General features: G+C 42.9%; 5 protein-coding genes across 10 annotated transcripts in view; 1 reads left to right on the plus strand and 4 right to left on the minus strand.

Annotated features, from left to right (window-relative positions):
- Nucleotides 1–4,787: 4,787 nt before the first annotated feature.
- SLC26A11 (solute carrier family 26 member 11) lies at nt 4,788–34,460 on the minus strand. Its single transcript, XM_061615800.1, has 17 exons — nt 34,025–34,460; nt 32,309–32,650; nt 29,696–29,888; nt 28,472–28,557; nt 17,566–17,645; nt 16,612–16,754; nt 15,860–16,035; nt 14,760–14,832; nt 13,824–13,874; nt 13,059–13,119; nt 12,547–12,602; nt 10,977–11,117; nt 8,036–8,163; nt 7,525–7,624; nt 6,413–6,546; nt 5,647–5,719; nt 4,788–4,889 (listed from the first exon to the last, which is right to left on the minus strand). The coding sequence occupies exons 2-17, from the start codon at nt 32,498–32,500 to the stop codon at nt 4,798–4,800; spliced, it is 1,779 nt and encodes a 592-aa protein (XP_061471784.1). The 5' UTR covers nt 32,501–32,650; nt 34,025–34,460; the 3' UTR covers nt 4,788–4,797.
- Nucleotides 34,243–49,591, plus strand: SGSH (N-sulfoglucosamine sulfohydrolase). 3 transcript variants are annotated; one of them, XM_061615803.1, is made up of 10 exons: nt 34,243–34,489; nt 36,166–36,326; nt 36,474–36,579; nt 38,322–38,472; nt 38,941–39,097; nt 39,272–39,353; nt 40,014–40,217; nt 41,944–43,583; nt 46,409–46,492; nt 47,251–49,581. In XM_061615803.1, the coding sequence occupies exons 1-8, from the start codon at nt 34,381–34,383 to the stop codon at nt 42,501–42,503; spliced, it is 1,530 nt and encodes a 509-aa protein (XP_061471787.1). In that variant the 5' UTR covers nt 34,243–34,380; the 3' UTR covers nt 42,504–43,583; nt 46,409–46,492; nt 47,251–49,581. The 3 variants fall into 3 exon arrangements, with proteins under 3 accessions (XP_061471787.1, XP_061471786.1, XP_061471785.1); XM_061615802.1 differs by having other exon boundaries at nt 41,944–46,501; nt 47,251–49,591; XM_061615801.1 differs by having other exon boundaries at nt 41,944–46,492; nt 47,251–49,590.
- Nucleotides 43,361–75,360, minus strand: CARD14 (caspase recruitment domain family member 14). Of its 3 annotated transcripts, none has more exons than XM_061615796.1 (21): nt 73,498–75,360; nt 69,339–69,573; nt 67,573–67,710; nt 66,977–67,302; nt 65,304–65,474; nt 64,649–64,768; nt 64,018–64,143; nt 63,144–63,287; nt 58,945–59,073; nt 58,535–58,662; nt 57,848–57,942; nt 56,255–56,300; nt 54,407–54,596; nt 52,966–53,092; nt 52,233–52,470; nt 52,003–52,066; nt 51,305–51,416; nt 47,682–47,852; nt 47,182–47,285; nt 46,371–46,486; nt 43,361–45,577 (listed from the first exon to the last, which is right to left on the minus strand). In XM_061615796.1, the coding sequence occupies exons 1-21, from the start codon at nt 73,534–73,536 to the stop codon at nt 45,370–45,372; spliced, it is 3,027 nt and encodes a 1,008-aa protein (XP_061471780.1). In that variant the 5' UTR covers nt 73,537–75,360; the 3' UTR covers nt 43,361–45,369. The 3 variants fall into 3 exon arrangements, with proteins under 3 accessions (XP_061471780.1, XP_061471778.1, XP_061471781.1); XM_061615794.1 differs by having other exon boundaries at nt 69,339–69,585; XM_061615797.1 differs by having other exon boundaries at nt 69,339–69,593; nt 73,498–73,557.
- Nucleotides 75,361–77,780: 2,420 nt separating this feature from the next.
- GAA (alpha glucosidase) lies at nt 77,781–102,440 on the minus strand. Of its 2 annotated transcripts, none has more exons than XM_061615798.1 (20): nt 102,314–102,440; nt 100,814–101,420; nt 99,558–99,703; nt 98,490–98,655; nt 97,155–97,251; nt 96,239–96,358; nt 94,586–94,704; nt 94,268–94,399; nt 92,249–92,359; nt 91,631–91,744; nt 91,431–91,515; nt 89,276–89,393; nt 88,848–88,981; nt 88,165–88,316; nt 86,252–86,400; nt 84,560–84,701; nt 83,488–83,586; nt 82,912–83,076; nt 80,114–80,266; nt 77,781–78,899 (listed from the first exon to the last, which is right to left on the minus strand). In XM_061615798.1, the coding sequence occupies exons 2-20, from the start codon at nt 101,351–101,353 to the stop codon at nt 78,840–78,842; spliced, it is 2,802 nt and encodes a 933-aa protein (XP_061471782.1). In that variant the 5' UTR covers nt 101,354–101,420; nt 102,314–102,440; the 3' UTR covers nt 77,781–78,839. The 2 variants fall into 2 exon arrangements, with proteins under 2 accessions (XP_061471782.1, XP_061471783.1); XM_061615799.1 differs by lacking the exon at nt 102,314–102,440 and adding an exon at nt 101,872–101,891.
- Nucleotides 102,441–111,629: 9,189 nt separating this feature from the next.
- CCDC40 (coiled-coil domain containing 40) overlaps nt 111,630–143,387 on the minus strand; it is a 52,610-nt gene continuing 20,852 nt past the window's right edge. Inside the window, exons 9-21 of the mRNA XM_061615805.1 lie at nt 142,991–143,148; nt 141,261–141,383; nt 139,490–139,611; nt 136,847–137,090; nt 136,551–136,733; nt 133,151–133,396; nt 122,979–123,192; nt 121,870–122,039; nt 120,124–120,215; nt 119,338–119,458; nt 117,685–117,873; nt 113,389–113,547; nt 111,630–111,934 (exon numbers count right to left, since the gene is read on the minus strand). Coding sequence (XP_061471789.1) covers nt 111,689–111,934; nt 113,389–113,547; nt 117,685–117,873; nt 119,338–119,458; nt 120,124–120,215; nt 121,870–122,039; nt 122,979–123,192; nt 133,151–133,396; nt 136,551–136,733; nt 136,847–137,090; nt 139,490–139,611; nt 141,261–141,383; nt 142,991–143,148 — 2,267 coding nt within the window. The 3' untranslated portion in view covers nt 111,630–111,688. The remainder of the gene's footprint in view (nt 111,935–113,388; nt 113,548–117,684; nt 117,874–119,337; nt 119,459–120,123; nt 120,216–121,869; nt 122,040–122,978; nt 123,193–133,150; nt 133,397–136,550; nt 136,734–136,846; nt 137,091–139,489; nt 139,612–141,260; nt 141,384–142,990; nt 143,149–143,387) is intronic.

Consider the following 143,387-nt stretch of genomic DNA (forward strand, 5'->3'; position numbering starts at 1 on the left):
CACCCAGTGGCAGAGTTTGTTTTAGCCCAGTTTAGCCAGCACCAGGATTTTAACTCCCATCTAGTAAGAACATCATTTGGGAACAGATTTGGAACAACAGACCATGTATAATATAAGTGTGATCTCTTGATCGCTCACCTGAATACCTCCAAACCCCAGATGTTGCTTGATGGTGCAGATGAGAGGCTTCAAGGCAAGATTAGAAAGCAGCAGTAAGAGTAAATGGGCCAGGGTGTGCAGAGGGCTATTAGGCATGGCTGTCAACAGTAAGAGCAGGCTGCCCTACCTGTCTGCTTTTTGCTGCTTTCTGATCTTGCCTGGAGCCTGGAACCTGCATCTCCAGGCAACATCTGGGTATTACAGGTATTCAGGTAAGCAATCAAGAGATCAAACTTGCAGTGTGACTGCCGCTAGCTGAGTGATATTCAGCAGGGGTGGGAAGGTAAGGCACAAGAGAGGGAGATAAATAATAAATTATAATGTATGCCCCACTTGTTTTGTATGGCACTGTAACACACACGTAAATACCAACTGTTCAAATCATTTGAGTTAAAAAAGCAGTGTCTGAGGCAGTGACATGTTCAAACCATTAAAAGCTTAACAAAACAAATGTGTTCTCAACTTCCATCTGAAAACTGTGAGAGGAGACCAAATTAAACCAATTTGTAAGGGTACTCCAGAGCTGTGGTGCCAACAGTGGAGAGGCCCTGTCTCACGTGCTCACATGATAGAGCCCACATGATGGCAGTGAGAGCAGGCAGCCCAAGGCTGATCTCAGGGTTCAGGTACATCTAGATGAGGGCAAGCTATCCTTAAGATAACCTGGCTTCAGATTATTTAGAGCTTTAAAAGGTTAACACCTGCCCTTTAAATTGAACTTGGAAACAGAAGCCTGGTTGCTGCATTTTTGAGTTTCCTAACTGTTTTTACATACAGCACTGCAGTAGTGCAGGCTGGAGTAACTAAAACATGGATAACTGTTTTTGCAGGTTTGAGGCAGCAGCTCTCATGCAGGGTGCAGAATGCAAGGAATTGTACATTTAAAAAAATTAAGTAGAGAAGTGGATAAAATTATGCATGGCATGGAGGAAGTGGATTGAGAAGGTTTTCTCCCTCTCTTAACACTGGAACTCATGAACACCCAATGGAGCTGAATGTTGGAAGATTCAGGCCAGACAAAAGAAAGTATTTCACACAGTGCAGTTAAACTATGGAATTTGCTCCCACATGAGACGATGATCACCACCTTGGACGGCTTCAAATGAGGATTAGACAAAATCATGGAAGGCAAGGCTATCAATGGCTACTAGTCCTGATGGCTATGCTCTGCCTCCATAGTCAGAGGTGGTGTACTTCCGAATACCAGTTGCTGGAAACCACAGGAGGGAAGAGTGCTCTTGGGCTCAGGTCCTGCTTGTGGGCTTCCCATGGGCATCTGGTTGGCTACTGTGAGTACAGGATGCTAGACTAAATGGGCCACCGGCCTGATCCAGCAGGCTGCTCTTATGTTCTTATTCTTAATATACACCTTAGAGAGGGAAATGCAGGGTTATTGGTTTTTTAAAAAAGGACTTAAGGCAATCTATAAAGCATCAGTTGTCTGGAAGAATATTTAATTGGAGATGTTACATCCTATGAGTTGTTTCTGCCTATCTCTGACAGCAAAAATCATTTGATATTTTAGGGAAAAGAGCACATGAGAAGCCACGTGCAAATGAAGCAGATCCAGGTGGTTACATAAGGGAAGCAAAGAGTAACATGAGAGCTGGTGATTTTTTATTATACTGATCTCCATAGTTGCATCTAGCTTAGCTTGCTTACCTCACCAACTGTCATTATATAGGGGAGAGAAAAGGTACCCATTTGACTTTGACTAGTCTACTTCCACATTCAATTGAATGCTGATATACCCACTATAGAACAGAGGGAGTTGCGCTGTAAGAGTCACTTATTCATCCAGGTACATAGCAAGGGCATATAAGCACACACGGCTGGGCTGCTAATGATTGTGCATTTTGCAAGAAAACCAGCTGCAAAGAATCAGGTATGTGACAGAAATGGAAAATGTGGCATAGAAATGGAAAAAAATAATTTGGGTTTGGCAGAAATTGAAAATTGTGCATGATGAAAAACTGAAATTGCTTCAGCCATTTAAATCCTTGGAATAGATTATAGATTATCCAACTGAAAAATTCCTAGTTCAGTATGTATACTACACAGATATCTCTCATTCACCTTGCCGTATTTCCATCATTTAATTTAAAAAAGTTGTATTCTCTTAGTTTCCTTTCCAGATTAGTGTTCCCTTAACTATGTCACTGGAGTGCAATGAATGTTAGGAGGGTATGCCATAATTCTTTGAGCCAGAAGCACTGCAATCCTACAGTAATTTCAATTCTGCTGCCCCAGAGTTCTGAAATACTGGATGACTTTGTGCTATTTGCATTTTTTTAAAGTCTGAAGGAGGTAAAACGTTCTTCACACTGAACAGCCTCAGAGTGTAAATAACTTCTGAATTCAAGTTGTGTGATGTCTAAACGTGCACACAGAACACCTGCAATCTAATGTTCACGCTCCATTATATTGCTTCAAGGCCCAGGAGCTTCACGGTGAAGCCTCGGGCACTCCTTTTTTTTTCAATTAATTTTTATTCTAATTTTCAAAACCAAAATAATACAAAAAGAAAACAACACAAATCAATAACTAATACAATACAAAAAAATACATATATATAAAAATATTGACTTCTGATTTGTCATAGTTCAGCTATAAATCTATAATATATAACAAACCTATCTCTTAATAGATTATAAAATCACCTTCCTCCAGCGGTTATCTTAGTTGGTTTCAAATCTCATTAACATCATATCATTTTAATATTCCACAAAAAGTCAAAGAGAAGTTTCCAATCCTTGAGATATATATCAATCAATTTTTTTTCCTACTAAATAAACATGCCAATTAATCCTGCTCATCAAATCTACTAAATCCAGTAATTTCAAAACACTATAATTCAACTATAAATCTATAATATGTAACAGACCTATCTCTTAATAGATTATAAAATCACCTTCCTCCAACAGTTATCTTAGTTGGTTTCAAATCTCATTAACATCATATCATTTTAATCTTCCACAAAAAGTCAAAGAGAAGTTTCCAATCCTTGAGATATATGTCAATCAATTTTTTTTTCTAAATAAACATGCCAATTAATCCAACTCATCAAATCTACTAAGTCCAGTGATTTTAAATCGCTCTTCTGTCATTATCCATATTGGGTCCATCTTCCATCTTCCATCTTCCATCTTTACGCACCCAAAAATCTTGCTGTCATAGTCATATAATAAAAGTCTGATAGGAATTTCCTCCATCACAGATATTTTCTTGCCATCAAATCCAAACGTATCACTGAAGTATTGTTGCAAAGCCGCATCTCTGTTCCTCTTTTCCACGTGATACACTAGTACATCTCTTGAAGGTTTTTCCATTGACACAAGACAGGGATTAATTCTGTTAACTTTCTCCATTTCAAGTTCCATCAGATCCTTCCAGTCCAAGAATTTTTTTGAACCGATAATATCTTTATCTCCAATCTCTTCAATTCCTTCAGGGATAGCGCTGAATTCCAAACTGTAATATTTGTCTCCAGGATCCATCACAGCCAGGAAATCCAAATCTTTTTTCATGTCCATAATTAAGCCAATCTCCATAGTTTGAACCTTGCCTTTAATTTCTCTTTCATCTTTTTTTTGTTTTCCAGATCTATCTTTGTTCTCCTTTCTCATAGAATCCTGAGTTTCTTTCAGCTCCTGTCTCATTTCGTAAAATTCAATTCTCCACGCTTGTCTATTATTTCTCAGTTCTTGTTTTATTGAGTTAATCCCATTCATTATTTTCTGAAACATGTCTAGAGATAAAGTCCCTTCTTGTACATCCATGGTCTTCTTAATTGTCATTCTTAAAGCCAAAGGAACAAAACTCCTTCAATTTTCAATGTCCCAAACAAAGAGCAGCTTATTTCTTTAACCAGTTACAAAGGAGTTAATTTTTCCAACAAACTAACGTCACACGCTAGACAGCCCTTATCTCTTATCTGCCTGAAAGTGTAAGAACAGCTTTAGTTCACAGCGTCGAAATAGCTAGTAGCAGAGAGAATGAGCAGATTCGTCAAAAAAAAAGTAGATCAGAAAAAAAATAGTCCCAGCCATAGATCAAAAAGATTTCTTATCTCCTCCAATCAGAAATCTCTCGCCCGTTGTAATCTTTAGAATGCCATTTTCCATGTCAGCTTTTTGCAATAAAAAAAAAAAGATAAGCTATTTATATTTTCTTCCCCCCTAGCTCCGCGAACAAAAAAAGGAAAGTCTTACCTCACCTAGGTTATCTCAATTGCTGTTACTTTGACAAATCTCTTTAGCTGTATAGATAAGAAAATGATGAATGTAGACAGGAGGATGTTTGCCTGTTAATCCGTATAAAAAAAAACGGGTCACTTATCCAGCTGAGCTAGCATAAAAATCCTCGCTCTGTCTGAGCTGCTGGAAGACAGACAATTCTGACGAATTCCAGACTCCAACAATCAAAACAAAGCTATGTGGGAAATCTCACGTTTCTTCTTTAACCGGAAGAAATTATTCCCAGTCAGAAAAGAGCCTTCTGACTGAATTTAAACTGGATAAGTTTCATCCAAGACGGGAGCCCGTCTCAGAGGCTGCACAGGCGTAGGGATCCTCCTGGGAAGTCCAAGCCTCGGGCACTCCTATAGTTTGGTTACAGGTATTAATTAGTTCTGCATCCTCACTGGATGATCCCAGATGTTGGCAGCAGGCTGTCACTGCCATCAAACAAGGCTTCACTGGCACCACACAGTTCTTCTTCAAGACACTCCTCTGCAGAAGAGACAAATGGGGGGTGGGGGGAGAATGCATTGTATTAAGACTTTGATACATTTTAATTTTTTGTGGGTCAAATCCCACCTGCTGTAAAAAGACAACTAGGAGAGAAGGTTCTGTGAAGCCTCTGTGAAGACTAAGAAGACATTCCCCCAAAAGGCTGAATCCTTATGGGAAAGTGCAGAGGTGAGGGAAAGGGCATTGGCCAGAGGTTACACCTTTCCCTCATTGGAAGACAGCCATGATGAAGGGAAAGACCAGCTTAGCCACACCCGAGCAACAGAGATAAAGGAGATGCAGGGAGCCCCACCCAACCTCCTACCAGAAAGACCTCTGCCCCAACTGCCCACTGCCCTGGGACTCCAGGAGAAAACAGGTGGCCATTCTAGCCTCTGCTACTGGCCACAGGACTAAGAGCCAGCAGGTAGGTCCACAACACATGGACAGAAATGCCTGGTTCCAACTCACTACTTTGCTCTGGCATTGTACATTTTCCCTCCACTCCCTGTCCTTTGTGCATCAATATTTTGGTTTGAAACCTGGGGGGGGGGCTCATGTCTCATAAATCATAATTTATGTACAATGCCTGCTTCCAGCATTGTACCAGATTTTTAAGTAATGTGAGATGCATCGAGAAAACATCTTTGGCTGAAAAGCAGGACGAAAATAAAACAAAGATAGAAAACACATACAGAGACAGTTTGCAGCAAAATATCATAGCCATGAACATTCAGTAATCTATCTCCTCTCCCACCTGCATCCTTCAGGCTAGGGAAATGATAGAATCCTTCCAGATCAGCAGCCAGCAAGACTTGGAGTACATGAGCCTGTCAGCAGGAAGGATAAGGGAGAATTGGTCAGTCACATTCCAACGATTTCTCCACAGCATTCAGAGAAGCTCCTAAAGGCCTGAAATCAGATATCAAAAGGACCCTGGGTAGATGGAGATGGTCTGTGGCTTAAGGGTAAGGTACATCCTTTACTTGCCTGATCTCTTCGGTTCTGGCCCTTGCATCTCTGATTAGAAGGATCCTCCAGTTGAGATTTAGAGAACACACCAACCCAGACAGAGTAGACAGTTCTGGATTAGATGGACTAATGGGCTGACTCAATCTAAAAGGCAACTCCTTATTATCTTCAATGGGTGGGCTGTAGTCTAGAGCATTCTGGGTATTTTATGTTTTTAGAAACTTGGCTTCATGGTATTGTGCTTAATTTATGAACATATGAAGTTGCCTCATGCTGAGTCAGACAACTGGTCCATCTAGTGTAGTATTGTCTACTCTGACTGGCAACAGCTCTCCACGGTATCAAGCTCTGCCACCCAAGATGCTTTTTAAAACCAAGATTAGAGATGCCAGGGATTGAACCTGGAATTGAACCAAGATTAGAGATGCCAGGGATTGAACCTGGTACCTGCACTTTTCATTTAGAAAAAGGGGCCACTGTTCAATGGTAAAGTGTGTAATTATCCAGTTACAATGTGTATTTGCTCCTCCCAGGTTGCAGTTCTCACCCACCTGCAAGCAGACAAAGACTAGAGAGAGTCTCCTATGCTGGAATTCCCGGAGCAAGTCTGACAGGCCCAAGACCACTGTGTAATCAATGTTGCTGACATGACTACAATCCAGAATGACATTGCGCAGTTGAGACTCTGAAGGCAGACAACAAACAATGTGCTCAAAAGAGGGCAAACAGAGACAGGGCAGCTATTCCTACCAATAACATTCTGGCTGATTAGGGCCTAATGGTCAATTTCAAGTCCTGACCCTAAGCTTCCTTAGCCCCTAAGATGAATTAGTTCTTCCCACAAACCATTGGTGAGTTGTAATGGGACATTAAAGAGCCATTGTGTTAGGAAGCAACAGGACACTTCTGAGACTTGAACCACTCCTCTTTTCCCAGCTGAAGATTGGAACTAAGGCTTCCCAGCACCATCAGTAATATAGTAACAGCCTCCCATTTATATCTGCAGTACTATCAAAATGTAGCATGGCAGGTTAGTGGTCCCATGAATTCCTTGAAGAGCTAGAATCCAAAAGCGCTGGTAGTCCTGTGCTGCATGCTTATCTACACCATCATGTTGATGTTCCATCACTTTGGGTCAAGGAGATGCTAGCTAGAGTTCCCCCTGAATTGAAACATGTTGTCTCTACCTATGCATCATTGACCTTTAATCAAGAGTCATGTTACGAGAGCCCTGGGCTTGTTTCCTTCTTGAAATTCAAGGAGAGTCAAACATAGGTCACACTCATTTGTTTTCAGAAACACCCCTAGGCAGTGCTTTTTTTTATAAAATATTAGGTGCTGGTACTCATACATTGATAAAAGTACTGTGAGGGCTAGCACAAAATGACTGTCATGGACAGCAAAAAAAGAGGTACTCTATACTGGTCAGTACTGTTACAAAAAAAGTCCTGTCCCTAAGACCAGGAATATTAGCTCCTCTCAGATTATCATCTCCTCAAATCAACATTTGTGCCTCTAACATACAATTCTATGTAAATATTATTGTCCCAAATGAGGTGTAGTTTGGTCATTTTGTCCAGATGACAAGAGGTTTTCACTTCTGAACCAAGTTCAATTCCCCACAGCCAGCAAAGTAGCACAGATGTCAAGTTATACACTTTACCTGACAGAGTCCGTTTGTGCACAATATCCCGAAGGCACTCAATGGCAGGGAAATACAGACTACTGGCTGGTTGTATGTACACTGTCTCATGCTCCAAGACCTGCAAGAGAGGTTGGGAGAAAGTGTCCAGCAATTTCCAACCTCCCTCTTCTGGAAGGCAAAAGGAACATGCTCAAAGGCTGCTAACTGTCATACTGAAGGGAAGTATGACACCTGTTTCCTATATGAAAAATCTCACCCATATTGAAAATTGGTTTGAAAATGAGGTGCAGGATATAAATGTATATTAAAAATGCTGCTCTCTTCTCTTTGCATTGTCCAAGACAACTATTACCTGTTTCAAACTCATGGGTCACAAGCAGATAGTAGCAGGCAGAGATCACAACAAAAAAGTAACTTTCCTGTGATGTTTCTCTTGTAGCTGCCATCCATATGTGCTGCATTAGTTAGGTTTCCTTCCTAAGCCCTTGCCAACAGTGTGCATCCTAACTCAGTGGGGTCAAAAACAAACCTTTATCCGTGGCCTGGCAATGGGGTAGAGCAGGAGAATCCCCGAGACCAGCACCCCTGCTATGATTCCATACTGTATCTCCCAGAGGCAGAAGAAGAATGTCACGCACAGGGGCACCAGGTCCAGCCCTGAGAGAAAGGAAGACATACAACTCAGATAATTGATATGTCCATTCCTACAGCAAGGTGGCTTTCACATAGCACAGGAAGGGAGAGAAACAAACAGCAATGGAAGAGAAGTAGCAGCTTTTTACCTACCAAAGTTTCACTAAAAGCTTTTACCTCATTAGTGGTACACGGAGGTGACTAGATCTGAAGGTCATAAAAGGCAATGCTCACATCGCATATATTTTCCCTAACATCTCCAGATTCAGCATCACCCTGGGGGATCTCTCACTCTTCTCTTCCGCTTGCATTCTATACCATTAACCAAACCAAAGCCCATACCATAGCAAATAACCTCAGGATGAGCTGGGCATGTGTAGTGGATGACTGCTGCTAGGGGAAAGGTCTCTCTTACAAAATCTCAAGATTATTGTGGTATCTGAACCAGAGTCCATTCAATATCATAAACCAGGGCGAGCAGCTTTTTTATTCTGACCACATTCCTCGGGGGTAACATATCAAGGGCTGCATGTCAGCAGTGGGTGAAGCCAGTGCCAACGATTGGCAGAGCCATAAGGCAACCTTGTGTTCATTTTCACCTTGGCTGCTTCAGATTGAGAATTCTCAATCAGTTACTCTCAAATTATATATAGAGGAATTTTATTTGTTTTTAACTCACCCTTTGTCAAACAGGGCAGAGTACAGCAAATTGTAAAAATCCCAGGTTGGAGGATATCAGATATGAAAAATCAAACAAGCAAATTGCAGTAAAAACATTAAAACATTTTTAATAGAAAAATCAGTATAACACCTCCTCTCCCTCTCAAGAGCTCACATCAATAAATGTCAAGTTAATTCTGCCTCACTAATTCAGCTAATTCAAAAGGATGAAGCACCTTGGGTTCTCAATGTCAGGGAGTGGAGAATCTGAGTTGAAACTGCATTATACTCTACTAGTCATGCTGCTGGACAAATAGAAAAACTATCATAGGCACTTTTGTGCTGATGAAAAGCTGAATGTGCTTCTTAAAGTATTATAGTCATTTATTCTTGCCTTTGAAAACATACCTTTGGTAGATATTCTGTTTGTCCAGCAGGTGCCAGTAAGTTTGTAACTTTTTATAACCAAGATGGTTATGGACTGTATTCAACAAAGTCCTACTGAGAGTAGGCCCATTAAAATTAATGAACCTGTTAGTCATGTCTACTCTGAGTAGAACTAGCATAAAATACCACCCTATATTCCTTAAGCATGACATCACAGAGAGATTTTTAAATTAAAGTGAGTGTTGCTATGTGAAGTTATGAGTGGGGAATATAAGATTTCCCAAAAATATCTAGGAAACAGGATTCTCAGCTCCTGTTCACAGATCCAGAAAAGTTGTATGGGTGAGGAAATATTCACAACAGGCTTCCCTGTTACTGCTTTAAATCCTATCCATGAGTTCTAAACATTACATCCGGGTGTTCAAAAAGTCTGAATATCAATTCAAAACAACTTAGCTTTGCAAAGTCCCAAGTCTGCTGCTAATCTGGAAAAAGTGGAAAACTGATTACACATAAAGAGTGGATATTTTTGTTTAGATCATATTAATTACTATTGTAACAATTTCCTTGTATTTTTGTAGATCTTAACATGTCAAATATTGTGTTTATATGTAGTGATTCCGCTAATAAAAAATTAGTATTAAAAAGGAAGTGGTTCTAAGGGTGCAGCCCTATAGCTGGTTGAAGGCAAGATGAGTGGTTGTAGGAAGCCATGCTAGATGTTACTCTGGTAGTGAAGAGGAAGACTCGCCAGCAGGATGGCATGTACTGCACTGGATTCCCCACTCCCACTTGTCTGTAGAAAGCTCTGAAGGTGTAGATGTCCTGCTGCAGGTGTTCCAACAGCAGTGGGGTAAAACTGAGCCATTCCAGGGACATGTTCGTGTCAGATATGGGTCTTCAGGATTCTAAGCCACCTTGTTTCCCTGACATGTCCTCAGAAAAAGGTATCAAAACTTTTCCTCCCATCAATGGGAGGGGAAAAAACCCCTCCCCCATCCCAACTTTCCATCCTGGCTGCTAGCAGGGCTATGGGCATGGCCAGAGCCACCAAGGCTATAGAAATTGCCCTGCCAAAGCATGTCCAACACATGCACACACACACAGTCTTTCAGTGTTTGAAAAGTCTGAATATCTACTCAAAACAAAGTTTTGTGGAGTTCTGAATCTGCAGCTAATCTCTTTCAATGAACAGTAGAAAGTTTTGTAGCAGAACTGCAGCACTTTGCTGACCTGGGGTGCCTCCAGGCTGTCACTGTTTTGCAGGAAGGATTCAAGCACATATCAGAACTTTAGGCTTGTGCAATTAAAGTGGATTTACCACCCTAGCACAACAAATCCACTTAAAAAAAATCAGGATGAATGCCCAATAAACAGGCCATCTGGAAAGGCCCTTGGAATTTGAGGATGTGGGAAAAAGTATGAGCAGAGTGATCCAATTCCAGAAAGTTACAAAAAGGGCAAACCAGCAGTGAGGAAAGACTGCAGGAAAACTCAGAGGCGGAACTTCCCCATAAGAACATAAGAAGAGCCTGAAGATCAGGTCAATGGCCCATCAAGTCCAGCATTCTGTTCTCATAGTGGCCAACCAGGTGCCACCACCCCTCACCAACAACAAGCTTTTATCTTATCCCCGAACAGGCAAAAATACAAAGACAGAGAGAGAGAGAGTTTCAGGCCACATTTAAGAGAATTCTAACTGGGTTCAATTTTCCTAAGGAAACATTACAAGATGTTAACAAAAGTTAGGGTCTTCAGCTCTGAAAAGAATAGGACATTTATGTTCATACTTTTAACCTGCCATAATGTGTAGAAGATCTTGGCATCAAACATAGGAGCTACAGCACAGATGATGACTGCTGCCAGTGCAGCCTTGGGAATGTAGTAAAAGGCAGAGGTAAGGTAGGCTAGAGACAGTAACACCAGGGCCCCTATGGAGAGAACAAGGCAAAGTGAGTCAACACGGAAATCCTAACAACCAAGACAGGAATATCCCATGGGGTAGAGAGCTGAGTTGGAGTGACAGAAGGCATTATTGTGCCAGGGAGACAGGCTACATCATGTTAGCAACATGGCCATCTGGGAAATAGCAAATCAAACTGGTTCTATTAGGAGTAATGAAACACTACATGCTAACCTGCACTTTAATTTTGCAAAAAGAACACAAGCAATATTTTCAACAAGTACCCCAGGATAGCAAAACGTAGTGCCCACCAGATATTGTTGGATTCCCACTCCTATGCTGTAAACCGCCCAGAGAGCTTCAGCTATGGGGGGGTAAATAAATAAATAAATTAGATAGAGACAGAGACAAATAAATAAATATTGGGGATGACAAGTAGCGTAGTCAAACATCTAGAGGGCACCACATTGCCATACCTGGAGAACCTTGCTACTTTTCAGGAATGAATGAAGTTCTCTAACTTCACAGAAGTACTAATCCAGACTGTTTTTTATAGTTTAGAAAGACTCTACTTTCTTGTAGAGACTAATTGACTAAGGATTGTTCATTCATAAGAAATTAGTAATCTTGGGTTTAGGCTCAAGCTTTAGACAATACTATATACTATGAAGCAACAAAAAAAAACTCCAAACAAAAGTTTACTCTATTTTTCAGGAGACAGAAGCCAAGAGTTCTAGATCTCATGGACCTCATCCAGGTTCATGAAAACAGTGGCATCCAAAATGCACATGAACTAGATTGTACCCACACACTACCGATAAGAACTGGAAGTATAATATTGGTCTTAAGAAAATCTGACTGCAAAATATTCTGTTGAATCACTTGGCCATTGCCATACTTCCAGAAATAGGGTAGTGCTAGATATATGACTGAATTCACACAGGAGTATAGCAACACTACAGAATGGCTTCATATTGAACACTATCACTTTATGCTAATTAATCCTCACAAATTTGGATTTAAGTGTCAGAGTGACCATGCTCCCTGCAACTCATTTTAACTAATTCTGGACCATTTGGAACTCATTTTATCTAATTCTGGACTGAAAAATCTCCTCAAAGGAGCCACTCAGAGGGCTTTCAATATCTCCTTATGCACCATACTATCACCATCAGTCCAAGAAAACACGGCCACTACGTTGGCATCATTCTATACATCATGAAGGTACACCAACACTCCTCTAATGGGATCCATACCAGCAGATTTTCTACTTGAGGCAACATTCTGTTTCTGGACAGGTTGGTGTATGGTCTCTTCCCAATTGTAGTGCCATTTTCATCCCCAAGGGGTGATATGAAGAGAGTTAATAATTCACTCAGTTCTGTGTTCTAGTTTTGATATAAGCCTTTAATAATGCTGCATCTCAGCAGTCACAAAGGCATCCTTCTAGCCCCTACCTGTGATTAGTCCCCCAGCAGGAGTGCACACACCAGTCTGAGCATTCACTGCTGTCCTGCAACACAAACAAGCTATGTAGTTACGAGAACAGGAAGTAGCCCCTTCACCTTCCAGAAACATTTAAGGGAAAGTGGTCAGCTTAACGACAATAAGGTCTAATGACTATTTATCAGGAGACTCACTCACTCACTCACTCACTCACTCACTCACTCACTCACTATATATGCACTTGCTAGACACACTATTGTTTAAACTAAGCTTAAGCCAGAGCCAGTGTGGTGTAGTGATTACAGTGTTGGACTATGACCTGAGAGACCAGGGTTCAAACCCCCACAGGCCAGTCACTGTCTCTCAGCCTATAGCCTACCTCACAGAGTGTGAGGAAAAATGGAAAGCGGAGAACCATGTACACCACCTTGAGCAACTTGGAAGAAAGGTGGTATATAAACATTACTACTACTACTGCTACTAACAACAACAACAACAACAACAACAAATAGGATTCACTCACCGGCCAAAGCTACCTGTGACAGGATAGGATGAGACAAAGGATCCTAGGAGGTTGGTGAAACCTGGAGATCATAGAGGAAGGGAGGTTAAGGCACAGAGGCTGAATGAAATGTGGAGTCCTGCTCCCTTGCATCAGGGAGGCACCAGGACCACTTAGAACACACACTTAAGAGGGGCAAAGACTTGTTTTATGTTCAAATTACACCAAGATGGATTTTTTTTTAATATTAAGAACAGTTTGGAAAATGAAATATCTAGGTAAGGGTGGGAACCTGTAGCCCTACAGATACTATTGGATTATAATTCCCATCAGACCGAGCCAGCATGCCCAGTGGCCAGGCATGATGGGAGCTGACATCCAACAACATCCCAGGCCATTGGTTCTCCTTCTGTAACCAAAGGTCATGGTGGGCTGTCCCTCACTGGAAGCTTTCAACCAGAGGCTAGGTAGCCAACTGTTGAGGATGCTCTCACTTTGAATTTCCTGCATCAAGCAGGTTTGCAGCTGTATGATTCTAAAGGAGTGCTAAGACTGGGGGTGATGGTAGGAGGGCAGTTTCACAAGTTATGCTTGACCCCAAGGTCTCCTCCTTCTACAAGCTAACCTGAGCAAGTGCCCTTGACAGTCGTTTTAGAAGTCCTTTTTGTATTTGGGCATGGCTCTTCACTCCCAGACTCATCTCCACTTAGTCTCTGTGTCCCTCAGAACAAGAGACTCAGTCCTGCCCAGTCAATAACATCCAATACATTCATGTAAAGTTCTTACCCATGGCCAACAGCTCCTGATTGGGGTCAATTTGGTAGACATTTTTAGAGGCTAGAATGTAAAGGGAAGTTGAGACACTGGTTAGACCATGTCCCTGATATTCTGCAGTGGGTAAAAGTTCCACAACGCACTGCAGGCATCAAGATGTGAAAGAAGAAATATGGGTCTGGAAAGAACTCTGTTCACCCAGCAGAACCTGAATCATTGTTTTCTGCTCTTGAAGCCATTCTCCACTGAGAGTTCTGCTACCTGGACCAAGTTACATTTTTGCCCTTCTAGGTATAAAGAAACGTGTATGGGAATGACCATATCTTACTCTGGAACATCATGAGGCTAGGGAACCTTCCTTACTTTAATGCAGGGACAGGAAACCTGTGCACCTTCACATGTGGTTGGACTTCAGTTCTCATCAGCCCCAACTAGCATGGCCAACACTCATGGCTGATGGGAGTTGTAGGCCAGCAACATCTGGAGGGCACCAGGTTCTCCGTTCCTGTTTGAATCCATGGTTCAAAAAGAGACTAGTTATTTCCTCCACCCCTGCCTACTCACACACAGTAGCTCTGTGGGATTGCACTTTAACTTGGCACCATCCCATAATGCCAACTGGATGGAGCCCATGCAATCCACCCCACCACTGCAGTCACATTACTCATACATGCCCCCCTCTCCATGGTATTATGCCAGATGGAAACAGTCAGTTCCCACACTGCTGGTTCCTAAGGGGGCATTGTTGGCAGGATAACAGCAGGAGATGAAAAATATCTGAAAGAGAAAGCCACAGCTAAATTTATCATCACTCCCTCCTCCCCACAAACATACTGTCCTCGGAAAGCAATAGGTCTTCCTTTCCCAAATCTTTTTAGGCAGGACAGTTCCCCACCCCACCCCCCAACTGAGTGCCCAGAGAAGCTGAAAGATTTTGGGGGCCCATACCAAATGCTTTTGCAATAGCAACAGTCTCCAGCAGTCCCATGAGTGGCACCACAGCCAAACCAGCTCCCATTTTCTGCAAAGGGGGAAAAGAGAGAGAGGAATACTATATTTCACTACAAAGATCACTGTGCCCTACAAATGAAACTTCATGAGCCAATCTTAACATCCTCACCTTGATATTTGATCCAGATACACTGCAAATACAGGAGGTTATCATTGATCTGTTCAAGTTTTAAGGATGTGTGCTATTCACTCAAGTAATACCCAATTTAAAAAGTTGTGTACTTTGAGCCAGTTTCTAAAGAAGGCACTGCCTCAGCACAAGATTATAGTCAACATTTTAATTTGTATAAACCTTACCTAATTATTATGTAATTAGGTAAGAAATCTATAAAACCCCTTAATATGTTGCCTAAACAACTCTTTGAGGCCTCTTATGTTATGTGATTGCACATTGTCACATAGTAATTTGGGTTTTTTTTATCAGGAACACAATACACCAAATCATACTAGCCCTTAAACAGCATAAATCAGTTGCTTCCTTTTCACTGTTCCCACAGATAAGAAGTAGGAGATCAGGCAGCTTCCAAGATAGCAAGAGTTGAGCATAATAGTAGGCAGCCATCTTCCACCAGCAGAGAGGTACCCAGATGCAGGCCTCATATGCTGCCCACATTAGTACAGAGACAGAATGGGTTAATTCCCTAATTCCAGCTAGGATTCTGTCCAGATAAGATACCCAAGGAGAGAAAAGAAAAAGAACAGAACAGAAGGAACTGTAGAGTAATTTGACAACTCAAAAGTAATTTGTCTGAGTTTATAGGACTGATTTGAATTTGCAATATACAGTCAAGTTAAATACTTATTTTTTTATTTAGCTAGGGATTTTTTTAAAAAAGTTTTTACATATTAATACCTTTTAAAGCAGCTTTTCTTACCATATCCAGAGGACAATGTTTAAATTTTGCTATTGATCTTTTTAGTCGTAATCGTAATTAAAATGTGCTGTAATTTTAATTGCAGTTATTGTGAGCTACCTTTTTTTAAATGTCATAACAAGGTGATGCATCTATATTAAGCCTACAAAAACAAATACCCACCTGTACCATCACTCCAAAAGAGACAGTCCCATTGGGTGTGACCTTGGAGAATGGAGGTAGCTGGAAGGGTGGAAGTCCCTGGGGTGTAGTCCCTGTGAGGGTAAATGGCTGGTAGCCAATCACTTGGAATGAGTAGGCCATGAGACCAGCAAACAGGACCACAAGAGCATTACGGACTGCAAGGAAAGGGGGAGGGAGAAACAGTCTTATAGTAAAGCCCTCCATTATCAAATAACAGTGCTGATGGGCACAAATGGTAGGCACAAATGGCCTTAATTATCCAGTTTGTGCTTATGGCCTTAAGGACAAATCTGAACTAGGCCATTTTCTCCAGAGAAAGCTTAGCCCTGTCTTATTCCCTTTATATCCTCTCTCCCCCTCCCTGCAGTTCTCCACACATTCTTCCTTAATAATGCTCGCTCGCTCTCAGCTCATTGCCTACCCTTCCTTCAGCTTCCTTGACTCTGGGCTGTCACTTAGCTTATCTCCAGGACCAATTCCTAGTTCCCAGACATCCCTTGTATGAGATTTTAATCCCAACCAAACTAACAACATTCCCTTCCCTCACGTGACTGTAGCCTACTTTATTTCCCAAGCAGCTGACCATTGTGGCCCATCGCACCAGTGCAGCCAATTAGCGTCAGAGTTTTCACCACCAAAATAATAACATAGATTATTCAGGCCATCCATAATAGCACACTGCTGGGAAAGGGGAGCACTAGAAACTAACTAACAGGACAAGATAGACAAACCTGTAGCTGTTGTCCAGACAACTAGCCAGCTGATCCTGACAGACAGCCTTTCCATCCAGTAGGCTCTAGGGATGCTGTTTTTCATTTGTTGCAGCACTGTAAGGGTGATCAAGCACAAAAGCCCAAGAACAGCATCCCCAGCCCTGCATGTAAGTTATAACAATATTAGTAACTGGGTTGCAAAGGACTGTACCAAAAACAAACAAACAAAACCAGGGAACCCCCATCATATTTTCTTTCTGAGCATGGTCTCTTCCTACCGAGCCATGGGGAACACAACAGCCATCTAAGCGCTCACCACATAAATGGTGTCAAACTTCTCTGACAGTCAATTAGATTTTTTATAGGCTGCAGGAAGGATGCAAGATTCAAAGGCCTAAGAAGTTAAATTCAGATAAACTTTCATTCATTCCTACAAGATTTAGCATCATACTACTCATATACTACAAGTACATATGGTAGATTCAGCTTTTGTGAGCCACGCTCTGCACTTCCTGGGAACATTTAATACAATTCATGTAACAAATGCCCAATTAAACATACAGCACAAGACAACAACATGTTATAGATCCTCCCAGTTGCTATTAATTTTAGCAGTACTAACTTCAGCCTTCTTTACAATAAAAGATAATAAAAAGCTTTTACCCTCATGGGTGAGGCAGAAAACTTGCAATGTCCCTTACCCCGCTCTCTTGTGAGCAGCCCACATTTCAGCTCCATCATAGCCTCCTATACTCACACACCAACCTCAGTAACATGGAGTCAGAGGAGTACAAATCTCATGGAAACTTAAAGACTAAGGATGCCGGAAAATTGCTTGTGCTTGGAATAGTCCAAGGGCATTTTTATTCCTATATGCATCCTATATGCTGTTTCTCTATTATCTTTGGCTCTTTGGCAGACAGAAGACCTTGTAAGAAGGAATAAAAGACAACTATAGACGTGCCCATTTACCTTGTCTCCCCAATACTGCAGAAGGTGTAATACACCTGGAGGATAAACTGCCGTGGGATATTCTGCAGGCCTAGGAGTGTCTATACAAACAAATTTTAAACACACAAGTCAGGATGATGAAAAAATAAGCACACACACTGAAGTAGCTGAGCTGGGTGCATACTTATGGCTCTCGAGTTTCAGAGACTATGTGAAAAAAAGAAGTGCTTGACAATCTTATTGGCAATCATAGCTAAAAGGTGATCTCTTTTCCCATAGTTCCCTACTCATGGCTTTCTGGGGCAAGGAATGTTGATAGGGGCTTTTTCTAGCCATGGGCTTTTTTCACTGGCCCCCGGATCTCCTGCCCCTTCCTCCCCTGCCTTCATGCTTTTAAAATTTTGCTTACAAGGCAGCTTTCCCTCTGATAGTTGACCTTATTTTGCATCTATACATATAAATAAATGTATGAACATTTCTGCCATTGTCCTGTGCTCTGAGGCTTTTAAGGTCCTAGCAATATTATAGCATGCTATCCAAAAAATTCATTTAAGGAAAAATATAAAGAAAATATAAGGTTCCACTACTTATCAGCAAATGTGTTTGTCTCACATTGAAATAAGATGTGGACCAGATTGACCAGGGGGCGCATGAAACCTGGCTGCAGCTTAGAACGACTGCTCTGATTCCCGCCAAGTGCTTAACGGCAACTACAATGACTTTGTGGTAACACTTCTTGTTTCTTTCTTCGACCCCTGTTAAATGAAGCCGTGTAGCACGTCTGTGAGCACAATTTGCTAAGCTTTAAGTCCTTTTACTATCTTAATTTAGTGTTTTAAAAAATTGCACCTAACAAAGGCCCAAAATGGCGGCGAAAAACGGAAAAGCTGGGCAAGGGGAAATGGCATCTGTTAACATAGAAAACCTGTTGGAAACAGTAATGACTCCAGTTCAGAGCATGCATACCCTATTAATAGCTGAATGGCAAAAAGCCTTTGAATCCACAAAGGATACACTGGATAATTTAGCACAAAAAACCCTGGCTATTGAAACGACAGCTAACAAAGCCATGGAATTAAGTGTTAAAACCTCTGACAAAGTCCAACTACTTTTAAAAGCTAATAGAGAATTAAACACAAAATTGGATGAACAGGAGAACAGAGCAAGACGTCGGAATGTACGCTTTCGTGGGGTCCCCGAAGAAAAGGAACAGGGAGACATGATTACATTTCTTACAACATGGTGGTCCAAAATACTCCCTGCAGTCCCTGTCACCGCACTAGATTTGGAGCGTGTTCACCGTAGCTTAGCACCCAAACCTAAAAGTACTGCAATGCCACGAGATATCATAGTGGCTTTTACTCATTTTCAATTAAAAGACGGATTTATGAGAGCCATTAGAGACAAAGGAGGCTTGAGATACGACAATAAAGAAATCATGGTTCTCCAAGACCTGAGTCTGGAAACTCTGAGGAAAAGACGAGAACTGAGGCCAGCAACAGAAAAACTGCAAACAGCTAAAATCAAATATCGCTGGGGTTTTCCTTTTCGTCTCTGCGTTGAAGTAGATGGCATATTACACACAGCTACCACAAAAAAAGAAACATGCCACACCCTTCGCCTATTAAACTTAGAAATTCCTTGGGACACTGAAGAACTGGATAAAGAAGAGGAACAGCTAGATCTCCAAGATTCTGAAAAATGGAATACAGTCATCTCCAAGAAAAAAAGCCTCAGACTCAACAAACAAACAGAACCACTCTGCACTCCACGTCCTTTACGATCCAACTCTTTCACTCAGAGAGGAAAATGAAATTCATAACCAAATCCACAGGTCTAATATAACACAGTTTGTGTCATGTTTAACACCTCACTTAAGCAAATTTCATTATTACAGGTCACCTTTTCTTTTAAATGCGACCTGGTTTTTCAATTTAGCCATGTTAGGGCTTAAGACATTCTGTTGTAAAATATATATGTTATTTAACAATATTAAATAATTGTTTTAAATATTAAATTAATTAAATTTAGCCATGTTAGGGCTTAAGACATTCTGTTGTAAAATATATATGTTATTTAACAATATTAAATATACAACAATTATAAAAAGGGGGAGAAGTAAGGGGAGGGGGGAAATAAATAAATAAATAAATAAAACAAATCAAATTATAAATGGTGGGAACGGGGGGGGGGGAAATAATGTTAACTAGTGGTTTTTTATTTTATAACGGTTTTACCTGCATAGGATAACACACTGTTAAAGAGGTGTTACAGAGTCCCACCAAGAAATAGGGACTCTGCCAAAAGTGGGTTCAATGGTTGTATTTTGTATGATGTTAATAGTTGTTATTGTTTCTCTCTGGCACATATCTGGCAAACTGAATTTGCTGATACTATGGGACATAAGTTATGTGGGCCAAAGCTGGGGATTGATGCATCCCTCATATCATCCTTAATCTGATTATGGAAGGTAATGTAAAAATTTACACTCTGAATGCTAAAGGTTTGGGCAACCCAGTCAAAAGAAGAATTTCCAATTTTATTTTAAAAGATAAGCCACACATAATTTTTCTCCAAGAAACACACCACAGCAAAGAGATTTCACGACTCTTACCCCATAACTATTATAAAGAGCAATATTCCTCTCATGGTTCATCCAAAAGCAGAGGAGTAGCTATACTGATAGCACGGTCTCTCCCTTTTAAACACATACAGACCTATAAAGACACAGAAGGTTGTCTAATATTTGTTAAAGGACAACTGGGAAATCAAAAGTTGACTTTAGCATCCCTATATGCACCCAACAAAAAACAATTGCATTTCCTTACCTCTTCCTTATCAAAATTATCTGAATTTGCAGAAGGTGCATTGATAGTGGGGGGAGATTTAAACTGGGCTGCTGATCCAATATGGGACAAATCAGTGAACACCGCTTCAGCTATACCTACTCAGTCTACCAACAAAACTAACTTTCAAGATATCCTATCTAAATTCAACTTAGTGGATGCTTGGAGATCTTTACATAAAATGGACAGGGACTACTCTTTTTACTCCTTTAGATATAAACGTTACTACAGAATAGATTACCTCCTCATAACTGACACTTTACAAACTACTTTACAGGAATCACAGATTGGGTCTTTCTTAATATCAGATCATGCCCCAGTATGGGCAATATTAACTATGAGAGAGAAAGATGAAATAACACCTACCTGGCAATTTGATAACTTTTTACTTACCTATCAATTAGCAACAGATGCTATCCAATTGACCATTAAGGATTACTTTACACACAATTCAGGGACAGGAGTTAAAGAAAATATCGTTTGGGATGCAATGAAAGCGGTAATACGAGGATGCTGTATTACAGAGAAAAATAAACTACAAAAACAAAAATCCATCCTAAAAAATAACCTATACGAAGAACTACAAAAGCTCGAACTTCAACATAAACAATCAGGCTCTATTAAAATTAGACATGAATTAGACACCATAAGGAAAAAATAGAAGCCCTAGAAATCTCAAAAATATCAAAATCCATGATTTATCTCAAAATCTTTATGAAAAAGGTAATCGAAATTCCAAACTTCTAGCTAATCAACTACGTCATAAACTTTCTTCAAACAAAATATGGTGTGTGCAACAAGATAATGGCCAACTTACATATAAAACCCAAAAGATTCACTCTGAATTCATGGCTTACTACCAAACACTATACAAAGCCCCAGAACCTAAGAATACAAATATACAGCCTTTTCTCCAAAACTTAAAGCTTACAAAGCTAGATCAAGACCAACAATCTATTCTAAACCAAAAGTTCACCAAGACTGAAATTAATGAAGTCATCAAGAAACTTAAAAATAATAAATCCCCTGGGCCAGATGGCTTTTCTACAGATTTCTATAAGAAATTCAAGGCACAACTGGTCCCCCATCTATCACGGTTATTTAACACTATTTGGGAGGGTAAAGAGATCCCGTTAACTTGGAAAATATCACGCATAATAGTAATTCCCAAACCAGGGAAAAATCTGAATGACAAGAATAACTATAGACCAATTAACTTGTTGAACCAAGACCAAAAGATCTTTACCTCAGTTCTAGCAAACAGGCTTAGCCTCATCATGCCCACTGTTATCAACCTGGACCAAACTGGCTTTATTAAAGGCAGACAAATTTCAGACCCAATCAGACGGCTATTGAACATTATTTGGCATAGCAAAAAATATTATAAACCATTAGCAATATTTAAACTAGATGCCCTGAAGGCATTTGACTCGCTACACTGGGACTTTCTTTTTCAGGTCTTGCAACACTACAAGTTTGGAAATACCTTCATTAACATTATACAAGGCCTATATAAACAAGGCTTAGCCAGCATCAGAATTAACACATATGAATCAGGATTTATAAAAATTGAAAAGGGAATGAAACAAGGATGTCCCCTATCGCCACTTTTATTCGCCTTAACCATGGAACCTTTGGCTCAAGCAGTGAGAGAGGAATCCACCATTGAAGGATACAACTTTAATGGATCCACTCACAAAATAAGCCTGTTTGCTGATGATGTGGCCCTCCTTCTCTCAGATCCACTAGCGTCCTCAGATAGCTTAAAAAACTTATTTCAAAAATATAAGGACATGTCGGGATTCACCATTAATTACACCAAATCCGAATCCCTGTTTATAAACATAGGTCCTAATACACAAAAATTAGTTAAAGCAGCATTGGGAATCTCTATTTGTGCTAAAAAATTAAATATCTAGGGATCATTATATCAAAAAATATAAATAAATTGTTTTATTTAAACTATAACCCAATTATTAGAAAACTTAAAAGTAATCTCAAATCTTGGAAAAATAACTCTCTCTCAATGCTAGGCAGAATAGCTGCATTACAGATGATGCTACTTCCTCGATTCCTATTTCTATTTCAGGTTTTACCTATCCATATATCTAGCGATGCCATATAATCATAGCAACGTACAATTATCAAATTTATTTTTCAGCAGAAAAAATCTAGATTAGCCCAAACTTTAATCTATAGAAAATCAAATTTAGGGGGGTGGGGCATTCCAAATCTAACATATTATCACAATGCCTTTCAAATTCGTCAAATGGTGTACTTAATTAAAAACATAAAGGAGAAACACTGGGTGGAGATGGAAATCAACCTTGCCGCTGATGCTTTACTTAGGTCCTTACCCTTTCTCTCAGTAAGACAGCAAACTATCAATAACATGGCCAATCCATTTACTAAATGTATGTTTCAGATCTGGAAATTATGGCAGAACAGATTGGCCCCCATAATTTCACCTTTGATACCTATTGCCTTTCATCCCAAATTTTATACTACTGACAGGGAATATCAGCTAAAAGAATGGAGTATAAGGGGACTCCATAGATTATGTGATTTCTTTGCAAACTCTCTTCCCCTTTCAGTTGAGCAATTAAAACTGAAATTGAGAGGAATAAAACTGGACTGGCTAACATTAGCCCAGGTCCGCAGCTTTATTATTTTAAAATACACGAAACAACAAGCAACAAGATCTCTAACACAATTTGAGCACTTACTCCAAGATACACACAAAGGAGAAAAAGGTCTGGTTTCTAAAATTTACTCCATTTTGCTTAACTCATCTCTAAAATCCACTCTTTCTCTCAAGGAAATATGGGAGACAGATCTGGGCTCTGAAATACAACTTCAAGACTGGGATAGGTTATGGGAAATGAAACCGTTTAAGACTGTCTCTAGCTATGTCAAAGTACATTCATTGAAAATGATACATCGATGGTATTGCACACCTGTCCAGATATCACACATGTTTTCCACGGCCTCTCCACTATGCTGGAGAGACTGTGGGAACAAAGGAACATATTTTCATCTCTGGTGGGAATGTGAAACAATACAAGCTCTTTGGCTCAGGGTTTATGATGAAATGTTGTTGATTTCTAAAGAACACTTTGATTTTACGCCAAAATTATTGCTATTAAACATATTTGATGCTACAAACGCAAAGCTGCTCTCCAAAGAATTGATCATCTACATGACCTTAGCAGCAAAATTAACAATTGCATCGCAGTGGAAATCAGCAAATGACCACTCAATAAAACAATGGTATAACTCCCTCTGGAATATAGCCATAATGGAAAAACTTACACATGAACTAAAACTAAGACAGGGTAAGGAAAAACCAGACTCCTTTTATTTAACTTGGCACTCCTTTATTGAATACACTTCGGAAGATACGTTTATGCATCGTCCATCAATGGAAGCCTGGCGGATATGGAGACACTTATAAACGATGTAATGGCCTAACAGAAAGGAAACAGAATTTTATTCACAGTCATTTAGACTGCATATCAGTTTAGTCGGTTGAGTGTCTGAGAGATTTTATTTTCTTTGTTAGCATTTGAATGCTTCTTTGTTTATTGTTGTTGAATAACTATTGCTTCTTAATTATACTGGTGTCTAATGTAAATGAGAAAATTCATGTCATATAAAGACACCTGTGAAGAAACAAAATAAAAAAATCTATTAAAAAAAAAAAGATATGGACCAGATTTTTCCAGTTCACTTCCTTCCATCTTAATCCTAAATACACTAATTATCATGGAATAGGTTGAGAATTATACCTTTTGTCTGCACCTCTTAGAATTGCATCTTCATATTTCAGCTTCTAAAATGGTTCAATGCTTCACACTTTTCATAAAAGGTCATACACTTTATACGCTTTATAAAATAAGCTTTAACAGCTGAAATGAAGTATTTAATTCATTCTACATTATACAGTGCAATCATATAAATGTCTGCTCAGACATAAATCCCAACAGAGTTCAACAGAGCTTACTTTAAGGTGAGCAAACATAAGATTGCAGCCTTAGGGTGTAATTCAACTTGATCTTGTGCCAGGCTAGAGGGAGTTGGATAAGGCAGACCCCTGGCTGAGCTGGCAGGCTCCTGGCACTGCTGGGCTTCACTAGCAGAAACCCTCCAACCCACCTGAGCCGCGACACCACCAGGATCCTGCCAGCACCAGCAGGGTCCGCAGGGGACAGCCAGCCTGCCAGACGGAGAGCTGGAGGAAGGTGGTGGTAGCCCTGAAAATGGGCATTCCAGGGACATGGCAGGGGAGGAGCTGGGGGGGGGGACTTATGTGAGATTCAAGTCTCCCTAGGACTGTTCCCCCAGGTCCCACTCCACATGAGAATTCTGCCAGCAAAAAGGCCAGTGGAGCAAAATGATGACAAGGGTGGTCTACGGGGAGTGCTTACTCCCCAGTAGGCCTATTTGTAGGAGCCAGCTTTTCCGATCCAGCTCCTGCACACAGGTCCTGATGGAGCCACCATTCAGCCGGGGGGGGGGGGGAACTAAGCAACAAGTGGATGCCGCAGAGCTTCCCACCAGCTCCCCCTCCTGCTGGCTACCCGTAAATTGCATTGTACTGTTAGTTGATACATTTAGATTATTCTTTAAAAAGGCAAAAAAAAAATTTTTAAATACTTGTCCAGTTCCTTCCACTAGAAATACATATCTATATAGTCACCTTATATCCAATAATGTGTACATTTCTATTTTTCTTTTGTACAAATAAAACTGCATTTCAATGCTAGTTACAGAAAAAGGAATCTTGTCCTTTATGTCACTGCTTTAGAAGCCTCCTGCATCACAAGGAGCCGAGGTTTCACTTTCAAAGGTTGTTCTTGGGACTTGCACTCGTTACAGGCACAAGGAGTTCAGCCAGCAATTGCTATCATTTGCTGCCACCCCCCTCTGTGAATAGCCGGCTGTGGCCAACCACAAAGGAAACATTAATGTCACACCAGACCAAACAGAGTTTTAAAGATACTGACTGAAGCAAGGCAAAGGGCTCATACATCCCAAAACCTATGGTAGAGGGTGGGGTAAAGGAAGGTGCCCAGATAATAGTGGCAATTTCAGCACTTTGGGCAGTCCAACACCACACACAGACTCTTTGCTTCTAAAACTACCACCACAATTACCTGAGATCATTTTAAAAAAAGCTGGTTAGACCTTAGTTACTGTTTCAGACATCTCTGTGCTTTTTATTGTGCACCGCTCCATTTTATTTATTTATTTATTAGATTTATATCCCGCCCTTCCTCCCAGAAGGAGCCCAGGGTGGCATGAAGCATCACCACTTGCCATAGGGCTGCGAAGGCAGATCAGTGGGGCTGTCAGTGGCTAAAAATAGATGGGGACCACAGCTAGCCAAATGAGATCCTCCTGCTGTTTACAAAATTGTTCAGTTCCATAAATTTTATATGAAAGTGATAAGAAGAAACCTGGTAACCCTCATTCCAGGAGGCAGAAAGGGACCATCCCATTATGCAGCAGCTGTTAATGGGTGGGAAAAGATAGGGCAGACCGTCCTGCATGTAATATATTTACAATGTCACCTTCTCACAAAAACAGACAAGTGCCAGAGTCCTTGCATGAAGGCAGAGCAAAATTAAGAGCAATTTTCTTAAGTTTTATTTACATAAAACAGTTGAGTTCAGTTAATCTTCCACTGAACATAACCATCTGGTCTCCTGAGGATGAACTTTGTACAAGCCACCCTGCAGTATGTTTCAAGATCACAAAAATTGTTTTATTCCACAGTTGGTAGATATTCATTGTATTGTTGAATGCAATTGATACTCATGCATTGTGCTTCAAGGAATTGATTATCTAACCATAGATAGAATCGGATTTTGCTTTTCAAATCCCAAGAAAAGTTAAGTTCTTTGGTTTACTTGACAAAGTCTTAAAGAATGGTTTTACCGTTGGTCTATGTGGGTAAAGAATGTTTGTATATGACAACCAGTTGTCAGTATAAGCTTGTCAAATCAGCTCATCAATATGGGTGTGTCAGCATGTGCTTGTCAACAGGAGTGAATGGCATGACCGTTTTTCCTAGCTGAGGCTTTTGCAATGTTTCACCTATTTGTTTTAAGATGCGATATTAACATTGTATGAAATCTTGAACCTGTTGCACTGCCTTATAGGCTCTCTGATCTTTCTCACCCTGGATTTCAGAAACACTTAGAAATAGTTAAGCAGAAGGGAGAACAAGTCACATTACAGGTAAAGCATAAACACCACAATATCAGCAATATTGCAGCTAAGATTAGAAATATAAGTACACACAGGTGATGATGGGATGGACTGCTTGGCTAGAGTGAAGTGTCAAAAGGAGGTTAATCCCTTTTCATACATCCCATTGTGGTGATTTTAATATTTCAAATGATTCTGGTTATCGTATTAATAGCCCTGGTAAGATGGATCCTATCCCAAATGGCACAGTTACGCAAGATGAAAGTAAGCATAAGAGTCAATGGCGGAATCAAGGAGGTGCAAGTCCTATGGAGCATTCTGGACTACATTTCCCATCCCACACCCACTGTGTTATGGCTTGTTGTGCATTCCTGGGGTACTGTGAAAGAGGACAGCAGCAAGGCCATTCTGTTGGCAACTAAAATACCAGAGAGAAACTGAAATAAATGTTTTCTTCCTTGGCAGGCTTCCCTCAAGCTCAGCAGAACGATCCCGTTGTTTAAAAGACAGCATTAGAAAGTAACCTGAGTTTTTTCTTTCTTTCTGAGAGTCAGCAAGACACACACACACACACACGAGTTCACCTCATACCAAGACCTCTCCTTTTCACATTGATTAGTAAGAGGGAAAGTGCATTTAAAAAGCAGTGCTAGAGATCTAGGTGGGCGGTGATGGCGATCTGAACTCCAACATGTGTAACTACGCTCTTAAAGAATGCAACACGGGACTGCATGCCACAGAACAGGAAGGGAGTCTGGGTCTCAGCACAAGCCTTGAGGCAAACAGATTCCTTCATGCTTTTTGGCCAGAGGTCCTCCATACCACTTCAACTGTATTCCACTGCCCACTCCTGGGCCTAGGATAGGTAATCTCTGCTATCTGTCATTCCTTATAGCAATAGGGACCTTTTCTTTCTTTAGTTTAAAGTTATGGATGGGTTAGGATACTAATGATTAAATGCTGACATTTTGTAATGCTATTCTTCTCTTTTCTTCACCATATCCTTTAGGATGAATAAAATAGAATGTGGTATTGTGTGAAGCTAGCTTCAGAGGAGGGAACTGATGGGGAATTGTTTATATACAAACAATAAGCAAAATATATTCTTTTATAAAGCTATAAAGGTTTATAATATTTTAATAGTTTAGTAGCCAGCCAGAACCTTTTTCTTTTCAGAGCTGTCTTCCCTGACTGTGCTGCTATGTATGGTACAGCTTGAACTCTATAAGATAACACTGAACAAACACTGAACATCCCTGTACTCTCCCAAATGTAGGAAGGATTGCATTAACTGAAATGCTTAGCTCATAGCGAAAATGTACTGGTATGTGAAGTGCTGAAGATTGCCAAATTGACTAGAACATAATGCAATGAAAATGCAATACCTATGCAATGCCTATGTAATGCTGATGTGTAACCTCCTGATTCATTAATGCTAAAACCTTTGTACTGGAATGTATAAAAAACCAGGCAAACAGTGCCATGTTGCAGCTCTCCACCAACATCATGGGAGACTGACAGTGCACACGTAACCAATAAAGGCCTAACTTTGCTGCAGACCTGTGTCTTCAATTTCATCTAGGACCCCCGGTCCAACAAATCCTAGAATTCCCCATCACAGACATTTTTTAAAAAATTGAATCTAGCCGGCCTACTTCCCCACACAGCTAGCCCTCTGCAAGTCTCACAAAACTCTCCTTGAACCACTCGCCAGAGACTAACCATGTTTACTTAACAGGCAAGTCCGGTCTCCAATGTAGTCTTACAGTTTGGATAGCTGAGCTGTACAAGTAATAAATGTGTTTGGTCACCAGGCTATTGAACCTGGGTTTCTAGTTGAACGCCAAGTGAGGTAAGGAATGGCTTACCTTGACCTGATTGAAGCCAATGGTGACTGCAGCAGCTGAAGTAAAGCCTTTGATGACAGGACAGGAGATAAAGTCCAGGAGGAAACCTGCCAAGAATGAAAAATTCCCATTAAGTCTTATGAAGACTAGGCCCGACAGATTTAACAAAGCTTCTGCTGTGTCCATTCACAATAATAATAATAATTGCCAAGCTCAGCAAAAAGACACTCTCTTGGCAATTCCATCCATGCATCAAAGATGCCTGCAGACACAGTGGCAGTTTCAGTACATTAGGCATTTGGGTGGCCTCAGTAAATATTTAATAAGTATTTCTCCCAGGGTTGTCACTCCCACCCACCCCATAACTCTTGCTTGGCTCAGGCTCACAAGTTCCTATGGGTTGCTGCTCTTTGACCCACCCAAGCTCCACACCAGAATTGGGCCTGCTGAATTTCTTCTCCATTCCTCTGGCAGCCACTGGTATCTTTTGCCTTCCTAGAGTCTCAGGCCCTCTATTTCCTGCTGTTCCCAAACAGTAAAATCACAGGCAACTGGACGATGCTCAGAAGAGGAGCTCTGATCCCATCTACTGCTGCTTCATGCATGAAGTACTGTTGTAGGCAGAAACCCAAGTTTAACTAGCGTACTTGCAGACTGAACTACGCAAGAGAAAGTAAGATGGGGCAAATATACAATATTTTATAATTTTCCAAGTACTTCATTCTGTGGCTTTTTATTTTGTTTTAAGTATTACCAATCCCCAACTATGAAAAATGGAGTATATTAAAAAAATTAACGACACAAAATGACCACATGAATCTCTTGCAAAACAGCATGCAAGTTTTACAAAAAAAACTTAGGACATCAACAGAGAATCTATAGGAAACAAGGTGGGGTTACAAATCACTATAATTAAAAGGAGTTATGAGGCTTAGACTGCAATCATATACCCTCTTACCTGGGAGTAAGCCACCCAAACTCCATGGGACTTATTTATGAGCAGATATGCATAGTGATTGTATTGCAATTCATGGAGAACAGCGGACACAGCATCATGTTCAGTGTGTTGCTCCAGCTATCAAAATCTTGTAGCAGACAATCTTATAGTACCCAACCAGTGATAATTACTACTGCCCTGTCATCTCCCAGTCCTATCTTCTAAAGCACCCTATTTGGATATCATTACCAATAAGCAAGCTTGATGGATCATTGATTTGATCCAATAAAGTATCAGCCAAGTCTTACCAAGATGCAGTAGCCCCATAGCTAACTGGATGCAGCCTGAGAGGAAGGTAAGCAGGACGGCATAGGCAGGGTCATGGAATGCGTAGGACGAGACCAGCAACGACATGATAGCTGTAGGGCCCAGTGTTACATCTTTTGAGGTCCCCAAAAGGCAATAGATGAAGCAGCCCATAAAGGAGGAATAAAGGCCATACTATAAGGGAGGGAGAGAGGACAATTAGAGACTGGTCACAGGGAACTAGGAACTAGAGCAGAGCTAGAGCACAACAAGGATAGCAAAGCTGTGAAAACCGCAATCCTTGTCTTCGTGTAAAGGTGGCTTTCATATGGAGTGTACATTTTAACTTTTGTATACATTTATTAGAAAAAAATAAACAAAAAAATGCTGTCCTTGAGGATGTCTTATTGAGAACTTGGTAAATCACTTTTTAGGGAGGGTGTTTGAGAATTTATCATCTTGAAACAACAGGAAGAAGAACCAGAACCAAAAAACAGTCAGAGCATTTCAAAGAGACCAGTAATTCTTGTCCATCAACATTTGGTTTATTCCAAGGCAGTTGCAGACTGCTAGACTCTCTCAGAGCCAATTAACTCTAAAACTACTCACCCCTGGTATTGGGCTTATATATTTCAGGCAAAAAAAAAAAGGGGGGGGGAGAAGGGAATAGATTCTAAAGCTACTACAGCAGAGCTACAATCCTACCCCAACTTCCCTGGGAGTAAGCCCCGCTGAATTCAATAGGACTTACTTCTGAGTAGATAAGACTAGGTTACAACCTAATATATTTAGGCTGCAATCACATATTAACTTACCTTGGAATAGGTTCCCATTGAATTCAATATGTCTTAGAATCATAGAATAGTAGAGTTGGAAGAGGCCTATAAGGCTATCAAGTCCAACCCCCTGCTCAATGCAGCAATCCAAATCAAAGCATTTCCGACAGATGGCTGTCCAGCTGCCTCTTGAATGCCTCCAGTGTCGGAGAGCCCACTACCTCTCTAGGTAATTGGTTCCATTGCCGTATGGCTCTAACAGTTAGGAAGTTTTTCCTGATGTCCAGTCGAAATCTGGCTTCCTGCAACTTGAGCCCATTATTCCGTGTCCTGCACTCTGGGACGATCGAGAAGAGATCCCGGCCCTCCTGTATCTGACAATCTTTTATGTACTTGAAGAGTGCTATCATATCTCCCCTCAGTCTTCTCTTCTCCAGGCTAAACATGCCCAGTTCTTTCAGTCTCTCCTCATAGGGCTTTGTTTCCAGTCCCCTGATCATCCTTGTTACCCTCCTCTGAACCTGTTCCAGTTTGTCTGCATCCTTCTTGAAGTGCGGAGACCAGGACTGGACGCAATATTCAAGATGAGGCCCAACCAGTACTGAATAGAGGAGAACTAGTACTTCACGCAATTTGGAAACTATACTTCTGTTAATGCAGCCTAAAATAGCATTTGCCTTTTTTGCAGCCACATCACACTGTTGGCTCATATTCAGCTTATGATCAACGACAATTCCAAGATCCTTCTCACATGTCGTGTTGCTGAGCCAAATACCCCCCATCTTATAACTGTGCATTTGTTTTCTTTTTCTTAAGTGTAGAACTTTGCATTTATCCCTGTTGAATTTCATTCTGTTGTTTTCAGCCCAATGCTCCAGCCTATCAAGGTCCTTTTGAATTTTGCTTCTGTCTTCCACGGTATTAGCTATGCCCCCCAATTTTGTATCATCTGCAAATTTGATAAGCATGCTCTGTACCTCCTCATCCAAGTCGTTAATAAAAATGTTGAAGAGCACTGGGCCCAGGACCGAGCCCTGTGGTACCCCACTCATCACTTCCGCCCAGTTTGAAAAGGAATCATTGATAAGCACTCTTTGAGTACTATTCTTCTAACTTACTTATAAGTAGAAACGTATATGATTTCATTGTTACTTCTACAGATATACAGAATACATAGACCCATATCTAACACCCTGGGTGTTATGAAGAGGGCGATGTGCTTGAAAAAAAATGTTTGTACAGGTAGTTGTGTGCAAAAGTGCTTGCGACTGCCAGCTCAGACAAAGCTTTAGAGAAAATGGACAGAGATAAGAAAGCTATGGAAGGTGTTCCTTTTCAGTGTTCCAGGCAGCCAGTTAGCCATGACTCCTTTTCAGAACACTTTACCCTATTCCATTTCCCCCACCTGACAGACCCTTAGCATGTTGTGGCCACTGAGCATACTCAGTCGTCACTGGTCATTTTTGTGGGGGCAGCTGGGTATACCCTCAGATTTTTATCCCTAAATATCCAGGGCACCTCTTTCCTATCCCAGTCTCCATTCACCGGTTTATAAGAATCAGTAGGAATTATCAGACCAAGATCGCTCTCTCCAACTAAAAATTGAACATGACACATTGTATGCCATCTGAAAATACCTATCCTACACTCATCAACAGGATCTGAATATCTGTTCCAAAACAAAGTAAATGGAATACTGTAGGAGGCAAACTCACCACCATGCACAGTCAGAGCATGTACCACTGCACATATGTAGCCATATACAGTACTTATCAACTTGGACTAACTGAACATTTTCAGAAAGCACGTTAACAGAAGCTCCTGGATCAATGGCCTCACCTGCACTGGGAGGCCAGCCACTACAGCATAGGCAAGAGCTTGTGGCACAACAGTCAATCCCACCGTCAGTCCAGCAATGAGATCAAGCTGCAGCCATTGCAGAGAATATTTGGGAAGCCACCTTAGCACTGGCAGCCTCTTCTTGATTATTCTCCAGCATTGCTCCCGACACTCGTGGCTTCTCTCTGCCATGGCTGGACTTACAATAGTTCAGACCGATTCACTTGAGATCCAGCCATGGTCTCACCCCCTTGCAGGCACATCAGTCATGGAGGCAGCTGAAGGGGAATGTCATCTCAGGTGGTCACTAACAATGCAAGTCAGAAAGGCTCCCAGACATACCTGGAGGGGAGGGAAGTACACTCATCATTCCAGTCACTGGAAATGGTTGAGTTATTTTATCAGTTCTTCATTTCAAACATTTATGGCATATTGAAACCTAAGTGTCCGCTTTCTTCCCAAAAGACAAATAGCGCTAGGAAATCTTCTAGTTTATATTTGTGAAACAGACCCAAGAAGTGGTGTGTGTGTTTTAAGATGAAACTAAAAGCAGGAGTGCAAAAGAAAACCAAAATCATATCCTGAAACAACTAAAGTGCCAAATACGAGAGCACAATAAATATATAAACAGGAAAGTATTGTAATGGCAGAACACAGCATGAGCACTCTATATCACTGGGCCTCCCAAACAGTGGGGAGCCTTCCACAGAAAGAAAGCAAATCCCTACATCTGAAGAACCTCCCCTCCCCTCTCCAGGGAATGTCCCCTTTGTCTCTATTAGCAAAAAGGGCAGAACTGGCTCTAAACATTTTATTGACCCAAGCAGCAGCACTACACTACCCAAAAGGTGCACCCCACTTACTATCACATAGGAAGCCAAGTGCACAACTCTCAGGCACCTTTAGTCTGTGCACTCTGGCAGGACCTGGCAATAGACTAGGGACTGGGTAGTTGCTACTTCATGTAAACAATGTCATCAAAGGACAGCTCAACCCTGCAAACAGGGGTTATTTCAGGGGAACATTTTATTATGATTGCTCAAACTGTTTTTATGATTCAGGTGGCTACTGTAGGCACATTGACTTGCAAATAAACCCCTCTGAATGTAGGACTTATTTCTGAATAGGCACACACATATGCTTCTACTGTAGATGTTGTATACCATATTATGTATGGTTTTAACAGAAAATTTGTGCATAAGTTTTGAAAGTAAATAATGTTTACTTATTTACTAGTAAATAATGTTTACTAGGTAAGACACATAGGATACCCCTAATTTCAATCCTCAACCATTTTTTGCTAACATACAAGCGTGGGTATAGTACTATATTTGTCGATTTGTTTAAATTTATTTATTTATTTAAAAGCATCTTAACTTTGAGTTGCTAATATTTAGCAAAAGTGTATACTTCAAGCATACCCATGGCAAGCCCCACCTTTCCGACCAAGAAGCCTCATTTGCCTAATCACAGATATAGGATTATCAGCACATCTATGCAGTGATAAGAAAAACACACCGTCCGCACTCTCACATTCAAGAACCAGCATGAAAATCAGATCCCGGGGCTAAGCAGTTGCTCAAATGTTCCAAAGCAGTCAGTAGGTACAGGAGCCTCATAAAGCCAGAAATAACCTGGGACTCTTTGAGGTGGAGGGACAAGGCAAGGCAGGGAAGGGAACTAAGATGTAAACAAAAATAACACTGGGGAGCTTACACGTCCATACTGATAAAAGAAGATTATTGGATTCTATTCCAGGCACGCAGACAAGGAAACCTCAGGATCACAACTTCCTCCCGATAATCAAAGCCACCAAAACGACCCCTTCCCAAGGGGATGCTGCTCAGCTCTTCATCCCAGACATCTTGGCAAGCCACACTCGCAACGTCGCCCGCAAATCCACTGAAGCGCCTGAAAAGCCTAGATCCGGTCTGGGAGACGTCTCATGTGATCCGGTAGAGAAGCGGAGGTGGAGCTAAGCAGCGACTGGCCCCTTTTCAGTGGCGTTTCGTCTTGGAAGAAACAAGCTTCTCTTTACCCGGCGAGGAAGAGGCTCGGGGTGCTGGCTTGACATGCAGCTGTCTGCGCAGAGCTGGGCGCCAGCTTTGCTGCTGCTGGTTCTGCGGGTCGGCGCTGCTAGGAAGGACCCGAGCCGATCTCGCAACGTGCTACTTATTGTAGGTGAGCGAATAGATTCGGGAGCCCAGCTGGGTTGCTCGGCCCGAGAGATTAATCCTATAAGGGCTAGACGCTCTCCCCTCATCATCGCCACTCCTACGTAGAAACCCACCCAGTGAACATCACTCGAAATAACCCTAGTCAAACTAAAGGGCTCCTTTGAGGATAAAAGGGGAGGTGATGGGCCTTATCCGGCTCTTCCGACTCAAGAGTAGACTGTTTCACAGCCACCGTTCCCTTCGCGTAATTCTCTGGGCTCTGGGTAGGCAGGAGAATGCAGGCAGGTGGGCAGGGCAAAGGCTGTCGCATTTGGTGCACTATTCAGACCATGTCAGCTTTCCCCTCAAGAAGGGCTCCTGTGCTGTTAACAGCCGTATGACATACAGAATTAAACAGGTCCAGCCATTCCTAGCATGAGGATGTACTGGTGGAGAAGGCAGTGCAGGGCGAGTTTCTGTCTCTTGTCATGCCACTGTTATAGGCCTGTGTTCTTCCAGACACTGAGGAGCTGCTAAACTGGCTACGAGGTAGAGGTATCTAGAGATCTTGGCAATCATACCCTGAGGTTTGGAATTCCAGCTGTTGCTGGTAGAAGTGTGAGTGAGTGAATGGGATGGACCTATGCCTGCCAACTCTAAAGCAGGTGCAGGAAACCTTTAGACCTCCAGCTGTTGCTCAACTACAACTCCCATCAGCTCTAGCAAGCATGGCTAATGGCCAGGGATGATGGGAGTTGTAATCTAGCAACATCTGGAGTGCCAAAGGTTTTGGAGGCAGTATGCTTCTGAATACCAGTTGCTGGAAACCACAGGAGGGGAGAGTGCTGTTGTACTTAGGTCTGCTTGCAGGCTTCCCATGGATGGGCTGGGCATCTTGTTGGCCACTGTGAAAACAGGGTGCTGGCCTAGATGGGCCGCTGGCCTGATCCAGCAGGCTCTTCTTATGTCCTCTAAAGGCTTTGGTAGAGTGGGATTAGCATTAAGACAATGGTGTGATATTTGTGGTATTTGTTTCCCCTTTTTCTTCTGCATATGCTGTAGTTCCTCCTATGTACAGCTAGCTGACTTAATGGAACATCTTGACATACGGAACTGTTGCATGACTCAGATTCCAGTGCTATCTTTTTCACTCCAACTGCATAGTACCATTGCTAGAGCACATGGAGATAATGTTGCTTATAAACACATCCGCACAAGACTCTTCTGTACATGCATGGATTTTTTTTTTGCAGTGTTCACATGTCATCCTCCTCAAAATGCTGCCCCATACTATTTTCCCATTTCATCTGGATTTACCATTTCAGTGGAAAATCCATTAAGTTAAAAAAAAATCACTGAAACAGTAAATCCAGGTTAAATGAAGGAGAAAAATGGGATGGTACTTTGATGAGGACAATGTTGTGTGGATGCTGCACAAAATCTGCATGCTTGTGCAGCACTGCGTCCACAATAAATTGTTGTGTGGAAACACTGTGTAAATTGCCAGAGTTTGGAGTGCAGCACAACATTTCAGTTTCAAAGGCTTAAACCTGGGATCTTGGTTATGAGTTAGCTCTGCTTGAGCTGCAGAACTTGGTCCTATTCTCAACTACCTGGATGATAGCTAATGTTCATAGCTGACAGAGATGTTGAAATGGGGATACTGATCTCACAGCTTGACCTCTGACCTCTCTATGGCAGCTGACGATGGTGGCTTTGAGAGCGGCGTGTACAACAACACAGCCATCAGCACCCCAAATTTAGATGCCTTGGCCCAGCACAGTTTGATCTTCCGGAATGCCTTCACCTCCGTCAGTAGCTGCTCTCCGAGCCGGGCCAGCATCCTGACAGGCCTACCCCAGGTAACACTTGCCAGATGGGAACAGGGAACACACCATGCAAGGAAACTGCTTGCTCAGTCCTTTTCCGTGACCTGGAACTCGGTTACCTGTCTGCCCGTTGACTACTGTGTCCTGCTCGTATTGTGAATGATTCTCTTTTATCTACAGCACCAGAATGGGATGTATGGGCTGCATCAGGATGTACATCATTTCAACTCCTTCGATAGCATTCGGAGCCTCCCCCTGCTGCTCAGCCAGGCAGGAATTCGGACAGGTAAGCAAGTGAGAGCAGGAGCTCCAGATGCCACTCTTGGGAGTGGATCCAGAAGGGACAGCCTCCATGCCATAGAATTTGGTTCATTTTCTTTGCAAGCTAATAAGAAAATAAAACATAAGGAAATTAATAAAGATTTTTTTAAAAAAGCTACGCTGCTGTAAATCCCTTGTTTATAATGTGCCTTGATGACTTTTAACCTAAGCTCTACCATTTTACATAGATGAAGAAAGGGGAGAGAAGATCCTTATAGATCCTATCTATTTTATCCACCAAGTTCCCCTTCAGTATTTTTCTGCCATGGACTGTCCTCCAGTCATGGGAAGGGGATCTAGACCTAGAACAGTCATCCCTGTTCTAGATCATGCTCAGTCCAGAAGAGAAAAGCAGTTTATACACTGAGTACCACAAAATGTATTCAGTATGAAATATAAAGCCACCCTATATGGAAGAGGCTAGATTTCAAGTAAGGTTTAATCTGAACTGAATGTCTCCACAGCTGTATCCAGGAGCACATTTGCCCAAATAAAACTGGTGCGCCAGCTGCACCTGTTCCTGGAGATACCTGATCTGACTAGGGTGATGCATGCCTTGGTTACATCCCGCTTAGACTACTGTAACGCTCTCTACGTGGGGCTGCCTTTGAAGACTGTTCGGAAACTTAAATTGGTATAAAGAGCTGCAGCCAGAGTGCTAACCGGGGCTGGTTATAGGGTCCATACAACTCCCCTGTTACAACAGCTCCACTGGCTGCCAATTTGTTTCCGGTCACAATTCAAAGTGCTGGTTTTGACCTACAAAGCCCTATACGGCTCAGGTCCAGACTATTTGACAGATCGTATCTCCCTACATGAACCTGTCCGGGATTTGAGATCTTCAGGTGAGGCCCTTCTTGTGTTCCCCACACCTTCGCAAGCATATATGACGCGGACACGAGATAGGGCCTTTTCGGTGGCCGCCCCTAGGCTGTGGAACTCCCTTCCAAGTGAGGTACGATTAGCTCCCTCCTTGCCGTCTTTCCGGCGACAAGTAAAGACTGTTTTATTTCAGTGGGCATTTGGGATAGAGAACAACCAGGATTAAGTGTCATAGGTTTGGTGATTACATTATATGATTTTATTATTTTAAATTGCCCACTGTTTTTAACCTATATTTTATGGTTTTAATTTTTCTCATAGTTTAATTCTTTTTTAATAATATACTCTGTATGTTTTAATGGTGTTGTTTTTAGTTGTAAGCCGCTCTGAGTCCTATTGGAAAAAGGACGGGGTAGAAATAAAGTTTATTATTATTTATTATTATTATTAATCCCCAACCATGTTTTCATTGCCAGAGGATCAGACCTGGAACATGTGAATGCATTCTTTATGTGCTTAAAGACAGTCTCCCAGCACTAAGTGACCACAGCCAAGCTGCACACAAGTATTCCTCCCCAACTGATATGAAGCCTACATTTATGTAACTGCATTTACTTGCATCCCTGCATTTGGATTGGGATAGCCTGAGCCTTGGCAGGAAGCTGTTTTAGGAAACCACAGTTCCAGGGAAGCAGCCAGTAGCTCAGAATGACACCAGTAGCCTTGTGTGGAATTGGTCCAGAGTGCATATGCCCTGCATTTTATTTGGCTCCCAAAAGGTTAATAGTTCCCAAGGGCATCAGAGCACTGGGAGATGTTTAGATGCTCCATTAGCTTTTCCTTATACTTATCTCTGACTTGGTTGTTGGTGATTGTTTGCTTCAGGAATCATTGGGAAGAAACACGTTGGGCCAGAGGCTGTCTATCCCTTTGACTTTGCCTACACTGAGGAGAATGCCTCTGTCCTGCAGGTGGGCCGGAACATCACTCGAATCAAGTTGCTTGTTCGGAAATTCCTCCACAGCCAGGATGAGAAGTAAGATCCCATCACCTGGAATTACATTGCAGATTCACTGCCAACGTAGACTTCCTGATTGAGCCAGGTCACTCAGGCATGCATACATGGACATTTAAGGATGCACATCTGTCAGTCACATGGTTATTTTTATTTATTTATTTATTAAATTTATATCTTGCCCTTCCTCCCAGGAGGAGCCTATGTTTGCTGCAGGGAAAAGTCTCTGCAAGCCTGAGGGACAAAAAGGAGAACTTGGGAAACTCTTTTTTTTTTAGTTCACAAAAGATAGTAGATCAGCACTGAGGAGCAGCAGAAAAACTGAGGGGAGCAGAGCAGGCCTAGGGACTATGATTAGGAAAAAGAGGGACCCCAACAAAGCCAAAAGACTTCCAATGTGCTGCTAAAAATGGTGGAGGACATGTTCTGTCAGGGCATCGCATATGGAATGGCCGTTGGTGCATTCACATCTCCCTTTTCCACTTTTAGGCCTTTTTTCCTGTACATTGCTTTCCATGATCCTCACCGCTGTGGCCACTCCCAGCCCCAGTATGGAGTTTTCTGTGAGAAATTTGGCAATGGGGAGACTGGAATGGGCTGGATCCCAGACTGGAAACCTCAGCATTACAGCCCAGATCAAGTGCAGGTGAGACATGTATCTAGGCATTGTGCAGCAGGTCATCTGCGCTGAATGAAGGGAGGTTTGTCAAGATGTTCCCACGTCCACTACAATTTCTAGGTGGCTTTGTTGGCCTTTATTCCCTTGGTTTCCTTCCTACTGTGGCTTCTGAAAACAGTTGCTTTTCCTTTCTATTCTAAGGTCCCGTATTTTGTACAGGACACACCAGCTGCTCGTGCAGATCTGGCTGCTCAGTACACAACCGTTGGGCGCATGGATCAAGGTAGGACTGTTACTGAATCAGAACAATCCTGCCTGGAGGAGCAGAGGGCAAGGCTTGAGTGACAGTGCTCTTGAAGTAGAAAGAGAGCTTAGGAATGTTTAACAAGGGCCTGGTGCATTTTTGCACATTTGATATACAGTGTGGTATCTCTTAAGCTTAAGGACCTAAGTTCTGCTCTGCAGGAGTGGATGGAAATCTTCGGTACAAGGGTGTATGTGGCTTCCAGGCACACACATGCGCTTAAGTGGTTCTTAGAATCCTAGAAACGTTAAAGTTCTCTTTTTTAAAAAAAAGTTTCTTGCTGTTACTGTTTTTAGAAACAAGTAGCATGGCAGTAGTATGTTTCTGAAGCATGGAAGGAAGGCATGAAATGAATCTGCACATTACATCGGAATGAAGGCTTGGTTATCTTCAGCATTTATGATTTAGCAATATCAACACTTGATTACCCCCACTGAGTGAAAATGTCTGATGTTGAATAGATGGATTATCTTTTAGTTTTGGCTGCTGGATGTATGGGGAAGTGAACCCCATTCACTATTAAGACAGGAATTATGAGGATGAAGGTGCCTCCTCACTTCCATCTGAACAAGGTATTGGTGCAGCAGACTACAGTCCTTCAGTGCAGGATGATTAATTCTCTTTCTCTGGGACATGCAGGGATTGGTCTTGTCCTGGAAGAGCTGCGCAGTGCTGGCTTCCACAACAGTACGCTTGTGATCTACACTTCAGACAACGGTATCCCCTTTCCCAGTGGCAGAACTAACCTGTACTGGTCGGGGACAGCTGAACCCCTACTCATCTCCTCCCCTGAGCATCCTGCACGCTGGGGACAGGTCAGCAGTGCCTATGCCAGCCTGCTGGGTAAGAACTGCTGAGAGATGAACTTCTGTATTTACATTGGGGCGGGGATAGGGATTTAGATGTGATGAAAATACCTGGGCTGCTCAGACAACGGTGAAACGGTTTCCCTCTTGCACTCATCTGTTCTAGGATCTCCTGCTGCTCTTGCACTGAAGGGAGGGAAGGGGACACTGCCCCCTGTTCACCCTCTGAGCGGGAGAGGAATGTGGTTGCAATGTGTAGGTCCCTTCCAGCAGCTGCCGACTCTAGCAGCATTTTTGGTGCCTTTCAGTCCTTTCCCCAGTGTAGCTTCATTGTGGCATACACATTCCTATGACCCTTTCCAAACATCCAGTTTATATACAGCAAATGCATGATATCACTCATGCAGTGTGGGTGCCAGACAACTCGCCTGATGGAAGCACTTCACAATGGGCATATGGCATTTGCTCAGTACTCAAAATGCAGCATATCATTTTTGGGAAAATGCAATTCTTATTGTAGCTAGGAAAGCTGCTGCGATTTGTAGTCCTGTCCAAAACTTAATTACAGAGTGTCTTGACACTTACTGGAAATTGGCTGTGGCATCACTGATGATGAGAGACAACTTGTCCCCACCCCATCTCCCTGCCACATTCTAACCCCAAATGCTTGCTCTCAGAGCCTTAAGAGAGTTAAAACGTTTTAGTCTCAAGGCAGACTTGCGAAGCCTCTCATCAGTTTTACCTGCAACCTCAAGCAGCAAGCTCTCAAACTTGTCTTGAAACTTTAGCAGGACTTGCTGCCTGGTGATGATGCTTCTTCTAAACTCCTGTGTTTGTTTTGGAGGTGGGGGAGCATTTGCACACTGAGCATTCACCCTCTCATCTGCTGTTTAAAGCGAAATTGGAGGAAGCAGGACTTCCCCAGCTGTCTCTCCCCCAACAACGTTACAGGTTGACCTTATATTGCTCTGTTCTGTTTCAAGTGGGACTTGTCAGGCTTTTCCAGAGGCTTAAAATGCAGCATGGCATGTTTTGAACTGACCATGTAGATATGTCCTGAAGACCCCACTGGTGGGAAACTGTTCATAAAAGGCAAAAGGCTTCTGCAGAGCGCAAGCAGAGAGATGTTTGCATCTGGATTTGTGGAGCAGGCACAATTTTCCTTACCTGCTTGCATCTGTTCTGCGGCTACACTGATTCATTGGTGATACATGCTGGTTTCAAAGGCCACAACCTGCATTAGGCAGAACAGGCTGTCTTGTTCCCTCTCCCATGAGCAACAGGAAAGAGAAGCAAGCAGAGGAAGAGAGGGAGACCAGGGGCAGTGCCTAGTGCAAATGTGTGGGCATGACGACTTTACCCCCCTCCTTAAGTAACATTAAGACTTGGCTGAGTAACAATATGTGCACAGTGTGGAACTGGGGCTAGAATTTGGAGATCTGGAAGGAACCAAGGGAGGTTATCTGGTTACAGGGAAAGAAGGGGCATTTGGCATAGTGAGCTTTTGGAGCAGGCATGGGGAACCTGTGGCCCTCCCAATGTCATTTAACTCCAATTCCCATCAGCCCGAGCCAGCATGACCAATGGTAGGATTGATGGGAGTTGTAGTCCAGCAATCTCTGGAGGGCCACAGGTTCCCCAGCCCTGCTTTGGCAGGGGCAGTGGGCTTTCTGCCAGAGCCAGGAGCATCCAACTTAGCTCCTTCCTTGCCGCCTGAATCAGGTACACACGTGACACTTTTCCTTTCCCCTCTCTCTCTACAGACGTCACTCCCACCATTTTGGACTGGTTCTCTGTGCCGTATCCCAGTTACACTCTGTTTGGGAAGCGGATGGTGCAACTCACTGGGAAGTCCCTGTTACCAGCCCTGTTGCTAGAGCCCCTGTGGGCAACTGTGTTTGCAAGTCAGAGCCTGCATGAGGTGACCATGTATTATCCCATGCGGGCTGTGCAGCGAGGGGCCCTACGCTTTATTCACAACCTGCAGAACCGCACACCCTTCCCCATCGACCAAGATTTCTATGTTTCGCCCACATTCCAAGACCTGCTAAACAGGACCCAGGCAGGGCAACCCACTCATTGGAACAAGACCCTGCACAGCTACTACTACAGGGAACGCTGGGAGCTGTATGATCACAGCATTGACCCTACCGAGAGCCACAACTTGGCTTCTGACCCCCGCTATGCGCAGGCTCTTGAGGAGCTCCGAGAGCTGTTGCGGAAATGGCAGTGGGAAACAGATGACCCCTGGGTGTGTGTGCCTGATGGCGTCTTGGAGGATAAGCCTAGCCCCCAGTGTCGGCCACTCCATAATGAACTGTGATTTCCCCTCCCCGCTCACTCTTTCCCTTTGTGGTGGCTGCTACTTCCTCATTCAGAAGAGCAGCAGTAGGAAAAGATATATTGCAACTCAAGTGCACTTTGCTGTAACTTGGGAAGGCTGCAGTTTGCAGAACTAAATATTGGTGGTGAGTTTGCAGCTGGGGGAGGAGCTGGAGTCAAATCTAAGAGCGTGATTGCTTCCTCTAGAAGAGGAAGTAGTGCCTATGGCTGTTTTTTGCTTGCTCCAGATTTATAAACCACCTTAGCCAGCCCCCTTTCCAAAGTGTTTGCTGCCAAGGGGAATAATACTGTAAGTGCCTAATGGATTACCCAGTGGATGCTCTGGCCAACACCACACTAGTTGTTGTACAGCAAGAACAGAAATGGGCTGGTCCCATCCAGGCTGTGACAAGTTTGTTCAAAAATAGTGCCTTTGTGGGAAAATGTATGCAAATGGATTAGGCTTGGAGCCAGTACAAAAATGTGGGAGAGTGCATTGTTCAGTCTTCTCAGGATTGCACACAGGGGAGTCACTTAAAAGGGCCCAATTCCAAAATCTTCACATGCATGGAAAGCTAATGTACTTTCTAGACTGCTACAGGCCAATGAGTGAACTGTGTCATGTTATAAATGGTAAGTTTGAACAGACTTTTTATGTGAATCCTGCTGAATATCCAACAGCACTGCTAAAGCCAACCTTTGTGGAACAAAGTGGCAGACAGGCATGATGCTAGATTCTCTGGGTGTGAACAGATTACTTCGTTGAGCTAATATTCCTTCCCACATTAACTGCAGCAGAAACAGTCACTCAAATAGCTAAGGGCTCTTTCCTGAGTTTCTCCTACAGCTGGGATTTGTCCCTTCAGCCGGGAAGCCTCCACAGACATTTGGCTTGGAATCATTTTTGTGCACAGCAGTGGGTGGCACGGAACATACAGGAAGTGTCCAACAAGAATTTTAATTTAATACAGTTTCTAAATTCAAGCAACAGAGCCATCTCTCACCATGCTATTTTACAAAATGAAATAAAATCCAACATGCTTTACCTGCATGATTGATTAACAAAGTGGAAGGGAACCAGGTAAGAGACAACGTGAATGAATATACAATTGTTTACAATATTGTATCTACAGTCTCTGGCATTAACACCTTGTTGTCTATTAATAGTCTCAGATTCTTGAGAAGCAGGTGTTCACAGAAGGCCAGACAGCTCTGGGATACCCAGTACACTAAAGGAGAGACCACATGGTCACATATATTTGGGGGAAGGGGACTGGAGGGCACAGGCAGAGAAAATCATACAGCACCCCACCCTTTATTACCCACTTACTTAGAGGCAAGTCCCATTGAAATCAATGGGGCTCATTTTCAAATAGGCCTATATAGGATTGCACTGTAAAAACCTAGTATCTATACTCAGTTAAGCAAAATCCAGAATACACATTTTTGGGTACAAGTCACAGAAACAACCTTGTCTAAAGTCCCATGAAAATCAGTGACATAGCTTTTAACTCTGTTGAACAATGTATTGATTTTCAATGCAATAGAAGAATGCCTAATACTCTGGATTGCACTTCTATTTCTGAAAATGGATTTCAGATTTTGATAACATATGGTTATGAAGGGAACATTCGTCCAAGGATCGTCAAATCCTTGCTCAATTGCTGGTTAACAACATTCCAGTTGCTCAATTTTAATATAGAAAAGGCAAACTGCAATGACTATTCTCCCTTAAATGAAATGAAGTAGAAGATTATTTTGTAAGACTAAGACAATTTTATCTTTTTTTTAGTGTTCTCTTTCCAACACATGCTTCAGCTCATGGGACACTGCAACAACCCACAAACTTTCTTCCCAGGGTGTCCTGTGCCAACTGAGTTCAGCCCCTGTACTTTCATTCATAGTCTATTTCTAAATTGTGTAACGAGATATCCATGGATTGAAAGGGGGGGTGGAATTGTTATAGGATAGTTGCAAGGAGAAGTCAGTCAGGAGTGGCTAATCCCTGGAGAACAGTCTGATGCATGCCCCCTTCCACCATTTTTTTACTGCCCCCAGATACCTGATTTTAGCAGCGGTGGCAAAAAATGGGAAAAATTGAACTAAAGACAACATGGACAAACAGATTTAAACCATAGTCCAGTGCTCCCTGGTGGGGATGGAGAGCTTCCCCTCCCCAGTCATCAGAGGAATCATTTAATTAGTATGGAAGGGGCAATAACCCCTCTTCTTCCTCAACTGATCTGCACAGATGCATACGTCCTGTGTGTGTGCATGGGAGAGTGTAGGTGGCTACACACACCATTGACATATGGCCATCGAGGGTTGGCTGTTAAGCAAAAACACGGTAGTTACCCCTGCACACTAAGCACTGCTTATTCATTACATGGCCATTGTGTTAGCCCCAACTACCCTCCCACAAAAAGTGTGACTTGGTGGGTGAATGGAACTGGAGCTAGGCAAGAGAGGTGAAGTGAAGGGAGAAGAGAAAGAATAAGTGTTCCGGATTTTAAAACCAACGTTGAATATCCATTTACCTGAACTCACACATTTCACACACAACTGCATATGGGCCTCAGCTTAGTCACCACCACCAAACATAGCTGGGATGTAGTCAGAGGTGGGAGGCAAAAGGCCAAGTAAGCTTAGAAGCGTGTGTGTATATGTATGAGAGAGTTCAAACCGTGTAACAAGTTAATTGTTCACCCAGTAAACAGGTTGCTCATTCTTCATAGCTGGGAGATTTAAGAACATGCCCCAGTCCCTCATGAGCTTAATTCAGGATAAACTGTAGCATCTTCAAGTCTTTCCGAGGCCCGAGACAAACGATGTGACTCGGGGCGCATGCTTGCCCATTTCCAAAGGGATCAATGAGGCACTTCTTCCACCCACGCCACCTTCTTCTGTTCATCAGCGATGGCCATGCGGACACAGCTGAGCAAAGCATCATGGTCGCTCCAGGCATCGGGGGTGATGGTGCCGTAGAGGCATGGCACTGTCTCCAGCTGGGCCTCCTCTTTCCGGGCAGTGTCCAAAAGTTGCTCTTCAGTTGTTCCAAGGCGCTGTAGGGCTTTCCTGAAATGCAAAGTGTTTGGGTGCTGGAATCAGCAACTCAGAGGCTGGGCCTTATCTACTTAGGCTGCAATCCTAGCCATGTCTACTCAGAAGCCATTGCATTCAATAGGGCTTACTCCCAGGCAAATGGGGATAGGATTGCAGCCTTAGTCCCATTTCATGTAATGCAGACTAGGAAAGGACAGAGGCCATAATGGGCACAGCAGGAAGAGGAGGAGGAACAAGTTTTCCCACATTAACTGCAAGGGAGAATTGGTGGTTACAGCAGAAAGGATGGCCAAGACTGAACCAGAAGATTGGAGGGGCTATCTAAGTGGGAGAATAAATTACCTCCCCTGCCTCTTTTGGTGATTGGCATAGCTGTTGTCCAATACTCTTGCAGGGGTAGAGTGGAATCATGTAATGTTTTTTCCAGGTTGCCTTAAATGACAGTCTCCTCTTTGGGTAAAGGTAAAGGTGTCCCCGCACTTGTAGTGCGAGTCGTCCTTGTTTCCGACTCTTAGGGCGACGTCTTGCGACGTTTACTAGGCAGACCATATATATGGGGTGGGATTGCCAGTTCCTTCCCTGGCCACATTTCACAGCCCAGCCACAATGATAGGCTGTGACTTGCTGTGTACCCTTCAATACCTCACCAAACATATAACAGGCACCATAACCAACTTTATACACCTTGAATCCTGGCTCAGAAAGAAAGAGGGTTGCCCTACTATAAAGTGAGAGGATAAGGATTTGCCCTCTTTGGCTTCTGTTGAGTAGAAAACAGCCTCGCATCTGGAACAGCCGCTCTTACCTGAATTTCTTTCCATTCTTTTCATTGATGGTGACCAGGATAATGATGGGATAGATTTCCATAGCCAGAAGTTCCTGCACACTCTCGAGGCCCAGGTCCAGCCAGCCATGCACATTCTAGAGGTGATCAGGGTAATAAGTTCACGTGTGTGCGTGTGTGTGTGCATGCCTGTTTATTGCAGTGCCCAATACTGACTAGTATCCATATCTCAAGTCCTGTTTGAGTGAGTTCAAACCCCAGTTTCTCACAAGAGATGCTTGTGCCTGCCCTGCACTCCTGTGCCACATCCCCAAACCAAGGGTTAATCATCCGGGGTCTGGGGGAGAGATCTTAGAACCCTTACTTTTTGGGTAGCAGGATCCCTATGTCTCCAGCATCCTACCAGCCAATCAGCATGAAAGGGGAGTGTGTTGGCCACTAAGAAGAGTCTCCTAACATGCTTCCTTCCTGCTGATTGGGGCCAGAGTGAAAGGAGGTGAGCTAGTCACTCAGAAGACTTGTTTCAGTAGCTAACACTCTTCCCTTTCATGCTGATTGGCTCATAAGAATGTCTGTTGCAGAGCTTGGAAAAGTTACTTTTTTTGAACTACAACTCCCATCAGCCCTATCCAGTGGCCATGCTGGCTGGGGATGATGGGAGTTGTAGTTTTAAAAAATAAGCTTTCCAAGCTCTGGTCTGTTGTTATGGGAGAAGGCATTAACAAGGATCTCATTCTTAACCGAGCAGCAAAAAGGGGTGGTGGTGGCTGTGACTATCATGAAGGGACCCTGCCACTACACTACTGCCCCCAACCCCCTGCATGCCAATTACCTTTTGCATTAGCCCCTCCAGAGCCTGATGGGAAACACAACAACTGCTATTCATCTCTCTTTTTCCAAGGGTGGCATCTCTGAGCTGTGGTTCACTCTGAGGCTCTGCAGAAGCAGGAAAAAAATGACAAAAGATCCAAAATGGCAGAGGTCTGGACTATTTTGGAGCAATTCCAAACTGGGATCGTCTGTTAGATCTTAATTGGTGATACAGCTGGGACGGCAGAGGAAAGGACAAGCAAAAGTGCTACAGATGTCAAGATGTGGCAGATAGTGTGTTCTAGAGTGAGGTAATGATGGTGACGGGAAGTGGAGAAGGATACCGGCAGACAACCCCTTCTCCCTGCTTCCTATGGCTCAGCTGGACACTTGCCTCCTCCTCTGAGTGAGGTAAGCCACAAAAAGTTGTTCACTTGCCTGTGGCTTATCCAACAATTTTCCTGCACAGTTCCACCAAAGGTACCCACAAAAGAGCCAAATCAAGCCTATCCAAGAACATACCTGCTGGACATTTCTCAAAGGCCTTGGACAGGCACAGCTTGTCAGCCAGGATCCTCCGCAAAAGTGCAGGCACCAAGAGGACTGGGCGTGGCCGGCCGGGCCTGCAGGGTCTGACTAAAGTGTATGGCATCAGGCTGACACAGCTTGTGTGGAGACTGACTCGATGGTTCACTAGAGGAGAAACAGAAGGGCAAAGCTGTCAGAAAGGAAAAAGCTGGAGGATGCCACCACTACCACTGCATTTGCTGCTTGGCCTTTTGACCCATCACTGTCTTTTTAGGGCACCAAATTTGAAGGCATTTATCAAATTGTCCCGTTTCACTTTTTCCAAGCAGTGGAATCTGCCTCATGGGTTCTTCAGTATCCCCATCTCAGGTATAAATGAGGGGGTTTGACTGAGTGGATCCAGGGAGTGGTCAACGCATCATTGTGGGAGGGAGTAGTTCCAGCTGCCCTGAAAGAGGCGGTGATCTGACCGCTTCTGAAAAAGCCCACCCCCTGGACCCATTAGTCTGTGACAATTAGCAACCGGTCGCAAATGCCCCCTTCTTAGGGAAGGTGATTGAGAGGGTTGTGGCACAGCAATTGCAAGTACTCTTGGATGAAACATTATCTTGACCTGTTCCAGTCTGTGTTCAGGCCTGGTTATGGGACTGAATTGGCCTTGGTCGCCCTGATGGATGACCTTTATTGGGAGAAGGACAGGGGGAGTGCGACCCTGTTACTATTACTTGATCTCTCAGCGGCTTTTGATACCATTGACCATAGTATCCTTCTGGGCCGACTCAGTGAGATAGGTATCTCAGACACTGTTTTACAGTGGTTCTGATCCTATCTCCAAGGTTGTTTTCAGAGAATAGCATTGGGTGATTGTCTTTCGGACTCCTAGCAGTTGTGCTGTGGGGTGCCTCAGGGTACCTTCTTGTCCCCCCATGCTGTTTAACATCTATATGAAGCCCTTGGAAGCAGTCATCAGGAGATTTGGGGCAAGGTGTCAGCAGTAAGCTGACGATACCTAGCTCTGTTTCTCTGTAACATCTGAATCGGGAGAGGCCTGGCAAGCCCTGGATCCCTGCCTGGACTTGGTGGTGGGCTGGATAAGGGCCAATAAACTCAGTCTGAATCCTAGCAAGATGGAGGCACTGTGGGTAGGTAGTTCCCGAGTTCGGATAATTGGTCAGTTGCCTGCTTTAGATGGGGTCATACTCTCTCTGAAAGAGCAGGTCAGTCTGGGAGTGCTCCTGGATCCATCTTTGTTGCTAGAGACCCAGGTGACCTCAGTGGCTAGGAGTGCCTTTTACCAGCTTCGGCCGTTTCTGGAACGGGATAGTCTGACCACTCTTGTCCACGCACTGGTAACCTCCATGCTGGATTACTGTAATGTGCTCTATGTGGGGCTGCCCTTGAGGTATGCTGCTGGTGCAAAATGTGGTGGCGAGACTGCTCACTGAGGCAGGGTATCACCAACATGTCACTCCGCTGCTGAAAGAACTGCACTGGCTGCCCATTTGCTGCCAGGCCAAGTTCAAGGTTCTAGTTTTGGTGTACAAAGCCCTATACAGCTTTGGACCGGGATACCTGAAAGACCATCATACCCCTTATATACCCAGTTGATCACTGTGCTCTGCAGGTGAGGGCCTCCTGCAGATACCATCTTATCAGGAGGTCCGTTCTGCACAACATAGGAAACAGACCTTTCGTGTGGCGGCACCTACCCTGTGGAATTCCCTCCCCTTAAATATTAGACAGGCACCATCTCTGTTACCTTTTCGGTGCCTATTGAAGACTTTCCTCTTTCAACAAGCCTTTTGAGACCTTATCCCAGTCTGCGTCTGTGTTGGAATTGCTTTTTAATGTTTTTAACCTTTTTTTTTTCTTTTTTAAGATGTCTTCAAAGCTTTTAAAAAATGTTTTTAAAGATGTTTTGTTTAAATGTATTTTAAAGTCTGTTTTATGATGTTTTAAAGTGTTTTTAGTGTTTTTGTTTGCCGTCCTCAGCTCCTGCTGGGAGGAAGGGTACGATATAAATAAAATAATTAATACATAAAATAAAATAAATAACATGGCACATGGGTTGCTACTGAAGTCAGGAAGCAGGTTCCTTCCCACCCCATCCCCCGCAATCTGGCTCCTAGAATTTCTTAATGGCTTCATAAGTGTTCACAGGGAAGGCAAGGGGGCAGACCCACCCACCGCACTGGGATGAATCATAATTCCAACATTTCCATCTTTCATTCCTTAAAAATAGTAAGTTTCTAGCATTTTTAGAACTGGAGATATGAGGCAAAAATTTAGACACCATTCTTCTCCTTTCTTGTGTGAGAAATTGGCCTGCTCTCCCTTTTCAGTGTTTTACTTCCCCCACAAAAAAGAAATTGCCTCCCTAATTCCCCGAGAAATGCCCATAGCTGGCTCCTCAGTTTTGAAACAAAGTGTTTGCACCCAACAAATTCCACAATGTATTCAAAATGAGGGATTTAAGGAGGTGCTGCTCTAGCCTAGAACAGAAGGTTGCAGCGTGGAGTTGTTTTGTCCATGTGCCCCATATGTCCATGTGCAAATTCTGAGATGGGGCAAATGTAAAATGAGAACAATAAGTAAGTGTGAGAGAAAGATAGGAGTCCATGCCGTCTTTGTGTTATTTAAGGTAACAGCAGCTCATCTGATACTTCTTTTGAGTTTGATGGATACTTATATGGAGGAAGACTTGGTTGGCACTCCTGTTTAGTCCTAGGAGGGGAAAGTCACACGTATAACCATTCTGCATAGGTAGGTAGGCTGTTGATGTGATGGTAATGAGGCTGTGGCAAGGAGGATATTCTTCATAGTAGTAGTATGTGGCAATCTGAATGCTGGGAGCTGAAGCGACAGGGCAGGGAGGAAGCCATGAAAGATGTTGGAGGTGGACTGGAGTGAGTGATGCAGGAGGCATCCTCTAACCAGCATCTAAATCAGTGGCAGAGAACCTTTGATCCTCCAGATGTTATTGGACTCCAGCTGCCATGAGCCCCAGTCAGCATGGCCCAGTGGTCAGTGATTACAGGAACTATAGTCCAGCAAGATCTGGAGAGCCACAAGTCCCCCCCCCCCCATCTAAACCAGTCAAACTCCATTATCTCACAGCACCTGCAATTCCATGTGAGTAGCAAGGAGGGAAAAATAGTAGGAAAGGGGGTAGCAGTGAGAGAGAGAGGGTGGCTCCACCCACCTTTGGCTCTGACCATGCCCACTCTTGATTCCAGCTTCACCCACCACCTGTACACAACCTCCGACACCTTACGTCTGAGAGATAATCTGTAACTCCTGCTTTACAGGGAGTTACACTAGGGAACAAAGCAGTGTCCCCCAATTCCCTTTCATTTCAGGCTTTACTGCCCAGTCCAGTCTCCAGAGAAGGAGACTGAAGTCAGTGTCAGAAAATAGCATATGGTCAAGGATCCACTCCCCACATGTGGAATCATACAATCATATATGAGATTCCCATTTAAGAGAAATGAGCCATGTAGGCTCTTCTGGAGAAGACTAACCCCAAGACAATTCTCTTCTAGAACAGTGTATTGCTAAAGGACAGGGGAATTCTATTTTTAGCAACACAAACAATACCCCCACTAACTTGAACTCACCATTTGGCTTGCTGGAGTCTGACAGGATATAATCCATGGATGACCAGAGTGGATTGGTTTTGTTGTTGTCTGTGCTAACAATACGCACCAGTTTGGGCTGCACCCCAGAATTCTACAAGGGAGAAAGCAAAGTGTTTCTGTTAGATCCCTGAAAGCATAGATATGGCCCACGGTTTGCAGCAGTGAATATCTAAATTAATATAGTTAAATTACACCAGTGTCTCCAAATGGCCACAGTGCCATGCCTTCATTTCAAACTACTATCACCCATTTTTCTTACCACATTTTTTAATTAATTAAATTTAATTCCTGCCCTTCCTCCCAGTATTAGCGCACATATTACTGCTGTTACGGATGTGTTTTCTTCTCTGCCATCTTCCCCAGCTTGCATGGAAAATTACATTGGTCCACCCTGGTGGGGCTGCAGTGTTTTGTTATTGGTGGTGACTGCAGATCACAATCTGAACAGATGCTTTACATCATTCCTCCAAATCAGAAGATGGTCGAAGGAGCACAACAACAAGATAACACCATCTTGCTTACAGTGGCATGACAGTCAGAATAACTGGACACAATTGTTGGTAAGGACTGCACAAGGCAATGCCGTGGTTACCAATGGGCTGTGTCTGTTACCATATAGGAAAGACGGTCTGATTGTGATTCCTTTCTAAAATTCTTTCGTAGGGTGCCCCCATTACCTTGTGAGAAACTGTGCTCTTCTGGGCCAGTTCCTGGATCAGGATGATGAGCTGCTCTTGCGCCCTAGAGTGAAGAGAAGGGGGCAGGAATGCATTAGGCAGAAGGGAGCAGATGTGGTCCCTCCTCCTCCTCCTGCTGGGGCATTGTGCTATATGGAGATGACTGCCTCAGATGGGCAAGGGTGTGCCCATTCCCCCCCCCTCAAGCCTATTCAAAGGATGATACTCACCGGCAGTAGTTAGGGATAGTGCCAGCATCTATGTCTTTCATGGTGTAGGGGTTCACCTGACAGGCACTCCATTGGGTGTGGCCCTGGCACACTGTGTCAGTGATGTGTAGAATATCATGGCACCCCACTGTAAGTTCCCCAGCTGCCTGCCTCTCAAGGCACAGGTTGGACCGAATGTAAAAAGAGTCACCAGACGTCACCAGCTTGGAGTTCAGGTCACTCAGCAGCTTCTTGTAACCTAACAAGATACAGAGTGGTGGGATGGTGAGTGAGAGAAGCAGTGGCACAGGGGCAGTTGGGAAGCTCATGGGGAGGGCACAGTGACCATGGCTTCCTGAGTAGGACCTCAGACTCCACCCGTGGCTGGTGAGATGCCCAGGGCTGTCCCAAAACATTCTGATGTCTAAGTGGAAAATCTAAAGAGCACCTCCTCATTTACACTCTTTGACAATACACCAAAAAGGTCTCTGACACATTCCTCATTGAATGCTCTTGCACAGTTTACATTAGTTTCAGCTGGGCTTGTGCAGGAGAACTTCCCAATGGATTCTACCCATGAATCAGGTTTGTCTATTTTCCAATATGCTACCCTTAGTGGTAGCCACTGTTCACCTTACTTGATGGTATGATGTCAAGCAATAACACTGATCACTCAACAGTTACTTTTTCCCCTTTCCAACAAACCAACCAAGCAGACGGGCAGATAGGCAGGCAGGTAAGCAGGCATCCTTACCCTCCATGTTGAGTTGCACAGATAGGCAGCAGAAGCCATTCACCTTTCCCAGGATCCAAAGTGCCTCCTCAAGTGTTGCATCCTCCAAGACAGCCTTGAAACCTGGTTCCATTACTCCATAATCCACCTACAAGTTCAAAGAGGTTCAAAGTGAAATACCTTTAGAATAAAAATAAAAAGGTCACTGTGGAATGGTCTCAAGAGACAGACGAGGGCAATCAATTGCAGCCTAGCCAAGCTGGGAGAGAAGAGAATCTTTTTCCATGCTCATATCATCAAAACACTTTTGTAAAAAGCATCTAATAACCCAGCAGTTTTGCAAGGGGAAAAGAGCACTGAAATCCCAGTAAGGGCAGAAGAAGCTGAACAATATGTCTTGCATTACAGCGATACTCAATAACACTGAACATTTTGTTCACTGTCCTTGAGCAATTTCCTCTTGTCATCATTTCAGCTAGTTATTAGTCTTGAGGCAGCGTGTTCCCAAGTAGTTGTGGGAATGCATCACAATGAAGGTCGCCCAGCAGGTTGTACCTGGACGTGTCCTATCCTGGGCAGTTTACCATCTCTGCTCCCAGTGGCTCTCTCCTTGGGTAGCTTAGGTTTAGCTTTTGAGCCTTTCCAGAAGCAGCTCTGGTCCTTGCCCAATCATCACAAATTGTTTTCATCATGATCCAGGCGTAGGGTGTCCCAGCAAGCACTTCCAATACAGGGGAACCACAGTTTCACAGCACTCAGACTGTTAAATTGAATTGCTGGGGACTAGAGATTCTAATCACAGCAAGCAAACTATCTTGTGCGTTCATGTTGTGGGCACAGTGGTTGTACTAGCATCATTGGACATTATTGCAATCATGTGAGGTGCACTGGCAGTACCTTTCCTGCCTATCAACACCATTTGGAGTATCTTGGCTCTTTCCATTTTGTTTCGTTCCTTCAGTACCAAATCACTGCCAGATGGTAATGTTGGAATTGCGGCTTGCCTGTCAGGGCAATGCCACTGCGTATGACAGGAATGAATAGAGACAGAACGCTAGAAGTGGTGAAGATGAATCTTTTACTGATTCAATAGCTTAGTTCAGATACACAGATACACGAGCTCTCTCCTTCACATACATCAAATGCACCCCCCACACCCTGAGCTGTTTCTATGGAGTTATATAGCCTTGGCAGCTTTCCTGCCCAGCCACCTGCAGCCTTCGGTCTGCTCTTTGTCCTTGAGCTCCAGAGTGTGCTGTTTAACTCTGTTTTAACCCTGTCCATGTCTTTTGGAATACATCACGTCTCAGCATTCTAACAGGTAATTCCCTGGGCTCTGCAGGGAATTACATGGGAATAGGGATGCAGCTAGAATGAGTAAAGTGCTACATGAAATAGGGACATAGGCCCTTAGACAGAGACTTAGAACATGATGTGGAGTGAAGAGATATGCACATCATACCAGCACAATCTGATGGCCTGGTGACAAAGACATCTCATCAGCAGCAGAGCCAGGTGTGACTTGGTGAATGAAGATGCCTGTCTGGTTGCCCCCAATGATGTTGATCTGCTCCAGCAAAGCATTGGCTTGGAAGGCAATGGTAGTGATGCGGCTTGGGAAGCGCTGTGCAGGCCGGCGGCGCATAGGCACACTGAGAAGAGAACAGAGCAGTGAGGACAGAGTGGGTATGGGACTTCCAGCTCCTACCAGATGAGCACCTCCCCATTGCTTTCCCCCACTGCCATTTGGCTTACCCATCATGGGCTCAGCTGAGCTACAGTCACCTACTTATGGCATGCAGGCCTCTTCATTTATTACAGAAAAGGACTTCAGCTCACAATGTGAAGAGCAAAAAAGTGACTTGGATTAAGGAAGAATATTATGGACCAGAATTTTTAATCACCAAACACTGAGCATAACAAACAGGCAAAAGGCAAAGGACCAGTGGCAAAGGCTGCAGTCATCCTGTGCCTTAAACCATGCCTCCATCTGGAGAAAGCAGCAGCAATGGAAGGATAATCCATTTAGGAGTATGGAAGACCAGTGACAAATTTCCATCTAAGCCAGAAAATGCATATGAAATCTTAGTCAAGTGCTCCATTTATTCAGTGATGAGGCAGACAGACATACTCATTAAAGAGCACACACAGCACATTATGGTGATGGAGTCCTGGTGAAGTATCCTGGCAGATCAGCAGCTCTGCTGTCTCTCAAAATATCAAAACCAAAAATGACACAGGAGAATTGCCTAAGGAGGAATATTAAAAGGGATGCCAGAATACAACATACTGATCCAGTTCGGATATAATGGTAAGCCAGACCATGGCTTAGCAAGAACAAGCAAATGTCTTCCTCCCCCAGTCCTGAGCTATGGTTTTGCTTAGTGTTGCATCTGAGCCCAAGCTCACAGTTTGTCTCACTCCAGAAAAACCATGAGCTGTAGTCAAGATGTAACCTAAGACAAACCATGGCTTAGCTCACAGCAGTGCAGCAGCAGCAGGACCAAAGGAGAAGCAAAGGGCTCACAGCCATCTTTCTGGAATCCACACATTTGCCACAGTTTAGCATAGCCATAGTTTTAACTTAGCATTGTGTGCAAATTGGTCGACTGCAGGAACACTAGGTCTTAACCCTTACATCAGATAAACTCCTGTACTCATGCACTTGCAGGCTAGGGTTGCAAGGTTCAGGACCTGAGACTGATCCTGTATCTTTAGGAGAAGAGAAAGTCAGCCAAGTGCAGGTGTTCTTGCAACCCTGTAATGGGAAAAACCACAAGGTAGAATTCTCCCTTCCCCCTGCACAACTTTTAAAGATACAGAAGACCTCTTGGTTGCCCTCCAGGCTCACCCCAATACACACATACATCATGGCAGGCAGTTAGTCCTTCAAGACCTCTGCTTGGAACAATTACTTCCTACAGTAATTTGCTTATACAAAAGACAATCTTGCTTACTGCTTGCTACTCAAGTATTCCATTTTTGCTTAAACTCTACACCCGTTTCACATTTCTGCTGCTCCTTCTTGGAACCACCTTGCTTTTTGGCCTGCTTCCTACTCTTTACTCATCCCTGCAATTTGCCTTCAGATAGATTCCTTGGATATCAATCTCAGTTTTCTCTTGATGTCAGTAGAGCCTTTTGTGTCAGTTAGATCCCAGTTCATGACTTTGGTTCACCCAGTTTTTTGCTTTGTGTTTTGCTCCTAATGTGGATGCCCCAACTGTTGAGACAATCCTCATTGACTTGGGCCTTGAGCCTATGAATACTTATGACCAAAACTGTCTGCAGTTGGGCACTTGGCATTTACCTCTCTGAAATGCAGGGATCTATGTGGAGCCACAGGGAGGTGCCATCTGGAATGAAGAAAAGTTGACAGCAAATTGATCTCTTGTTTGTTTCTAACCCAGACATCCATATAAGTTGGCAAAACTACACACCCACCAATAAAAAAGGGGCAATAATTTTTGCAATAAAGGACAGGATTATGTTTTTGCTACACAAATGCTTGGTTGGTAACCCACAGAGTTTACTCATTGTAGCTCTCTTCTTTCCCTTGCTAGATATAGGTCCCCATATCTTTTCTCCCTATGGGAAAAAGCATATGGGAAGGAGGGCATAGCTTTCAGTAGCAAAACTGCATGAGTGGAAAGAGGTGTTCCACTGGTTCAGACTATAGTGGAAGAAAATGAACAAGACTCCCAGCAGCTTTATTTGCTCTCTAACTATTATATGTTTACTGTTTGTTACCGTTATTGGCAGTGATGCAACAAAAAGTTCATTTGAAATACATGCTCAGTGCTCTTCCACTAATATCAATGGGACTAAACAATGCTCATCTGCAATTGGCTCATGCTCAATTTTTCCCAGTGCAGCACTATAGTCCTTTGGATATGGACAGAAAGATAAAGAGGAATATTTGTTTCTCTTAAGATAAAAGCTTTTACTATTGTTCCAGAATAAGACTGAAAAACAGGAACTATTTTTATTGTGGTATGTTTCCATGTTAATTTTATTTATTTCTTGAAGTATAAATACAGTATTAAAATCTGAAGAGGGGAAGGTCAGCAGTTTCATGCCTTGTTTGTGACCATCCAGGTCTGTTATTGGCTGTCCACAACTAAAAGCCAGGGGTGGAATTCTAACTCAAGAAGAAAGCAGGCCCACACAGATAATGTGAGACACCCAACAAACATAGCGAACTGCGGCTCCTCACAGATCATCAATACGTTCCCAGGCCAAGAGGAGAGTCAAAAGAATTGAGGTGTTTTGGAGCCTGGTATAGTGTGTATGTATGATATGATATATGATAGTTAGCAAGTGAGAGGCCTTTTCAGTGGGTGCCGCCCACCAGTTATTGAATTCAGTTCCAAGTGGGGTCAGGCTAGCCCATTCCTTGCTAACTTTAGAATACAGAATGGGATCAACAGCAAGCAGTGCATATTTCACTTTTAGCTGCTTCTACTAATCCATGGTTATAGCTTAATACAGGGGTGGAGAAGCTTTTTCGCAGGAGGGCCACACTCTCTCATGGGCAACCTTCCAAGGGTAGGTGGGATGAGAGACAAATGTAAGCAGAGCCAGTGGCAAAAGTGGGCAAGGCAATGGATGTGACTCTTATATTTGTACAGTAGGCTACATTCCAGCCATGCAAAAGGCAGAGATGTATGCCCACAGGCACAAAAATATCTCCATTCTTCATCCATGTTTTGCCCTAACCCAAGTGAATGGCCTACTTAGATTTTGGGCCCTTTGGAGGCAGACTGGCTATTTTAAGTGAAACTGATATAATTTGCCCTGAGCTAATGAGGTAATGATAATAGTGACATCCTAAAGGGAAGAGATATCCCCTTCCCTTGATCGAGGACACCAACCTAGATTTGATCCCATACACAAATCTTACCAACTTTCCCCTCCATCTCATACTCAAAAGGGGGGTCTTCTGCTTTCTCCTCAGAAGCAAAAGCAAAATCCTCCTCCAGAAACTCCAGGGAACTGCTGCAAGAGGAGACATGAATGAGGGGGAAATAATAGCGTGTGAAGTTAGAGCACCAAGCCAAGGTGTCTGGGTGATGGCATGGATAAATTCAAGCTGTTTTGCCCAGTTAAAAATACTGTATGAATGCATGAACAATTCTAAAATATTTCCTCCTCATACGTGCTTTATCTGAGCCTAGAACAGATTCACATATGACAAATGGAGCTAAACAGTTGCATGGTGGGAGATTGTGCTGTGCTATGCAGAATCTGGTGGTATATGGAAAGATTACGGAGCAAGTTTCTAGCCCTCATGGCTTTGAAAAAAATATGGAAAAAATATAAGATCAAGGCTTATAAAGTTTTCCAGCGGTGGTGGGAGATATCTGCATATCTACCCTAGTTGTTCCTAACTTCTTTTCCAAATTCTACAAAAACCTGGATTATTACATTAGCACAACAAAATCTGTCTATTTTATCTGCCTGCCTGCTCTGCAAAATTTATTTGTGTAGTAAAATTGTGATTTATTTATTCTTTAAAAAAGAAATACACATGCCACATAGGCCAGCAGTATACAGCTGAGCATGGCATGGGAAGTCCTGACATATTTACCTCCTGGAAAAAGAAGCATCTTGCATGGCTCTCCTCTGCAGGGAGTGCCTACATGGTGGGACGGGGCTGCAGGACCGGAAGCTCTCAGTTAGGTCTTGACTTGACCTGTTGCTTAACTCTGACCAAGACTGCAAAACAGAAGAAGTGGGTCAGTCCACTAATACATGGGTGAATCAAAATTTCTCCATTCAGGGCTTGCTCCCAAGTTTTTCCATGCCATAAAGAGTGGGGCCTTGCATGCCAGGCCACTGGGATTGTACTGGAACCCAAAAGAACAAGTGAGACACACACACAATGCGGATAATATACTGCAGTGTCTCCCCCCCAACCCCCCACTGCCTTGCAGTTGGAGGAAAAAGAATGGGTTTGGGGAGGGGTTTGGGGAAGGGTGGGGTGGGGGAGCTACACACCTCAGACATGCTCAAGAAGCTGTCCTGGCTGTCATCCCGGGGACAGACTGCATTCATGCGGATCAGACGCTGCTTCCTCTTTGGATAATATTCCTTGGGCTCACAGCTGGTTGGTCCATTCCTCTGTACCTGTTAAGAGGAGACAGAGAGAGAAGAGATACGAAATAGCATAGGCCTGCCTGCTTCAGAAAACAGGAAAGAGCAACGCTATAGATGTAGTAGGAAATAAATGGCACAATCTGTCTCCTACTCCCTCTAGTAGTCATTTGAAAACTGTGTGCTGGGAAACACCGGTATGTCACAAGTTAACTGCTAGTATGCCATAAGAACTAAAAACATTAAGTCATTACAGAAGGGATAGGGAACTTGTGGCCTCCTGGTGTTGTTGGACCACCACTCCCGTTATCCTTGGCCTTTGATTATGCTGGCTGGGGCTGATGGAAGTTGGAATCCACCAACATCTGGAGGGCCACATGTTTGCTTCTGGGAGTCAAAAGGACCTATCATAAGAGGAGGCTGCATCCTATATTGTTGCTTAAGGTAAAAAACATGATGTTGCCCACCACCACCCCATTTCTCATACAGAAGGTGACTAATTTGGTGGCTGAATCCTACTTCAGGACTTACGATGGGACAGCATCCTCCATTGCACTTGAAGGCAGCAGGCTAGCCTATGGAGTGCAGGTCAGGCCGTGTTGGACACAGTGTTCTGTGCTCCAAAGGAGGAGAATGGCTGGGGGAGCTCAGGAGGAATATCTGGGGAGGCTCCCTTTATTGCCCCCCTCACCCCAGCATCCACTGTCTAAGGTGGGTGCCTCACTCAGTAAAGCCAGGGCTGCCTCTTTATGCTTTAGTGTTCTGAGCTTGCCTCCTTCCAGTTAGCATTTGCTGAGTTAATGCTGCCTCTTCCATGCTGCATCAAGTGCCACACCATCCAATCACTCTCAATGCAAAGATGCAGCAGAATGGCCTATACTCCCAAGGAGGCTGCCTATTGCATCACAGCATGAGTCTCTGTACCATACTCATACTCATGACAGTCTTGTCATGTTTTATTGGATGAGTTTCAGTTGGTTCAGCTCGAGGACATGGACAAGGTGCTTGGACAGGTTCGTGCTACCACTTCGGTACTAGATCCTTGCCCCTCTTGGCTAATAAAAACTAGCAGGGATGGAACAGCTAGTTGGGCCAGGGAAGTGATAAATGCCTCGTTATGAAAGGGAGTGGTCCCTGGCCGTCTGAAAGAGGCGGCAGTGAGACTACTTCTGAAAAAACCTTCCTTGGACCCAGATAATTTCCACAGCTACAGACCAGTAGCGCATGTTCCATTCCTGGGCAAGATCTTGGAACGAGTGGTTGCTGGCCAGCTCCAGGCGCTGTTGGATGAAACCGATTATCTAGATCCATTTCAATCGGGTTTCAGGCCTGGTTTCGGCACCGAGACACCCTTGGTCGCCCTGTATGATGACCTATGTCGGGAGAGGGACAGAGGGAGTGTAACTCTGTTAATTCTCCTTGATCTCTCAGCGGCTTTTGATACCATCGACCATGGTATCCTTCTGGAGAGGCTTGCGGAGTTGGGAGTGGGTGGTACTGCTTGGCAGTGGTTCTGCTCCTACTTGGCAGGTCGTCTCCAGAAGGTAGTGCTTGGGGAACATTGCTCGACACCATGGGCTCTCCAATGTGGAGTCCCGCAGGGGTCAGTTCTGTCTCCCATGCTTTTTAACATCTACATGAAGCCGTTGGGTGCGGTCATCAGGAGTTTTGGAGTGCGTTGTCATCAGTATGCTGATGACACGCAACTCTACTTCTCCTTTTCATCTTCCTCAGGTGAGGCTGTCAATGTGCTGAACCGTTGCCTGGCCGCAATAATGGACTGGATGAGAGCTAACAAACTGAGGCTCAATCCAGACAAGACTGAGATGCTGTTGGTGCGGGGTTTCTCTGATCAGGTGGTGGATATATACCCTGTCCTGGACAGGGTTACACTCCCCCTAAAGGACCAGGTTCATAGTCTGGGAGTTCTTTTAGATCCTTCCCTGTCACTGGAGGCTCAAGTAGCCTCGGTGGCACGGAATGCATTCTACCATCTTTGGTTGGTAGCCCAGCTACGTCACTATCTGAGCAGGGAGGACCTCACATCAGTTGTACATGCTCTGGTAACCTCGCGATTGGATTACTGCAATGCGCTCTACGTAGGGTTGCCTCTGAAGACAGTTCGGAAGCTACAGCTCGTGCAAAACGCGGCGGCCAGATTGATAACGAGGACCAAACGGTCCGAACATATAAGCCCCGTTCTGGCTCGCCTGCACTGGCTTCCAATTTGCTTCCGGGCCAGATTCAAAGTGCTGGTTTTGACCTATAAAGCCTTATACAGAGTGGGACCACAATACCTATTGGAACGCCTCTCCCAATACGAACCAGCCCGGACACTGCGTTCTTCATCGAAGGCCCTCCTCCAAGCTCCGAGTCATAGAGAAGCTCGGAGGGTGGTAACAAGAACTAGGGCCTTCTCAGTGGTGGCCCCCGAATTGTGGAACAGTCTCCCCGATGAGGTGTGCTTGGCGCCGACATTGTTATCCTTTCGGCGCCAAGTTAAAACCTTCCTCTTTTCCAAGGCTTTTAATTTAATTTAATTCAGTTTTAAAATCTGCTGTAATTGTTTTTAGATTTTTCATCTTTTGTACTTTTCGTTGTATGTTATTGGATTTTATTGTATATATCTGTTTGCTTCTTGTTCACAGCCCAGAGAGCTATGCTAGTTGGGCGGTATAAAAATTTAATAAATAAAAATAAATAAATAAATACTACTCTCCTTTCAATCAAAGGGAATGCGCAGAACAATGACTCATATAGAAACGCAGAGGGTGGACTTCTCTGAATGTGTGTGTGTGGGGGTAATTTTTATTCTTGAAATGGAAATGGACTGCCTTCAAGTCTGACTTATGGGCAACCCTATGAATAAGGTTTTCATGGTAAGCAGTATTCAGAGGGCGTTTTCCATTACCTTCCTCTGAGGCTGAGAAGCAGTGACTGGCCCAAGGTCATCCAGTGAGCTTTGTGGCTGTGTGGGCATTCGAACCCTGGTCTCCCAGGTCATAGTCCAACACCTTAACCACTACACCATACACACTCTTAAAACAAACTTTTTCAGGTATAAGAGTGAAGTGTACCTCCCATATTAAACCAGAAGCAAAAGAGTGCCTGGACTATTAGAAAGCAGGAGAAACTACCCTATGGAGCGTAGCAGGGGAAAAATATTAAGAGCTATGGTGGTGCAGAAAGCAAATCATGGAGCCGTGACATATCAGAGGCCAAGAGGGAGTCCAGGGAAGGGTTGATGGGTGAAATGCCCTCGAATTAATCAGAGGAGTGGGGCTTGATAGCAGGGGATCGGAACTTTGGTTTAAGAAGGACCGAAGGGACAGAAATATTTAATTTTGATTAATCAAGAGGCTGTAAAAGCCTGTCGTTAAAAGCCACAGGTGGGCTAGGAAAAAAAAAGAGAGTGAGCGAGAGAAGTTGGCAACCTAAAACAAGCTCTTCCTTTTAAATCTCTTTCTTCTGGATTGCTGGATCTTGCAAGGCAGCCTTGTAAGACAGACTAGCGCGAAAAGCACTCTCTTGCTTCCTAGCAGCAGGCGCCTTCTGTTCTAACTTTTAAACACCTGCTGAAAACCTTTCTGTTCTGCCAGGCTTATGCAGGCAATTAAGAAGATGTCTTTTTGTAATAGTTGACCTTTGTTTTTACTGTATTTTTAATTGTTTTACTGTTGTTGTTTTTAAAAAAACTTGTAAACCACTTTGATGTTTTTAAATGAAATACTGGTATACAATTATATTTATAAATAAATAATAAATATCACTTCACAAGGGAATATCCCAGTTGTGGAATGCCCTCCCCCGCTTGGGAGATTAAGAATTTTCTCCCAGGTCTTGTGATTTTAAACCTCCAGTGATATGGCTGGTGATTTTAGTGTATGCATCGAACAGCTGCTTTGGTTCTGTAGTGTATATGCTAGTTTATTGTGCTGGTTTTGTATTTGGGTTTTTGATGTTGATTGTCTCTTGAGCTTATTGTGGTAGTATGGTTTTATTGCTACATTTCATTCTTTTTATCTTGTATGATGTCAAGAGGATTTATCAGATGTCTCAAAAACAGCCATGCATACGACACCCATCCTCATCCCCAAACTCACTGTGATTGTTGAGACTCTCAGGTTTGTGTGCTTCCTGAGTTCACAGATCTCATCCGTGAGCTCAAAGACTTTGCGACGGAGTGAATCTTTCTCCAGGAGGCTCTGAGAAATTTCCAGCTGAGCAGCATCTCTTGCACTGTAGGCCTAGGCAGAAGAGTACAGAAACACAGCATCAGCAAGGCCTTTGGGAGACAGACAGAAAGAAGCTATCAACAGCAGAGAGAGAGACCAGCAAGGGACTGGAGAGACCAGTACACAAATATCCAGAGCGATCAAAACTATTCCCACAGAAGTTAAAAAGGTATCAGCTAGTAATTCACTCTGGGACCCTGAGAAAGTCAGGGCATGTCCAGCAGAACATACCAGAGTAAACATAAAAATATTTCCCTGTACAAGCATAGCTATCATGTGGAAAAGCCAAGAGGCTGCCTTAGTTGTCCTGGACTGCAGAATATAAAACTAAGGCGGAATCTGCTTATCTGCCCAGTTTCTGCTAACATAAGTATAACCTCTGCCCAGTTGAGAAACACATCTATGTTGGCAGTAGCCGGGGAGGGATCAGCAAACAGAATAAATAAGGTACCTAATTATCTATTTAGACAACAAGCCTTGTTATAGCTACCGTAACCTTTCAGCCACTGGATTGGATCCTAGCTGCCCATTATAAACTCACAGTTAGCAAACAGTGTGGAGCTCTACTGTTTCGCATTATGTGACTACAGGTATCTGATGAACATTCCCATAACAGTTACAACATTCTAAAATTTTAAGAATCCCTTCTAATTGGGCAAGCCTCCTCCTCCCTTACCTTGGCAACCTCCCTGTCACCTGCACAAAAAATTCCCCTTTCCTTGCTGGTCAGACCTCCAGGTACCTGATCTCTCTCTTTCTGCAGATCAGCCACTTGTGCCTGGAGGGCACTAATTTTCTCCTTGTATATCTCACAGTCCACCTTCATCCTCTGGCATTCAATCAGTGTATGCTCTTTTTCTTTCCAGCACTGCATGGGGACAAAAAGATAGCAGGATCATAGCACCTAGTAGATATATGACCTTACCCACTGCCCCCACTTTGTTCACAAACCTCCTCGCAATACTTTATGCTGGTAATGTAACCCACCTTGGCTATGTTCTGGTGGAATGTTAAAACATATTTATTTGTCCAGATATTAGGAGCATAGTTTAGTGTGAGACTCCATCCTGAAGGTATTGACTACTGTAATTTTAATTAAATATTGATTAAAGCTTCAAATGTATGGTTATTGTTATTATTATACATCGTTAGCTGCCCTGAGCTCCTATTTCAGAGGAAGTATGGGATGCAAATATAAACAATCAATACAATCTGTATTTTTTAACCTCATGTTACAGATTGAGGCATGGGCATGAAGCTGAGTGCATTAGCTAAACTCTCCTGAGCTCACCTATGGGTTGGAAAGAGACTTCACCCCTCCCACTTCCCATCTTGCCTAAGAACAAGCAAAGGAAGCTCCCAGCATGTCTCACCTGCTTGCGCTGATTCTCGGCAAATGCCGCCTGCTCCCTCAGCGAGTGGATACGATTCAACAGCTCCTGTTTGCCCTCCAGAGCATCATCAAGGTTCTGTTCCAGAATATCCTTCTGTACCTGGACAAATGCAACAGGCTCGTTAGAGACGCATTCCTACTTCCTGTCCCCTACCACACCCTTGCCCAGATTTGGGTGGATGGAAGTGGAAACACACAGAGGTTAGATTTATGAAGATCTGCCTCAGGCTAAGGCTCCTACAGCCAAACGGCAAACAAAAAAGGAACCTTACGCAGCTGAAAGAGATTTGTGCAACAGAAACATTTTGCTGAAATGTGTGCAAACAACTTCCCAGGCCCCAAATTGTGCAAAGGTCTATGGTTTAAGTTTGTGAGAAGATGCCCATGGGCAAATATACTTAGAGCATATCTGCGTTGCAAACTTATGTTGGTTCTTACACCAGCTGACCAATCTTGGCTTCTCCCAAAGAATAATAGAAATTGTAGTTTGGTGAGATGGCTAAGATTTCCATTAAGAGATCCCTGGCCCTCCCCACAGAACTACAGTTCCCATGGGAAAGGAAAGGACTGGGCCCACAGTATAGGTAAAACTTATATGACAGTATTCCTGGGCATAGTTTGTAGATATCTTTTACCACACTGAAAGTCTCCAGTTCCACCATTGACTTGAGATGCTCATTCTCCTCTCTCAACATCAGAAGCTCATCTGCCTGTGGCTGTATGTCCTCAGTTGTCCTCTGGGATCTTTCCCTTTCACAGTATGATGATACCTGGGCTCGCTGCAATTCCTGCTTCATCAGGTAGAGCTACCATTAAACACAAGAAGATGCAGCAGTGAGCAAGACAAAAGTGACAGCATGAAACATCTGGCCAGATTTGACACTCACTCAAACACAGGACCTGAGGTCCTTGTTTTAAGAATTCAGCTAGACTGTTAATCCCTCTAATAGTGAACTTAGCTGATGAGCGCCAACAGAACTGGAGGCAAAACAGGCCAACTGAGAAACAAGAGGCAAGTATCAGTATATTAAAGGAAACTCCAAGATTTCCAGAAGAACAAATTAAAAAACAACAACAGGGCACCACCACCCTATCCCCAACAGCCCAGTGAGGATTGAGCATGCTTTGTAGCCATGGAATGTTGAGAGACAGCTGGGAAAGAAAGATGGAAAACTGGGAGTGAGGAATGCCTTGCCTGAGGTCCTTACAACTTATGGTGTCCTAGAGGAGGTCGTGGTCATCTGGCTGGCTGGCTGGCAGGCAGGAACCCTAAACAGGACCATTCCTACTAGGGCAGGTGTGGGGAATCTTTAGCCCTCCAGATGTTGCTGAATTACATAATCCTTTATCCCAGACCATTGGCCACGCTTGCTGGGGCTGATGGGAGTTGTAGTTCAGCAATATCTGGAGGGCCAAAGGTTTCTCACCCCTGTAGTAGGGGATGAAGTTATGCTTTCATATTTAGTTACAGGTCCCACTTGTAAGTACTGAGAGATGTCTTTTTCTGAACTCAAAACCTACAGATGTTCTGCAAGAGCCCCAGTTAAATACATATTTAGGTCAGTCATAGCACAGGAGGAAAGAGAAAAAGCTGGACAATCTGAAAGAAATCAGCTGAAGGTTCTTCTAGCACGCTATCCAGTCTGTAATACCCAACAGGACCAAACACTTCAGCTGACATGTCAAGAAACCAGGCATTTCAGGAGTAATCTCATAAGAAACGTAATCATAAGTCATAATCTTAGGAAATCATAAGTCGTAATCGACTTGAAGGCACATAACAACAACAACAACTCATAAGAAACCCTTACTATCTTCCAGCAGGTAAATATTGAACAACTTCTGTCCTAAATTAGATTGCACAATCTGATAATCTGCATAATTTCCATGGAATTTTATGCTACGTCACTTCCAGGCAATCAAACAGGTTGGTATCTACTAGCAGTTACACCAGGGGCAACGCCAAGTTTTCCACTGGATGGATGGACTACATCTTTCCTCTGAACCTACAGCATAAATTACAGTTTCCATTGAAGACAAGGTAGTAAACTAGATAGTCCTCCATGCGAGCCAACAATTCTTGCATTCTAAAGCAGCCAGTAGTAAAAGTGGACACACGCAGATAGCTACAGATTGCTGACAGAAAGAAATCTAGAGTTCTGGAAAAGCATTAATTAAAACACTGAGTTTAGAATGCTAATAAAAGCCTGGGAATTTCAGCAAAACACATAATCCACACATTCATCATCACTGAGGGCAGCCAGTCACTGCTAACATGTCACAACGAGGTCCACACACCATACCACACCTCTTCCTGCAGGCTTTGGCAGCGGGTGATAGCCAGGTCCTTCTCCTGCAGGGCACTGCTGTAGCGTAAAGACAGGCCGTAAAGTTCATCTTTAAGCTTGAGTGCCTCATGGAAGTGGGCACTGAGCTCCCTCTTCATGCGGTTACACTCAGCATCAATGCCCCGCAGGCTTTCAGCTTGTGCTTCCAGTCGGGCAGTGTTCTCCTTCAGCTTGCGGCAGTGATGGAGCAAAGACACCTTCTGTCGCTTCTCCTGGCTCAACTCTTCCTGCAGGCTGCTCACTGCCTTGGCCAAGCATTCTGTCAGCTGGGAGCTCTCAATCAGGTCTGCAGTAAGGGAAAAAACAGTTAGGCCTTTAGCCAATCCAGACCTACTATCATTAGGCAGAGTAATATCAGAATTTGGGCAACAAACAGTCAGGTGTTTATTATATTATTACTACCAGGAGCTTATGTGGGGAAGCTGGTTATGTTTGCGGAAGTGACACCATTTTGTCTACCTGCCTCAGGGGTCAAAATATCCTCAACACAACCAGATTCTCCCAAGAAAATGAACCATGTAGAAATAGGTGGGGTGCAGGGAATGAGAAAGCTCACCACTGAAATGATTGTGGTCTATGGAGGGCTCCAAACCAGTGATGAGCACATAAATATCAGGATTATGGAGTTTCAGGCTTTCCAGAAAAGCGAGGGCTCCATTTTTCCCACGGGACTTCAAGAGATCCAGCATGTGACCTGCAAGGGAATTAGAAAGAGCAACAGGATAAAGCAACTGGACTCCCCTTCTATGCAGTTCCCTGAGACCCGCCCAGCCTACCCAGACAGAAGAGGTGATATGATGTGTTGTGTTTCTCTGCAATTAACTTTGTTAGCCCGCTAGATGACCTTCTATAGCAGGTATGGGGAACCTTTGGCCCTCCAGATCTGCTGAACTATGACTCCCATCATCCCTGACCATTGGCCATGCTTGCTAGTGCTGATGGGAGTTGTCAATCAATCACTTTACTGAGCAGGCCATACGCATACACACATAATAAAAAGAGTAAAACAACAGCATAATAATAACAGTAAAACAACAGCAAAACAGGTACATATGGAATATACCATAATAAAATCTGATTATAAAATATTCCATTGCAAAATTTCAATGTACGTTAACATATATTGTCATCTAAACAATAAGTGACCTCTACTTCCCCAGAACTAATTTGACAAATTTGGCTGTCCTTTATGATGTGTAGTAATCTATACCAGCCAAGAGGAATAGAATTGTACTTAGCAGGGAACTGCTACTGATCCCTACAATTAAGGGTTCAAGGTACTGAGTCCTCAGATCTAGAAATAAAGGGCATTCCATTAAGAAATGTACCAGATCCTCTACATTCAGGCATCTAGCTGGGCGGCATCTAGCTGGGCAACATCTAGGTTGATGGGATATAGTTCAGCAACATCTGGAGGGCCAAAGTTTCCCCACTCCTGTTCTATAGCACTGTGTTGAGCAAAAGCAACAACACCCAATCTGCAGTACAGAGAAGCCATTAGAGCAGGCTGTAAGACCATCATTTGTAATATGGGCTGCAGAAGTCAGCCATGAGTTGCTTTGGTGGGCCCAGCTCCAGCCTCCTTCATTCAGCCCTGGTCGCTGCAGGAATAATTACCCTATCCAGTGCTTTTTTTGTGCCGGTACTTATATCTTGTTAAAAGTGCTGCACATGTCAGGACAAAATAGCTGCCATGGGCAGAAAAAAAAGAAAGAGGCAATGCTATTCTGCACCAGTGAGTACTATTCCCCCAAAAGCACTGACCCTAACTATATTTTGTCTTTGTGGAACAATTCGCCTGTCTGTCTATGGCAGCCTTCCCCAATTTGGTGCCCTGAACATGATTTGGATTACAACTGCCATCAATTCCAGACAGCTTGATCATCTTCCCATTTAGCATCTCACCTTTTCATGCAACCTCAAATGATATAACAGCCCTCCAAATGTCTGCATCAGTGGCTAACTTTCCCTCCCGCGGTAACACTACCAGGTTGCAGCTGTAACCCCAAGCCCCCCAGCCCAGGCAGAGGTTACTCCTCCTTCAAATTTAGTGGTGTCGAGATAATGTGCCATTCTGCACACAGAGACTACGTTTGCTCCTAAAGTCACTAGTCCTCCCTATCTGCCTGTGGGCGAGGATCACAATAAACTTGGTGATGTGGATAGGTTTACAGAACAGAGAAGGTTCTGCAGGCTGCACTACTTGCCCTTCCCTATTTTGGCCAGAGGTAGAGGAGCAATGAAGAAACATCACTCCTTCCCAGATATAGGTAGATGTGCCTTATTGTGACCCATCAACATGGCCACACTCAAGCTGCTTACCCACTCTCATGGCACTGTTTGTGAACTGGGGGCTGTGCAGCACCTCTTCCTCATCCAGTTGGCCCAGCACCTTGGCCTGACGTAAGTAGGGGGTAAGACGGCTTGGGCAGACACCACGAACAATTCTGTAGCGATGACCCTCCACCATCTCCCACAAACGGTCCTCATCCATGTCACGGAGCTCTTGTTCTACCAGGACGGGGTCATCTGCTCCTGCCTCCGCCATAATAGGTTCCTGGAAGAGAGGCTGGTAGTCTTTGAAGGTCACAAATCAAAGTGTATTGTTTTAAGCCCCAAAATACACTATAGATAGGAGTTCCATGAGGTACAGTTCTTGTTCCAGATTGACGCATGGCATGGCAGAGGCTAAATCCCAGACTAGAGGAGAATATTGCACAGTGTTGTAAAGCCAAAAGGATTCTTGGAGATAATCTACTCCAGGAGCCTCTGTGTTTTTATCCAAACTAAAACTGTACCTTAATCCCAGATGCTACCAAAAAATCCAGACTGTGGTCAAAGATGTGTCTGTTCTACTATTCTACCCAAGCACAGCATACATTTGGTACTGGGTGCAGAATTCAGCACACTGACAATACTTTTTCTTTCTGTAATATTTGTAGCCCTTGAGGATGAAGAAAAAAGACTGGAAATAGTGTGAGCAATGCCTACTGACATCTCAGGAGACCAAAAGGTAACAACTGGATTAAAATGTGTAATAGTAAGGGAGGAGTGCTTTAGCGTCATGCAGTGCCTTGTTCCTCCCCATGACTAGCACAAACACAATACATTAGGCAAATGTATATGTAATTTGTGTGATTTTACATCATTGGTAATGCAGTCGAAACTCTGCGCATGGCTGGAGTTCATTCCAATGGAAGGAGGAAGTCGAATCTCTGGTAAAAGGGGTCGAGGTCCACTCAGCCTTCCATCCATACGTGGTCGGTAAAATGAGTACCCGGCATATGCTGGGGGGTAAAGAAAGGCCAGGGATGGAACTGGCAATCCCACCCCATATATACAGCCTGCCTTGTAAACTTTGCAAGACGTCACCCTAAGAGTCAGAAACGACTCGCACTACAAGTGCAGGGACACCTTTACCTTTATACAGCTCAGAGAATCTGAGCTAATTTTTGTGCAGAATGCAGAGAGAGTCCTGATTACAAGTAAAGCATGAACAAACATGCCAGAGATGACTATGAGGCTCAAGGACTCATTTACTAAAACCAGTCACACTGGTTAATGAGGTAAATCTATTCACCGTGTAACCACTGCTGCCAGACTATTCCCGCTCCTCACACGCTAACAAAGGATTGCTGGTTATTAATTGAGAATAGGTGGTTGCTATTCCATAAATAGGAGCTAATGGTTAGGAGGTTGTTTCCTGGTAGGCTGAGAATCTCTCTATATGTTTTAATAAAATAACCATATGAGTTTGGAGAAGGTGACACTTCTCCAGCAGAGGGGGCAGAGAAATAACAGTTTTTAAAAAATTTTCAGAGAGAGAGAGAGAGAGATCAAACTGAGGGGTACAGTGTGAGGGACCTCACAAATTGCTATCTCAGGGATCTTCTGCCTTAAGGGAATGCCTGTTTTGCCTCCATTTATGCTCTATCGGCATATTTGTAAATAAAAATTACAAATACACGTTAAGTCCCCAGTGTTCCCTTATCTAAAGGAACCTAAAACTGGAAACCCTATACTCCTGCGATTTCTCCCCACTTGGATAAGTGGGGGAACACACATCATTAAACAATGTGTAACCTACACATTCATTTACATTTGCAATGTGACCATCTGACAAGTTCTGGAGTAAGGCCAGGCCCTAAGCAACTTATTTCTAGAGCTAGAATAGTTTCCATGTACACCTGCTCCATCAGTTCTGTGTTCTTTCAAGGACTCATGCTAATTAAACGCTAATCGACTCAACAATAATATGGCACTTTTATGGGCCATAATGAGATGTTAACACTACCACCCCATTTGAGTAGAGGTAGCAGAGATGAAACATGGCAATGCATTTCCAATAAGGAAGAAAGGGATGAGAATACTATCCTATTAATCAAACAGAAAGGCCTTTCTTTCTCCTTCTCCTCCTCCATATCTCAACCAATTAGATTTGGCTTCCTATCTGAAAGGAAGTAGCAGAGGGCAATATTATGGCTAGAGCAGTTCAAGAAGTTGATGGGCTGGCCAAATAAGGTGTTGTGTGCACCCAAATATCTGAGGAACAAGAGACTTCCAGGGATTCCTATGGTTACCCAGGATTTGTTTTCCTTGGAAAGAAGGTCAGCAGAGAGTGTGGTATATTTATGATATATGGTTTATTTACATATTAGGGTTGCCAGGTTCAGGGTCTGAGACTGAGACTGTATCTTTAGGAGAAGAGAAAGTCAGCCAAGTGCAGGTGTTCTTGCAACCCTGTAATGGGAAAAACCACAAGCTGGAATTCTCCCTTCCCCCTGCACAACTTTTAAAGGTACAGAAGACCTCTTGGAGGCTGCACTTGGTTGACTTTCTCTTCTCCTAAATACAGGATCAGTCTCAGGCCCTGAACCTGGCAACCCTATTACATATATATACAACCTGAGTGTACGATGGAGGGGTTCTCAGTGTTAACAGTCCAACAGACCTTGCCTCTCCATCAGAATTCCAGGGAGGCACCCCAAAGCCATGGCTTGGGATTCTGCACACACAACAAGCATATCTGTGTGTCTTTTCAGCTTCCCCTAGACGCACACTAATAAAGACTACTTCTTAGTTCTAGGTCAGATGAGGGGGGCTCCAGCCAAGGGAGGGGGGCCTCTATCCTGAAAGAGTTCCTATGGCACACACTGTTCTACAGGCCAAATCCTTACACATGTTAATGGGGCCACTTGACAAATTTGGTTAAACCCATTAGCCTACAAAAGAAACTAGTTTGACTAGTGGGGCAGGTTTCTTTGCTACAACTCTGCCTGTATAGATTTCAAATCAGAGGCTGGAAAGGGTCTTAGACACCATCCATCTCAACTCCCAAATCCGTTAACGAAGGAAAGTACAACTGGGTGAGGATGACGAATCATCTCAGTAGCCATTTCCCATTTATGTGCAGAAATGTTTAGCCAGTTGGGGAAAACCATAATATTGGACAAGAAGAAGAATGTGAGGTGCTTGATAGGAGATAGTCTATCCAGATCTGCACAGAAATTTTATTTTGCTTTCCTTCCCTAACTCAAATTAAATAATAAAACAACAACAAACCCCAACATTCAGGGCTGGCCCTACCATTAGGTAGAGTGATGAAGCCATCTCAGGTGGCAGATGCTGGGCAGCAGGGAACAGCAGCAAGGTGCTAGAGAACAGAGCTGCTTGTGTCATGCAGCCTCACCTGCATTCCCTCTTTCTGGATGATCTGGAGGATGCTCTCCCATCAGCAGTGTTAAATAAGATTCAATTGCCAGTCCAATTGGCATCTGTATGTGGAATGGGGAGCACCAAGAAAATTACTTGGGCATCCCCCCACAAAAGCTCAAGCTTAATATGTTGTTTGGTCCATAGTTACATATGTTTTTTAGATCACAGCTGTTGGGAATGCAGACTGGATTGTGGAAGAAGACAGTCTTTTTTTCTTTTTTTTTAAGCCAGGAAGTAGTACCAGCAGGTTAGATGTGGAGAGAACTAGAAATGGGAACTAGAACCTTGGATTCTAACTCTTCATTAGTTAGAAGTGGGGGATCTAGAAGAGGAAACTGTGAACACTGCCCTAATCTTCTTGGAGGGAGGGCAGGATAAAAATGTAATAATTAAATAAACCTCTCCAATAAGAGGGGGGAAAGAAGAAGAAGAGGGGAATGTGTTGGGTTGGGTAAAAGCAGTCTAGGAGCCATGTCCTGTTCCCAAAATGTTTATTCTCTGGACTTCCCTATGGTTTTTTATACAGAGCAAAAAGCATTTGATCAGTGTCATAACCCCTAAAGGTCTGTATTCGGGATGCTGAAGTAAATGGAAGACGACATTCAAGTCCAGTTCTTCAATTCACTGAGAAATCTGCTTAACTCCTGAGGTCCTTTGCCCTAGGCATAATATCAAGTAATTGAGCCTAGAACCCGTCCCTCCTTTGGCCAATCCATCTCCTGGACAGAAACACTGAAAACAAAAGCAGAGACCCTGCTGGTCCTACCTGTTCCCGCTGATCAACAGTGGTGAATGTTGTCGGCATATTGGTGTTGCATGTTTTGGAGACAGATTGTGATTTATGAAGAAGAGGAAACAGGTTTTTCAGGCTTGCCAGAGAGATTTAATGTATTAAACAGTAGTTCTTCCTCCTGGGCAAAATGCCAGGCTAAGATACACATTAATCCACCAGAGGTGCATGGGCCCATTGCAGCATAACAAGGCATCATTAATTAGGTAGACTACTACTTCCAATTTTAGCTGCGGAGAGTTTGCAGGAGTTATGACATGGCTGAAGTTCAGGTATTAAATGCTAGGGTGCCCGAGATCAAATCCTTGAGTAGTTTCATTGGGGTGGCTTTGGACACTTACTGCCCTTCTCACCTTGGTTTCTCTTACCTGTGAATGGAACATTAAAGCACAAAAATATCTATCTGATAGAATGTTTTGAATATCAAGTATTATATACAATGATAAAACCCCTAAGCACAATGCTTCCTTAGAAATCAATTGTAATCAATGACACTCAGTTCCAAGTAAACACAACTATTATATTATATTTATAATCTGCTTTTAAGCCAATCTTGACTCTGAAAGTGGTTTACAACTAAAATCCACACAAAGGTACGCTAGCAGAGGGATATGTTGGTTGGTGTGGAGGCATCCTCTTCCAGTCCCTGGCAATTGGCAGAAAAGTTGCTAGGACTGAAGAATCAGGGTAAGTCCTTTTCCTGTAGGAAATAATAAATAGCAACTCTATTGAATAGAATGAATAATGATAATACCGAACGTATTTTAGAATAATAAAACAAAATGAATGGCAAAATGTTAGTGGATCAAGGGTACAGCTATCAAGTGAAAGAGAAATTTGTGTATTAGAAATAGTTTCAGTCCTGTTCCAAAACCTCAGAAATATGTTTCCTATTTTACTTGGCCTTTGGTTGGTTGAAAATAAATCTCCCATTTACACACCAGATTTTCCAGGTAGGCTTAAGCAAAACAGTTTTTTAGCAGGTGCCAAAAACAACATAGTGAAAGCACCTGTCTATTATCAAGCAAATGGAACTTCCATGTTCGCTGACACAAGAAGTTGTAGCCAAAGAAGTTGACCCGTTAGCGCAAGGACTTCCACCCGTGCAAAGAGGCTGCCTCTTCCTCTCCTTTCCTCAGGCAACCCCTGCGCCCACCCCAAATTTGTTCTGTGGGGTTCCCCCATCCCTTCCGCTAACAGGACAACTTAATTGGATACAACCCTATACATCAGAAAACCAGGTGCTAGAGATAAACAGCAGGATTCATCTATCACCTTCATGCCCTGCTTATAAGCTCCCCAGGGGGTTCTTGATGGCTGTCATTGGAAACAGAAAAGAAACAAAAATAAACTTTAAACTAGTGACTGGGTGGCAAGTTTATTATTATAAGTGCCTAAGGCATTTTGTCAAAAAAATTTTTTTCTAAAAAGGCAACAGTTCTAAACCCTCCTGTTTCAAAATAGTGCTTCCTCTGAATTTTAATTGCTAGAGAATGAGAAAAGAGAACAATAGATTAGGTGGCCCTTTGCACTAAATCTGAAGGCAGTGATGCTCTTATGGATTGTAGATAATCTTCCTGGGAAGTACAAAGAAATGGACATCCAGGGCCTGCAGGAGAAAAGATATGCTTTCATCTGCAAAGCACATCCATTTGACACGTGTGTCAGCCACAAGCTTCAGGGGAACAGTGCTGATCCTCACTCACATAGTGAATGACAAAGTGATGGGTTAGCAGGGTCAGCAGCAAGGGCAGTTCAGCACCAAGTTCCAACAAGCTATTACTTGGGATTCGTTGTGCAATATCGCCTCCCTACCCCACCCCTTTTTTCTTTCTTTCCCCTCTCCCCAGGACTGTTGCCTGCAACATCACATAACCAGCAGCATAGGAAATGGCTGCCTGCTCATAGCCTTTACCATCCACTTGGCCTTCATAGCTCCACAGCTGAGTATGAGAACCACATTTGCCATGTGCTTTGGGCTGGCACTTAATATTTGGACATTAACAAAGGTAAGAAAGAAGAGGCCTCTGCAGTCAGAACAGGAGGGAGAAAAACCAAATGAAGGAGATGTTAGAGGGGAGTGTCAGTTTTAAGACTTCTTATTTTTATTATATGACATCATCCTTTTGTATAGGACTCTTAAATGTAAATCAATAATATAAGAAAATAAAGAAGACATAGGTTGTCCTAAAGCATTTACAGTCTAGATTTTGACAGGGAGGAAGATGCCAAAGGCAGAGAAGAAAATGAAGACACAAGATGATGTTGAGCCTTAGGGGCCAGGTTCAGCCCCCACTTAAAAGACCTCAGAAAGGTTGGGAGAAGGAAAACATCAAAGGTTCTTAAAGATGCCTTTCATGCATCTGGTAAAGTGGAGCCACAAAAACTTATGCTATAATAAATTTGTTAGTTATTAAGACACCAGAAAACTCTGAGCCTGTGTTGCAGCAAAATTGGCAAGCTAGAAAAGGTTAGGAAAGGCCTGAGACCTTGGAGAGCTGCTCCCAGTCAGTACTGGACTTAACAGAACAAACAGCCTTCTGGTTCAGTATAAGGCTGCTCCATTTTGTCCATGAGTCTTTGCTCTGAACAGGCAAGACATTTCACCTGTGTTTTATTATAGCCCTCTGTGACTGCAACAGATGCAAATCTTCTGTGGGGAAATTGTCTTGTTTGGTGGCAATTGCCCCAGACACTGGAGAGGGAAGTGCCTGTCAAGTACCTACAAACCCAGTTAGTCAGAAGGCTCCATGTAGCTTGGAGTGGAAGGGTGGGTTAAGTCACTGAAAATCCGTGATTGCGTAAGGGGAGGGAAAGTATGTTGTTTTTTAAAGTGGGCAACTCCAAAGTCAGCATGAAGCTAGAGACAGCAGCTGACAAACAGAAGATCTACCTTTTCATTTCTCAAAATTCCAGCCTTGAAGGTGGTCCAGGGCAGAAGTACCATTACAGTAATGGTTTATTTCCAAAGAGAGAGGGTATCTGGTACATCAGGGGGTGAGCAACCTGTGTCCCTTGGCCTAATTTCAGGAGGGAAAAAGTGGGGGAGGGTAGCAAAAACTCATTTTTTGCTCTGCCCCTACTAATAACCCCTAGGAGAATGTGGTGCTCAACAGAAAAAGGTTATCCACTCCCACAGTGTATCTGTCCAGGAAATCGTAGCTTCAATTCCAGTTGTGTGGTGATTAGGAACAGGAATCTCTGCCATTGTTTATGTTCTGGGGTTGAATTCTGGTTTTAAAGCAGATTTGGCTTCAGTTATAGGGCAGTGTTTAGAATACTGTATTTTAGAATCACAGGTCTTGGTCCTAAAAGCCCATAGTAAAAGGTTTACCTAAGTAATTTAAGGAATGTTCAAGTAGGTCACCTCTCTGTTTGCTCACACTACCCCTAAGCTCTCATTTAGTTTTCAGCCTTGCAAGAATATGACCATAAGTATCAGAGACCCACGAGTATCTAGCACTCTAGGCTAACATTTTTGTAGTATAAAACAGGGCCTGCAACAAAATGTTGCAATGCATCCTCCCCTTCTGTGCAGGATTCTAAAATCCTTCCAAGCAGGACATTCCACTCCTTCCCCTTTGCCAGGTGCCACTTTGTATTTACTGACTACTGAACATGCTCAGTCTTAATTGGGCTGGTTTTAGGGTTTTTGATCCTTTAGGATTTTTTAAGAAAACATTTTTGTAGTTCTGCAAATCTTGGCATGGTGATATCTCCTCTTTTTTTCAGTAGCCCTTTCAAGTGGTAATCCTGACAGCACTTGGCAGTGGAGTTTGCTAGCTCTCTTCCCAATGGCAAAGAATGTTTATTAGAGTTGCTGCACCTCCCAGCTTGTTATTGTTGCATCTGTCCTATATGTTAGCTTTGCCAAACTAATAGCAGCTTTTAGCAACAACCAGAACTAGGATATCATCGCTCTCAGTAACCATTTGGCTGCTGGCAATGCAAACTTGGGCAACAAGAGAACAATCTCAATGCATCCAATATAGATCCATCTTTGAAGATAAACCAGTTTTGGCCTGGCCAGGTCCTGAATAGAAGAGTATCTGAGCTCTTTGAAGGAAAGGTGGAAAGTGGAAAGAGAAAGTAAATAAGCAAATAGGGAGGAAAGATCTATGAGAATAAGCGAGTATTGCTCTTTTGTCACCCCCACTTCCATCAAAACCCAGCACCTAAAACTTCCTGCTACCAGTATTACAGCTCCAACACAAATGAAGCTAAGACACAAGATTTAAGAAAAATATTTGAGAACACAATACAGAAAACTCCTTTTAATGGGGAGCAAAAATAAATTGCTGGCTTCAAAGGCAAAGGAGCCCCGTCTTCCCTGAGTTCCCATTTCAGCCACCTCTTTCCACATCTGATTGATCCCAATTGGGAAAAGCTTTTTTTGTTCATGATAAGAATGGCTTTCAGCAAGTAACTAGACTCAGCATCTTTCCTGATCTGTGGAATGGGCCCTGATAAAAAGAAACTCCATTTTAGTGCAATAGTATTTGGTACTGACCATACAAGTCCCATCCATGCAGAAACGCTAGCTCTGCCATCTGTAGCAGAATCACGCCTTTGGCTGGGCCCCAGGAGACTGCACTGATTATTTTAAAAGAAAAAAACCCCATGGTTTGGGATGCCTAACTCCGTCTTGCGGTTCTTCTCTGAAAGATTCTGCCCCCAGTCCAGGAACGTTTTCCTTCCACCACTCTTAGTAATTTTGTAGCGTGGTCCTGGATTATTACAGCCAACAGGAAGCAAGCAATTGACTTCAAGGGGAGTCAATCTTGGCAGCTAACAAGGCAGATGTCAACATAGCTCCAGCCTGCTTCGGCACCTGCTTGAGCAGGCTTATACCTCCATCTGGTAGTACCATTAAGAGAACATCACAACAGAGCAGCAGCCATCTTTTTCGTGATCATTATTTTGAAAACTGCAATAATGCTATAGCCATTAGAGAATTGTGTGAAGAAATCTTGCAGCATCCAAAAGCAAAACCAAAGCTGTCAAATATCTGGCTTAAACTAAGAATAGAGAAAGTCCCTGAAGCCTCTGGCTATTCCGTGGGCTGAGGAACCTGTGGACCTCCAGACCTTGGTTGGACTATGGCTTCCGTCATTCTTGACATCAGAAGGGCCGCAGGTTCCCCAACCCTTCCTACTATGTCGGAGGAAAACAGGAAATGGTTCTGCCCCCGAAAGGACATTTTCCGATGAATCACCAAAACATTCCAATGTTGTGCACAGACAACATAATGTGCATTTTACATAGTTTTTCATTCTTTGGTTGCAGTGGAGTGAAGCTGGCCAGCTTTCCTTCTTTGCTCAGGACCAGGTGATGACAAATGGCTCCCCCATCAGCAGAGAGAGTGGGATGTTAAGGATCTGAGGAAGTGACAAGGAGGAAGTTAGTGACAGTTGCTGAACAACATCATCTTGGAATCACAGGAAGGGACAAAATGGTCCATGTTCAGATGCTGGGCCATAGGTGATTTTACAGAGGGGCGAACTGTTGCCTCTTTGTGGGGCCTATGTGCTTGGGCTGCTGTAGTACGCATGGCTAAATGTGGCTGTTTCAAGCCACACCCTAGGCCCCATGCAGGCACACCTGTTCATACAAATTGGCACCTCCATCTGAGCTCTGCTGGGTTGAGGGCCTGCTGGCAATTCCACACGCTCCCACAGGAATTGCGCAGAGACCACAGTGCTTTTGAATCCAGTAAACAATTGGTTTGTGAGTTATAAAGTCAGGTATATTCTACACAGGAACAGTCTTATTTCAAGGAATAATCTGTTTTGAAGACACAGATGGATATACCAAGTTAATTAAACACAAAATAACAAGCATGTACACCCAAATGGATTAATGATTATATGCATAAATTCTCTTGATCTGCATTTTTCTAGCTTTCAAAATATTTGGAAAACTATTAGCTGAGTTTTTAGAGGTGAAAGGGGACAAGGAATTGTAAAAGTGGGGCAAGTAAGAGCCAGTGTGGTGTAGTGGTTAGGGTGTTGGCCTAGGACCTGGGAAACCAGGGTTCAAATCCCCATTCAGCCATGAAGCTCATTGGGTGACCTTGTGCCAGTCACTGCCTCTCAGCCTAACCTACTTCACGGGGTTGTTGTTAAATGAGGAGGAAGAGAACCATGTACGCCACCTTGAGCTCCTTGGAGAAAAAGGTGGGATATAAATGCAATAAACAAATAAAATATTGGGAATTATGGGAGAGCACAGGAAACTATGGGGGATGACGTTTTCTGATATCTGAGATGATGTTGTTGTTTTATGGTATTTGTTTTGATTCATTCACTTTATATTTTGTCATGGAGAGCCCTGGGAACTTCAGATTGAAGGGCAAAATATATATCTAATAAGTAATATTAATTCCCTGACCACTGAAAGCCCTACTCATATCAGTCTGTGTCTTTCAACCCTTTACTAAAATATTGAAAAAGTTTGCTACTACAATGTATTTTCTTGCTGCAATAGCTCATGCCGTCTCCCCAAACCTTCCTGCATAATTGGTCTCAAGCAGAAACATTCTGCAATGCAAGCAGGAAGAGGCCAAGACCCCCATCCCCAGATATGTCCTTACCTTGGTGTCTATGCGATAAGAGAAGTCTGAGACAGGGACACCATTTGCCAGTACACGGCGAGGAGGGCTGGGGACACCTAGAACTGTTGCCTCTTTCAACAGCAGCCCATCTATTTGGCTATTAAGTCGCACAAACTCATTGACCAGCATACCCTGTAATAGGCGGAGGGGGGAAGAATATCAGGATACCACCACAATGTAAGTGCAGCCAAATGAAATCCCCAGCACTAGAAACAAAGGGAGTTGCCTTTTCCTGAATGAGGCCATTAGTCCATCACCAACCAGCAGCAGCTTTCCAGAATTTCAGACGGGGGTCTCTCCCAGCCCTACCAGGAGATGCAGAGGATTGAACTTGGGACCTCTTGTATGCCACGTATGTGCTCTACTGCTGAGACCTGGCTCTTCCCTCAATATCACATGGGGTGGGCGGGCAGGATGGCTGAGAGTTCCTCTCTAGCTTTCCTCTTCCCATGTAATCTGGCAGTGAAAGTAAAAGTCCCAGCTGTCTGCAGCTACATCAGAACTAAGGACAATTTCCTCAAATAATTAGACAAAGGAAACCTTATGAGATAACAGGCAAGTACCAAAATTCCTGTTAGGATCAAACTATCCTGGGAAGGATAAGGTGAAATGTATCCATTTAGATTTCTGGCTGGTGCTATCCTAATAGCCTAGGCCCAGTTACAACAAGCCTTTCATCTCATTTTATCCTTGTAAAAACCGTAACTGGAGGCACAAATTGGCCACCTGAACGGTGCCTGGCAAAGAATGGTACTTTGTGGGAAAATCCATAAGACAAAGAATATCCACCTCCCCAAACAATATTTTGACCACTGTCACTGCCCTAAGAATGAAATCCCAGCGGCCAAGCTTTTGGAAGAGGCATCTAGGTAAGAGGTAACGCTTGGGAAAGACATTGTTACCAGTTGCTTGCCGAGCCCAATTCAAGGTGTTGGTTTTGACCTTTAAATCCCTATACGGTCTCAGCCCAGTCTATCTGAAGGAGCGCCTCCAGCATCATCAGCTGTGACGCCCAACAACATCAGCCTCAAAAGACCTTCTCTCTATCCCATCAATCAAAACAGCCAGACTGGTGAGGACTAGAGAGAGGGCTTTTTCAGTTGTGGCCCCCACCCTGTGGAACACCCTCCCAAATGATCTCCGCCATGCTCCCTCTATAATGAGTTTCCGCTGGGCCGTGAAGACCTGGCTCTTCAGGCAGGCTTTTGGGGTGGGCTAGATTTTATCGTCATTGTTTTCAGATGTTTAATGTCTTTTATATTTGTATGCCTATTTTGTACGTTGCCCAGAGTGGCTGGATAGCCAGCCAGATGGGTGACTAAGAAATTCAAAAAAAAAATAAATTGTCCTAAGGGCTGAATCTCCAGGAGTTTCCTGATGCTAAGGCAAGGTAGAGCCACCAATGTTCCAGCCAGTCTGCCCTTTGGAGGGATTTGGTTCTAACAACTCCCTTTCCATTCAGCCATCAGGTATTAGAGCAAGTGATGTCAGCAAAGGCTCGTGCTGACCATTCGATGCCTGCTCATACAGGGTTTAAATGGGGAGAAGCAAGTGTCTTGATATGGGACAGGCTGGAATGCCTGGTGGGGAAGATTCCACAGAGCAGTGCTTTGCAAATGCAAGACATCTTAGGGTGCCTTCAGGTCACCTCCAGCACTGGAACACAGGAAGCTGCCTTACACCAAGTCAGCACCTTGGTCCCTCTAGCTTTGTATTGTCTACACAAGGGGTGGGGAACCATTTTGGCTTCATGGGCCAGACTCTTATCAGGATCAGCTTCACTGGCTAAATCTGACAGCTGGAGGGCCACCAACCTATCAATCACATGACATCATTATGATGTCACATGACTGACAGGAGCAGGGGAGGATAAAGAATTCTTCCCTTCATCTCCCCACCCCCGCTGTATTTTGAAATGCAGGCTTTCTTCTGTCCCTTAGGGCAGTGGTGGCGGCAGGGGGGGTGGTGGAATGAAGGTTGGCAGGGGAGGAGAAGGAAAAGGAGAATTTTTTCTCCCCTTGTCACCATTGCTGGGGTAAGTGCACTGAATGGAAGCCGCTCCTTGAGGAAGACACGCTCCTTCCGTCCATTAGTTGAGTTGGGAGCGTGCCTTGCTCCAGCAAAGGAAAAATCAGGAGCCCACTTTATGTTCCTCACTGTTCCTTTGAACACATGGCCTTACGTGCCCCACGCCTGATGTCATGTATGATATCAGGTGTAGGGCAGATGGATGTAGCTTCCCCAGAATGGCCTCAGGGGCCAAATGGGGAGGCCTGGGGGGGGGAGCAGTGGGCCAGAGGTTCCCCACCCTTGTCTACACTGACTGGCAGGGACTCTCCAGGGTTTCAGACAGAAAGCATTTTGAACCTGGGAGAAGCCAGGGATTGAACCTGGGACCTTTTGCATGAAAAGCAGATCCTCTACCACTGAGCTATGTCCCTTCCCCGTGTTGTGCTTTGGTCCATCCTAGCCTCTGCTTTGTGACATGAGATGCTGGTCATTGTGGAGGGGGGATCTTGCCTTGTGGTGAGAAGAGAAAGGAAACAGGATGCCTGTTCTGCACCTACAGTTGTACAGCATTGGGCAAAACTACAATGCACAGGAGTACTTGAAAGACCCTTTGAGAACAGCCCTAACTTCCATTTAAATGGTTATATTTAACACAAGGCCCTGCCCTGTCCTAAAAGCTCAAAGGCAGATTAACAATATATCAGAAAGAAAATCTTAGCCAACACTGTTCATCTTTTGGGATCAACCTGTTTCTCCCAGAAACTCACATTTCTTGCCAGAAAGAAAATCTGTGTGTAATCGCCCTTCTCAAAGGTCAGCAGTCCTTCGCCATCATCCCAGAACAGGTCACCTCTCGCCACCCCTTCCAGGGTCAAAGCCACCACTAGGGTCACCCCTTTTTTGCGGGACTCTGTGGTTGTGAAGGCAGGTTCCTGGGGAGAGAGGCAGTGGAGGAAGAAGATACACTAGTGCATAACCTGTGAGGGTCTATGGATGGGCTTCAGGGGATCCATGAAGTGGGCGCAAAAAAATAAATTTATAATACAATAAAATTAAGTATGTGTATTTATTTATTTATGAGGGTCCATAGCTTTTATCAGATTCTCAAAGGGGTCCATGACCCAAAAACGTTTACGAACCACTACTTTAGCATGATTATAAATCTCCTCCCTGCCCACAATACACCCACCCACCCTAAACACATACAACCCCCCTGCCAAGAAAATCCTACAGCAGTACCTAGCCTACTGGTTTAGTTCTTCTAGCAATGGTACTATGTGGGTTCAAAGGCACATTATGTCCAGGGCAGGGTGGAAGGGAGGGGATTGGTGGAAATGACTCACCTGCAAGGGTAAGATGTGACCTGCTTGTACATGGACATTGATAGTGTCAAGTGGAGCCGGTAAAAGAATCCATTGTCCCTTGCTGTGTATGACAGCTCCCTGAAAAGCCATAGACACAGGAGCCATCATTAAGTTAGAGCTTGAAGTCCTGAATGTTATATGTCAAAGGAGGGACACATAAGGACACACACTAGTGTGTGAAGGCTCAGACATAGCTGGTCACAGCTGACTGGAGTTTGCCTTAATGTGGCTCTCTGCCCTTCGAATGCTCCTTCCATTTTGCAGGTGGTTGGAAAATGTTACCCACTTTCCCCTCTGAGCCGATGGGCTACCAAGCGCCTCCTTTACTGGAGCTCGACCACTGTGATGGATTAAGAATAAATATGGCAGCCCATTTCTGCACAGTCTAAAAGTCTTGTGAGTAAATCAGTGTCATCTCTTGACTACTTGCTGCCCTGGGTTCTTTTGGGAGAAAGGATGGGATAAAGATTTAACAAAATATTTAAAGATGTTATATTTCATCCATGCAGGATGATGATTCAGGATTTTTTGTTACGTGCCTCCAAGTCGACTATGACTTATGGTGACCCTATGAATCAGCGACCTCCAAGAGCATCTGTCATAATGATTCAGGATATTGCCACTTTAAAACGATTACTTACTTGCCAGTTTCAAGTCAAGTGGAATGTGAAAAGTGACATGTATTTGATCATTACAACTCTCCACCCTACCCAACAAGTGTTTCTGGAACCCAAGTGTTTATGGACTTGCCTTATGTGCAAGTCAGCTACAAAATAGTTTGCAAAGAGTATCAGAAATAACTACTTTTAGAGAGAGAGAGAAAGCACAAGAAAAGAATGAAGGGGCAACTAGGTTACCAATAGCTACCTATGTAAACTCAGTTACGTGCATGTCTAATGGAGAGATGTGCTTAATACACCAAACAGCTTTAACATCATGAGAAAGGCTCCATTCATTGGAGCGGAAAGGCTCTGGGCAGGGAACTAGCAACCATCTCTGCCCACTGTGCTCCAGTTCCAGTCATCTTTCACAGAGACACAGCAACACTCACAGCCAAAAGATTGTACCACGTGCCCGAAGGGAAGTAGCCGCTGACTTTAGTCTTCCCTGGCTCCAACACAGGAGTAATGAGGAGCCCTGCTCCCCACATGAGCTGTCGGTCAATGTTCCATGTATTAGGATCTTCTGGGAACCTGCAAGGAGGACATTCACACAATAAAACCACTCTGTATTATAAGGAATCAACAAACTAATTGTGATCAAGAAACAAATTCCCCAGTCATCACTTCATACATGCTCTTTCTCCCTCTCTTACACAGGAATTTTACTCTAGTTCTCGGCCTGAAGTTTCGAAACGAAGCATACCATTGCCTTTTAGTCACAATAAGACACCCCAGAGATTGTCATTCTTTCACATTTGTATCCCACTCTTCTTCTAAGGATCTCAAGATGTTGCACCTAGCTTTCTCCCCCAATTTTTCCTGACAGCAGTGGAATGAGGTAAGTTAGGCTATGAGATACTGATTGGACCAAGAGTCAGCCGAACAAGCTTTGCTGCAGGGGAGGGATTTGTATCCAGGTCCAACACTTCAGCATTCTGCCTGTCACCCCAACATTCTATCCATCACTCAACACTGGCTCACTTTGTCTCTCATTAAGGGCCCATTTTTCAAGAGCTAGAGGATATGCATTCAATACACATGCTCCCACCGCTTCCTCTAAAGCAGGGAAGGGGAACTTTTTTCCCCCCAACCCAAGGGTTCTGGGCAACCTTCTGGGATTGACATGCCAATGGTAGGCAGGGCTGGAGGAAAAAAGTGGGTGGAACAATGTATGTGAATGTGATCTTTGTGTAGTAGCTTAGTTTCTCACACACTCCCACACATCCTGTCTGTTCTCTATCCAGGCAAGTAAGAAGCATTAACAGAGTTCAAGAATATATTCAATAATAGACAAAAAAAACTTGCGGTTTAAGAATGTACCTATAGCCAACAGATATTTCTATCAAACTTCAAAAAACAGGGAAATTGGGCAGCTATAGTGAATGCACCAGGGGACCAGGAGACCAGACCTCCTGTCCAGCTGATTATCTTGTTTTTTTCTAATTTTTAAAAATGTTTTACTATTGTTCTTTGCTGTTGTGTTTCTATGCTAGTGTTAAATGTAGTCTTGCTTTTTATTTTGATGTAAGCTGCTTAAGTAGATCATTTGATGGAAAAGGAAACTATAAATATTTTAAATGAATAAATACATGAAATATTGCTTCAAGCGCTGTGTTAGATGGACCACCATGCCACATGGGGAGAAACATCTTCTGTCCCCCATCTAATGGTACATCACAGAAATCTTAGGATTGTATTCAATGTGGCACTAAGGTGAATGTTGGGTCAGTGCAAGGATTTCTCCTTGCACAGCAAAATGTTCCCCCCTTTCCTCCCTCCCCATGCACTCCCTAAATCTGTTCTAGGTGTTCCCCAACCCTCTGGAGCAGGTTTGGGGAGAGGGTGGGGCATGCAAGGAGAGGAGAGGAGGAAAGTTCCGTTGTGCAAGAGGAAATCCTTGCATTGATGGATGGTGGCAATTGGATATCACCCATAGATTCGACAGAAATTAGGGCTCTAAAGAAGCTCTTGCTCCCAAGTCATGAGTCAAATGGCTGGAAGGCCACAGGTTCCCGACTACACCCAACCCTCCATGAGACCCACTACACCTCCATCGCCAGCATAGCAGTTCACTGACTCACTCCAAATAAAGGGGGCGGGCAACCGTTTCCCCTTCAGAGTGGGCCTTGTGGAAGAGGGTGTAGAGGTAGGGCAGCAAAGCATAGCGGAGCAAAAGGGCTTTTCTCATGGCCCGCTGGGCCTCTTGGCTAAAGACATAAGGCTCCTGGGGCTGCAAGGCAGGAAAGAAACAAAATTAGAGACATCATGTCATAGGGCTCCTGCAACAAAAGGCATTCCCCAGATTGCCAAGGTAAGAGTTAAAAAGCATCTCTCCCCCATGCTTACCGCCTCCCAGTATCAAAACATCATTCCTATTCTGAGCAGGATGTTCCCTCCTTCTGTGGGACACATTTACACTCTAACAGGGATAGAGTTGGCAACAGCTGGTATAAAAAGAATAACTCTTAAGGAAATGGTAGCCAATGTAGTGCCCTCTAGATGTTGTTCAACTCCAGTTCCCATCAGCCCCTGCTAGCATGGCCAACATTCAGGTATGACTGGAGTTTTAGCCCAGCAACATCTGGAGGGCACCACATTAGCTGTCCCTGTCCTAAAGCTTGATCTTATATGGTCCATCGCACCAGAAAGCAAAGCATATGGGACTGGATGCTTGTGCTGACCACAATTTCTGATCCTAACCAACAACAGCAGTCAGCTCTGACTGTTGCGCTGGCACTGCTGCAAGTGGTGCCAGAGCCCCTACAGCAAGGACCCCATGAGCACATTTCGCATAGTAGTGGCACATAGAGCCAAAGCCTTGTAGCAAAGAAGGGGCAATACATAGTATGGAGTTACTTGCTACCCAGGTATGCAGTATCTTAAGGACCATTGTAAAATCTACTTTAACAGCTATAAACAAAACACAGAAAGTGAAAATAAATGGGATCCACATTACTAAGTGAAAACAAATCCATGCCATTACTGTTTGGGGTGGAGAAAACTGAAACGATACTATGTTATTAAACAGTGATTTAGGCTGCAATCTGAAACACCTACAAGGAGAAAGCAGCACTGAACATATTGGGACTTACTCCTGAGTAAGCACTGTCCTGTAAATGTACTCATTTAATAGGGTCCAGTTAACGTACAACAGGAGTGTGGATGCTCTGCAGTTATGTACCATGCAAAAACTCTGACAATATAGTAACCTATAGTTCCTTGCATACATTCACACAGCAGCACAAGGACTATCATAGTTATTGACCAACTCAGCACTATACTGCATTGCTTTTAAGTGTTAAATCGCCCTAGCCTTATTCCTGAGTTCCAACAGGGTTCTTTGCTGCATTGGTGAGATAATTGCAAGTGACGTCCTCTTTTACTTCTACCCCTACGGATACGTCCAAACAGAGCTTGGAAAAGTTACTTTTTTAAACTACAACTCCCATCAGCCCCAGCCAGCATGGCCACTGGATTGGGCTCATGGGAGTTGTAGTTCAAAAAAGTAACTTTTCCAAGCTCTGCATCCAAATCAGGGTGCACTTCTACATGAAGTTAGAACACAGTACGCTTCTAAACAAAGTGCATTTAGATCTTGACCTTTACTTCCTACTCATCTTTGAGCCTTTATCTTTTTTTGCAATGGCATGAAGCTGTAAGTTATTTTATTGTTGTTTTAGGAAAATAATCATAAAAAAAATTGGTGCAGACTTCACAGGCCGAGCTGCAGCGAGCAGAAGCCTTTCTAAAGGATCAACTAACTGAAAGTATAGGGGTGGGGGGAGTTGCTTGACAAGCTTCCTTTATACTTGATGCATGACATACTGAGATCAATCCAGATCCAATGATCCTTCACGCTCCCTTATCTTGGACCACTTAGCCAGGGTCACACACCTTCTATTTCAGTTCTCTAAACCATTGAATCACAGTCCCCCCAATTCATAATACATTACAAAGCAGCAAAAAATTGCAAGGTTGATCCACTATCACTTACCTTGTTTCCATGGTCATTGTGGTTTCGCATGAAGGGATAGAAAGCACCCAGTTGGGTCCAGCGTACACATAGCTCTTCTGACGTGTCGCCCACAAAGCCACAAACGTCAGCACCAACCAGTGGAACGCCATAGAGGTTAAAGAGTAGCACCCCTGAGGGCAAGGAAAGGAAGATACATGGAATGGACTAGGAGAAGTGTGTGTGTGTGTGTGTGTGTGTGAGTGAGAGAGAGAGAGAGAGAGAGAGAGAGAGAGAGAGAGAGTGAGAGAGAGAGAGAGAGAGAGAGTGAGAGAGAGAGAGTGAGAGAGAGAGAGTGAGAGAGAGAGAGTGAGAGAGAGAGAGTGAGAGAGAGAGAGTGAGAGAGAGAGAGTGAGAGAGAGAGAGTGAGAGAGAGAGAGTGAGAGAGAGTGAGAGAGAGTGAGAGAGAGTGAGAGAGAGTGAGAGAGAGTGAGAGAGAGTGAGAGAGAGTGAGAGAGAGTGAGAGAGAGTGAGAGAGAGTGAGAGAGAGTGAGAGAGTGAGTATGAATGCTAGGGGGAGGGTGTTATACAAAATTGTCCCTTGCTAGAGAATTCCCATCTTTGACACCATAACCTTTCCATGGAGACCTGAAAGAGCCCCAAGGCAGCACAGTTAAAAGAGGGATTTGGTGAGGTTCCCGGTCTGATTCTCCAATCATTTCTACCTGGTATGGTGTAATATAAATGCTCCCAGTTGCTCATGACATCCCCAGTCCAGTGACCGGCAAAGCGACCATGACTGGCAAAGGTGGAACGCGAGATCACAAATGGCCGCTTCCCTCGCACTTTCACTAAAGCACTGAGAACAGAAGGGAGGGAAAGTCAGTGGAGATGCAAGAAAAAGACAGAAATAAATCTGGAGTCTGAGTCTTTCCACCTCCCAAGTACACAGTGTTGGTGAAAGAACTGAATGATTACAGCCCACGATAGCATTCCCAGCCAGCAATTAACATGATACACTTGGTTGTGGCTTTTGAAGGAGCCAGATCCTTCAAAACCAAGACGAGACTCTGCATCCAAGCGGCAGTCCACTTTGGGGGCAGGGTCCCTAACGGGCAAGTACCCAGCCTGTAGTGCTGCCTATTATACTCACTCATGTGATGCGATGGCTTCAGTCAACCCATACAGATTGTGCAGGTCGTAGTGGGAGGACAGGTTTTGCCTGCTGGAGGCACAGAGTGTTCGTGTCTTCAAGGATCCACCTAATATGCCTATATATGGAAAGATTGGACATGGAGGAAAGTGTGAACCAGGAGGTCATCACACATGAGTCAAAAGGCAAGTGATGGATTGCTGAAGTAAGCATTCTAAGTCTTAGGGCTTTGGGGATCATTAGTGCCCAGTGGCAGGTGCTCTTGGGGGCAGAGGATAAAAGGCAATGCCTTGTGAACACTAATTGTGAACATTCTTGAGTTTCACAAGAAGCAGAAACTACTGCTATAGGGATGGTTTAATCACAGTGCCTCTTGCTTCAGGATATGGACTATGCCAATAACACCCAATCAGGTTGAATTGGTTGCTCTTTAATCCTCATCATCAATGCTTCAGTGCTCTTCAGTGCTCATCATCCACATTGGCTCTGTACAAACCACTCTGAATAGTCAAATGAACCAACGTACTTGTCAATGTGCAAGTTCAAAGACAACAATTGACAGGTCAAAGGACTGCTGAATGTTTCAGAATCTGTTCCAACAAATTATCAATGTCTGCTCTTTTCAGAGAAATCATTTTTATTCAGTGTGTAATTAGTTAGTTATCATGCAATAGTTTAACAAGCTTACATGCCCAAGATATATGATAGAAGATAACCCACTATATGGTTACTTATCAGGCATAAAAATAAAAACCAGCAAAGCAATGAAATAAATGACCAGTACACAACCATTAAAAAAACTCCACACGTTTCATTGTTCAGGAATTCCATGAAAAACTGGTAAGGCTTGCTCTATTTTATATCCAGCTGTAATAGCAAATTCATCAAAAATGGTAATGGCTCAAGTAATTTGCAGTTTTGTGAGAAATCCTGCTATCTTTTGTACTATTGCAAGAAAAAGAGCCTGCCCATGCAATCCTACGCATGTCTGCTTAGAAGTAAGCCCCACTGACTACAATAAGGCTAACTCTCAGGTATGTGTGCACATGATTACAGCCAAAGGCACATTCTTCATTGGAAGTAAATATTACTGAACCCAATGGAGTTTACTTCTAATTAAGTGGAGGATTGCACTGTACCTTAGCTGTGGAAGCACCCATCTAATGTTTATATTTTCACAAAGTCTGCATTCCAGCAAGTAAGTGGCAGGACCTCTATCACCATCTCAAGACACTGGAGCACAGAGCAAAATCATTGCCCTTCTTGGATCATAGAGGTCTTATACCCATTTCAGGTCTTCTTAAACCAACATAGCTAAATAAACCCAAATACCCCCCTCCATTTTTAGAGGCAACAATGATGATAGCATCTTGGATACATATGCTGCAATGATATATCCTTATTTGCTGATGTCCATCATAAACTTGGCAAGGAACATCTTTATGCATTTACTGTTTGGATGTGTAACCTATTCTTCAGTGTGTGGAATTTACATACTTGGGATTGCCATTCAAGAGAGCTTAAAGAACACACAAAGGTCTTAAACATGCATATTGGAGTTAATTTTTGTTCTGGCAGCAGTTCTGCATGCAAGGTCACTTCTACAGTTTCTCTACAAAGTGGTAGGGAGGCTCAAAGTTTAGTTATACTTATGAAATTCACCACTCCACCCTTCTTGATCTAAGGCTTGGACATTTTGTGACTTATGATTCCTTGCTTGTGGGGTGGGGAACCTTTGGCCCTCCTGATGTTGCTGGACTCCATCATCCCTGACCACTGGCCATGTTTTGGCTGGGGCTGATGGGAGCTGCAGTCCAACAACATCTGGAGGCCACATTAAAATTGCTGTAACCTGCCCTGGGACCTTTGGGTGAAGGCCAGGTATTAAATGATGTTAATTATCATCATCATTATAAATAATGATGATGAGCCCCATTCTTGATGAAAATCACGGTTTGGTTCAGAGTTGATAATTAACTAGCTACATAGCACAGTGATCAAAACAAAATTAATTGAAGGCCAAGTTTTCATGAATATTCCCAAATAAGTTGATCGTATTTACAAATTCCTCCCCCCAGAATTGCATTTGTCTTCCTGGGTTCTCTGAATCCATCCTATGCTTAACACCTCATCTTTGCCAACTGCTTTCTCTTACCTGGCACATAAGGGGGATTCTCAAGCTTGTTGTCAGGACAGTCTTCCAAGGAACCTCCCACAAAATTTGATGGCTCGTTCATGTCCTAGAATGAGGAGTGTTTCTATATCAGTGTTCCAGTAAAAATGAGTTTTACATCACTTCCTCTTGTCAAAAACAAAGAACACAACAACATCAAAGTACTAGCATAAGAAACTCACAATCCACATGCCATCAAAAGGCACTTGGGCGTGGAAATCCTTGACCATGTCATGCCACCACTGCTGAGTCTCTGGGTTGGTGAAGTCAGGGAAGGCAGTGGGGCCAGGCCAAACCTGGAAAAGAAAAGGTCACAGAGGTCAGAAGCAACCGGAGAACCCTTGTGTGTCGTAATGCTGTGATTACATGTATCCTTGGACCACCACTTCTCCTGAAATCCCTTAACCAAAGATGGAACAAGGGGGAGGCCAACAGACTAAGAAAACATGGCAAGATCTGTCTATCAGCAGAATCCTCTGTGGTTTCCAGATGCCTGATAGACATGATCAATGCAAGTGTGATGATAGTTATGGCTGCTTAGTGCATTAAGAACACATTCTTTCAAAGTCACCAAAACAGAAGCTGAAGCTACAATAAAAGGAAGTCATGGTCTGCCCTGTGTGATGTACAGGATATATGGCTCGATTATGGGCAAACAATGCCTGCCTCTCTTTTCCCATTCAGCTTAAGTACAATTAGAATATGGATCATGGGTTTTAATTCCACTCAAAAGCACCCACTGTTGAGAGCTGATCTCTTTTGTGGTCTGCCAAGGCTCATAAGTTGGGCCTAGAACTCACCTCCCCAATCAGAGGCTGTCCTGTTGCATTTAAGATGAAGACCCCTCGCTTCAGACCTTCATCATAAGGCTTGTAACTGCCAGAGGGGCTAGAACTGCTGATACCTGGATCCTAAAAAGTGAACAGAGTGGGAGACATGTGCTAGGGCAATTTTGGGTCTGACGGGGGCATAAAAATGCAAAGTGCATGCTACAGCATGTGTTCAAGTAGGAACAATGCATACATTCTTCTTACTTTGGAACAAGTTCAAGTTTACAGAAGAGATTGCCAAAATGATACACAATGCAAAAGGAGGTGGTGGTGTTTTTTTTAAAAAAAATCTGTACCACCCTTGCCCAACCAGGTACCTTCCAGATGTTACTGGACTAAAGCTCCCATTATCCCCAGCCATCATGGCCAATGTTCAGGGATGATTCAAGTTGTAGTTCTACAATATCTGTAAGGACACCAGGGTGGAGAAAGCTGGTCTATATGCAGCGAGCCCAGCATTCAGCATTCAAGCACGGGGGGGGGGGAGAGAGAGAGAAACAAAGTCTCTGATTCTTGGAGGAGAGTAACTGATGCAAGCTGGGCAACAGCTTGTTTTTCATAACGCATCCCAAATGCAAAATACAGGTGGACTATATAAGAAGCTGCCTTATGACATGGTTATTCTGTTAACTACTCTAAATATTGTTTGCTTGCTTTTAAATTTTGTTACTAAATTAATAAAAATGAATTAAAAAATAACTTGTGCTTTTAAAAAAATTCAGGGGGAAACAGGGAAAATCCTCCGTTGCTTGGGCCATGGAAGTCCACTCAGACATTTTTGGCTTCTCTGACCTTTTAAATTTATGAACATTTCAAGCTCCCTCATTCTCTCAGGCCACTAGCCCACCTAGCCCAGTATTATCTACTTCACCCTTCCCCAATGTGGTGCTTTCCAGATTTTCTTGAACTCCCATCAGCCCCAGCCAGGGAGGGCAATGGTCAGGAAAGATGGGGATGGGGAGTGCGGTTCGAAACCAGGCAGGAAGGCACCACGTTGGAGAAGGCTGGTCTCCTTTGACAGGCAGCGGCTCTCCAATGTCCAAGGCAGAGCCTTTTTCCAGTCTTGCTCTCCATGATTATTTTCAAACAGAATAATAAAAAAAGCTGGTATGCCAAGGATTGAACCTGGGAATGTCTGCATGCATACATGATTTTCCAAAAGATGGGTCATCCTCATTCTGCCCCTCAGATTTCCAAATTTTCATCCCACATACTTGAGGACTAGGAGTGAAAATGGCAGTTCTCAGGAATTCACCATTATGTGCTTGTTAGTGAGCTTCTGTGGGGTAAGATGCAGCCTTGCAGATTTCAAAATCCCCTTAAAAAGTTGCATGAACTTTGAAAGACTACAGGTAAATGCACAACATTTCTTGAAAGGAAGAACATCATTTCATAATTACTTTCATTTTCTAGGTCAGAGCAGCAGTGCTGGAATCTCACACCTCGTGTCTCAAGAGCTAGGTCACATGCATTAGAGGGATTTTTCAACATAAAATCTGCAGACCTAAGAAAGAGAGGTCCTTGCCCCTTGCCATTCCTTGTCACATCTTAAAAAGCAGCCCAGACCAACAGCAAAAGCCTTATACCAGGGGTAGATAACCTGTGGCCCTCCATCATCCCTGATGCAAATTTGGAAATCTGAGGGGCAGAATGATGATGACCCATACTGGCTGGGGTTGATGGGAGTTGAAGCCCAATAATAGAGAAATACAGGTTTCCTGACTTAAAACACTGCACCCAGGCTTGGAATCACTCAAGTTGTCTCTTACTGCAGGACCAGGAGTAGCCAACATGGGGTTCTCCAGATGTTGCAGGACTCCAACTCACATCAGTCCCAGCCACCACTGTCAATGGACAGGGATGGTGGGAATTGGAATCCCACATCATTCGGATGACAACAGGTTAGCTATCCCTGCTGTAGAGGGCCGGCAAGGATTTCACCATTGTGAGGTTACCCATCGCTACAGAGTTCAAGCTGCATTAACTTACCACAATCATGACATACCTCCGGCCATCACGATGGAAGTCGTTCACCATATCTGGCATGTCCCTGAAACCATCCTTGTTGAAAGTAAAGTCTCTCCTAGCATTCATATAATCCAGATCATTCCACTGCACATCCTGTGAAGCCCAGGAATGCGGCATAAGTGAGTGTAGAGGCTACTCTCCAACGCCCTGAACCTGTTATTCCCTGTGGGCTGCTGGCTTCCATTTTTCTCAGCTGCCGCCAAGGCACAGCAACTGTGAAAGCTCACAGAGTGGGAGGGAGAAGCTCTGTCCTGGATAAGGCTCAGGAAAGCCACCTACCAGGGGGAATTGCGCTGCTGTCATGTTCTTCACCACTTCCCGAGTGAGAGCCGTGGATGTGTATCCCCAGCGACAGAGGTGGAATCCTAGGGCCCAATATGGGGGCATGAATGGATACCCTGAGGAGAGGGAGAGAGACACTCAAAGCCCCCCAAACCACCAAGTGTATCTCACAAATCTTTCATGCAACTCAACTTTCAACAAAACAGTCCCAACATGCTGCCTCTGAAGAGCTTTGAACTTCCTCATTCAAATTTCCTTCAACAAATTAGTAAAAACCTAGCCTAAATAAGTCTCCTATAAAATCTATCAGACCACCTATTATTTTAAAAAATCAACCCAACACTCTACATCCAGCTGGCATTTTAATTTCCCACAATGCCGAGTGACTATGTTGGAGGCAGGCAGTGTGGGAAATGTAAATGGCAGCTATATGCAACCACCCAACAGTGCTCAGAGCTCTGTGGCTCAAGGATGGAGGGGGCCCCACTAGGAACCACTGTGTCGTCAAACCCAAGCAAGAGATGGGGAAGAATTGAGGGTTTGGGAGGCCTTTTTGCTGGTAGTGGATTGTTTTATTAGTAGACTTATTTTTCTGTACATGATTAGTTGAATGAGTGCTTTATTGAAGGGAGAATTTAAGAGGATGGAGTGATATGGTGGGTGTAAGGAGTTTGTTGAACGATTGTGTATGTGGGGGTTGTGTGTTTAGTTTTGTGTAGTGTGAATGTATAGCTGAATGGTTTTGTGATTGTACAGTGTGTTTTCATAATATGATATGTAAATTATGTTGAACTCTGATGTATTTTGATGTTTTGCGTATGATTTGCTTTTTAATTCTTAGTTTTATTTGTGTACATTATTCAGATATATTTATTTATGTTATTTAAAATATGGAATTATGATGGTGATGATTAATTGTAGTAGTATTGTTTGGTTGTGTAGAATTTGTATTGTGTCCCTTATATCGATTCCTTTTTGTTGGAATGTGTAAACTGCTTAGAGATTTGTTAAAATATGAAGTGGTATATGCATAATATGAATAAATACATTAGACCTTCGGCTGGTAATGAACAAGTTTCTTACACTGAAGCACTTCTGTAAAGAAAACTTCATGGAATGGCCCTCATCCAACATGAAAACAAACATTATTCACATATGTTAAACACTTGAAAAATGCAGACTTATCAAGATACTTGGAAGTCTTTCAGGCAACCACAGAAGTTAAAACTGAGTGATGAAAAAGACTTTTTGATTCATCCCTTGCCACAGTGATGAAGCAGCATCCAATGAAGGACAATTAGACAGCCTTAAGAATTGCAGGGTGTTCGCGGGGAGGCCCCTTGCCACTCCTATCACTTGGGGTTTGCCCCTTTTAACAATTTTCTCGCATCAACAGTGCACTAATTGAAATACGAAATAAAGAAGAACCAAAATGCCTATTCCAGAGAAAGGGCAGGCGTGGACACCAGGACTTCTTGCAACCACAGCCCTGGATGCTGCTGGTGGGCTGCATTAAGGACAAAGTTGGCAGTTCTTTACAGTGCTTCACAGCCCCCCCAACAGACTAGAGAGGTCTTTTTGATGGGAGTTGACTTGGGGGGGGAAGGCACTTTGTCAAGTTATTAGCTAAGGAAGAATGCAAGTGCCTACCAATTACATCCATGTACTGCCGCACCACACTCTTTGGGTCTGGGCCCAGGAAAACATAGAAATCCAGGATACCTCCAGTTGTTCTCCAGGTTAGGGCTGGAGTGGGCTGCAGTATCACATCTGCAAGGCAAAGAGTGGAATGGAAGACTAAGTGCACAGCCTGAAAATAGGTTCCAAAGTTCCAATCCAGTGAGTTAGTGATGGTAAGTAGAGAGAGACCCAAGTCAGCCCAAGAACAAAATGAACTGAAAAGATTTATTTCAGTCAAGGGCACTCCAGACACAAAATTATTTCTGCCCTCAACCCAAATTCAGGCCTATTTCAGTCAAGGGCCAGAGTTTCTTGACCAAAGCTTTTCTTCCATTCCACCCCACAGCTTCTGAGGCAATAAACTTCACTATGCATGCAGATTTGCCCCCCAAATTGAGTTCAGTAACACATCCCAATTTGGAGCCCAGACACAATGTCAGGATTTACCTTCACAGCCCACCTGCAACTATCATTTTTCATCATTTTCATCATTTTTCATCATTAATCCCCGCTATAATTATATTGACAATATCAGCTACCTGCTACCCACTCACTACAGAATGTTATTTGATAGGAAGAGATGCACAAAATGGCTTAAGCTATAACACACTTTCCTAGGAGTAAGTCCAACTGAATACAATGGAACTTACTTCTGAATGCACATGCATAGGATTGCACTGATGGATAAGAAACTAAACTACCACAGTTGCAAAAAAATCCCAAAGTATATTTTGTCCCTATTACAGAAAACATGAAAAATGCATATCAGATATATGTTACTATGCATTTTGAAGCTTTTCAGGGACAATAATCATTTTAAATAAACAAGATGAAGGAACCTATGTAGAGAAAGGAACAGAGAACACACTCTGAAGAGATACTCTACCCATGGCATTGCTGTTCAGCAGAAAGACTCCATGGGCCAAACCTCCCTCCTCCATTGCCAGGTAGAAGGGGTGTGAGCCATACAGATTGGCAGAGGGCTGAAAACACAGAAACAGTGCATAAGAGTCAAGATCACACTACATAACTAAGCTGTTCATGAGAATAGCACAATGGTGGATCTATGCTACAGACGTTAGTGGAACACTTCGGGATCTCATTGCCAGACTAGGTTAAACAAGTGATCCTTCCTCCACACTGTGCCATGTTCAGTAATTGCTTGAAAAACACAACGTGTCATCAAAAATCAATGAGAGGCTAAAACATTCATCAGGTAAATGAATCCAGCAACGTATTTGACTGTGGACATGCCCACACCTCCATATACAGAACCCCCCCCCATACTACAAACTTTTAAATGTCATGGTTTTGCCAAAGAACTCTGGGTATTATAGTTACGTGAAGTGTTTATAATTTTCTGCAGGAGATCCCAAGCCCCTTTCAGAGAGCTACAATTCCCAGAATTCTCTGAGAAGAGGGAAAGAATAGAACTTAAACTAGTTAATAGTTCAGTGGACAAGGGTGATCTGTAACAAAATGTTCTAGTATAGAGTGCTCCTATTCAAGGTTTTAGCCAAGCCATTTTCCATGTTATTCCCCTCCATCCCCCAATACACAATATTGTGTGACCACTGAGCGTGCTCATTCCTTAGTGGAGAATGTGTGTCTGGAGAGGTTTCAACTTTTTGTGTTTTTTTTTTTGACTTTGCAAACATTGGGGCTGCTACAAAACTGATACCTCTCCTTTTGTCTCTGGATGCTATCATTTTCGCTACATAGGGATCGGCACTTGAGAATGTTTGCCAGTAGATCTTCTGACTCACTGGGAGAGATGCACACTATAAAGAAAACCCCAACAGTTTCTGTATCACACCATGAAACTCATCAGAAAACTGCAGGTCATGTTTGTACACCTGGCAGATATTTAGGCTGTGAGGCATAAAGTATTCTTTAGAGATGTAGAATGCAATCCTATACACAGTGAACTAGGAGTATGTCCCACTGAACTCAATGGATCTCACTTATGAGCAGAGATGGAGAGGACTGTGATGTGATGCACCCAGATTAGGGATTTTACAGCAGAGCAGCCACATGGCACACAATAGTGGGAATCATTCCTTTGAAATCTGGCAATAATGCTGCGCTCTATTGATTTAACAATAGTTTGGTCTTTAGCAGCTGAAAAAGTGAATTTAGCATCTGATGAATGCACAACATCTTGATTAAAGAGATCCAGCCCTTCCAGAAGAACAATATCCTGCCACTCTCCATGACTTACCACAGGTGATATGTCCCGATTCCATAGAGTAACCCTGGTCCAATTGACATTAAGGATGAGCGAGGTCAAGTGCTCACCCAGTCCAGAGATGAAACGTGATGGCAGAGAGGTGGAGATCTGCAGGAACTGGTCTGCGTAGAATAGGGGAGCCACTGTGGTATTGATCCTATTGGGGAGAAAGTGGACAATCCCAGCAAGCAGGCTTCAGTTAATGCTCCTTTTCTGTATTCCTGTTCCACTGAGCACTCCCAAAGCCTAGACATACAGTACTTCAATAGATTTGTTGACTACATGAGCATTGTGCGGGTCAGCTGCCCACAAGAGGCTTTTGGTTGTCTGAACTCATCTTAAGACTAAAAAACAGAAAGAAGTCTCTGAATCAGACATTAGGATCCCAGAAAGCTGCCTTATACTGAGTCAAACCACTGGTCCATCTAGCTCAGTATTGTCTGATTATCTGGAAGCAGTGGTGTCATCCAGCCCTAACTAGAGATGCTGGGGATTGAACCTGGGACCTTCTACGTGCAGCACAGATTCTTTACCACTGAGCCCAGCCAGAAAAGTCTATTTCAATTTAGGCATGTCTCTGGCTCCTATTACTCTACCACATCTGTGAACTATGGGAAAGCACCAGCAAGGAGAAAAGGAATAATTGCTTCAGCCCAGAGCTATAAATACCACAAATAGCAAAGAGTCCTAACCACTGGAAGCTCTTTCTTATATATTATATGTTTAAGCTGCACACATAAGATTTAGCTTTATATCCTAAACATGTAATGTGTGAATGACTCAAATGTATTTTTGGAAACACATGTATCATGTAGGTACACACGTCAGAGAGCCAATTGTTTGCAGTTCCATGCTAAGTATATTCATATGTAAGATGTAAAATGGCCCTTAGATATCCAGAATATATTAGCTGCAATGCAGGTCTCAGATGGGGCAGTTTGTTTCATCTTCACATGCACTCATTCCTCTATTATCTTCACACAGCTTTTCAGCCTTGGTTAGTTTGATGCTCTACAAGACAGAAGAACATTTGGGTAAAGAAAGTCAGGAGCAACTTACAGAACCCGCCCACTGGATTTCCGAAGAATAACAAGGCCAAAGGGATCAGCAGAGAATTGTACAGAGTAGAGTGTTGAAGATGCCTGGTTGCTTGTTTTGGGCGTTTCTAAAGGGACCTCATAGCGCTTGTTAGCTGGATCCTTAACCTGCATTGAAAAAGACATAGAAACAGCATTGCAAGGTTAACTTTAGCCATATGGAGTCTGAAGAGTTTCCTGTATCACATATAGAGATGCTTCAGATCAGAGCCAGGCTGTCAGGAACTTGGCATTTTTAGTTAAATTATATCCTGGTTGTTGTTACATCCCAGTTACTCTTTGAAGGGCAGCAACCTCTGAGTGGGGTTGTATATAACTAATGCAAAAAAGGTTAAGGCTGCAGTCCTATACATAGTTACCAGGGAGTAAGCTCCATTGAACTCTATGGCAATTATTTCCAAGCACACATGCACAGGATTATATTCTTAATTTCTGTGCCCAGAAAAAGCTAAATTCTCCAAACAGTGTACATTTTCAACATTTTCATAATTTATTCTGCAAAGATTACAATTTCCACAATGTACTTTGGTTTTGCTAGTCATGGGGAGTGGCAAGAAGTCATACAGATCACTGCAGTTCTGCTTCAACCCCCCAAAATTATAGCAATTGCTACCCACAGGATTCCAAACAGATCTTGGAACAGACCTGGAAACTCACTTTTAAAAAACTGAGATTCTAAGGAAGATGAATCCCGAAATCACATTATACACCTTTTCTGGGCTCTCACAAAATTGTAGAATATATACAGTTCACCCTGGGAACAATATTCAGTGTGAAAGTGATTTAAGCTATATTTTCTATATGGAACCTATTATGTAGTGATAATGGCAAATTATCTCAGACTCATTTGCTTTGTAAACAATGAGATCCCATGGGGCACCAGCCCAGCCCATAACTTGTGGGTTTTAAAGAGGCCTTAAATATCTACTTAAAATACCCTTTTAGCAACCGGTTTCACCTAAGTGGCAGAACCCCAATTTTCACCCAATATTGATAATATTATATTTTGCTGGACTAATAGTGGTCATCTTGTTTTTTGATAATGTTTTGAAATATTACCTTTGAGAATTTTGTGCTGTTTTACAGTTTTAAGTCATATCTTATTGTATTTGATATGCAGCTTGTAAACCGCTTTCTGATTATTATTTTTCCTTGAAGAGTGAGCATACAAATAAATGAAAAAAGGAGAGAAATAAAACAGGCACAGTGGCTACTCACCGTGAAGTGAAGCCTACTCTCCGTCTCAAACATCATGTCCAGCTGCAAATTCATTATGTCATCTGGGATGAAAGTGGGTGTATCACGGGTCAAGCGGGCAGCATAGCCACTTTCAGTGGTAGTCAGGTTTGCCATCTTGTAACTAGGGTAGCTGGGTGGGAAGAAGCACCATGGCTGCCAAATGGCAGGGCCCTTGGGCAAAACAGGGACATAACAGCAGCCCCGAGCCTGACATTCTTCTTGAGAGAGCAGCTTTTCTGGAGCACAGTCAAAGCGGCTGTCCAGAGGGATATCACACTGTGGCTGCAAGATAACCCCTTTGGAGAATTCTGGCTGCTCTACAGGTTTCTGTTGTGCTCCCCTGCATTTGTTCTTATCCCTGCAGGTGCTCACTCCTTCTGAAGCAGTTCCAGGACTCAAGGCAGCAGTAGCTGCTTCACGGATCCCAGAAGCACCAAGTGCAGTAGTCACAACTGAGAGGACAGAAACCCACAGAATCATCCAGAGACCCTTCTGCTGAGGCTTCTCAGGCAAGGACATTGTAGCCTTCAAGGAAAAGGGCAGGTGTGCACTCCTCAGCTGGCATACAATTGGTCAAGGCATCCAGCTGCAGGGAAAAGGCATAGGTGGAGAAATGCTTGAAAGGCAAGGAAGTCAGGACTTCCCTTAGGGAGCATTGCCCAAGGGCCCTATCGCTAAGACAAAACTTTCATTCATCACGTGTCAAAGTTCTCAGGCTGTTTCTCAGCAATCATTATTTTTGTCTGGATTAAGGACACATGAAGTCAGATGTCCATAATACCCAGAATCCAAAGACACACACCCCAGGCTTGTGCCTGATACTGCATCCCAACAGCTTAATGAAACCCACTAAGGCCCCTCAGGAGCCACTGCAGGCACCCAGACACACCACCTAGGATTCACTAGACTACTCTCAATGACAAAGTAGTGTTAAAATGGTGCATTCACCCAACTTTGCTTGGTAGACTTCATCCTACCCCTAAGCACATGTCCTATGTTCCCTTTCCCTCCCCCCTAGAAAAAACGAGGGGATGCACCTCTACATGTGGCCCATCACACCTCCAAACGTTAGGGCTGCCTACACGTTTTCTGGCAAGAGACTATGCATTCAAGAGCTCCGTGGCAGGCAGTAAATCAGGAGGTGTAATTTTCCATAGCACTGTGCTGCTATTATGCAGTGAAAAGGAGTAGGATTTCTTTGTTATGGAGCCGTTAAAGGCACAGAAGCCCTGCAAAATCATAACCATAGAAGTTATTGTGATAATGATTAATAGAAATATTGCCTTCATTAGGGACTTTGGGATTCTTCTCATGGGTCAACACAACTGTCTTTGCTCTTTGTGTAATATAAGTTATAGGAACCCTAGACGATCCCACAGCGCCTGACCCCTAAGTAAAACTCTTCAGCCCACCCTTTGTGGAGCAGAAAAAGCTACCCGATGTTTTGTGACCTTTGCAAAACTTCAGTCACTCACTCACCCTTGCTTCAGAAACTCCCGCGGTCTGTCAAGCGCTCGAGCCGAACAATCATGTTCTGGAATTCCTCAACAATCACGTGAACAGCTGGTCACATGACTTCCTTCCAGCTTCTCTCTAGCTCGGGTTTCCACCCTTCAAACAGGAATCATGGACGGCATGAATGTGGGTTGGGCTAAACAGAAAGGGTCTGTTGGATGACTCCTAGCATGTTTTTTTTTTAATTCATGTTATCCATTCAATATTCACCCGATGGAATCCTCCTCTGTGTTTAGGCGAAAGTCTTATTTTCGACTTTAAAGCACCGACTTTTAAGGCACCATAGAGTGTCGTGGAAAAGACTGCTCCGTACTCAAACTATGTAGTGTTGATTTCTCAGAGAAAATATGAGGTGCATGGTATCGGAATTCATTGAAACGTGTCAAACTCCACTACCCCAGCAACAAAACTGGGTAGAAAACAATCGAGGTCACTGCTGAATTTTGGGGTCTTTCAGAGATTTATTTAACCGGATTGTGCGTGTCCAGAACTAGGAGCACCTGTTACAGTCTTTTGGAGCCATCATAATGAGGACAGTTGGATATCTGCTTCCTTCGTGTTAGCAAACAAAGTACATGATTGCTGTCCGAGCTTCTTCCTTACTGAAGAGCTGTATCAGATTGTTCCTCTTTGTGGGTGGGTGGAGCAATCCTGTGATTAAACTCTGCAAAAGCATAATAATAATATTAGGTAATCCTGCTTGTGCGTGCACTTGCTACTGGTGATTTTCGGGCATTGGAGAAGCCATATGCAAAGCGTTTTACAAGCACCAAGCCCAGGACTTGGAAAACGCTTTGCAAGGGCTTTTGTGGACACTACTGTTAGGTCCAAACCCAACACGCAAGCCGTCACTGTCTACTCAGCTCACATCCACCTGGGAAGGTACGGAGTTGAGAGCAATAACCCACTGCCAGAGATCAGGAAATAAGTTGCCAAAATTACCTTTGCAAAGGGGTCCCAAAACCTGCCAGCAAGTTGCCTTTCAGAAGTGGGAACCCCGTTTATTGAAATACAGTAGATTATATAGATTCCCCAGTGGTTACAAAAATGGGGAGCAGACGTCATAAACTACAAGAAAAATAACTGTAGACAAAGTAACTTTTAGATATGTAAAGAGGGGTGCTTAAAGTAACAAAGCTAGGAACATCTTGCTCCTTTTGCAGACATTCACTTGCATAGTTTGTGCAACCTTGAGATAAGCACTAGGAGCCAAAAGAACAAAGTACAGATTGGAAAAGGGGAGTATTGAAACAAGAGAGGCCCTTCAGTGGGGGATACATTCAGGTTACATTCCTTTTCGGCAAGACCCGCTTTTACCTGCCCCATATGTTGTCATAGGGCAGCTGGGGGTGGCTTGGCCAAAAAATCTGGAGCCTAATGGGAGACCTGGCGGCCCGAGGCTCTCCACCTGTTCAAGAGGACTGAAGGCAAATGTATTCTCAGAATTAGCATGTTTCTGTCTAGAACTAAAGGCTGCTTCACTTTGTGCTCTGAATGGATGACCAGGTATGAAATGCACGCATGGATTTATGAAGGTTGTTGTCCACATACGTAAAAGTTAAACCAGGACTTCCCCTTTAAAAAAAACCAACCATCATTTCCCCCCTCCTAGATTCAGTCAGATTGGGCTAAGTGCCTATAGGGAGGGTGAACAAAAATAGCTAGTGCAATTTTTATTTGATTTGATAAGTCGTTAATGTAGTTTGGATGCTTTGGGCAACATACAGAGATATTTAAGACTCAAATAGGAGAACTTTCTTAGAGCAGCCATGGTTGTCCATCTGGAGTCATTCTGCATCAGTTCCAACACAAAGCATACTATTCAAACCAATTTTCAGATGATTTTGCATGGATTTCTGACATGAAACACTTAGTTGAAATAGGCTACACACAACTCGCTCAGATGAAATCAGTCATTAACCGAATTGTTAAATGACATGCTTTATGCATTTTTAAAAAAAAAATGATTTGCAGAACACCTGATGGAGAACAATGGATTTATATATATATTCACACATAGAGATTATTATATTAGAAGGTATAGGTTTATATCATAAAATCACAAGGAGCTAAGGAATCAAACAAAGAAGGCCACAGGCTCTCTGATCACAGAAAAAGAATTCAGCTTGCACTGCCCAACCCATGACAATGAAGCAAGTAGGCCTGTGCATATGATTAATGACATATTGTTGATGAGCAAGCAGGCATGTAAGAAGTAACTAGTGCTGGGGGGGCTGGTTGGATCTTCCCATGGTAAGATATGGGGAGTTTAGTTAAGATTGTAGAGAATTCACATATCCTTTTTGTTTATATGTTTACCTCTATATAGATATATAAATTAAGAAATATATCCAGAGAATCCTAGAATCCTGTGAATATAGCCTGGTTAGTAGGCAAGGGTCACGTTCACCTCACTGTGAGTGATTACTTTTACTGAGCATTTTGTCATAAGCAAAATGCATACAATCTTTTGATTAATATATTTTTTACTGTTTGATCTCGGAAAAGAGATGTCTGGTCTCGTATGCTGCAGAGCAATGGCTTCATCTAAGGGAAGTCTTCATAACAGAATCAAGGTAGAAAGGAGATAAAATATGAGTTTGATACTGATTTTTACAATAGCATGATGTGTATAATTTTATTTCATAAACATAATAAGTGTGTTCTCGAGGTGAGAGGTATTCTAAGGTGGGCTGCCTTCTTCACCCCTCTGTGTTTGATAGAGAGTGGCTGGCTCAGAATTACACCTTTTTCTTTATGTTATGTTTTATTTATGTTATGTTACGTTTTATTTCTAGGCCACCTTTCGGCCAAATAGGCCCCCAAGGCGGCTTACACACAAATAAAAATACAAATACAAAATGCAAATAAAAACAATACAATTTACAAAAAAAAAAAAATCAAACTAACAAAGTCCTAACATCTCTAAAAAAACAGGAGCAGCAAACCAAAAGCATTAATCTTCCTGGTAAAGGACAGTCCCCAGAAAAATGTCACTAAGAGCAGGGGTGGGGGGCAAAGTAGGTGGAAAAGCATGCCCCTTGATGGTCCCAGCACAGGCCCATCCCTGCAGCAGCACATCTCAGTCTGCAGCTCTTCCTGATAAGGCCCACGCAGAGGGGTGGGGCAAGGCAGATGGAAATGCTTGCCCCTTGATGGTCCCAGCACAGTCTCATCCCTACAGCAGCACATCTCAGTCTGCAGCTCTTCCTGATAAGGCCCAGGCAGAGGGGTGGGGCAAGACAGGTGGAAATGCTTGCCCCTTGATGGTCCCAGCACAGTCTCATCCCTGCAGCTCATCCCTTACTGTTTATATTGTGTGGCTTTCAGCTGTAATATGGTGATTTAAAAATAATCTTTCTCTATAGCAGTGTAATTATAAGTGAAATTTCATATAGAACTTCCAGTCACCCTAAGGGGGAACCAAACTTGGCCTTGCATCCTGGTATTATTTAAAGGAACATGTTGTGATGTCCTGAGATGTTCCTGGCCAGCTTGGCTGATCAGGAGCCATGATGGAATGGAATGTATGGTACAAAATCATCAGTAACGTATGACAGTAGAATAGTGGTAATATCAGTCAAGGGGACAGATTGACATCAATCTGAGAACACAAGACAATAGGATGGGAGGTATCTGCAAAATTATGAATATACATGTGTTCATTTTAATAAAGTTATCTGGTTGGTTGGAAATATTGCAAGAGGGAAGAACTGTGATGTTATTGGTAAACTAATGTCACATGTGTATTCAATACTGTATAAAGGATCTGTGCAGACTGTACCTCATTGCAGTCCTCTCCAGACTTTCTGGGGGACTGACCCTGCATATGCTTGTAAAGAATAAAGGCCTACCTGTTTGGTTTAAGCCTGTGTCTTTAAATTACTTCAAGGACACCCAGCAAAAGATCCCATAGGAGAAAATAAAAATTCTCCATCACACCTTTGCAGAAATAGTAAGCCAAAAAATTATTCCAAAAGAAACGTCAAGCAATAAAGCTAAAATAATCATGCGGAAAAAGTTCTAGATGTTGAGAAATGGGGCAATTACAAACTTACAGCATTAGCAGTGGTTGGCGCAGGGGAACCCAAAAAACAGAAGTGCATTCTTATTTAACTTCTCTTTCATGTGGTCAGTTGCAGTATCTGTATTTCACAACTGAAACTCCAGGGAATCAAGCTGTCTGAGAATTAATATGCTTTGATCCTCTGATCTCCCTAATACTAGCCATTGTGCCTGTGTGTGTACTCAAAGTGAGCACAATCTTAAATAAACTTTTGGTAATATCCATCAGATGTGTGAGTGAAATACTTCTTCATCTCCTCCCCTCTGCAGACTGCCCCCAAAATCTGTTAAAGGCTTTCCCACTTCGCCAGATTTGGGGGCGTGCAAAGGGCTGTAGTTGGGAGGAGAGAAAAAGGAAGTCCTGTTGCACAAGTCTGTTCTACTTGTAGACAAGTAGCCATTGGCTATCACCCTTTATTCTTCATATTGCATTGTATGCTCCAGAGCTGAACTCTTGAAAACAAGTTATATTTTGCTTTGAGCAGCTCTACTCTATGTGGCAAAAGTGTCCATCAGTGTGACACAGGTATTTCCTGCTACAAACATGTAAAGTGTGGACAACTTAATGTAGGTAAAGGTGATTTTTGAACACTTGCGTACAATTGGAAGCTTGAACAAATGGGGCTTCACAGGCATGTGTATACAACTTTATAAAGGCACATATGTGCATGTTGGCCACGTTTTGCATGCTTGTTCTGGAAGACACTTGAGTGTGTATACAGTAAAAATGCTTGCTGTATAAAATAGGGAGTTGCCATTTTAAGCCTTTTCTGTACTATGGGAACACAACACAAACAAAAATTGGCTAATTTTTGGAAGTGGGTTTTGGTAAGCACTTTGGAATGGCCAGCTAACAATTCACCCTGTAGTGATGGGTACAAGTGGGAAAATGTTTTCAGTTCTGATGTTCAAATTAAAACACTGTAGAGAAGAAGAGCTAGAGAAGGATAATTGGAGGCCTGGATATCATGATCTGTTCCTTAACACAGTTTTTTTTAATAAAAGAAGGAAGATAATCTGTTTAGTTTCTCCAAATGTAATACCTTCTTAGGATATAATATAAAAAACCTTTTAACTGAATAGAGGGAAGCAAGACATAAATAAATGCCTAAGTAATGAAGATAAGGAAGTACACTTTTTATAGTGTAACTTGCTATCTTTCCATCCTGGTCATGGTCTATCTTAAGTCTCCTGATCTGCAGAAAAATTATGAGACTTCACACCCTGTAACACTCCTTTAGTGTATTAAGGGTTTAGAGCAGGAATGGGAAACCTGTGGCCCTCCAGATGTTGGTGGCCTACAATTTCCATCATCCCTGAGCATCACCCATGCTGGTTGGGGCTAATGGGAGTTGGAATCCAACAACATCTGGAGAGCCACAGTTTCTCCATAATAAATATTTATTATTAAGAGTAATAAATAAAAATTAACACTGTCTGAGAAGGATGAACATGGTAGCCAACAATAAAAACTAGCTTTTATACTCTGTTGGATAGTGTGAAGGAAGACACCTCATGCATTTTATGAATGAAAAACAACAGAATACTTGACCCGAAAGCATAAAACATGAACAGTCATATGCTAATCTAATTAATTTCAACAAAACGGATAGTTCAAGGCCATAGATCAAGGGCAGTCAACATGGTGCCTTCCACATATTGTTGGATTCCAACTTTCATAACTCCTGACCATTGACTATGGTAGGTGGGGCTGATGAGAATTAGAATCCAACAACATTTGGAGGGCACCACATTGGCTTCCCATGCCATAGATTAATGACTGACCTTCTGTCCTCAGTATTCTAACTCAACATAAAAGAAATTGATCCTCAGTGGCCTGCTGTTTCAGAACAGAAAGAAAAGCCAGAGGTAAGAGTAATTCAAGACTTCTACTCAAGTTTACTATGACTCAGTCCATCTTCACACAGTGGCGTCACTAGGGGGGTGCGGACCGCACCAGGTGACACCATCAGAGGGGGGTGACTCTCAGCTTTAATTAAAAAAAAATTAAGTTTCTAGGTGGTCCGGTTCTCGAGATATACATAAAAACGTCAGCCGCCCCCGTTAAATCTTTTTTTAAACTACTGTATAGCACTTTGTAGCTTTAACCCTGCCCGTTCAGGATTGCAGCCAATCAGTGAAGTGTTTGGTTGACCTGTGGCAGTGTCTAGTAAACCTCATTGCAAGGCCAGAAAATGGTGGTTCCCCCCCCGTTTATCTGAAAATCTCATAAATTGGGTAAGTATATACATTTCAGTTTTTTCCCCTCTTGTGTGTAGGAGTCAGATCCTGGGCAGTGTTTTCAAAACCTTCCCAATACTTGCTTTTGTGGGGGTAAAAGCATTGCTAATCCCATATCTCCAGAGTAAATCCCATTGAATTCAATAGGATTTACTTTTGAGTAGACATGGTTATGAATGTGCTGAAAATCAATGGGACTTTGGAGTGAATGTAAAAAACAATTGTGCTTGTGTTCTCTTTCTGTTCCCCCCCCCTCCAGTCCTATTTTAAAGCAAGTAGGCAGGGCTTACTTAGGTATTACAGTTTTTATTCTGTAGGAAACGAATACTGATTTTTTAAAAATACTGATTTTTCTGCAATGACCAACTGGTTTGACAATAAACTATTATATGGGCTGTATGTATTTATACATCTGCAGTGTGTGTAGTCTTTCCAACAACCCTGTGAGGTAGGGATGGAAACCAAGGCAGCTCACAACAAGAAATAAAGCCATTTAAAATCCAATAACCATAAAGCAAGAATAAACAGTTGGAAAATAGCCTAAAGAGGCATGAATCTGAATTTTGGGTTGGGTGAATGAAGTTTATTTATTTATTATTTGATTTATATCCTGCCCTTCCTCCTAGTAGGAGCCCAGGGCGGCAAACAAAAGCACTAAAAGCACTTTAAAACATCATAAAAACAGACTTTAAAATATATTAAAACATCTTTGAAAATATTTTTTAAAATCTTTAAAAAATTTTTTTAAAAAAAATAAGAAAAGGCTTAAAAACATATTAAAAAGCAATTCCAACACAGACTCAGACTTGGATAAGGTCTCAACTTAAAAGAACAAGTTGAAAGAACAAGTTCCTTATCACTTGAGGCTGTAGTTCTCTGCACACTTCCCAGTTTGAGTAAGCCACATTGAATGCATTGGGACTTGCTTCTGAGTAAACAAACATCGGATTGCACTATAAATATGTTTACAGATCGTGTAATTCATAAACATATTTGAGAGTCATGTTTATATAAATATGTCTTCATACTGTGTCCCAATAAGTATTTGATTTCACACTATGGTTGTAGATAATTTTTTCCTCTACATTTTAAGTGTGCCCTTCTTCCTGGGGGTGATCATGGTTCTCCGTTGTTTTCATCCTGAGGGGAGGATAGGCTGAGAGATGGTGAGTAGCACATTTAAGGTCTCTTCACCTCCCCCCCCCTTTTTATTTGTATTTATTTTATATTTCTCCAATATCTTCCCCTGGCTGTTTTTATGTATTTTAAATATTTTTAGATTAAATAAATAGGAAATCATAATTGTGAACCTCCCTAAAAGCAATTTACCTATCCTTATGTTTTGGCAAAGTGATGGTGTGAAGGCATGTTGGTAGAACAAGAGACCATGTTTGAGGCATGTTATAAGGTGTTTGAGGACTTTGTCACACATTACTTTTTGAGACCTGTAGATTCATGTCGGAAAGAACACGTGCACGTATTGAATGGTGGCTTGGGTGGTGTTTTTTCGGTCTACGCTGCATGCGTAGGGAAGGTGATACATCATCTGGCAGCTAGCTTCATAACGTGAGAATGAAAAACATTTGGATCACCATTCACTTGTTTACTTTTCTCACTATTGAGACCACTTCCTATATTACTTTTTCATACACAGAAATTTAATCTTTGTATAGGAAAAAGTATTTTGTAAAATGTGAAGGACAGTGGCTGCCCAGTCAGTATAACCACTGTACAAGGTCTGCTCAGCCACTGTAATTACCTTTTTGTTTTGAGTGCCCTTTTGTCTGGGTCTTGGTTCAGGTGCGTATCCAACTTTGATGTGCTTATGGAAGGGGTGTGCAAGTAGTGCCCCCCCCCCAAGTGTGGAGGCTTGGACAAACATTGTGTTATGGAACACCAAAGTCTGTGTGAAAGTACATATTTGGGAATGCCATCAGTGTAATCCTAAACACACTTAATAAATAAAATATCGAACTTGCATGTCACAAAATATATTACGGTCATGTCCATAAGCACCAGCAGGGTAGTCGCCCAGGGTATCTTAGTCCCTCTGCTTTTTTGGGAGCAGAGTCCCTATGTCTCCAAGCATCCTACAGTCAGCATGAAAAGGGAGTGTGTTAGTCACTGAGAAGAGTCTTCTAATATGCTTCCTTGCCTTTCCTGCAGATTGGAGCCAATCAGAGTGAAAGGAGGTGAGTCAGCCACTGAGAAGACTCTTCTCAGTTGCTAACGCTCTCCACTTTCATGCTGATTGGCTCCTAGAGATGTTTGTTGTTGTGAGAGAATGCATTAACAAAGATCTCATTCTTAATCCAGGAGCAAAAAAGGGTGTACGTGGCTGTAACTATCATGAAGGGACCCTGCAGCTCTGAATTTTCTACTAAACAACTGATAAATACCTATGTAACTTTGTGTCTGGAGACTTATTAAGAATCACTTTCCATAATTGTAAGGAGGTGTGTCCACACACATGCATCCCAGGCACCTAAATGAGGGGAGAGAGCAGCATAGGGACATAAGCAAGTGTCTTATTCCAGGGGTTCCCAAACCTTTCTTCTACATGGACCACTTGAAAATTGCTGAGGGTCTGAAAGTATCTGAAAATTTACTATACGCATATGCAAGATAATTAACTCCCATTAGTAATAAGAGCAAGAATTTGAGTTGTGCGTATGATATTGTAATTTAAAGGTGTAATTTTAATTTTGCTAGTTGTTTATGTCACTACTATTGCCATTACATTCAGTGATATATGGGAATTACGATTTACGAGTAACATTAGTACAAAAAACATTACTAAGGATTCTGTATGGTCTGATACGGGAGGAGGTCCATGGGGGTGACACCATGAGTTACCGCACCAGGTGACACCAACCCTAGTGACGCCACTGTCTTCACACCTTCTCTGTTATGTTTAATTATCCACTGGACAAATGTTGAGCAATAATGTTTCCAAATCACTCTCAAAAACATATTTATTTGTGAAATGTTTAAAATGTAAAAGTTGCAGTTTTAGTTCCCTGTCCCCTGCTACTATACTGATGGTGTACCCAGCCTGTGGTTTAGGGTTTGGATGAGCATCTGCAATGTCCTCTTGTACTGTGGATACTCCTCCCCGATTTGATGGAGGATGATGTGAATGGCGTGCAATCGCTCTTCCAGCTTCTGCCTTTCGATGCGGATCATTAACTCGCTGCGGCATATTGGGTTGTACCTCCCTTCCTTCACTGCCTGCAAGTGCTTCACACGCCCCTGGCCGGCCACAATATCTGAAAGGTTCTTAGAAAAGTGACATTGAATACATTATTAGAAACCAAAGTCTACAGGAGTGTTTCCCAATCTTTGGGTCCCCAGATGTTGCTGGACTACAGTTCCCATCATTCTTGACCATGCTAGTCTACAGGCAAAGCTACAATGAACAAGTACCTCCACTGCATCTTGAAGCAGAAGGAACTGCTTACTCAAAATCTGTTCTTTCTGACAGGAAGATCCACATTCACAGAATAGGGACAGACTTTTATAGACAAGAAAAACGAAACAATGAAACTACGTAGTGGACACTGCCAGGGAGTTCCAAAAGTGAATGCTGATATTAATATACCTGCACTGAGCTAATGTGTTTTAGTGGACAGAATATTGGATTTAAATGCAGTAAGTCCTGGCCTTGGAGAAATCTGGCAGCCTAATCTATCCCACAGATTGTTGTGAAAGTAAGAACCCCCCCCCAACATTCTATATACTTAAAGTGCAACAGAAACAACAGCAGCAGCAAAACATTTAGCAGTATTTTCTGTCAAACAGTCAAGATTCTTTTTAGGATTGATCTCAGCTGGGCACTTGAACTGACTGTTATAAAATGTAAGGACACTCAAGACACCAGAAGCACAAAAAGTAGGTATATATTCTTTTTGAATCTTACAAACTTGCCTGCTGCCTTAAGGCCACACAGGTGTAAATGGGTACACTGACAAACAGTGTATTTTATCAGAACGTTATGGGTAGGGAAGGCAAAAGCAGTCACTTCATTGTGTACCATAAGAAATGTGTATAACTTAATTGCAAAGAACAGTCTTTGAACTGAAGAGTTGTGGATAGTAAGATTGTGACAGGAGAGCAGAATGAAGGGAACGCAGGGTACCAAGAGTGAACTCTGCCATTAAGTAGTTAGGGAACCATACTGCATCCTCACAGAGGAGGGTTTTCTATCTCATTTGGACACACCAGATTCTGCCCTGTACATGTAAAGAGTTAGGGAAGACAAAGGAAGAGGGACATAGTGCTGACCACTATGTCTTGTATTCAGGACGCTGTGCAAATTAGTATGCCAGAGAGGCAATTTACATATATCGAAACAGAGAAAAAAATAAAAACAAATGGCTCATGTTTCTTTGCTTGCTTCTGTGTAACATATAACAACTGTGGTAAACTATTTAAGTTGGGATGGTATTTAGTATTAATAGGAGCTGATCTGCAGTGATGTTCCCCTAGGAACAGCTGTATTTGCAGATTTAAATTTAAATATTAACTTGTAGTTATTCATTTTTAATTGGCTATACTGTATGAGGAGATGCACAAAACCTTGGTGGGTTTAAGGGATTCCTCTTAGTTTTACATAAAAAGGCATAAAATGATGAACCAATCCAGCCTGAGTATAAATGGTTATGAGCAAACAGAAATGATGCATAAATCAACCACTAAGGAAGCTGGAAGATGTGTTGCAGAGTACTATTCACCTGCCGTTTCTTTGCCAGGAGATCATTCAGTTCTATGTCAAGCTCATCATGTTCAGCATTCAAGAGGGAGATCTGCTTCTGCTTCTCCAGAAGAGCAGTAGCGAGGATAATCTGTGAATTCTCAAGCTGAGTTATGGTTTTGTTGCACTCCTCAGCATTCTAGAGGAGGAGAAGGGGGAGAGGGAGATGCTAAAATGATGAAACTAAGGTTATCATACTTTGGAAACATAATGAGAAGACATGATTCATTAGAAAAAATAATGCTGGGAAAAACAGAAGGGAGTAGAAAAAGAGGAAGGCCAAACAAGAGATGGATTGATTCCATAAAGGAAGCAACAGACCTGAACTTCCAAGATCTGAACAGGGTGGTTCATGACAGATGCTCTTGGAGGTCGCTGATTCATAGGGTCGCCATAAGTCTTAATCGACTTGAAGGCACATAACAACAACAACAAACTATCTCATGAAGTTTTGTCACATAAGTTATTAGGAGCTGATGCTTCCTTTCTGGTCTAGCATTATATTTCAGAAGTAATTATTACTGAATGGCAGGAACAAGGCAAAGTTTCCCTATACAACATGACAACTGATGATAATACACAAAATTTAGTTTGCTGCAAATACAACTAATAATAAAAATGACTGAGTTTAGATTGTTTTAATATATAAAGCTGTGAGATACACATTTACTGATTGTTAGAGTCTACAGCTAAGACTATTAATTCACTAATAGGCAAAAAACCTTGCGATTTAAGAATATACCTATAGCCCACAGATATTTGGTCACATGTGCCTCTGAGCACATGGTGAGTGGTAGCAACACCTGCCATCTCCAAAGATGGAGAATTATATTTTTGTATGTTTGCTGGTGTTCTTCTTACTTTGCTCCTTTCCTGTGTTACTAATGTTTCTACAGAGAATCTAAACTAGAAAATTTTATTTCCCTCATTATTCATCCTAGAAATCTGTGTCAAATTTATTTTTATTTTTATTAATTTCAAAGCCTTTTTATTGGTCAATGTCATATGATGGTGAAGATAGCCTTTTTTGTTTCAAACTGGAGGTTATGGTCTATTTTTATTTTGGGTGCATTAACAGTTGGACCTGAAACTGCAGTTTAATGTAAAATCAGACTGATTACAATATGCTGCTACTTTAGCAATGACTCTAGTTGTTGGAAAAAAGAGGATGCATGTTTTCAGCCTGCTATGTTTCAACCACTTTAAGGCAAGGTGTTCACGATCAATTAAAAACACAGAGCACACCTAGAATTTTGCTAGAATATATTTCACCTCCCACTGTTTTATCTTGTGCAAACTGAGACACTTCTGAGGTCCACTGGAGACTATTTTGTAGAAGTCAGTGCCATTATTCCACAATTATGTTTGCAGTTTTTTTAGTATAAATTTTGCAAAGTGTTGCTGTACTTCACATATTCATAGAAACAAAAGCAAAAGAAAATGATTTCCTATAGAAAACTTCACTAAAATTGCAAAGTAAATCAGACATATTTAAAGTGACCATCTGAACTATATCAACTGTCTTAATAATGTTGCTTCCTCCCGGCTAAAACAAGATCAGCACAGGACATATCTTCTTTCTATTATTTGGGCTAATTACAGGTGTAGCCACCACTCACCATGTGCTCAGAGGCACATGTTACAAAATTCTTCCAAGCTACACAGCAAGTGGATTGGGCTGTGAAAGACCAACCCAAATTGTGTTTGCATTTTGACAACTTTGTAGGGCAATACAATATCACAAAGAGGAGTTCAGGTCTCCTGCTCCCCTGGTGCATTCACTATACCTGCCCAATTTCCCTGCTTTTTAAAGTTTGGTAGAAATATCTGTGGGCTATAGGTATATTCTTAAACTGCAAGGTTTTTTTTGCCTATTAGTGAATTTCCCTGCTTTTTAATCTGGGAGGTAAGAAATGGGATCCTGTGCAAGTTTGCTGAGAATGGATTGATCATTTGCATGCTTATTGAGTTATGTGGGATTTACACACACACACACCAGGCAATCATGCTTAGGATAGGTGAAACTGACCACGGGATGGGGAAGGGAGGAGGGAGGGGTGGAAAGGCAGAGGGGAGGACTGGGATGGGAGCAGGCAGGAGGGGGAGGGGAGAAGAAGGACAGATGTGGTCGTTTGCATGTTTATTGAGTTCAGTAGGATTTACTCCCATGCAATCATGCTTAGGATAGGTAAAACTGACTGGGGGGGAGGGACGGAGGGCTGGAGTGGGCAGGGAAGGCAGAAGAAGGAAGAGGGGAGGAGAAAGGGAGAGGAAAGGGGAAAGAGGGAAAAGGCAGGTGTGATCATTTGTATGATTATTGAGTTAAATTGGATATACTCCTATGCAATCATGATTAGGATAGGTAAAACTGACCAGGCTGGGCCTGCCAACCAAGACGTCTTCTGTATCTTTCAAAGTTGGGCAGGGGCAAGGGACAATTCTACCTTGTGGTTTTTCCCATTACAATGTTGCAAGAACACCGGCACTTGGCTGACTTTCTCTTCTCCTAAATATACAGGATCAGTCTCAGGCCCTGAACCTGGCAACCCTACCTCCCACCCAAATTTAAAACAAAGCTGTCCCTGGCCACATCCACACCAGACCTCTGTTACACTTTGGACAATCATTATTTATTTATCTATTTATTTAGTGTATTTATATACCGCCCCATAGCCGAAGCTCTCTGGGCGGTTTACAATAACTAAAAACATTAAAAACAAATATACAAATTTAAAAACACATCTTTTAAAAACAATTTAAAAGAATTTATCATGGCTTCTCTCAAAGCCATGGCTCAAAGCCAATCATGGCTTCTCTCAAAGTATCCTGGGAAGTGTAGTTAGTGAAGGGTGCTGAGAGTTGCTAAGAGACGCCCTGTTTCTCTCACAGACCTTTAATCAGAGTGGCTGACTGTTAAACCATTCTCTCAGGGGAATAGGAGTCTCCTCTCAGCACCCTTCACAAACTACACTTCCCAGGATTCTTTGAGGGAAGCCATGACTGTCTCAAGTGAAATCAAGTCTGGTGTGGGTGTGGCCCTCTGATTAGCCAAGCCCAGCAGCTGTGAGGCTTTTAGAACTGTGCTTGTTTTATCTTTTATGTACACCGCCCAGAGAGCCTTCGGGTTTAGGGCGGTATATAAATTAAATTAAATAATAATAATAACACTGACAGTTGGTCCTTACTGAGCATGCCCCGCGTTATAATAGGCTTCCAACCAAAATTTCTTAAATTAATTAAAAATCAACCAGGCATTTTCTTTAACTTGTAAACTGCAGTAGATGAAGGTCAGAGTATGGGGCAAGGTCAGTATTAGGATTACAGGTACTCTGTGAACATGGCTGATTTTTAATGAATTTCAACAGATTATGAGAACTCGGAGAAAAAAGTCCAAAAGGGCTCTGAGTTTTTTTCTCTTTTTAGACTTTGAACTCTTGATTCTCTGTGACTGTTTTGTGTATCACCATGAAAATTGACAGGGTTGTTAAGCACGCGTTTCTGAGTTCAGAACTATAAGTTTTGTAAGGTTTTGTTTTGAAATGAGCTTATGGGAAGCCTCAGAATGGCATGGGGGATATTTTCCATTTAACATTGCGGAATGTGAAAAATCCCCACTGACTATAGTATACAGCCACTCTTGTGGCTGTATAATAAACTATACAGTACAATTTTTCTACTGTTTGCTTAGGCTTTTTAATGGAAATCTTAAGGACTGCAGTATTGTTGACAGAGATGGGGGGATGTGACCAAGTAACTCTAGCTAGTGCTGCTATCCTCTACAAGTAGGCTGCACATGTAACATCCCAAGTCTCTTTTGGCTTTGGGAACCCCTTGACTTTTCCTTTGTCTGCAGAACCATTGTTGTCACCCATTCTCAGTGCTCAGGAACAGGTTATCCAACATTCTCTTACATTATATCTAGGATAACATAAACCAACCCCCATAGAGAAACAGCAGGCCATCACAGCAGCCATGAAGAGGGAGGGATGTTTTGAGATGTTCATGCAGATAAAGCAAGGAACATTAGAAAGTTGGGACTTCTTTAATAAGGAACTGACTTTTATGCTAGGAAGCCTGCAGTTGGAACACTAATTAGGAAGAGAGAACAGGATAAGGTGGAGACTGTACCAACTCTATATGCTATTTCAGGTACATACTGTACAAAAATGTGCTGGGTTTTGAGCAGTCACCCGGTAGGCCATAAAGCAAAACTGGTGATGTCTCTTCTAGTTACACAGTCCTATTGAGCTATTGCTGTGCCTTTTTATTTGCGGACCTTATGGATTTCTTTGATCTTTTTCTTTAGCTCCAGCTTCTTGTAATGAAAATCACCCTTGGTAAGCACTTGGCTACTCATTTTCTTCTGCCCCTCTCCACGAATCACAATGGTTTCTCGGCGGGCAACAGCTGCCTCCATATCTCGCATTAGCTTCTCCTGTTGCTTCATCAGCTGGTGGTACCTTACCTACAATGCAGACGAGAGCCAAACAGGCTGAACATGTTGGAATAGGCAAATGTTGCATGTTCCCTTTAAGGGGTATTTGGGGAAATATCCCATGTACCTGTTTTACCATGATGTAACTTCCTAATGGGTGGGGTTACTTACCTGACTTCCTCCTCCTTTGTCCTGGGGGATTTTTGAATATTCTCCATTGCTGATCTATTCACCATTGGGAGAGGCAACATGGCAGATGCTCTCTCTGCTGAGAGCATCAATACTAAAGACTAAGATGGACTGAGACTATTTTTCTTTCATCTAAGCTAGAGCCTATGTTTCTAAACATATGAAGAAGTCATGAGTAAATGTTTTATCTTTTACCTAAGAAGATTGTGTCTGTTGTTGTTTATATAGAGAAAGGTGGGCCTGGTTTACATTCTCATTCTGCTGCTTGTATTTTTATATCTCTGCTAAGAAATAGGACCAACCAAATTAGTTCCTATTTCTCTCTGGTATTTTTAGAATACTGAACACACCTAGAAATCACATATAAGGCAAATGTCACTCTTCCAAGATTACATTTTAGCTATTCAGAGAGGAAACAGTGGACACATGACCATCAGCAATCCAAAGCTTTGCACAACATGGTTCTGTAGGTCTGAGAAACTGGAGCACAGTGTTGAATTGTAGATTCTGCAAAAGGCTTTAGAACTATTACAGATTTGATAGTTTTCAAAGAATCCTGGCTAATGACTGCAGAATGCCATGTACTAGAATCTAGCAAACAACACTCTGAAATAATATGCAGGTCCCTTGTCTTTGCATCCGTTATCCCAATGCTACCTGTTTTCTGCCAATTCTTCCAAGATAAGGCTTCTAAAATGTCAGGCAATATCAGTAGCTAGAAGGAAATCCATTAAACACATCTTAGAAAAGATTGGTCTGCTTATTAATATCATAGTCACAGAATCAGTGTTCCTGCTCCCAGAAACTGGTTATCTTCATTACAGATTTTGGATCTATCTGGCACAAAATTCATCAGGTCCCATATATATTATATGGGTGGTATTCAACTAAATGAATTCTGCTTGTGCAATGGGACTTTCCCCCCTCTCTTCCCCCTGTGTGTGCCCCACACCATCCCCAAATCTACTCTGAACCCCCGGAACAGATTTAGGGGATATGAAGCAGGAGAAGGGGATCTTTCTGCTGACGGAACACTTCAGCAGTACAGTGAATACAACCCTATACTGTATATACTGTATGTGCAACCTTCTCTTCTACACAATCTTCAATTATAGTAGAACATCAATGGAATAGGAAAGGATTAACAGCAGAGTATTGTGTAGGTAGGAAGCAAGTGTTGCTTGGGTTGCAAAGCTCTTTGAGTTAGTGCCTTAGGCTAGGTTTCCATCAGCTCTCTGAGGTTTCTAATGCTTTTGTCAGGCTAGGTAATGAGCAGACTGATCTACCAAACACTTCCTAGGTCACCTGCATCCTGTGAATCTCTGTCTTCATGGCTCGTATCTCACCCTGCCCAGTCTCTGAATCCACTGCAGCACGCATCTCTTTGGCCAGTTGTATCTTCTTCTCCCATTGCATCATCTGACACCTGAAAGGAGAGGTGGTGAGAGGGATGGAAAGGTTTTATATCACTTTATCTTTGATCTATCTGTGTTTTCAAAACAATTCAAATTCATTGTAAAAGGTCACAAAATGATGTAAGTATATATGAAAGAGGGAGGGATGTCATTCATGACTGCTGATGTGACTAGCTAAGAGAAGCCTGGACATTCAGGCAAACCACATTCCATAGAAAACTCACTATCACAATAGCCATGCTTTTGGGGAGGTGTTGGAGAGGTGCAGGAAGGTGTTGACAGATGAGATTGCATTTTCCCAGCAACAGAATTACTACTGTTTATGTGCTGTGAAAATGTGATATCATAATAAGTGCTACAGGAGGATATGTGGACCCCACACAAACACCGAGAACAAGTACAGAATCGTTGTTCTTTTAAAAAATCATCTAGAAAGGCCCTGGGCAATATGGTAGTGACAGTAGTGAACAAATTGCCTGCCATTTATTCTGGGTATGGCTGCTCCTGTCAGCTCAGCTTTGAAGCTACAACAAAAATCTGATCTACAGTCCTTATACACTGTGTACACATTGACTTGTTCTTCCAAAAGCAGAAAAATGCACTCACAAAGTAGTATGTATTTTTACCACTTATACTACATAAGAGTTCAGATGCCATATTACAAAACAGAACTCACTCTGCCTCCAAGAGGCTGTTGAGAAGCCTCTCTTTTTCTTCTTGAAGTCGGTCCAGCTTCTCTTGCATCTCAATTGATTCTCTCTCTGCTACCTACAGCCAGGAAGACATTGCTTTGATAGACTGAGATGATGTTTTGTTTTAATAGCCTGCCAAACCTTCCTGTGTCTGTGTAGGGGTGCTATTGCTATTGTATTGTTGTTGTTTATTGCTAGGTTTTTATAGTGTGTTTTATTTGTTTTTGTTTTAACAATATGTAAGTTGCTTGGGGACCTTCAGGTATCAAGCAACTAATAAATCTAAACAACAACAATAATGTGTATGCCTTTTATCCACTTGGGAAAACAAGGGGCCACTAAAAATAATAGCTTTACTTCTTATACTAGGCTAGCAGGACTCTGCTAAATGCTTGTCTGAGCCCTCTTCTCTTCCTTCTCACTATGGTGCACTGTTTTGCATTATTGTATTTATTTATATATTAAATTTATATCCCACCCTTCCTCCCAGTAAGGGCCCAAGGCGGCAAACAAAAAAAATAAAAACACTCTAAAACATCATAAAGACAGACTTTAAAATATATTAAAAAGTCTTTAAAAACATATTAAAACAAAACATCTTTTTAAAAAAGCTTTAAAAACATATTAAAAAGCAATTCCAACACAGATGCAGACTGGGATAAGGCCTCTACTTAAAAGGCTTATTGAAACAGGAAGATCTAAAGTAGGCAACGAAAAGATAACAGAGATGGCGCCTGTCTAATATTTAAGGGGAGGGAATTCCAAAGGGTAAGTGCCACACCAATAAAGGCCCACTTCCTATGTTGTGCTGAACGGACCTCCTGATAAGATGGTATCTGCAGGAGGCCCTCACCTGCAGAGCGCAGTGATTGACTGGGTACATAAGGGGTAAGACGATCTTTCAGGTATCCTGGTCTCAAGCTATGTACACCAAAACCAAGACCTTAAACCTAGCCTAGTAGCTAATGGGCAGCCAGTGCAATTCTTTCAGCAGCGGGGTAACATGTTGACGATACCCTGCCCTAGTAAGTAGTCGCACCGCCACATTTTGTACCAGCTGCAGCTTCTGGACCAACTTCAAGGGCAGCCCGACATAGAGCACATTACAGTAATCCTGCCTGGAGGTTACCAGTGCATCGAGAACAGTGGTCAGGCTATCTCAGTCCAGAAATGGATGCAGCTATCTTATTAGCCAAAGCTGGTAAAAGACACTCTGAGCCACTGAGGTCACCTGAGCAACAAAGATGGATCCAGCAGCAACTCCAGACTACCGTTGTTGATGTGACCTCCTCCATGTCTGAGGCCTAAATATGTGAAGGCCCAGAAAAAAATCAGAAAAATTTGGCCAAAAAAAGTGTTTATTTTTGTGGTTTTCATCCTGAATTTTTCTATTTTTTCTGAAAAAAAGTAAAAACAATGGGAAAATGTGAAAAAAACCTAAAACCAACATTTTTTCCAGTTTTCCCCTGAATTTTTCCAGTTTTTTTTCTAGGCCTTCATATCTCTAGTGAGGCTCATGCCAATAGCTATTGCTCCCTACCTCACACAAAGGGCCTACAGGCTATTTATAAAGAGCTGCCTTTTTCAGTATGTCTAGCAAAACAGAGCCACAGCATCATGTCCAGATTATGAATGGGAAATTTTAATTTTTTTATTTATTAGATTTGTATCCCGCCCTTCCTCCCCGTAGGAAGCCAGGGTGGAAAATGCATCTAGAGGACTAGGTATACCTTGAGGGAGCGCATAAACTCGTTTTCCATGATGGTATTGCCTTGCTGCAACTCTGCAGAATTCTCACTGTTCTTATTGATCAATAGATGTAACTTCACCAAGTCATTAGCCATGTTCTTCATGTGACGCTCAATGTCCTTTAGTTCATTTTTCTCCTGCTGGATTTCATCTGTAGAGAAACGTCAAAATAACAATGCTCTAAAATATGAGATATGTATTTCTAGCCCACTGGTGCGAATGGCATGAAGAATGAGTGTGTGGGTATAAACTTTATACTATAAAGAATGTCACAAAGTGTGCAGCACAAATATAGAGAATTGTTGATGTTGCCAAGTCTGTGCTGTGCTGAAAACTACTCCATGTCAGTGACTGCAAAAGTACCTTTATATGACTTGTTTACTACAGTCAGTGAACTGCTTATTTACTATGGTCAGCAGGAACATGAGAGTCTATAACATCACACATCCCTCTCTTGATAGCTGTATAGTTGGTAACAGAGTTTTAAAGGCAAAATGTCCTTTAAGAAGTGTCCTGGGGATTTCTGCACCTGAGAATCCCAAATTTTCTTGGAAAGGAAATTCAAATCTGGTAGATACAAAAACAAATTTCTGCATTCAGAAGTACCTTCAAACTTCAGGGAATTCATTACCAATTGCTGTGAAATCTGTTGCTTTCAGGAATGTGGCAGGTAGTGGTGCAGCAGCAGTTATGCAAGAGCTTGACAACAGATTGCTCAAGGGGATCTGAGTAAGGAGGCAATGACTCATACATCACAAGATACCTTCCTAGAACAGCATGCAATTTTCAAATACTATGAGACCCCAGGGTAGCTAACTAGCCACCCAAATTATTATTTCACATTTGCAGATGCTTGAAAAGGTATTTGTTAAAAGATCCCATCACTATGCCACTGGGAAGAGAGTGACATGTCTCTGCCTCCCACCCCTCACTGCATGCCCCTGGTCCCGATTAGTTCTGCCTTCAGCAATCATTGGCTAGCAATCACAGATATGATTATACCTCTTGTTCACTGTAGCCATTTTCACCCAATCAAAGCTATGGGGAAAGATCTTATTAACAACCAACCTCTCAGAAGGATCACACTTACTCTCTATGCGCACTTTCTTTTGCTCCTTTATTGTGATCTCTTTCTTTAACATATCCAAGGATGCCAGCTGTTGTTCTCGTTCCTCAGTAAGCTTCACTAATTCCTTCTGATGTTTCATCCAGTGTCTCTGCAGCTTCACCACCTCCAAGTCACTTTCATCAATCTGTTTGGAGAGTCTCTTGATTTCAATTGCCAACGGCCCCAGTTCTTGTCCCTGGAATCAGGATCACATGAATGATTTGGTTTTATTTGCAGCACACCAGTTTTGCATGGCTATACCACTTTAGCTGCTTATAACTCATTGCAGCAGTGCTGTAACCACGATTTGAGGCTTACGCTTCGAAGTGTACAGAATCTTTTTTGAGACCGTAACATGCCAGAGGATGAGTCTTGAATTATATTTGGGGGTTCCAAAATTCCATGCTGAAAAACATTTCAAATTCTTTTTTTTTTTTTTTTTTTTTTTCAATAATTTTTATTCAGATTTTCATAAAACATACAAGACAAAATCATAAAACATTCAAAGACAAAAAACAAAATCAAAAATAGTTAAACAAAAAGAAAAAAAAGAAAAAAAAAAAAAAACAAAAATAAAAAATAAAGAATAAAATATTGACTTCCCATTTGTCAAAGATCAAATCAGTTATAAGTCTATAATATATAACAATCCTGTCTCTTAAGTCATATTATAAAATCACTTTCCTCCAGTAGTTATCTTACTTAATCATCAAATCTCATAAACATTACTTTATTCTTTCCACAAAAAGTCAAAGAGAGGTTTCAATTCTTTAAGAAATATATCTATCAATTTTTTTTTCCAGATAAGCATATCGATTAATCCATCTCATTACTAATTATGATAATCTTATTGTCATAACCATAGTCAAAATAAACATTTCAATTAATCCATCACATCAGAATCTGTTAGGTTCAATAATTTCAGTAGCCATTGTTCTATTATCTCTATTAGTTCCATTTTCCATCTTCCATCTTCAGTAGTCTTGTTAAGTCCAGTAATTTCAATATCCAATCTTCCATTATCAGTATTCCATAATAATCTTGCTGTCAAAGCCATAGTCATATAGTAAGAGTCTGATGGGGATTACCTCTATCCCAAATATTTTCTTGCCATCCATTCTGAATAGGTTGCTGAAATACTGCTGTAAAATCATATCTCTGTTCTTTTTTTCAAAATACACTGGGTCATCTCTTAAAAGTTTTTCCATTGTCACATGGCTGCAGTTAATTCCATAGATTTTCTCTATATTGGGCTCCATCACATCATTCCAGTCCAGAAGATTATCCATGCCATTGATAACTTTATCTCTAGAATCTTCATTCATTTCTTCAGAGATAACATTGAGTTCCAAACAATAGATTTTATTTCTAAAGTCCATAGACTCCAAATCTTGTTCCTGTTCCACGTTGGTTCCAATCTCCGGGATCTCCTCTCTCACAGGGACCCCTATTCCAGTCTCCAGGGTCACCTCTCTCACAGGGACCCCTGTTCCAATCTCCGGGGTCTCCTCTCTCACAGGGACCCCTTCCAGGGTCACCTCTCTCACAGGGACCCTTATATCTTTAATCTCCTGCTTCATTTTACTCAATTCAATTTTCATTATCTCAATCTCATCCATTATTTTCTGAAACATAGTTATTTCCAGATTTTCAGCCACTTTCTTAATTGCCATTTTAAAAGAAAAATATAGGAAAACCACTTCTTATTTCAGCAACAATTGGGTTAATACTCCAAACTTGGTGACATCACAGTATAAACAGAGCAGACAGCCTTATCTCTCCAATAGTTAAGTAAACAAAATGCAGTTCCCAGGATCGAAACAATTAATGGCAATCGTCAAGAAACAGATTCGTCAAAATAAAATAGACCAAAAAGAGAGTAGTCTCAAAACAGTATAATATTTTTCAAAATAAAAATCTGGAATAGAAATCCCTCTTCTGTGTATATCTTTAGAATGCAAATCCAGGACAGCTTTTTGCAACAAAAACAGAGATAAGCTATTAATTAGTGCGTAGCAGAGAGAAGTTATGGCTCCCCAGTGAGATGTCAAAAACCGATCAATCTGGCAAATCTCTTTTAAACAGCAACAATTTAAGTCAAGTAAAAGAAAAATATAGAAAGAAGGGTGCTTGCCTGTTAGTGCGTTCTCTCTTAGAAGATAAGGTGAACGTTCGCTTTATCAGATAGAGCTTGCTGTTAAAAATCCGTCCCACCTTCGTCGGCTGGACCTCGTCCCATAAATTAATGAGATCTGGTCGTCCCAACAAAAATAGGCTTTGAGGTTAATCTCTTCGTTTCTCCCTACCCGGGAGAAGTTTAATCAGTCAAAAAAAAAAGAAAAAACTGACTGATATATCTGAATAAGCTTCTTTTGAGGCAGGAGCCCGTCTCAAAAGCAGGCACAGGCTAAGTCACCCTTCCCGGAAGTCGAAAAACATTTCAAATTCTGATGCCTGAATGAATTATTCTCATTAGCTCCGAGTCAATTTACTTAATTTATTCCAACTGTGATTTTCAATTATCTTTGTATGTCAAACATTGGTTATTTGGGAGCAAAAGAGATGAGAAAGTTGGACTTACTGTGAAGTGTCCTTCTGGTCAGCAGAGAGTGGACCAGACAGGAATGGGTTAACTCCTCCTGGAGGCAGAGTCACCACTATAAAACAAGTTTAGTTGGTCACCAGCCAGAACAGGGATGAAATCTTCTCCTGTTCTGCAGTTTGTGACACAGCTGTAAAACACCGAGGACTGAGCAGCGGGCCACTCCACCCACATGAACTTGAACCTTGAACAGTAGTTACAATAAGAACAAACATTAACAAATCCGTAGACCATGCCAGGAAAGGATGTAGGAGGCCCTTACCTCTCTATCCAGAGGGTGAGCGACCAGTGGTCGCCAGAGGGTTTCCAGAGAGATGCCCTCCCCACCCCACAGCCTAGGTTTTGCTGTAGGGTTGGGCTGTCTGATCCACTCTCCGCTGACCAGAAGGACATTTCACGATAAGTCCAACTTTCCATTCTTAGTCAGCAGAGCAGTGGAGCAGACAGGAATGGGATGTACCTGAGCAGAGACCCCCACTACATCCTTGGGTTGGAGCAAGCCTAGGTCACCACCCTTTGAAGAACCCTTCTGCTAAAAGCAGCTTCGGCAGAAGCGAACTTACCCACCTTGTAGTGCTTGATGAAAGTGGATGGATGAGCCCAGGTGGTGGCTTTGCAGATTTCCTCCAGCAGGACATCCTTGTGGAGTGCCGCGATGGTGGCAGCCCCTCTGAGTGTGCAGTGATCCCTGGGGGGAGCTCTCCCTTTGGCCTGATAGGCGTTAACCATGCAATCTTTCACCCAGCAGCTGATGGTGGACCTGGATAGCTTTAACCCATGTGCCCGGTTTAAAGTACACAAACAGGGTCTTGGATTTCCTGAATGGTTCTGTACTGTCCAGGTAGATCCGCAGTGACCACCTGACATCGAGTTTGTGCCACTTCTTCTCCCTGTGATGAACTGGGTTGGGGCAGAAATTGGGTAGAGAGATGTCCTGTCCCTTGTGGAAGGAGGAATTGACCTTAGGGAGGAAACTGGATTCAGTTTGAGTGGAAAATGCACAGCTCTTCCCGGATGGAGAGGGGCCCCAGTTCCCCCACCCTCCTAGCTGAGGTCATTGCCACAAGAAAAAACTGTCTTGAGGGTGAGGTCCTTGATTGGTATGGAATGTGCTGGTGCAAATGGATGTTGTGAGAGAGCTCTGCAGACTAATGAGAGATCCCAGGAGGGAAGCCTTTGTTGCACCGGAGGTGACAGCAGGGTTGCCCGTCAGAGAAAGTGTTTGACTTGAGGGTGAGAGGAAATGGAATGGACCCCCACCATTGGAAACACACTACCTAGGGCTGCTGCCTGTCTCCTGAGCATGTTGAGGGGCAGCCCCTGGTCCAGATCATCTTGCAGAAAGTAAAAAATGGTGTGGATGTGGCATTCTGAAATAGGTAACTGTTTGCATCTACACCACTTGTTGAACACTTTCCAGGTGAGGTCATAAATTCTCTGGGTAGATTGTTTATGAAATGCCAGAATGGTGGAAACAACCCTCTCAGACAGCACCTCTTCACTTAGCCACTGCTCCTCAGCCTCCAGGCATGAAGCTGGAGCCACTCTGTGTCTGGGTGAAGGATGAGGCCTTGTGAGAGGAGATCCAGTCTGGTGGGAAGGCGCCATGGTGGGCTGGAGATTCACTAGGTTGGAGAACCATGGTCTCTGTGGCCAGTGTGGAGCCACCACTATCATCTGGGCCTGGAGAACTCTGATTCTGCAGAGCAGTCTGGATGGTAGAGGTAGAGGCAGAAAGGCGTAGAGAAGTCCCCAAGGCCAGGGGGCTGACAGGGTGGATCTCAGCCTTGTGCCATGAACTGGTCCAGTTGAGCATTCACTGATGAGGCGAACAGGTCCATGCTTGGAAGCCCCCACTTCTGAGTGATCTCTAGGAACACGTCCTGGTGAAGGACGCACTCTCCTTGGTGGACTTGTTCCCGGCTCAACCAATCGGCATGTGTGTTCAGGATCCCCTGCACATGTATGGCCGAAATGGATGCCAGGTGCCTTTCCGCCCATTGGAACAGCAGGTTGGTCTCCTCCTGAAAAGAGCCTGATTTTGTGCCCCCTTGTTGGCAGACATGCAATTTGGCTGCGATGTTGTCGATGTGTACTAGGACATGCGTTTGATAAATAAGAGGTAGGAACTCCTGGAGTGCTAGTCAGATCGCTCTGAGCTCCAACTAGTTGATTTACTGGAACTGCTCCTGCGCTGACCACTTCCCCTGTGCGATGTTGGAGCAACAGGTCACTCCCCAGCCATATAGGCGTGCGTCCATGGTGACTATCGAAACTGTTGTGCCTCTGACAGCAAGGCCTTTCTCCAGATGAGGCAAATGTCCCCATCACTGGAGAGACTCCCGCACATGCCTCAGGAGGTGATGTTCTGGTGTGAGGTGATCTGGTCCTGATACAGAAGTAACAGCTACTGCAGGGCTCAAGTGGAAGCGTGCCTACGGCACCGAGTCTATGAACATTATCATGGAGCCCTGCAGCTGAGCCAGTTCTATGAGGAGCCTGTCTGCCTTGCAGGCATGTGTGCAGCTGGTGCAGAAGCTTGTCTGTGCGTTCGGTGGACAGGAGGAGCTTGCTCTGAGCTGTGTCAATGACCACTCCCAGATGTTGAAGGTGCTGGGTAGGGATCAGATGGCTCTTGTCCCTGTTGATGATGAAGCCATGGTTCTCCAGACATTGGATGGTCGTCTCAAGGTCCCGTTGTGCCACTGTTGCTGAGGTGGCCCTCACCAGAAGGTCATCCAGGTAAGGGTATACATGGACTCCCCAAGTGCAAAGGTGTGCCACTACTGCTACCATGATTTTGGTGAACACCCGTGGGGCTGAGGCGAGGCCTGTATTGGTACTGTTGGTGGCTGTGCGCAAAGTGGAGGAAGTGTCTGTGCTGCTGGAGAACGAGGACATGCAGGTATCCCTCTGTGAGATCTATAGATCCCAGGAAACCCCCCAGTTGAGTGGCTTCCACAATAGACCTGAGCACCTCCATCTTGAACTTTTTTGTCTGCAGGAAGCACTTCAAGAACTTTAAATCAAAGATGGCACAGTAATGGCCATTGCGTTTGGGGACTGTAAAGAACACAGAGAAGATTCCTGAGGACTGTTGATGTTCTGGCACGGGTTCTATGGCACCTATCTTGAGGAGGTGAGAAATGGCATCCAGGTTCTCTCCAGCTTCTCTGGGTGACACGATCAAGGAGCTGCCCTTCATCTGTCCTGAGGAATCGTGGCAAACTCTAGGGAGCAGCCAGACTGAATGGTGCTCCATTTGTCTGAGGTGGAGACTGCCCAGCATGTGCAAAAAATTGAAGCCTGCCCCCCACCTGGGCCGTCCTGGTGTCATGCTTGGCTTTGTTGGACACTGGGCTTGGGGTTTTGACGATGTTTGTTGCCTCCCTCCCCCACTGGAGGAGGGTGTGGAACGAGTGCGCTGGCAGGAAGAGTTCCAGGACCCATGGAACTGTTGAGTAGTCCTGTAGGTAGTTGGATAGCCCTTGGGGCGAAAGGAATGTGAAGTCTTCTTGTGGGACTTGTCATCCTTCCTGGGAGCGGAATAAGAGCTTTCTTTTTATCCTTGGTCTCCACCAGGTGGCACTCTAGAGACTTGCCAAAAAGTAAGGCAGAGCTGCAAGGCTGGCTTTGGAGTGATGTTCCACTTCCCACTGCTTCAGCCAGATATTGTGTGTTACTACCACTCCATATCCAAGGGCTCGTGCTGAGTACTGCAGGCTGTCCAAGGAGGAATCTGCTAGGAATTCAGCTGTTTTTGCCAATTTGTGCAGTCCCTCCCTAATGTGCCTGGCATTTGGAGGCACTTCTGTTAGCAGCAGTTTAGCCCACTTTACCACAGCCCATGCCAGCAAAGAATTGGCTGCCGAAGCTCTCATGGCCAATGCAGATGCTTCATGAGCACATTCTAAGATAGCCTCACTGCGCCTGTCGCTTTGGTCTGAAAGAGTATCCGCTCCTTCTTTGGGGATAGCTGTCTTGGCCCCGAGAACAGATACAGGCTCATCAATGGCCGGGACTTGAAAGGTTGCCATGGTCTTGGCAGGAAGCCATATAGCTTTTTGGGCAGAGCATGAGGTGGTTTGGAGTTGGCTGGATGATCTCATTTTTCCTTAACAATATCCTTGAAGAACTTTGGAAAGGGAATGACCCCCTGATCTGATCCCCTGATCTGGGGAAGACGTCTGAAGATCCCTGTTCCACTTCCCCTAGTTCCCCCTCCTGAGAGGTTCCCTTAGGAGGGTCTAGCTGAATGCAGGCCATAGCCTTAAAAATCGAAATAGGATGGGAGTCAGGAGAATACAGTCTCTTATACACCGGGAATGGCGTGAGGGAATCCTCGCCTGAGAGTTCCCCATCTTCCTTCTCTGTGTCTGATGCAACAGATGACAGGGGGCACCCTCCCCCTAGGAGTCTGGGCTAACGAAAAGGCAGTCAGGCGGGAACCCAGAACTGGAACGTCAGGTGTTTAACCTTGTAGAGTTTAGACTTCTGTAAGGAGCTCCTTCTTTTGCGCTTCCCCCTTCCTTGACCTGGCTTGGCATCCAAGGAGGAGGAAGAGGGGGAAGAGCAGGAAAAGGAAAATGAGAAGTAATCATGGCAGTGTGCCCTGGAATGCTTGGAGCCTTTATTCCTACATACACGGGCCCAACACTTGGCTAAGGAAGCCCCTGCCTCCCTCATCATGGCCTTGTTAAGCCAGGCCAGCATGGCCGAAGAGGTAGAAGGCTTATCTAAATGATGAGATTTGGCACACTTTTTTCCTGCAGGAGTCACATGTGCATCTTCCCCTCCCCCCGGATGAGTAGAAGAGAGCTGAGAAAATGAAACTATTTCAGGTGGGGAGTCCAGCAAGCTGCCTGCCACTGAGGTGAGAGTTGCTAGGGGACGGCTTAATTGAGAAGCAGATCTCCCCCCTCCGCTCAGGGACCGTCTTCCTCCGCCGAGGCGCAAGACAGGCTGTCTCTCCCCCCAGGCATATTTAAAATCCCACCTGAAAAGGGAAGAGGCTAGGGCTAGAGTTGCCCCCCCATAAGAAAACTTAGCGGCTTTACCTGAAAACAAGGAGGCAAACTGCGCATCAGGGAGGCCTATTGCCCCAGGGGTTTTCCAAATCAAAAGCAAGCATTGGATAGTGAGGGACCAATCCCTACTCCTCCCTGGCTCTTTAGCAGCAACTATCCTGAAAGCTTCCCTCTCCTTAGGACCGCAGAAGAACGTTCCAATAAAGGACAGCAGGGGGAGCCAAGAGACAGATCCCAGCCTCCGCCACACCCTGCTGCTTTCTGAGCCTCTTCAGAAAAAAATCCCTCTCTTCCTCCCTCAAATCTGCCTATTCACTTAGGGCGGGAAGTGAAAGAAGAGAGAGGCAGAAGTCCGTGCGCTGCAACTGCAGTTGATGAAGATAAACTCTTTGAAAACAGCAGAGAAAAATAACTGTTCCCAAATCCCTTATGGGGAGCGCGGAGGAATAGGTTACTCGCATCAGAACTGGAGAACGAGAGAAAGTTTCCTCCTCCTTCCTGCCGGCCACCAACTAAACTTTTTTATAGGGCTGACTCTGCCTCCAGGAGGAGTTAGCCCATTACTGTCTGCTCTACTCCTCCGCTGACCGAGAAAGGAGGAGCATTGAAATGGAAACAGGAATGTAGATATAGGGTGGCTGCATGCATCAACCGGACACTGTTTGAGCCCACCTCTGGTTTCAAACCTTATTGCAGATAGTGAGCAATATCCATAGTGCCTCATGTACAGACATTTCTCATGTTTTACTAAGAACTGAAATGCTTGGGGATGCTAAAGACAGTGATAAAGACTGGGGCGGAGCTCTGTCCCAGGCAAGACCTAGAACAAAACTGAGGAGTCACCACCAGTGTGAGGACAGTATATAAAAGCTGCTCATTCTTGCCTCTCTCAGGTGGATGGAGGGCTTAACTCATCAGTAGATGTATGCCTCCTTCACCCCATCCTGAGAAACAAATGTACACAGTTTAATAAATGAAAACAAACATTGTCAGCAATCTTGAGTAACTAGGTAAAAAAAAAGGTTTTCTGGTCTTGGGGTTATTATCACATGAAAAAGGAGCATAAACAATGCAAGAAACTTGTGCAGGATTATCTACATCCCATCACAGCTGTTTAATACAGGTGCAACTCACTAATCTACACACATTATTATATGCACATCACTCAATATAGACCATTAAAAATAGCAATGCATGCATAACAACAAGATTTGTAAGATTTGACAGCCAAACAGTTCACCCACTTAAGCAACTGGAGGTAAATTTCTCATCATCTTCATTTTGCATCTCTGAGATTCTCTATATAAAACTCAAAATACGCTGAGCAGCTATGTTCAACTTCATAATAGCAAAAAGACACGGGCCAGACTAGGACAGGGAAGAGCTAGGTTCAAATCCCCACTCAGTCATGAAACTAATTGGGTGGCCTTGGACTAGTCACCACCTCTCAGCCTAACCTACCTCACAGGGTTGTTGTGAGGATAAAAAGGGGGGGGTACACCATTTTTCTGCCTTGAGTTTCTTGGAGGAAAGCTAGGATATTAATTTTAAAATAAAAATGATAATCATAAACAATAATAATTTTTAAACAAGACAAAGATCATGATCTAGAGAATTGCACAACTAGCTCTGTTCCCTGAGTGGACCTTGGGACTTATGTTTCTAGAACAGCAGTATACCATGCCATAAGGTAAACAGATTATGAATCTTAGAAATATTGCGAATGCAGTCTGTGTTATCATATGGAAAGGGGGAAAAAGTTACAAAATCACCTCAGGCACCACAAGTCCTTTTGGTGCTTCTAAAGTAACTCTTTGTCTTAAGCCAAAGAACAGTGGCACCGTGGAAAACAGCTGGCTTGCTGTGGCATGAGCACAGCAGCCTACTTCACTAGCTCCATACCGTGGATCTGGAATTACAGTATCTGCAGAGCTAATGCCTTTCTCAATTATGGTTCTGGTTTAGATGCAACCTCATTTTATGGCTGGGAGAGGACACTTGCAATCTGGACAGCCATCTGTCAGGAATGCTTTGATTTGGATTCCTGCATTGAGCAGGGGGTTGGGCTCGATGGCCTTGTAGGCCCCTTCCAACTCTACTATTCTATGGAGCATTTACATGTTCTGACCAACAGATTGGATTGATTAAAAAGTCACATACCACATGGGAAAGACCACACTACTGACTAAGAGGGAGTTTCTCTAGATCGTTCTGATTAGAGATGTTGGCTCAGTTTCAGGGGTATGAGTACAACAGGTCTACTTATGCCCTGGAGTTTTATTATCCAACTATTTCCTCTCTGGAAGCTCCCACTACATCCCCAAACCACTTTTAAAAGCCTTCCTATTTAAAAAGTGTCCTGTGGTGCAGCATGTAGAGTTGCTGAAGATGTAACAGCTCAATAAACCTTGAGCAAATGGCAACCAATATTTTTGCGTTTTAATGCCAGGTACGAGATGGCAGATTTCATTGAGGCTCTGAGCTAGCAGGCTGATTTCTAATTGTTAACGTTATAAGGAACATACCCCCAGTTGAGAAATGAACATTTCCAATTTCTTGTTGTACAGGTTGATGATCCCCTGTTTGCGTCCAATGAGGAGGTTACGTTTAGCAATCTCAGTCTCACTGTGATTGATCTGGTTGTTCAAGGAATCCATTTCTTTGTCCAGTTCCAAGAGGTTCTTTTCAAGTATATTTAGCTTGCATTGGGTGTTTGTGATATCTAGTGAGGTTTGGGCTGTGTCATTCTCGACGTTAACGAGCTGTATCTCCTAGGGATATCAAGAAAAAGGCAGGGGAGAATAGATTCAATATTGCAAACAAGCCTCTGACACTAAAATGTAAGGTCTATCTCAAAGGTAAGTTGGCTTATTAGATTTCATTGTAGGTCTAGTGCTTAGCAGGAATGGGCCTCATTACCATCAATTGTTAAATGAGCTCATCCGCTTGTGCAAATAGCATCTTTCACTGGATAGAATTCAACACTGCATAAGTGGCCTTTTGCCTGTGCAACGGGATTTCACCTTCCTCCCCTTGCTCCTGCAGCTCTCCACATCCCCCCAAAATCTGCTCCATAAGGTCTGCCAAAACTCTGGAGCAAATTTTGAGGATGTGGGGAGCGTCATGATGAAGGAAAAAGGGTGAAGTCCTATGACACAAAAAGACCATTCTGCTTTTGCACCATATAGATTTTTCTCTCTGACTTCTTCCTCATTGTTTGAGAAGTGTGATATACCTTTCTTCTTAATGTTCACTATAGTAGTCAATATTTTACTTATTTACAAAATGTCCATGCCTATGCCACTTTTATTCTATAAAAGCACTCTGGCAACTTACAAATATGAAGCAAATTACAAGAATCAAAAATATTTAACAAATAACAAGCAAAGGTATTAGTCGTGTGTACATAAAACATCAGGAGAGGCAATCAGTCAAAACAGTTACTATTCCTAGCTAAACCTAATCACTATTAAAAGCTCAGGCAAATATGAATTATGTACAACTGAGATCTTTTAGTGGCAGAAATTGGAATATAAATTTATATCTTAGGAAAGGGCTTGAAACTTCTATTGCTATTTAATAGAAACTCAAGGAAAGCTTGTGAATCTCCCAAAGCCTAAGAATTTATTTCACAAATTAATCATTATTGCCAACACCAAATGACAGAAGATGGATCAATCCATATAAATATTTTCATTAAATTTTTCCTTAAAATACTTGCTACTATTTACTACCACACTAGCTTTTCAGTGCTCCACCTGGTCCTAACTGCAACCAGACCCAACCAGAGGTCTGTCTGTGCCATCCAGATGTACATTTGTTGCGACACACTTCTGCGAGGGAAACCTTTGTCAATGTCATAGGGCCTAACAGCTAGCAATTGGGAGGTAGGGTATAGGAGCTGTGGACTAGTATCTAACATGCTCTCCTCACCACCACTCTCCAGCAACTAACACACACAGAATTTCTTAAAGTCTTATCAAGACCTAACAGAAATGGCATTATTTGGTAAAATGTGTTTTACAATGTTGAAATTGCAAGATGTATATCTCTCTGCCAAGATCAGAATACTGATTGCAGCTTTTTTAAATTGAAGTATTAGCAATTGGCTTTAGTTAAAAATGCACGGGTGGAATAAACTAGCCAAACAAGCTTTGGCAACAGCAACTTGAATGCAAGAATAAAGAACAGAGGCTAGAACATGAGATGCAAGAATCAGCCCTTCTCCTCTCCCCACACACCCATTTACTTGAATTGTGTTTTCTGATTGATCTTAAGTGTAACTCCCTTGAGAGCTAACTCTGGGGGTATTTATACTACAGAAATAATGGGATATTGAGCTAGAGGAATCATTGACCTGACCCAGTATGACAATATCAGCATACAGTAACAAATAGGGCTTGAATCTGAAGGCTATTAGGTTGCTGTTGAACTACACTCAACCTTCAGTTTTGGTGTTTGCTTTATTAAACTTGCTCCTGACTGGCTGTTCATTATGAAACAAAGAAACAGTATACTGTATGTCTACAACAGCAAAAAGATTTTTTATGAACCCTGTTGAATTACTTTACCAGCTCTGATTCTAGTTTACTCCTGTCATGCTTTCTTCTAGTCAACTCTCTTCCTCCCCTTTGCTTTTCTGAATGCTGGCAATCTCAGTTGTATCTTACTCTTGGTTACCCAACTCCACCAGAGTTCTTGGAATTTTTTAAAAAAATTGGTTCCTGCTTTTACCTCTCTAACCAATTATTTTAATAAGACTTTGGACTCCTAGACTTTAGTACCTCAGGAAGCTTGGTGACTGGTCATTCATGCTCATTTTATAGCTTAAACATGGCTTTGCAATCCTGATTATCAGGGGCAGACTTGTGCCATGGGTGGCTGTACTTAAGTACAGAGACTGAAATATCCAAGGTCCCTGAGATCAGTTGCTAGGACACAGACCTTGAGCTGGTGTCTGAAGCACAATCAGCAGAAGACACCGCTCTGTTGACCAGGCAAGGGAAGAAGGTCAGGTCTGGCCAATCCAGAATCTTCACATTGCTTGTAAACTACAGCAGACTTAAGTTGCATATCTCTTATTTCCAGCTATGTCCAATGAGGGCTATAAGGCCAGAGTGAACGTAATCCAAGAAGGCTGATGGTACTTAGTCCCAGCCTTATACCATAGGGTTCCTGAAACAAACTCCCAATCCAGATATCCAATGGAACTCTGAGTCCTGCTTTGCCCTACTTGCCAGTGATTCTTGGGTACTGGGCCCACACCCGTTCTTAAGAGGCAGACATTCTTAAAGAGTATACATCTGTGCTGAAGAATATCCATATCTAAATTGTGCAAGACGACAAGGACTCCTGTACAAGAAGGCAGAGATTTTATTCCAGTTGTGTTTCCTTTGCATGAATCGCCCTCTACCTACACCCTCAAAAACTAGATTGCCTTGAAACGTCAGCTAACACACCATCAGTTGGAGGTGAACTGCAAATGGAATAATTCTCATTGTAATTATGCATAACAGAAACAAAAATCTGAATCACATTCCTAAATCTGTACATTTTCTCCTTTTATTACGAAAGGAAAGAGGGATGTTTGAAGTTTAGCAGCATTTCCTCATAACGTGTCCATGTGGTCTGAAGACCCAAACACATCAGGAATCCAGAATTGAACTGGGAAAGTTTTTTTAAAAAATAGGTCTAACAATGCTTGCTCATTCTTTTTAGAATGTTTTTTGAGTCTCCCTGAGGAAAATAAATGTATTATGCTAAGAATATATTTTAACTTTATTTGGTAAAGGGAGATTTATTATGAAGTGGGAGATGTTCTTAAGTTTCAGAACTTTGTAAATGTAACAAAAAGGGAGGGGAGAAACCCTCTACTGTCAATGCAACCTGGTAACTATTTGGTAGGTAGGCAGCTGCTATACATACCAAATTCATCAATCTGTTTTGAAGCTTGATGCCCAGCTGTAAGTAGTATTTTGCTGTTTTGTTAGACATCAGCTGATCTTGCAGCTTGCCCATGATCTCATTCTCCAGATCTTGCTTTGTTTGTGAACCTTTCTCTATCTCTCTGCGAAGGAGAACCAGTTCATTCATGCGTGCCATTTGGTCCTGGAAAGGAAAGATACGTGGCTGTTAAAAAGTACACATGAGTGTGACCAGAACAGAGGTGAGGGTGACTACTAGATTCAAACAGGAACCAATGCCTGGCCTCAGGATCTCACCGCATGGGCCCGAGTGAGGGCTTGCTCTGTTTCATGGAGAGTACGAGTGTAGGTACCAAATTCCACTTTCATGGCATCCTGTTTAGTCACACTCTGGGCTATCAGCTTCCTGCTTGTGTTGCCATCATTCTCTGAACGGTTCAAGATAGAAGCCAACAGCTCATTCCTTTCCTCCTCTTTGATGATGGACTTCTTGTAAACTTCAATCTCAATCTCCAAAGACTTGAGCTTGTGCCTGGATTCTCTGCAGGAACAGAAAGAGAAAGATCCACGGCCAGATAATTACATCATCACCACTGCTTCAAATGAACTATGGTGGAAATCAGAGAGGGCCACACTGGCTCACTCAGCCTCAAGGGCCACCTACCTTCCTTATTGTTAAGTGAGGACTGTGATGTTCCTATATATTAGTGTATATATGGTAAGTGCTGGTTGTTTAGAGTATACATGGTAAGTAGTGAAAGAGGAGGGGGAGTGAATGGGCAATAGAATGCTTGATGATTGGCTGAATGTTTAAAATGGCTGACAGTATAAATGAAAGGATGACAGGTAAATCTGGATGAATGTGAGGTGGTGAATTGTGGAATCTGGGGGGAGAAGAGAAAGAGTGGATTGCTTGGTGGGGTTTAGAGAGTTGTTTACCAGGAGGGAGGTGGAGTTCGGATTAGTATTGAGTAAAACCATATGCTTATGTGCCTTAAGAAGAAATCTTGTTAATCTTGTTAGCTTTGTTATCTGTAATAAATACTTAATTTGGTTTACCAAAGGCCTGATCCTTGGCTGGGGTTTCACAGACCAGAAGGGAGGGTAAGGTAATGACCAAGGCTGAAGGGGAACTGTAACAAATGGTGGCAGCGGTGAAGAGAATAACAATACCAGTATTCAGAGTCTCTGGGAATACTAGTATTGGGACGTTACTGGTGGTTGCCTAGCAGGGGGATCTGTTGAGATCTGTGCTAGAGCAGGGAGAGAAATCATAAGAGAGAGCGGTCCGGACTGGTGGAGTCCCTGGTAGTGCCTAGAGACAGGCAGTAACCACAAGCAGGTAGGAACCTGACAGGGAGAGCCAGGGAAGGACGCCTCACAAGGACCTTTCCAGATAATCTTTTCTTCGCAAGATAAAAATTCAGGAGTTACTACTTTATTGTTGGCAACATAAACGTATTGCTAAGACTTTATCAGTTTTCCAAAATTCAAACTGCAGTATATTATTGCTGGGCAGATGTGACTCTTCACCCCACCCCACAAAAAACATTGCTATCATTGCTAATAGGATCACCACATGGAAGGCAGCTGCAAAAATATCAAACTCATCAAAATCCTCAAGAACTATAAACTCTGAAGCCACTTAGATGCAAAAGTTGCAAATCGGCAATAAACACAGGAAGTGGGCCATCCTGCTGTAATGTATCTGTGAGAAAGCAATGTCTCACATAGTATTTATATTAGCACATCTGCTGAGGGAACTGTCATGTTGTAGCTGGATAATTTTTCAGCTTTGGCAAGATCCAAATCATAGGTAAAGAAAGGAGCCATGTTCCTAACTGCCCAGCCTAGATGTATGAAGCTTCATGATAGAGCAGGATCCATATATAAAATGCTAGCATGGGAAAACAGGAGGATAGAAATATTTCTCTTTCCCCCATGTATTGGCCCGTGGGCAAGTTCAGCAGCTATATTAGCAGAATAGCTGCCTGTAGGCAAGGGGAGGCTTGTATTCCCCCCCCCCTTAGTTCTATAGTTTAGCATTCAGTATCTGAGGAAGATAGTTCAAGGAACGGTCAATTAATTAGCTCATAGCCACCTGGAGTCTAATCTGGGGTTCCTAATAAGCATTTGGTGTGATGCTCTGCCAAGAGTGATTCTGGTATGCTGGGAAAGTGCCTTGTTAACCAAGATAACGTAGATTTTGGAGCAGTTAATGCCCCGTTAGGCAATTAGCGGCTTTGCCTATCAGTTGTTGTTATGTTGTATGATGTAGCCTTTCCTAGTAATATGTCATATTCTTAGCAGGTGGATGAGTCAAGGTACGGTCAATGACGAGATAGTGTAGGTGTGCTTGTTAGCAAAGATAGAGACAAAGATAAGGTAGGCATATAGTTTGCCAAGGGAGGATGCCAGGATGTTTCAGCTATCTATCTTAAAATAATATAGTTTTCTAGCAATTAGTCTGCTTTTGAAGGTGTCCTGTTAAAGGTCAGAATAGCCAATTATATGTAGCAGGTGCCATGATGTAATGTTTTGATGCCTTAAAGTCATCACTCATTTATGTAATCATATCAGTTTGTATGCCAATTTTTATGCTATAAAAGTGTCTCTTGTGCCCAGTATGAGTGTTCAGTCTGACACCAGCTACTGCAGAGCTGTGTGGCTGATCCACTTTTATTGGGGATACTTGGCTGTATGCTTTGTAAGTGAACTCAGTAAATTTTAACTCTTTTTAAGCAAACCTCACGTCTGCATCTCATCTCTGGTAATCCAAACAAGAACCTGAAGGGTATACACCCCAATGCAGAGATTAAAATGAATTATGGTGATATTCATCTAACTCAAAAGCGACAATTTTTAACATATTTTTCTTTTTTTAAAGGAATTCTTTAAAAATCCAAATCCAAAGAATCTCTGCTCATTCAGTGCAGTTACCTTAGTGCTTCCTGCATAGCAGCATAGGCCTCATCACGGCGCTTCATCCCACTCAAACTGACAGTCCATTGATGCAGCAGCTGCTTTTTCTCCAGGTAAATAGCTTGTATCTCTATACTTGCCTGCAAAGACACTGTGGTGAAAGACAACACTGCACAGAACAATGAGAATCAAATCCTTTTTCTATCATTGCTATCTCCTCCTTTTCCATACAGCCCAATACCAGTGTTATATATTCTGATTCTTAACCAACATCTTGGTTCTTTTTTCTCTCTTTTATATGTCATAAGAGTTTAAACTAAAAACAAACCTGCAAAAAGAATCAGCTATATTGAAAAGCAGGAACATGTATGTAAAGTCTGGGAGAATTAAAAACATCTGTGTAATCCTAAATTGCAAGTGGTGACTGCTACAATAGGGAGAATTGTACAGGCACATTGCACACAGTAGGTGATGTGGAAAGGGTTAACCACATCCACTCTCCTGCAATGTAATTTTTCTACTCAAAATCACATTCTTCCAAAACTGTTCTTTAAAATTCTTTTATGATGTCTTAGAGTGTTTTTAGTGCTTTTGTTTGATGCCCTGGGCTCCTACTGGGAGGAAGGGCGGATATAAATCCAATAAATCTAATCAGTAAATTAATCAATCAAAACTATTTTTAAGTTATCTTCATCCTGTTTATACACCTTGACTTATCTTTGTAATATAGACTGACAGAGGCAGATAAACATACACAAATAAATTTTTAACAAGTTGTAACAAAGTGGTCGATGCAATCTCAAAAAATATATACATAAGATGTCCATTTTGTGCTATAACAAAAACACATGAAAAATGCCATTTATTCATAATTCGTCAAAATTTATCTTTCCAGAATTATTGATGCTGAGGAGGTGTCTGCTTATTTTGCCAAAAACTACTGCTTTTTTTAAAAAAAATGGCTATCAGGACTTCTTTTATATGTGTTGTAACATGCAGTTTGCCCCAGAATATTATGAACTAATATATGTCTGTGTATTAAATACTTACACACACATACATAAGTATTTTCAACATTTTAATTGAAGGTTAGGGTATAAATGCATTAAATCAATTAAAATATTGATATATAATCTGCAGCAGCTCTTTTGGGGGTGCCTGAAGCAACAGAGGCGTCCTCTTGATGTTAGCGGCACTGCCACTCACTTGCACAGGGATGGGGCACAGTGAGGTCAGGGGGAGGGCCTCCAGGTTGGCAGTGGTAACGCCACAGGTGTGCATGCACCTGCAGGATGCCACTGCTGCCAACTTGGAGCTCCCCCAGCCTTGCTGCAGCCTAAACCTGTCCCACCTCATCTCTCAGTGAATGCAGTGCTGCTGCTCCACCCCACCCCCCTCATATGCTGTTGATGATAATTTGACAGAGGGCCCTTCTACTGATTTAGTCAGACAGAGGGTTCTTCAGTTGCAGTTGATCAAGATGTGAATCACTAGCTCTGCCAGAAGAGTTTGAACAGTGCAACAGTAATCCTCATTGAGTTCAATGGGGCTTGCTCCTAGGTAAGTGTGTATCGAATTGCAACTTTAAACAACGTTATGTCCCTTATTTCATGTAAATGGTTACATGAAATAAAAAGTGAAAGCATATCTCAGTAAACTTTCAAACAAATAAAAAATTTTGTTTTAAACATGGCTAGTTAAGTTTACAAATACATGTGCATATCTTTTTAGAAGAGTGGTTGGAAACCTGCCTTTTCACAAAAACGTATTAGCCACATAAAGTAATCACCTCTCCCACTTCTTGTCGTGTGATTCTTGTGTCTTCAGCCTGGGCCATATGCTGTGCTTCATATAGAGCAATCTGTTCCTGTAGCTCATTGACCCTCTTTGTTAGGCGGTCCACATGAAGGTCCTGTGAAATCAGACAACTCCATGATAACAGTACCAGCTCTCTCCCTGCTCTCATCCTGCGCACTCAGTCTTGATAATGTGAGAATAAAAAAAGCACCTGGATTAATATTTATATTTGCTCCATGCTCACCATGGATTTCAGTATCATTGGATGATAACCATAAGCATCTCCATGGTGAATCTCAATTTCTTCTTTTGTAGCTCTTTACTCAGTTTTAATTCTAATAAACATGAGGAAGCTTTACAAGTAAAAGGTTAACTTTGGTTCTGGTGTTCAAGTAGCTGCTGTTGATATCAGCTATCAGTGTTGCTGTTTTTGTGACATTCAGCACAGTTTAGAGAAAGTCATAACTTTAGGTTTTTCTTTATGTGGCTTTTATATTTTATATCCCCAAGGGATTTAACTTTGAAAATAATTAGTGAAAAACAATCTATAACATATCGCTGGATGGTTAAATGAAGCTCCAGACTCCCATTTTTGGGATTATATTAATAATAAGATCGCCTTTGCTGATTTGGTTTTTCAGTGTCAGGCTTCTTTTAACATGCATTGGGGCTGGAGTAGTCTGCGTCTGGCACTGAGGTAATTCTGGGTAGGGGATGTTACAATGGTGGGAGGTTGATTGGCCATCACAGGGGAAGGGATATAAGACATCTTCGTGCTTGTTTCCCTCCTGATCCCCTTCCCAACCTACGGGACACTGGCAGTCATGCTGGGAACTCCCTGGATTTTACTGTTCTGCTGATGAATGCAAGGTCAGTGACTAATAAAATCACTTTAATCCAGGACTTAATCCTGGAAGAGTGCACTGACATAGTGTGTATTACTGAAACCTGGCTAAATGACTAGGGTGGAGTCGGACTTTCCCATCTCTGCCCTCCAGGTTTTGTGGCAGAGGCAAAAGTGGGCAAAACAACAGATGTAACAACAGATGTACAGTAGGCTACATTCTAGCTGTGGAAAAGTTAAAGGTTTCTACACACATATTCTTCATTCTCCATCCAGACAAGCAAAACATTGTCACAGTTTAATTATACATTCCAGCCAGGCAAAGGCATCCAAGAAAGGCATGGAAGAGGGACAGTGAGGTGTGTGGTCTTGGAGGAGGGAGGTGACCTGGGTAGAGTTCCCAGGACCAAACAGAAAGACCTGAAGGGTCACCTTTGGCCCTTGAGCCTGAGATTCCCCACTCCTGGTTAGATGCATCACAAAACTGCTGAAGCAGAGGTAAGAAAGGACTGTCCTGCCCCTCTCTAGTCTCAAAAAACTTGTTCAAGTTATGACATCCCGTAGAGAATGGGGTAGACAATCAAGTGGCAATGGGAATGTAGATAAAATGAGGCTTGGGTGGTTCAATAAAGGAAGACTTGAGGAAGACTTCTGCAGAGGGGCAAGTTCCACATAAGGAAGTTCCCTTCCACATAAGGAAGGGAAAGGAATAAGAAACATTGCAGTAGATGGGAACAGGGAAGACAAATGGGACAGAGGAGATGAGCTTTGGCAGGATACAGAGAAGAAGTTATTTTTACATATAGGAGGGAGGGAGATGTGGTAGGAGGTAGAGAGCATAATTTAAAACCCGAGGAAGATCAGCAATTGCTAGGTACCTGTTTTTGCTTTTCCGCCTCTGCACGCATCCTCTCCACTTCAGCCTTCTTCACTGTTCTCTTCATCACAGCAATATCATCGCGCACATCTCGATCCATGTTCTGCATGTAGAACAGGCGCAGGGACAGACTTTCCATCTCTGCCTGCATGGATGAAACTAACAAAACCAGTGTATGTGTGTGTGTATACACACACACATGTACATATATAGCCAAGACCACAACTAAAAGTAAAGTCAGGAGTGGGGAAAGCAACAAGCCATGTAGACTAGGAGTCTTTCTGTAAAGTAAAAGGATGTCAGGCTCTAAATTCCAGTTTCAGAGCAGAAGCTGCCCTAGAGACTAAAAATGTATTCAAGCAAGCATCATGTCATTCACCAAAAAAATGAAAGGTCTT

The sequence above is a fragment of the Rhineura floridana genome, chromosome 3, assembly GCF_030035675.1.
Source record: "Rhineura floridana isolate rRhiFlo1 chromosome 3, rRhiFlo1.hap2, whole genome shotgun sequence".
Lineage (NCBI taxonomy): Eukaryota > Metazoa > Chordata > Lepidosauria > Squamata > Rhineuridae > Rhineura > Rhineura floridana.

Excerpts from the sequence above, each read along its gene's own strand:
- SLC26A11 (XM_061615800.1), bottom strand. The coding sequence starts at position 32,500 with ATGGCAGAGAGAAGCCACGAGTGTCGGGAGCAATGCTGGAGAATAATC. Across the intron at positions 28,558-29,695 it reads TATGGGGCTACTGCATCTTG|GTTTCCTCCTGGACTTTATC; the intron begins GTAAGACTTGGC and ends CATTCTTGGCAG. Across the intron at positions 4,890-5,646 it reads CCCTAGCCTGAAGGATGCAG|AGGAGTGTCTTGAAGAAGAA; the intron begins GTGGGAGAGGAG and ends TCTCTTCTGCAG.
- SGSH (XM_061615802.1), top strand. The coding sequence starts at position 34,381 with ATGCAGCTGTCTGCGCAGAGCTGGGCGCCAGCTTTGCTGCTGCTGGTT. Across the intron at positions 39,354-40,013 it reads CGTTGGGCGCATGGATCAAG|GGATTGGTCTTGTCCTGGAA; the intron begins GTAGGACTGTTA and ends TGGGACATGCAG. Across the intron at positions 40,218-41,943 it reads TGCCTATGCCAGCCTGCTGG|ACGTCACTCCCACCATTTTG; the intron begins GTAAGAACTGCT and ends CTCTCTCTACAG.
- CARD14 (XM_061615794.1), bottom strand. The coding sequence starts at position 73,536 with ATGCCGACAACATTCACCACTGTTGATCAGCGGGAACAG. Across the intron at positions 64,144-64,648 it reads CCGAGAATCAGCGCAAGCAG|TGCTGGAAAGAAAAAGAGCA; the intron begins GTGAGACATGCT and ends GTCCCCATGCAG. Across the intron at positions 53,093-54,406 it reads CAGGCCATCAGATTGTGCTG|GTGGATTATGGAGTAATGGA; the intron begins GTATGATGTGCA and ends TTGAACTTGTAG.
- GAA (XM_061615798.1), bottom strand. The coding sequence starts at position 101,353 with ATGTCCTTGCCTGAGAAGCCTCAGCAGAAGGGTCTCTGGATGATTCTG. Across the intron at positions 83,077-83,487 it reads GTCACATCTTACCCTTGCAG|GAACCTGCCTTCACAACCAC; the intron begins GTGAGTCATTTC and ends CTCTCTCCCCAG. Across the intron at positions 80,267-82,911 it reads TTTTCTTTCTGGCAAGAAAT|GGTATGCTGGTCAATGAGTT; the intron begins GTGAGTTTCTGG and ends CGCCTATTACAG.